The 134,762-nt window shown below is 49.1% G+C and overlaps 18 protein-coding genes across 26 annotated transcripts in view; 9 read left to right on the forward strand and 9 right to left on the reverse strand.

Moving 5' to 3' along the window:
• The window catches only part of vcanb (versican b), an 11,418-nt gene extending 4,235 nt beyond the window's left edge, over positions 1-7,183 (reverse strand). The window contains exons 1-7 of the mRNA XM_062484824.1: positions 7,018-7,183; positions 6,059-6,133; positions 5,396-5,809; positions 3,986-4,160; positions 3,766-3,893; positions 3,296-3,589; positions 1-720 (exon numbers count right to left, since the gene is read on the reverse strand). The exon at positions 1-720 is cut by the window's left edge and continues 3 nt beyond it. Coding sequence (XP_062340808.1) covers positions 1-720; positions 3,296-3,589; positions 3,766-3,893; positions 3,986-4,160; positions 5,396-5,809; positions 6,059-6,122 — 1,795 coding nt within the window. The 5' untranslated portion in view covers positions 6,123-6,133; positions 7,018-7,183. The remainder of the gene's footprint in view (positions 721-3,295; positions 3,590-3,765; positions 3,894-3,985; positions 4,161-5,395; positions 5,810-6,058; positions 6,134-7,017) is intronic.
• Positions 7,184-7,616: 433 nt separating this feature from the next.
• xrcc4 (X-ray repair complementing defective repair in Chinese hamster cells 4) lies at positions 7,617-21,536 on the reverse strand. The gene is made up of 8 exons (XM_062484203.1): positions 21,377-21,536; positions 20,488-20,631; positions 20,106-20,296; positions 17,010-17,176; positions 16,203-16,334; positions 15,651-15,802; positions 13,475-13,616; positions 7,617-7,960 (listed from the first exon to the last, which is right to left on the reverse strand). The coding sequence occupies exons 2-8, from the start codon at positions 20,627-20,629 to the stop codon at positions 7,846-7,848; spliced, it is 1,041 nt and encodes a 346-aa protein (XP_062340187.1). The 5' UTR covers positions 20,630-20,631; positions 21,377-21,536; the 3' UTR covers positions 7,617-7,845.
• Positions 20,938-24,674, forward strand: tmem167a (transmembrane protein 167A). Its single transcript, XM_062484204.1, has 5 exons — positions 20,938-21,330; positions 21,483-21,580; positions 21,992-22,101; positions 23,417-23,451; positions 23,775-24,674. The coding sequence occupies exons 2-5, from the start codon at positions 21,578-21,580 to the stop codon at positions 23,843-23,845; spliced, it is 219 nt and encodes a 72-aa protein (XP_062340188.1). The 5' UTR covers positions 20,938-21,330; positions 21,483-21,577; the 3' UTR covers positions 23,846-24,674.
• Positions 24,675-29,963: 5,289 nt separating this feature from the next.
• Positions 29,964-32,542, reverse strand: atg10 (ATG10 autophagy related 10 homolog (S. cerevisiae)). Of its 5 annotated transcripts, XM_062484090.1 has the most exons (8): positions 32,410-32,533; positions 32,275-32,306; positions 31,963-32,069; positions 31,686-31,844; positions 31,398-31,590; positions 31,211-31,308; positions 31,007-31,104; positions 29,964-30,750 (listed from the first exon to the last, which is right to left on the reverse strand). In XM_062484090.1, the coding sequence occupies exons 3-8, from the start codon at positions 32,065-32,067 to the stop codon at positions 30,618-30,620; spliced, it is 786 nt and encodes a 261-aa protein (XP_062340074.1). In that variant the 5' UTR covers positions 32,068-32,069; positions 32,275-32,306; positions 32,410-32,533; the 3' UTR covers positions 29,964-30,617. The 5 variants fall into 5 exon arrangements, with proteins under 5 accessions (XP_062340074.1, XP_062340070.1, XP_062340073.1 ...); XM_062484086.1 differs by lacking the exon at positions 32,275-32,306 and having other exon boundaries at positions 31,963-32,117; positions 32,358-32,542; XM_062484089.1 differs by having other exon boundaries at positions 32,275-32,542.
• A 687-nt stretch (positions 32,543-33,229) lies between these two features.
• On the forward strand, positions 33,230-38,628 carry LOC134038640 (acetyl-coenzyme A thioesterase). The gene is made up of 16 exons (XM_062484135.1): positions 33,230-33,478; positions 33,612-33,938; positions 34,095-34,164; positions 34,268-34,328; positions 34,571-34,672; positions 34,800-34,968; positions 35,585-35,741; positions 35,944-36,063; positions 36,139-36,289; positions 36,374-36,429; positions 36,563-36,626; positions 36,739-36,822; positions 36,906-37,039; positions 37,547-37,675; positions 37,777-37,903; positions 37,985-38,628. Exons 2-16 carry the CDS (start codon positions 33,644-33,646, stop codon positions 38,123-38,125), a joined length of 1,860 nt encoding a protein of 619 aa, XP_062340119.1. The 5' UTR covers positions 33,230-33,478; positions 33,612-33,643; the 3' UTR covers positions 38,126-38,628.
• Positions 38,629-38,791: 163 nt separating this feature from the next.
• zcchc9 (zinc finger, CCHC domain containing 9) lies at positions 38,792-40,965 on the reverse strand. Of its 2 annotated transcripts, XM_062484138.1 has the most exons (6): positions 40,816-40,965; positions 40,107-40,573; positions 39,824-39,974; positions 39,610-39,702; positions 39,368-39,436; positions 38,792-39,227 (listed from the first exon to the last, which is right to left on the reverse strand). In XM_062484138.1, exons 2-6 carry the CDS (start codon positions 40,560-40,562, stop codon positions 39,115-39,117), a joined length of 882 nt encoding a protein of 293 aa, XP_062340122.1. In that variant the 5' UTR covers positions 40,563-40,573; positions 40,816-40,965; the 3' UTR covers positions 38,792-39,114. The 2 variants fall into 2 exon arrangements, with proteins under 2 accessions (XP_062340122.1, XP_062340123.1); XM_062484139.1 differs by lacking the exon at positions 40,816-40,965 and having other exon boundaries at positions 40,107-40,749.
• A 548-nt stretch (positions 40,966-41,513) lies between these two features.
• On the forward strand, positions 41,514-43,768 carry LOC134038641 (low choriolytic enzyme). 2 transcript variants are annotated; one of them, XM_062484136.1, is made up of 10 exons: positions 41,514-41,661; positions 41,739-41,786; positions 41,888-41,944; positions 42,067-42,110; positions 42,197-42,278; positions 42,403-42,517; positions 42,592-42,764; positions 42,947-43,028; positions 43,146-43,267; positions 43,346-43,768. In XM_062484136.1, the coding sequence occupies exons 1-10, from the start codon at positions 41,529-41,531 to the stop codon at positions 43,435-43,437; spliced, it is 948 nt and encodes a 315-aa protein (XP_062340120.1). In that variant the 5' UTR covers positions 41,514-41,528; the 3' UTR covers positions 43,438-43,768. The 2 variants fall into 2 exon arrangements, with proteins under 2 accessions (XP_062340120.1, XP_062340121.1); XM_062484137.1 differs by having other exon boundaries at positions 43,171-43,267.
• A 364-nt stretch (positions 43,769-44,132) lies between these two features.
• LOC134038912 (alpha-2B adrenergic receptor) lies at positions 44,133-48,953 on the forward strand. The gene is made up of 2 exons (XM_062484571.1): positions 44,133-44,329; positions 44,731-48,953. Exon 2 carries the CDS (start codon positions 44,964-44,966, stop codon positions 46,539-46,541), a length of 1,578 nt encoding a protein of 525 aa, XP_062340555.1. The 5' UTR covers positions 44,133-44,329; positions 44,731-44,963; the 3' UTR covers positions 46,542-48,953.
• A 24,407-nt stretch (positions 48,954-73,360) lies between these two features.
• On the forward strand, positions 73,361-76,137 carry wdr45 (WD repeat domain 45). Its single transcript, XM_062483853.1, has 10 exons — positions 73,361-73,517; positions 73,639-73,795; positions 73,933-74,007; positions 74,101-74,205; positions 74,327-74,432; positions 74,549-74,643; positions 74,798-74,877; positions 75,057-75,367; positions 75,498-75,643; positions 75,752-76,137. The coding sequence occupies exons 2-10, from the start codon at positions 73,747-73,749 to the stop codon at positions 75,859-75,861; spliced, it is 1,077 nt and encodes a 358-aa protein (XP_062339837.1). The 5' UTR covers positions 73,361-73,517; positions 73,639-73,746; the 3' UTR covers positions 75,862-76,137.
• A 1,823-nt stretch (positions 76,138-77,960) lies between these two features.
• On the forward strand, positions 77,961-82,135 carry zgc:100918 (Ras-related protein rab7-like). Of its 3 annotated transcripts, none has more exons than XM_062483856.1 (6): positions 77,961-78,166; positions 78,917-78,951; positions 79,058-79,184; positions 79,321-79,539; positions 79,830-79,958; positions 80,250-82,135. In XM_062483856.1, exons 3-6 carry the CDS (start codon positions 79,077-79,079, stop codon positions 80,337-80,339), a joined length of 546 nt encoding a protein of 181 aa, XP_062339840.1. In that variant the 5' UTR covers positions 77,961-78,166; positions 78,917-78,951; positions 79,058-79,076; the 3' UTR covers positions 80,340-82,135. The 3 variants fall into 3 exon arrangements, with proteins under 3 accessions (XP_062339840.1, XP_062339839.1, XP_062339838.1); XM_062483855.1 differs by having other exon boundaries at positions 77,961-78,159; positions 78,875-78,951; XM_062483854.1 differs by having other exon boundaries at positions 77,962-78,159; positions 78,879-78,951.
• Positions 82,136-82,272: 137 nt separating this feature from the next.
• Positions 82,273-83,322, reverse strand: LOC134038479 (EKC/KEOPS complex subunit Lage3). Its single transcript, XM_062483857.1, has 3 exons — positions 83,222-83,322; positions 82,801-82,929; positions 82,273-82,704 (listed from the first exon to the last, which is right to left on the reverse strand). The coding sequence occupies exons 1-3, from the start codon at positions 83,263-83,265 to the stop codon at positions 82,596-82,598; spliced, it is 282 nt and encodes a 93-aa protein (XP_062339841.1). The 5' UTR covers positions 83,266-83,322; the 3' UTR covers positions 82,273-82,595.
• A 541-nt stretch (positions 83,323-83,863) lies between these two features.
• Positions 83,864-92,048, forward strand: LOC134038597 (cGMP-dependent protein kinase 1-like). The gene is made up of 21 exons (XM_062484071.1): positions 83,864-83,980; positions 84,205-84,404; positions 84,550-84,691; positions 84,926-84,992; positions 85,111-85,210; positions 85,689-85,802; positions 87,826-87,931; positions 88,135-88,198; positions 88,521-88,598; positions 88,754-88,848; positions 88,998-89,063; positions 89,249-89,323; positions 89,440-89,536; positions 89,633-89,772; positions 89,861-89,950; positions 90,124-90,265; positions 90,575-90,738; positions 91,029-91,151; positions 91,232-91,294; positions 91,404-91,470; positions 91,599-92,048. Exons 2-21 carry the CDS (start codon positions 84,209-84,211, stop codon positions 91,695-91,697), a joined length of 2,088 nt encoding a protein of 695 aa, XP_062340055.1. The 5' UTR covers positions 83,864-83,980; positions 84,205-84,208; the 3' UTR covers positions 91,698-92,048.
• Positions 92,049-93,299: 1,251 nt separating this feature from the next.
• Positions 93,300-95,552, forward strand: stc1l (stanniocalcin 1, like). The gene is made up of 5 exons (XM_062484194.1): positions 93,300-93,546; positions 93,669-93,811; positions 93,912-94,019; positions 94,129-94,232; positions 94,382-95,552. The coding sequence occupies exons 1-5, from the start codon at positions 93,417-93,419 to the stop codon at positions 94,677-94,679; spliced, it is 783 nt and encodes a 260-aa protein (XP_062340178.1). The 5' UTR covers positions 93,300-93,416; the 3' UTR covers positions 94,680-95,552.
• Positions 95,553-97,620: 2,068 nt separating this feature from the next.
• fgfr1b (fibroblast growth factor receptor 1b) lies at positions 97,621-108,527 on the reverse strand. Its single transcript, XM_062484072.1, has 17 exons — positions 107,966-108,527; positions 105,205-105,346; positions 103,626-103,712; positions 103,248-103,420; positions 103,001-103,124; positions 102,699-102,889; positions 102,336-102,480; positions 102,036-102,226; positions 101,598-101,744; positions 101,377-101,497; positions 101,107-101,217; positions 100,721-100,920; positions 100,491-100,604; positions 100,030-100,100; positions 99,776-99,913; positions 99,477-99,582; positions 97,621-98,858 (listed from the first exon to the last, which is right to left on the reverse strand). Exons 2-17 carry the CDS (start codon positions 105,305-105,307, stop codon positions 98,760-98,762), a joined length of 2,121 nt encoding a protein of 706 aa, XP_062340056.1. The 5' UTR covers positions 105,308-105,346; positions 107,966-108,527; the 3' UTR covers positions 97,621-98,759.
• A 6,705-nt stretch (positions 108,528-115,232) lies between these two features.
• Positions 115,233-119,034, reverse strand: kctd9b (potassium channel tetramerization domain containing 9b). Its single transcript, XM_062484375.1, has 12 exons — positions 118,829-119,034; positions 118,488-118,609; positions 118,355-118,398; positions 118,141-118,234; positions 117,989-118,047; positions 117,725-117,853; positions 117,554-117,621; positions 117,055-117,150; positions 116,795-116,944; positions 116,551-116,656; positions 116,293-116,426; positions 115,233-115,627 (listed from the first exon to the last, which is right to left on the reverse strand). The coding sequence occupies exons 1-12, from the start codon at positions 118,874-118,876 to the stop codon at positions 115,511-115,513; spliced, it is 1,167 nt and encodes a 388-aa protein (XP_062340359.1). The 5' UTR covers positions 118,877-119,034; the 3' UTR covers positions 115,233-115,510.
• Positions 119,035-119,167: 133 nt separating this feature from the next.
• On the reverse strand, positions 119,168-121,757 carry marchf5l (membrane-associated ring finger (C3HC4) 5, like). Its single transcript, XM_062484379.1, has 7 exons — positions 121,599-121,757; positions 121,054-121,147; positions 120,735-120,937; positions 120,519-120,649; positions 120,257-120,431; positions 119,979-120,145; positions 119,168-119,822 (listed from the first exon to the last, which is right to left on the reverse strand). The coding sequence occupies exons 2-7, from the start codon at positions 121,080-121,082 to the stop codon at positions 119,646-119,648; spliced, it is 882 nt and encodes a 293-aa protein (XP_062340363.1). The 5' UTR covers positions 121,083-121,147; positions 121,599-121,757; the 3' UTR covers positions 119,168-119,645.
• Positions 121,758-121,804: 47 nt separating this feature from the next.
• On the forward strand, positions 121,805-127,380 carry actr1b (actin related protein 1B). The gene is made up of 11 exons (XM_062484376.1): positions 121,805-122,023; positions 122,985-123,049; positions 123,183-123,258; positions 123,454-123,579; positions 123,844-123,968; positions 124,099-124,315; positions 124,437-124,529; positions 124,654-124,828; positions 125,202-125,263; positions 125,459-125,499; positions 125,665-127,380. Exons 1-11 carry the CDS (start codon positions 121,976-121,978, stop codon positions 125,765-125,767), a joined length of 1,131 nt encoding a protein of 376 aa, XP_062340360.1. The 5' UTR covers positions 121,805-121,975; the 3' UTR covers positions 125,768-127,380.
• A 5,618-nt stretch (positions 127,381-132,998) lies between these two features.
• npy8ar (neuropeptide Y receptor Y8a) overlaps positions 132,999-134,762 on the reverse strand; it is a 9,093-nt gene continuing 7,329 nt past the window's right edge. The window contains exon 5 of the mRNA XM_062484378.1: positions 132,999-134,762. This exon is cut by the window's right edge and continues 124 nt beyond it. Within this exon, the coding sequence (XP_062340362.1) occupies positions 134,457-134,762 (306 nt within the window). The 3' untranslated portion in view covers positions 132,999-134,456.

Consider the following 134,762-nt stretch of genomic DNA (forward strand, 5'->3'; position numbering starts at 1 on the left):
AGTGGTTCTTGTCGTGCACGTTGACGATGATCAGCTGGTACGGTGGCTTGGTGGGCGAGGCTGCTCCAGAGGTGGCCACCGATTGGTCCACTCCAGAGGTGGCCACCGATTGGTCCACAGCGCTTGGCTGGGTGGTGCCGGGCGGAACTCTTGGCAAGTCCCCCGAATCTGGCCCCTCCTCCTTGTAGACCACAGCAGGCCGCTGGCCTGGCTGGCTGGTCCTGTCAGGCAGGCCCGGCTCAGGGGTGAACTTCCTGACCCCGGCTTGGGGAGTCACCCCATCCCCCTCCTCCCCCTCGCCGGATCCCTCCCCGCTCCCGCTGCCATCCCCGCTCCCGCTGCTCTCCCCCCCCCGGCCGGAGCCCCCCTGCTCCCCGTCGGAGGGCTCCCCCCCCTGGGCGATGTCCAGCTGCGAGGGCTGGGAGACGGTGGTGGGCAGGGGGGGCAGCTGCAAGGAGATGATGTCCCCTAGGGGCAGGGACTCTACCAGGCTGGGGTCCTTCTGATCGAAGTCGTCCGCGTCGAAATCGGCGAAGGGGGTGCTCACCCAGACCATGGGGTAGGGGGAGTCTGTGGGCTGGAAGCGGGACCCGACAGTGGTCATGTGGGGTTGGTGTTGAGGCCTGACGGTAACGGCGAGGTGAGCTCTGTGTGCTGTGTGTGGCCTGAGAGCCTCCGGAGTTGTGATTGGTCCGGGAGTAGTGATTTCTGGTTCCTTAGCTGGAGGAGAGGAGAGGGGGGGGGGGGAATGCGAGGGGGGGGGGGGTTGGGGGGGTGGGAGTGTGGATGCGAGGGGAGGAGAGAAGAGGAATACAGTAAACATCATTAGAAAGGTAATAAGCCGTCTGCGCTGGAATGCTTTACTGGCGGTGGAATAACTTCAGGGAGGGCAGAGAGCGCCAAGTACAGTTTGCTAAACATGGTGTTTTCACAACGTAGTTAGCTTACTGCAGGCTGTAAATGGACATCCAACCACTGTGATTTCTGAAAAGTGAAGTCAGCTGTCGAGAATAAAACCATTTCAGCAGTGGACGCAACGTTACCAGTGGTGTCAGAATGACCATATGCAGAACAGGCCTGGACGAGGCCACTGCGGCCGTATTTATAGACGCCTGAACAGCCTGGAAACTGGTGCTTTTAGGCCAATTCCGAACCACCCATATCATCTCTCGCTCTCACTCTCTCTCCCCTCCCTCTCCCTCTCTCTCTTTCTCACATTAGTCTCAAGATATTTATTTTGGCCGTGACTAGCATCAGAACATGTGTTTATCTCTCCCTTTCGCATGAATCCAGTCCAGCCGTCTGCCGTACTTCACGCACAGACGGCACATGAACGTCGCGGGCACCTGAAGTTAGAGGCGTTCCAGGTAGCATGCCGTCGCCGGGCGAGTCAGCACCAGATCTACCACCTAAGAAAAGGAGAGGGGAAGGGGAGGGCAAACACATACAATGGGCCTTTGTGAGCGCAAACTGCTGAACTCATACTTTGTCCCGAGAGACTATCCGGTCTGTTGGCACACTATAACTTCACTGACATAGCGCTGTATACTTTCAGTTCACTGCCCCTTCTCCCTCACTGAGGTGGGTTGCAGCAGAACGTTCAGGAGGAGAGCCTCTTTCTCTTCCTTCCTTCCTTCCTTCTCTCTCTCTTTCTTTCTCTCTCTCTTTTCCCTTTCCTCCTCTCTCTCTCTCGCTCTCTCTCTCTCTCGTGTGTTCTGTAGGTACATCCAGCTATCTTGGCTCCGAGCAGAGGCGCTCAGGGGAGTTGCCGTGGCACTTTCATGCTGTAAGGAGACCCTACATACAGCAGGAGCCCGGCCAGCTCAGCCCAGCCCAGCTCAGCCCAGCACAGACACAGATGTGATGTCATTTGTTTGGCGAGCCACGGCCATCTGGCTGGGCTGAGGTCTGTCCTTACACTATATGGTCATGTCACTTCAATTAGATGGCTGTCGTTCACTGCTCTGTCCCTATAGCCCCCCCCCCCAAAAAAAAACACAGCCAGCTCATGGTGTCCGGGCCATAGGGGTGGTTTGCACACGGCCAAGGATGCGACCGCGTTCTACCCACCTCACTGTACATCCCCCTGGGACAAGAACACTCTAGGTACATATGTATGGTACACACATTTTTCTCCGGATGATGATGACACTTTTGGGAGATAAACGTGCGTACCTCTCTCCAGCCCTCCACCCCCCCCTCCCTCTCTTTCTCCCCTCCTCCTTCTTTCCCCCTCTGTCGCTGGGCAGGGTCCAGCTGCGATGCATTAGGGACCCTGTCCCGCTTCTCTCTGCTCTGCTATCTGTTTTAGAGGCTGCTCGCTTGAGTTGGGTTTTCCCCTCGTAAAAAAAAACACACCAGTCCATAAACAGGGCAAGGGGAGCGTGTTCCTCCACTGTTTTGGGGGTTTGCTTGTTTTTCCCGAGCGGGCAACCTTGAATGCATCTCTCTCGCATTAGAATCCGCCTGTTTCTAAACCACTTGAGACTTGTGCTTTTCAAAGTTGTTGCGTTCAACTAGCCACAGACAGTGTCTGGGGAGTCCTGGTGACCTGCCAAGTCAACCAGCCTGGTGTTTTTGGACCTGTGTGGGCACTGGCATGGCCCAGCTTTAAGGCCACGTTTACTTTGCCTTTGGCTGGTGAGGTTGAAAACTCCAGAGCAGCCCAGCGAAGAATGGAGGAGGTCATGGTCTCTCCAGATGTCAGAAACAGAATGCTCGCAGAGCAAACACACATTTCCAAGGCAACATTGTCTCTAAAGCTGTAAGCGTGCATGCGCACGTCAGGTCTCATGTAGAACCTTGTTACTCCTCCCCTTTCTTTTCCCTCTCGCTTTTTTTCTTTTCCTTACAGAGAGGCGAGACATGCCCCCCAGACGATCCTCAGCAGGAAGTGAAAACAGGGTCAAAGTTTAAACACACACAAACCATCATTCACGAGTCTAGGGTGAGGGAAACGCTACAGGGTTGACCTTGAGACGGTTCCGACAGGCAGAACATAGCTCAGAGAGAAGAGACATTGTGTGTGTGTGTGTGTGTGTGAGACTGTGTGTGTGTGTGCGTGTGTTTGAATGTGTGGTTGGGGTCTGGTGGGGCGGTGGGGGGGGAGGGGGGGCTCAGGAGAGAAGAGAAATGAGAGCTCAGGAAAAAAAAGCTGCCCCAGTCCTGTCTAAATGAACCAATCAGGAGCGAAGGAGGGTTCACCCAGGGGGGACCCTTTCTTTATGGTTCTGGGTGGTGGGGAGGGGGGAGGGGGGGGGCGGCCCAATGTATGTCCGGTGTTATTCAGTCTCACCCTTGAAGCAGAAAGCCCCGTGCAGGTCAGTGGGCTTGGGGAAGCCAGTCTGGTCGGCGTGTTTATAGAGGGTGCGGACCCCCAGGAGACCCCCTCCGCACTGGGGCCTGGGGACCGAGACGGGGTAGCGGGCGCTGCCGTCCGACAGCCAGCCGTAGTCACAGCGATCCAGACCCCCCCTCCAGGCTGCGAACAGCTGGCCGGGCGAGGCGAGCACTGCCCCTTTACTCACACACATACGGTTGGCCTGGCGAAAGGTCAGTTTGTAGCGGATGGCAGGGTAAAATACCTCTCCTGCCGAGGGAGACACACACACACACACACAGTAAATGACATACATTTGATGTATTGACAAGGAAGCGTTATATAACAAAGAGTAAGGACATACTACATACTGAACATACAAACATATTCATTTATTTTTAGGTGGATATGCTATATCCCCCACACAGCAGCCCCTTCTCTCTCACCATGCAGTTTGTCCACATAGCAGTAAACATCGTACGTCTCTTTCGGGTCCCGGAGCCCATACGTCCTAACACCAGGTCTGCTCTTCATATCGCCTGAGCAACCAGGACGGGGCTTTGTGATTGGGTATCTAAAAGGCAAAGGGGGGACAAATGAAATCTCCTCACACTGACCACAGACACACATACATGTTCACACACGTACACACATACACACACACACCTGACGGTCTGGTCAGCGAGCCAGCCTGCGTCGCACTGGTCGAGTCCGTCCTCGAAGGCGGCATGCAGCTGCTCTGCTGTAGCGATGGTGGCCCCAGCTGACTGACAAGCGTCCGTAGCGCCTTGGAAGTCCAGAGTGTAGCGGCTGGTACTGGCCCGGTAGTGGAACACCACGCCTGGAGGGAGAACACAACCAGTCAGCCAGTCAGTCAGTCAGAAAGTCAGTCAGTCATGTTAGTATTGCACTGTAGTTTTATTATCTTTGTTCACCACACATTAAACGAACGATCTACTGTAATGGGATATGTTCTTGTTTCCCTTTTCTTCTTTCTTCTCTCGATCGCCATGCCTGGTAGCTGAAATGTGGTTACTTTGCACTGTGGCAAGGGAAACGAAGACCGTTCCTCCACTCCTGACCACAGAAACACTATGAAACCACGCACTTCTGATCCTTGATCTTCTGCTGGGCTTTCTGCGGGCACTACGCGTGTGTCGCTTCGGATAAAAGCGTCTGCTAAAGGGACAGAGCGCGATGTCAATCCAAATGTAGAGAGCTGGCGATGACGACTGCGCAGAACCTACGGCGGTTTTGAAGCGTAAGGGCGATTAGTATCGGCCTGGTTCCTTTTTTTACGTTTACAAATTGGTTACCCCTCGAGTAGGGAAGCTGCAACGGCTAAGCGGTTTGAGCAGGGCAGTTGACGCAGGTGAGAGAGGAGGAACACAAAACGTCCAAGTACCGGTACTTTCCCTGTGATCCAAACCCCTTTTGTCGCCTGGGGGCACACATCTGGGCCTGTCATTTGCCACTTAAAAAAAAAGAAAAAAAGAAAAAAGAATATGACCTCTGTCTCAGCTTGAAGCTGCTGGCAGCTTTACAGGAGCTATGTGAATGTGCTGTGGAAAGCAGGGTTGTAGGTCAATCATAAGGATGTCTTTGTGAGTGAACAGGCCCTGCCGTTCATCCCTTATGTGGAATCTCAGCTACCGGGGGTCTAATGATATTCGTTCAATCCCACACTGACACTTTCGCCTACCCCCAACATAACGGAAATACGAAATGTTTCAATAGCGATTTGTCTGATATTAATTCGATGGATGGGGGTGTTGAAACAGGTACAGGTCTATGTCGGGTTCGCCAGGGGTTAGAGCAGGATCAATGAACAATGAATTACAGCAGGATCACTGAGATTTGATTGTTGGTTTGAATGCTGTCTTGATTGTAGCCATTGAAGAGACTGGGGTTAGGTCCAACTATTGAGTCAAATTGAGGCTGCTAGCTCCAAAATTAGGGAGGGACTAGCAGAGGATGAATTGACGGGCATGTTCTAGAGTTTCACCACAAAACCCAAACTGGAACTAATGATAATATGAGTGTGTGTGTGTGTGCGTGTGTGTGTGTTCCACGCACCGCTGACGTTGAGACTGACTGAAGCCTGGGTGTCTTCCATCCCGTGCATGACTTCACAGCGGTAGAGGCCGGCATCGCTAGCCCTCAGGCGGACGATGGTCAGCGAGGCTTCCCCCACTGGCCGGGGGTGGCTGGCGACAGACACCCTGCCTTGATACTCCTGGCCCACCTTGACCACTCCTCCCTGGGCTACCAGCACCACCCTCTCCACCTCCCCCTCCAGCCGTATCCACTTGATCCTCAGCTGGTCCTCGGGGCTCTGCGTGGGAGAGCTGCGGGGGCGGGGGTGAAGGGTGTGCGTGGGGCTGTCGGAGGTGGTTTGCGTGATTGAGAAGTGGCATGGCAGCGCCACCTTGCCGGCCAGAGAGCCGCTAGCCGGTGAGCTCTTTTCCATTGTCATCTTCCATGCTTGGTCTGAAAACACAAGACGAGTTAGCTTGATAGAGAGAGAGAGAGAGAGAGAGAGAGAGAGAGAGAGAGAGAGAGACAGAGACAGAGACAGAGACAGAAAGAGAGACAGAAAGAGAGACAGAAAGAGAGACAAAAAGAGAGACAAAAAGAGAGAGAAATAGGTGAAAGAGAAAAAGGAAAAGTATAAAAAAGAGAGGAAGAGAGAGTGATAAGGAGAAAAGAGAAAAATACAAATAAATTAAAAATACTCACCGTGCTCAGCGAAGCTCGAGCACAAACACACCAGCCACAGCAGGTGTCTGATTCGTAGTGACATCTCTGCAGTGACTTATGTAAAAAGAAGGAAACTAAAAAGCAACGTATAAGCTGTTACATTCAAACTATCATAAAAAGTGCAAATGGTTGAAAACAGACAGGAAAACACGAGGGTATGGATGCCAACCTTTAACAGAGTGAACCGTGCGAGACTGTTGCAGTACAGAGCGTAAGAAAGACTATATAGTAGTCTAGAGGTGTAGAGGTATACCTCTACTCTCACAGTTGAGTCAAGACAATGAACCCTGACTCGCGAGTACAGATCTTAAACCTGCATCATAAAACCAATGCGTCAATTGGGTCTAATAACGTTCTAATAAGGGAAATTTGCGACCTTGCCAAGTTGTCAACCAATTTTGTAACGAATTATGCTCTCTCCTCTCTCGCGGACGGGACCACGCCACAGATGTGCTGAGCTGATGTGCAGCTGGGCAGCTGGGCTCTACGCTCTCGCATCTCCAGGTCAGATAAGCCCTCGCCTTAAGCTATGACAATAAATCTTATCAACTGATCAGCTGTCAATGGGTGTGACTGAATGATTAGGACATAAAAGATGCTTCTGGAATGAGGTTTCTCCGCGAACCGTTAAAAGTTATCAGCATGAGAACATTCCTGACCACCCAAACTCTTGCTCATTCCCCGAGGTAACTGTGCGACATCCATGTCTTTAATTGCAAAAAGATGTCAAACATCCACAGCCACTACAGTACATCCATGTGCATGATAAGCAGATAGCGCTGATTCCTTGCATGTACGAAAATTGTGCAAAAGTTCCGCCCAAAACATAAGCCTATCATTTAAAATCATCCAATTTACCATTCATGGAATACAAAAGATGATCAAATAGCCTAAGGCTAGCACTAAAACATAATATACAACACTTTTTTAAACAATACCTCTGAAGTTGTGGAATCCAATATCTGACGTGAAGTCTAGAGCTCCAACTGTAAGTTCCAGAGAGATGTTTGTGCCGAGTAGATCTCTCCGCAAACCTCAGGCTGGTCCGAAACAGAATCAGTGAGAACTATCCTCCACTCACCCTCGGCTGCAAGTTCAAACCCACTTTACCACCACTATTATCCCGTCTTTAGTGAGAGGAGGGGCGCACATGTCCAACACGCCAAATACCGCCCCGAAAAAGAGAGGAGAGACTTTCACAATTTCCTTGACTCAAGTTCTGACTCAAGTGTAAATGTAAGTGCAGATGATCGGATATTAATTTATTCACACCTAATATGGTAAAGTATACCATTTTGATAAAAAGGCAGTAGAAACACTATAATTTCAACCAGGAACACCTGTATTGCACAATAAATATAACACGGCTAAGCTGCCATTGACACTCTCAACGTTATTTAAGGTTTAGTTGAGTATGGTTAAGGCACCGACAGGTCAACTAAATACTTGAATTCCTAATCATTAAACTATATCCTGAGGGAAGTAAACTTTGTTTAGTGTTTATTAAATGATAAACATAATCAAGTGGACAGTAATGTATATAATTGCAATGTTTATTGAAGAAACACAATCACAAATTTCACATGTTAACTTAATTGTATCATCCCTTGAACATAGCCACTCACAACCCAACAAAAACATTTTCTGATCACCGATCATACCACTGTCAGGGTTTTGATATTGTATGTTGAGTCACGTGTTCAAATAACACCTGCGAACCCTGCAGCTCAGCCTAAAGTATAAAAATGTCACTTCTGTACATGTTCTCAAAAGTCTTCAAACAGGTCTTCTGTGTCACGACTGGTTGCCATAGCATCTGAGGAACACTGGGGAGCCTGCTGCTTATTGGCTGTCCTTCTGCTCGTCACCGGGGAGTCCCTCCTACACATGCGCGCACACACGCACACACACACACACACACACACACACACACACACACACACACACACACACACACACACACACACACACACACACACACACACACACACACACACACACACACACACACACACACACACACACACACACACACACACACACACACACACACACACACACACACACACACACACACACACACACACACACACACACACACACACACACACACACACACACACACACACACACACACACACACACACACACACACAGGGAAAGCGGGTCAGCAGGCTAATGAAGGTGGTTTACAGCCTGGTTTTCCTGTGAGCCAGGAAGTGTATCATGTGGCATGTTAGGCCCCAGACTGGAAACACATGGGCAGGTTTAATACCTGTGTGTGTGTGCGTGTGCGTGAAACATAAATGTCCCCCTGTATCGGGTTGTTGTCAGACAAGTTGAACTGCGTTTCCTCCTATAGAGGCGCCCCGTCACACACCTTCAAAGGGGCTCAATGTATTTAGGAGGAAACGTCAACATGACCCGACATCGAGAGATAAGGCCAACATTACTGCGGTTTACAAGCGGCACGCATGTGTACGCGCAGGCCAGCCATTGGAGGAGAGTGTGGGGACGAGCTGAGGAGAAAAGGAAAGGAGGAAGAGATAAGGAAGAAGAAGAAACCGGTGGGTGGCTTCTTCTTCTGTTCTCGGGGCCTGCAGCTTTGACACACGGGGCCTCGCATATGACCTCCTGTAAAAGAGGAGGTTGGCCAAGGCGTCTCTCTTCCTCGGTAAATCATCTCGCTAACCAGGAACACCTCTCACCTTTGGCCTTGGAGACGGAGAAAGAAGAGGAGCGAGGGGAGACTGATTTGACTCCAGACCTGCCGTGCAATGCATCACGTTGGGATACTTTATGAGCATAACCCGACTTCAGATGGCCGTATGCATGGGATGGAAATGCTGCGGTGATGTCATCGACATCTTACTCACAATCCAAACAAAATTCCTCGGAGGCGACGAAAAGGGGGCAACAAAGATTTTGGAGACCCTGGAGCATGTGAATGGAGGGACGGATTGATAGATGAAGGGAGAGATACAGTAGATAAAGGGAGACAGAGAGAGAGAGAGAGACAGAGAGAGAGAGAGAGAGAGAGAGGAGGAGGGGGGGGGGCCCTGAGCTCGTTTAAATCATTCCCAACTGTATGACAAACACGAGTTTCACTGCTGGAACCCGTTAAGAGGAAGTGGTCGAGCTGTCCGCAGTGCGAGAGGAAACACAAAGGACCACCAGAGCCCGAACACATGGCTCCGACACATCCTCCACCAGGAGGGGCCGCGAGGTGAGCGCCCTGACCCACGGCAGCACGGGAATGGGAGGCAACCCGAGGTCCTCCGCTACGAGGCTCTACACGCACACACACACACGTATTGGCTCACTGTCATACAATAGAAGGCCCAGTCTCAGTGGTGTGCTCGTTTGTGGTTCTTGAGAACAGAGGAGGTTCGCCGCCCTCCATGTCTGACATGCCGCAGTGCCATGATTAAGCCTGGCTCCTTATGCTCGCTCTCTCTCTCTCTCCCTCTCTCTCTCCCTCCCTCTCGTTTTCTCTAAACACCCCCCCCCCCCCCCCCGCCTCCAGCCCGGCACGCAGGCACACAAACAAACAGATGACCAGGAGGACCTTTGTATGCGCTCACAGAAGGTATCGATGTACCTCACGTAGATGACAGGCTACACCGCAACGTCATCGAACTGTGCCAAGTTCTGTTTACAAGCCTGCGCAACCCGGCAACCCCCCCCACCCCCCCCCCCAAACACATACCCCCTACCCATACAAGGGTCTTGGAATGATTATCTCTGCCGAGGCTGGGAGCAATGTGCTGATGGTTTACAGAGGCCTGCCCTGCACAGTGTGTGTTTGCCTGTGCCACCCTATCAAAGCCTGCGTGGGTCTGACTCATGGGAAGTCATGGGAAAATCTATCAACAGCAAGACAAAGACGAGTAACACGGAACTTCCTCACTATATCAGGCTATCAGCGCTACGTGACGTTAGGGACCGAGCGGAGCTAGCTTCGCCACCAAGTTACCACACAGCCGTAGTTCAAATCGAATCAATGTTTGTTTGTATAGCCCTTTTTTTTTACAAGCGGTGTCACAGAGGGCTTCAAGCATTGCCCACCAGACTGCCCCCTCAGCCGGCCTAAACCCTCGGGGAGGGTAGTTCTAGTCCATCTAGTTCTTTCTGCCGTTGTTCTTTCCTTCACTGCTTGCCTTTCATTTCTCTGAGCTCTCTTTGTTTCTCCTTCGCTCCCTTCTCGCCTGGCTGTTCTTCCCTTATCAGTCTTTTGGGCTTTTTTGAGATAAACTTCCACAGAGAGAAAGAGGGAGAGAGGGAGACACAGAGAGAGAGAGACAGAGAGGGAAGTGGGAAACATGAGGGTGAAATGGGGTCACGGATAAAGTTTAAAAAAAAAACATTACAGATGACCGTCCACCCACCCATATCCTTCCTTTCCATTCCCTTTCTCTTCTGCCATCCTTCCCTCCTCTCTCCCCTCCCCTCCCCTCCCCTCTCCTCTCCTCTCCTCTCCTCTCTCCCCTCCCCATCCCTCCCCTCTCCTCCCCTCCTAGGGCAGACAAAGGCCTCTCTTCTGCTGTGGATGCCCGGAGCCCTGCTGGCCCGGTTCTGAGGGAGCCCAGTCCACAACGTTGCCCCTGGAGCAATTACACGCCGGCAGCTGCCTATCAACTCACTTCTGTTTCTTGTTGGCCGGGGCAGGGCTGGTAACGGGCTTGGGTTTCGGGGCTACTGCCAACTACAGCTGCGGATGGCACCACTGTCAGCCATCTGTGCGCGGCATTGCTCTGTGTGACACTCAGCTCCCTCAGAGACTGCCTCTGAGAGCATCTATATGACAGGGGTGGGGGGGGGGGGGCGGTATGGATAAAGGCCAGACTGGAATGTTTTCGAGAATGACCACCTGCTTCTCCATGCTCGGGAGAGAGGCTGGTATCGTGGTGTTTTGGATCGGTAGCACCGGGGGTCGGAGGCCTCCAGTTAGCCGACCGACGTTTGGCGCTCTCTCACCCCCCCCCCCCCCCCCCGAGCCAACAGCTCACCGTGTCCAGACCCAGGCTAGCTATGCCTGCTTTCGACACGGCCACTTCCCCGCGCGTGGCCCCCTCCGATGCCAGTCCAGTCTTAGCAGCTCCAAGTGGAGTAAAAAAAATAATAAATTGGAACCGTGTCTTGTGGAGAACAATCCCTGTTCTATTTTAAAAACTCCGTGATGCTGCAAACACATGACTGTCCTGTGCTCTAATATCTCACAACAACAACGACAGGGACAGTATAGCTTCAGGTGTGATCCTGAATGAAGGGTTAGGCCTGTGAAAGCAGACTGCCACACCAAGTCTGCTGTTCGCCACGCACGCACGCACACACACACACACACTCAGGGACGGAGGGCAGTCGGAGAGTGTGTGTTCATGTAAAGACAAGGCGGGGGTCGGGAAGTATTTCTCCTGAGGCCGCCCGTGTACCAACCTTCTCGTGACCAGCTGGACTGCCTGAGGACTAGTAACAGTGTGTGTGTGTGTGTTTGAAAGTCCGACAGAAAGCGCGAGATACAGAGTAGAAAGTTAGAGGGAGAGAAGCCCGGTGGTTTGGTGCGCGCCGAACGGGCCCGGCAGCAACCCAAACTCCCAGACACGGCAGGAGGACGGCACATTTTTTTATTAGCAATAAAGCGAGAATGCTGAATGTGATATTCCCTTAAGGTGGAAAGCCATAAACGTGACATGCCCTTAAGGTGGACAGCTGTGCTTTTTTTTCTCCAACGGACGCATATTAGAGGAGGGGGGAGGGGGGGGGGGGGAGAGTGGAAACTCTGAGCTGACCAGCTGAGTTCAGGAGCACGGGGTCCCCCCAGTCCCACTTCTACACCCTTCCCTCCACTTTTCCTCTTTCATCTTCCCGGTCCTAGCCTAGCCTCTCGTCTGCAAAGCAGCCCGTTCCCCCCCCCCCCCCCCCCACCCCCCCGTCTTAGACAATGACAGAGCTGTGACACCAGCCGCCCCTCTGCTAAGAGGGTGCTGACGGCGTGACTTATCCGCCACAGGACAGTCCAGAGTCTTCTGGCAGCTTCTCCAGCCCCTCGGCCTTGACAAACACGGCCTCTCTTCTCCCGTTCCCCCCCCCCCCCCCGACAAACAAACAGTGTGACGGAGCGCCGTGAGTTTAGCAGTGACGGACGCTCTGAGGAATTGCGGATCCAATCCGAAGCGTCAGCATGTTGTTAGGCGGCGTCGCGCTCATAGCAGGTTGTGTATGCGGAGCGTTCAAGGTACGGGGGGGGGGGGGGGGGCGGGGGGGCGTCTGGTTGTCTGGTCAGTCCGCGGGTGATTCCAATGAGTTCACCGGCAGTAAATATTGATGATGATGAAATGTTTTCTTTGCCTGTCGTCTGTGACTTGTGGAGGTCGGTTCCTCGGTAACTTGTTTGTACACACTCACTCACTCACTCGCTCGGCCAACGCAAACCAGGGATCAATTAGGCTCACTGGTTTACAACACCCAGACGACTGTAAATGAGGCTGCATTGTCTGGCTGGAACCTAAACAATGTGTGTCTTTGGAAAGCAAATTAAGCCCAACGGTGACCTTCTCGGAGGGTCAACAGATAGGCAGGTGGGTGTGGGTGGGTGTGTGGGGGGGGTGCGTTAGGACAGCGATTGCTCAACACAAAGCCGACCCCTGAGGAGAGATGTTTATGACGTTTGATTTTCCCAGTGAGAAACCTGAACAGTGAATGAGTGGAAGAGGGAAATGTGGGTTGGAGGAAAGGTGTGTGTGTGTTTGTGTGTGTGTGTGTGTTTCCAGTAGAAGGATATTCCCATTTGATAGAGGCACATGAAGAGAGAAATATTGCTGCCGGTGGATGAGTGCTTGGTAGACAGAAATGAGCCTAAATAAAGCTTTAACGATCAAGGTGGGACCCCGGTGGAAACCCATAACTCGATCACAATGGAGGACACGAGTCCTCCGTGTCTGAGATCTATTCTTGGGGCAGAAGTGTTACACCCAGGCTAAGTGGACGAACGTGGGGATTGCCTAATCAGCGATTTAAAGTCTGGCAGAATAACAGAGGCAGTAAACTCATCTGTTCAGAGGACACAGAACTTCAACAGTATTTAGACAGTTTGTATTCTAGGATGTGGGGAAACAGGGAGGGAGACAGCAGACAGCTGTAAAAACCGACAGCGTTATAGGCCCATTGCATTGTGGGGGGAAAGTGGGCTGAATAATATGGGCAGAGACAACTAGAGACAGAATGAACCACTTGTACGATCCTTGTATGAAGGTTATACAGACAATAAAACAGTTAATGGTGGGGCGGAAACATCCAGAACAAAAAGGAAACATCCGGTTGATCTGGTAGTACGGCGATTATGGCAGTACTGTGTTGGAGTTGACGTCGATCGATATGGCGATGTAGCGCAGGTACCTCTGTGTGGGAGTCACTTCCGGGGTCGGTTTCTTGGCAACGACATCGGGGGGCGGTAGGTGGCGGACGCGGCGTTTACGACAGGGGGCGATGTCCGTGAGGTCGCTGGGACTATCGCCCAATGGGCTGCGGCTTCGCATCTCTGAGAAAAGGAAGAACACACCACAAAGCCAGTGAAAACACGGTTCCGGTCCGCCACATACATGTCACTCACATCCCCTTTAATACTCACATTCCTGACCTGGGCCTAAACTATTAAAGGGTTTGTTGATGCGCACAATAAGCAGCACTTGGGACGGAGTCAGTGGGCCTCGGGAGAGGGGGGTGTTTGCGAGCATAGGCTTTACTGCATGCCGTTCTCAAGCTGGCTGGAACGCACGCGGGGGCCGCGGGCCACGTGACCCGCACCTGGAGCAGACCCGTCTCTCGCTGACTGTTCCTCTCCTTTCGTCACCTCTTTAAGGCTCCCCCCCCCCCTCTCCCAGGACTCCCAGACAGCAGGTCTAACAAGAGGACCTGGAGCGGGGCAGGTGTGCGTGTGCTGTGTGTGGGCCTCGCTCTCTCCCTCCCTCCCTCCCTCCCTCCCTCACTCCCTCCCTCCCTCCCCCCCAGCCCACCCAAATCAGCAGGTCGGAGAGATGAAAGGAGAGTCTTGACAACAGCAGGGGGAGAGGTGGAGTTAACAGACCCCGAGACGGGGCGTGTCTCAATAGTGTACTCTGGTTTCCCGCCTCTCCTTCCACCTCGGTTCACGAGACCCGCGTTGGCTCATTAGGCTGCTTGCTTTCAGCTGTCCCGACATCTACACCCTCCGCACACGCCGTCCTCCAAGTCTTCACATAACCGCGTTAACACGACACGCCAGTCACCCAAGCAGTCTGTAAAACCAGTCTGTTAAACGGAACGGCTCGATAAACTCACAACGAGGTGAGGAGGCAAGGAGTGGATGATGCGCACACACGACACCCAGGTCATTCGGAAAGTCAAAGCCAGACACGGCCAACAACATCCCGGCAACGCACCTGGGCTAGGGGGGCCTGCGAGCGGCACGCGCGCAGACGATAAAGTCGCCGGGCGTCCTACGCGGCGCTGGAGCCACCCTGTCCCTTCCCCTTCCTCGGCTGGCGACGCACCAACCCTCTGACTCACCGCCGCGGCAGCGCAAAAAAAACAACACGGGAACCCGGGAACTCTGTCCCCCATCCATCTCAGCCTGCAGCTGGGGTAGGAAGAGGGAGGGCCTGGTCCCTTCCCCCGAAAACCCCCACCCCCAGAGGCACGTACCCACACCCCCCAAGCCCTGCTGTGGAGCCTCTCGCATGGGTAGCGGGGGCAGGAGAGAGAGGGGGGGGGCGATCGGCACTAGCCGACCCGACCGGAGAGCGTCCAGGTATTACCGACATGTTTTTAGATGACAGGTTAGAGGAGCCCCAGACTCAGGATTATATAATCCCTCCATGATGTCACCCCTGGCGCCCGGGCAGAAACAACACCAGTCGCCCAACTGAATCCCCCCCCCCCCCCCCCCCCCCGAGTCCCGACGCATAAACACCCAGCGTTTCCATGCCGACCACGCGGCCCAGTGTACCGACAGAACCTGTCGTGCTGTGCGAAACGTGATGTTACACCTTCTGCTCCGAACCATAACAACCATTAAGGTGGACTTGACAGACAGAACTGATGGATGGACTGAACCCCGAGCCCCAACACTAACGACGGCTGGGTCTGTGTTCAGGCTGGACATGCTCAATCCTCCCTGTAAAGCACATGACACAAATTGAGGTGGGGGGGGGGGGCTATTATGAGGGGGGGCCTTCCTGGATTTCGCTTTGGGGCACATACATGGCGGTGTGCGTGTGTGTGCTTGTGTTTAAAGTGTGCCCGTGTGTTTACAGCCGGGGTTTAACGAGCATGACACCGAGGACAGTAACGTTGGCTGAAGACTTACCAGAAGGTAATGGTTTCCGGAGGGACCCTTGAGCTGCAGCCCTCTCTCAAGTTAAAACACGCCAGAAAAGCAGACAACAACTTACAATATAACCCACTAATAACCCACAGTAACCTCCCAACGCCCCAGAGGGGGCACATCGCTCGCGCCCTGATGTCATCACTGTGAGACGGCCACGCGCTCGCAAACGATGTCAGAGTGAGAGAGGGGGGAAGGCGTTTCTCGGACCGGTGTTAGCTGCGCCGGTCGTAGGGGCGGGGCCGGCCGCCTGGCCTTCCTCCGGGTCTTCGTCGGTGCTGCCGTCGTAGTCCTCCTCTTCCTCCGAGGGGCGCCCTGACGCCCGTCTCCGGGCTGGCCTGCTGGCCTGCCCCTCAGCCGGGCTGCGGAGGACACGGATGTCACACGCACGAACACGGACACATCGCACACCACTTCACATACATGAGCACTTCACATACACGCGCGCCTTAGCTACCGCTAATGCTATTGGCTAACGAGAGTATTGCAATGGCTATTGCGAAATACCTACAGCGACAAGCGAAATCACAATAGTCCGCTGAGAATCGGAAAAGACGTCAAAAGGCTATTGGGTAAATGGACCGCGGGTAAGAATTGGGCAACAAATGATGTACACACAGGATAGAGGCTGGCAGTGTGGCTGTTCTAAGGAACCTCCCTGGTCTCCCACAGGGCAGGCTAGAGGAGGCTGGGGCTCACTGCCGGGGGAGTGGATGAACGGATGGGTGGGAGGGATCTCCGTCCGGGGCGGGGCGAACGCACCTGTTCTCCTGCAGGGCGGCGATCCTCTCCTGCAGGCTCCGGATCTTGGCCTTCTTCTCGTTGAGCACCAGCACAAAGCGAGTGTACAGCTCAGACTCCAGGGACACCTTCTCTGCCACGTAGCGCTTCATCCTGCGCGCACACACACACACACACACTTCCTGAGTGCAGTTTCTCGTTTCGCCTGTCCTCCGTCATCCCCTGTTCTCTCACTTCTGTCTAGCCTCGCGTGGATCTCTTTTCTGGCAGCGGTTGCCGGGGGAACCCAACACACACTGTTCTTTTCCCCCTCTCCAGAAAAACACAATGCCTCCATTCTGAAGCGGCCTGATCGGCTCTGTGAGGCTACGGTAGAAAAATCGACTGATTAGAAACACATGGACCCATTCAAGGTGATGGGAGCTGCCCATAACACTTACTTGGGAGGGATTCCCTCGATTGTGTGTGTGTGTGTGTGTGTGTGACGTTGTGTGTCGGAGGTTGTGTGCGCGGCCGCTTGATCCATGCCTGTGTGTGTGCAGCCCTGTAGCCTGTGCGTCAGAGAGGCCCACTTTTAGCACCTTGGGTGTGTTCCATTCTCATACGCTCGCGCGCACGCACACACGCACACACACACACACGCACTGACATCAGCTCCTAGCTACATGAGACGTGCAGTGGCGATCCTCCCAACGGAGAGTTATGGGGATTGGGTAATGACTGAGAGAAAGGGAGGAAACAGACATTGGTAATGGATTTTGGAGAGAGTGATGTGTGTGCGTGTGCGTGCTTTTGTGTGTGTGTGTGTGTAGTTTATGCGCCTCTCACTCAGTAGTGATGTGTTGCTGCTCCTGTCTGAATCGATGGTTCTCCTCTTTCAGTCGCTGGTTGTGGTTCTCCAGAGCAGCTGTCTGTTGTAGAAAGTGAGCCAGTAAGGCTCGGACCTCCTCCAGGGGCTCTGGGTGAGCCCTCAGTGACACGGAGCCCAGCTGGATCTGGGGGGGGGGGGGGGGGGGGAGGGGAGAGGGTAAGTTGAAGTAAACGTCTTCAATCCTTCGATGCAAAGAACGATGCAGACGGTTGTGATGAGCAAGGAAGCCCCGTCCGTCCGTCCGTGGCTGAAATATCTCTTATCGTGTCTTGAATTATCTTGAGAATCGGGGGACTGTACAAAGTTAAATTCCGTGTTTTGCTCAGGACCCAAGGACGTGCAGTGTTGCGAGTGAAGTTGTTTGGCTGAGCGGTTTGCGAAACATAAATATTAACATGTCCGGCGCCACATTGAGCCACATGGATCTCGCGTGAAGCAAATATACACACGTTTCGTCCGCCAACGGGAAATGCCCTAGTGTATTTAATTAGGTTGACAAAAATAGATGAATGAATTCCGAACACCCTGCTGTGTCATCGCTCACAAGTGGCTGGAAGCTCCCTCGCGCTCGCAGACACTTGGCGGCCGCAGCCCGGAGCCTCTGCTGTCTCCCACCTGGACAGACGCTGTCTCTCAGATAACAACCAGGCCTACCAAGGGCCTCCCTGACCCCCCCCCAAGCTGCCACAACCCAAAATAACTGACCTCTAGGAAAGGCTAAGTGTGTGTGTGTGTGTGTGGTGTGTGTGCCTCAATGGTTTGTCTACGGGCTGTGATAAAGACTGTTGACCTACTGGAAGCCGGTTGCAGGCCACATCCCATAGCAGCAGAAAGGCCAGGTTGACAGAGAGAGGGACTGACAGAAACATGTCCACCAGGGACATTCATCTCTCTTCCTGTCTCTGTTCATGTAGCCTACTTTTCCCCTCAGTCTTTCTTAACCGCTCACCCGCCAGCCTCCTATTTCCCTCCTTTTCCTCACTGGGATATTTACAGCTTTTCAAACACCAGCCAGTCCTTACTTCATCCCCTCTGAGTAACATAAGTAAATAACTTCAGCTTTAACTTCAGAACTAATATTACCAGAGATGGAAACATCACTTCCATTCCTCGAGACTGAAAACAGTCACGGTGGTTGGTCTATTCACGTACATTTTATTTGTATTTAATTTGCAGCTTTCAATTACGTTTAGTCTTTTGGCTGGTCAAGACTATCAGTAATTTGAATTGCTGGTAAGGATTTGGTCATAAAACAATGGGTTGATAACAATCTGGCCCGAAGGCCATTGGCTGGTATTGCCATGAATCCCCCACCAGTTTGGCTGGGTAAGGCTGGGCAGAGAATGTTTACGCATAAGTTCCACAAGTCGTCATAGAGACACTACTGTTCGGTTTCTGAAGTGATTGACAGCAGGCAAAAAAACAAGACGCTGGCAAGCGTTGACACATTGCTGTGAATCTGCTGTGGCGAGAGAGACAGAAGCGTAGATAAACTGATTCTCACTCTTTGCCCTATGCCAGCCATTTTGGTCAAATCACCCTGTCCTACAGTGATTAACTGAGATCAGTGGTTCTTGGCAGAGCTACTCGAGGCAGTGACTGAGTGGTTAACACAGACCCCTCTCTTCATTATGAAGACCCGCCGGAGGACAAGGAAAGAAGAAAGAAAAAAAGACCTCTCTCAAGTCAAACGAGTCCACGAGCTCACAATTGTCTACAACACTGTGGGTCTTCTGCAGATATATGGTGTCGCAACGACTGCTACTAGGGGTCAAAGACCAGGCAGAAGACCAAACTCCTCTCATTCTGACTCACTCATGTCTCCAAATCTGATGAATGAGCCTCATGTACAACTGTTGAGCAAGAACACCCCCCCCACCACCACAGGATATCTTTTCCGTTGGTGATGACACATCGTGATGCACTCAGTAAAAGGAACTCTTTGAAAACGTTCACTTCTTTACGGAGGCTAAACGCTTTCATTCCTCTTTTACTGTAACACATGCCCCTGGGTTTCCATTCTCTAATTATTGCTATGACAACAAAGCAGGACGTGTTTATTTGGAGCGTATGGTTGTGTGTGTGTGTGTGTGTCTCTCTGTGTGCGTGTGTGCACAGCAGGTCTGTCACTACTGTGTTTGGGAGTGTTTACTTCCATAGTGATAAACCCTCAATAGCGCAATGTGAGGATCATTTTCCTGTCAGAGTACGGCGGAAGGCTTAACTCAAAAAGCAAGCGCAGGCGGGGCGGCGACTTCAAAAACCGGCAGGCCTGGGAAACCCTGTGTTCGACGTGCATTAGCGTGATTAGCGTTATGACAGGTTAGCCTCTAGGGCAGAAACCCTTGACCCCACATAGCCTGGATACACAGATGTTATATGGTCGACCAAGGATCTGGCTATCAGACCCCCACACACACATACACACAAACACACACACACACAACTCTGACCTCATGCGTGTTTATTTCTCCAGCTCATATTCCATCCTGTGGGCCATTTAGCACTCACCTCAGGCGTGTTCATGGTCAATGAGCTAGAGCTCCTATAATAACAGTGGCTCACAGACATGCTAACCTGGAGCGAGCCTCCGACTGTGACAAGCATCCTCATGTTTCTCCGGTACCTCACTGCATACATCACTTCCTGGATTTAAATGGGCAAAAAAAAATCGAAACCTTTCTGTTCTTTCTCCGTTTCTCTTTCTCTCTCTGGCTATTATGTTTTTGAAAGTTATTTGTTATTCTCAAGTGGAGGTCATGAGGGCAGAGTTCACTATTTATGTCCAGCAATTCCATCAATGTCAACGATCAGGATCACATGATGGACAAACACCAGCAGTGTCATAGTAACAGTGGACACCCTAGAGACCACATATCCTGTGATCCTCCCAGGAAAAAAAAGTCTTGAACATGAAAATGTCACAATCTTGTCAAAAGTGACCTTTCCCGCAGCAGGTGTGTGAATATCACCATGTGTAGCTTATGTATATGGGTATAGGTGTACTATATGTGTACGATTTCCCCTCCACACCAGCGGAGGGCGCCACTCACCCATATGTCACTCTCCACTTTCTCATAGGCCAGGGTTCTGCTCGAGCTGGGGGTGTGGCAGGGCGTCAGAGTAAAACTGTATCCAGGATCTAAACTTCCTTCTGCTGTCAGAACCTGATGGAGGTCCTGGACATATCTCTCCTTCTTCATCTCCAGCTCTGCAGCCTCGTTACTCACAGCATCCTCCCCCACTGCAGACAGGTGCGTGTGGGTGGTGTGGGTGGGTTTTAAGAGATAGGAGGGGGGTTTGGGGGTTATAGAAACACACCATTGAATGGTTAGTCTGGTTGGGACTTGGGACAGAAAGAGGGACCCTCATAGTATAGTCAGACTGTGAGAGCAGTCAGGTCTGGGGTCAGTTTGGGAGGACTGGGGCGCTCACCTTCGCCATCCCAGGCAGACTGTCCGTCAGTCAGCATCGCCTGGAAGCCTGAGCCTAAGTCACGCCCATTCCAATCCAGTCGCAGAAAATAGGAGGTTTCCGGCTCTGAGGAGACGGACACCTGTCGCACCGTCACGGGCATTTCTGATCGGCAGACACGCCAGTGGAAAAATTAAACACGACCTATCAAAACTTCTTTATTATTAGCCTACGCCCAAACATGCCCTGATACAGTATAGGCCTACTGCAAGTGTGTAATGGCTAAGCTAATTGTCATCCGTCCCTTTCTCACACAGCAGAACAGAAGGGAAAAAAACAATGTCAAAATGAAGCTGGTTTCGAATATGACAGAGCAACTCAGGCCTGCCATGTTATGGCACTCAAGCTACTGTTGCATAATTTTCCTGGCTACCAAGACAGGTTTCTGGTGCTGGATTTGACAGCCAAACTATAAAACCCTCCATCCCGCCTCGCCTTGGACCAACCAGCTACCATCACACCGAAAACAGAGCACGTCTTTGGTGGAACTTGATACAGTCACCGCCGTAGTACACATTTTAAATCAATAACATGCACATGCAGACTTCTAAACAACTAAACTTGTAGGGGACCCTAAACTCAAATGATGGCAGTTGATTTAATAGGGGTTGGTTGTCGTCTTAAACTAACAAATCCGATGCCAGACACAAACAGAAGTGGAAAGCTTTCTATCTCTTTAGCTTGTTTTCTCTGACTTGTAATATATTTCATGCATTGTTCAGAAGTCTCGCAGTCTTAACATAACATGCCGTAATGTTTGTAAACACAACTCATAGGTCTGCATGTGGTGGCATTGCATTCAAAGTAAGCGTATGCAGCTATACTTAACAGTTTTCATATAACCTCTTACCTTAATGTTCCTCCGTTACTTAAATTAAATAGGGAATGCTAGATTTAACATTAAAACATTTAAACCGTCAAAAGAAGCTGTTTTACATCCGTTTATTTCCGGGCAGTACTTGGCGCAGGTTAATAACGTCATTTGATGAGCGACGAAAGTTTGAAGTGAAGCAAGCTAAGCTAGCCCACTCTAGCCTTTTGGTAAACCAAAATGGTAAGTTGTATATCCTAACAGTGTCACTTTGTTACATTTTTATTGCTAAGTAAATACCTGTATTAATTTTGAATATGTTGAAAGTGAAGTGTGTTTATTTGTGTCTTTCATTGGTGCGCTTAGAGATACTTTGTATGATCGATAGTTAGCAGCCAGCTAGCTAGTATGACTTAGTAGTAGTCTAGTGTGTCTGGCTTTTGCCTTAAAGTCAATAAGTTTGATTCCCATTTCCAAATGACAATGATGATTTATTCCCTCCATACATACCCTTTATCTCTCCTCTTCCCCCCTCCACTCACTCATTCACTCACTTTCCACTCACATTTTCACTAACAAATGATTTCTTAATTTCTATCCTCTCCTCCCTCTTTTCTCCTTCTGTTCTCTTGCTTTCTTTTGTCATCCTCATAGTCAGCCGTATTCAACTTCCAGAGTTTGCTGACGGTGATTCTGTTGCTCATCTGTACCTGCGCATATCTCCATACTCTCGCTCCAAGTCTGCTGGACAAGAATAAGACTGGGTATGCTCTATCAACATATTCACTCCAGCTCTGACCAGTATGTTGAGAGATGTTGGCTTGACTCTGAAAGTAGTACTGTTCAGTAGTGACAGTTGTGTATGCATTCCCACTTACGGACACCCCTGCCTGTAAATTGGACACAACCACATTTATTTTTGGGGGGGTTTTACGGGAAAGGCTTTTGCCCCAAAAAAACACAGCTCAAAATTCCTCTCCCGATCCTCTTTACTTTTTTCTAAGAGGGAGGTTAAAGCAACAAGCTGTGTGCCACATGTTGAAGGGAGGGAAATGAAGGGATTACAGTGAGCACATGATTTTAGCTCTGCAAACACAAGCTCTTTCCAACACAAATTAGCCTGCACTAAGATGCGGCCCCGGCCTTATGGCACTATTGTTACAAACACACACTCGAAGCCCAATAGTTGAAGCCTATTGTTTTCGGGGAGTTTCATTGGTTGCACCGTGTGCGTTTGTTGCTGATGTGTTTATTGACATGAAATGAGTTCTCATAGATGCATCTCTCCCAGCTGAGCCTGGGAGAACAGACCCACATGTAGACCCCAAAGGGGTGGACAAAGTTGGCTGGAGACAGCCTGTCACCCTTCAATCACCCAACGAGGACAGACTGTCTATTGTTTATGAAAAGCGCTCCCACTAGACACACAGCTTAAATAAACCAGGACATGTGGGTCTCGTTTTTCTTTCTGGCTGGTGTTTCATTACCTTGACAGAGTTATTGACAGTGTATTTAGAAAGGCCATCGGCGTGTCTCCTATCTGTTGGCCAAAAGACGGGAGGAGGGCGATGAATGAAGACAGACGACCAGTCCCAGAGGAGCTATTTGAAAATAGCTGGACGGAGCACGTTCAGTTCAAGTCACTAGGCATGAGATCCTCAACCAGATCTCCTTAAACAGCCTTCGGATCTAGTTACGTTCGAAATATACCTATTTTTTCACGGCTTATACGCTGGATGCACAATAGAGGCCTCTCCCCCTTCACCCCTTCTCTACCCCGCCTTGTCATAAAGTCAAATGAGCGGTCGGATCTCCCTAATCATTCTCCTCGGACAGACACAAACACAAACAGGGTGAATTTCCGGCAGCCAGTTCAGATGAGGGCCAGTGTCCCCCCCCATGTGTGCAATTACCTCCGGACTCTCCAATACGTGTGTGTGTGTGTGTGTGTGTGTGTGGGGGTGTGTGTGTGTGTGTGTGTGTACGTGTACAGAGGAGGCACTGTGAGTGTTTACGCACAGGCGTTCTGTAAGATATTTGGTGTGGCGTCATGGTTTTCCTTTTTACATTCCTCCTCAGGATATTGGGTATCTTCTGGAAATGCGCCCGAATAGGTGAGCCGTATTTATTCCGAATCATGTCTGCTCATACCAGGGATGTGACTTGTCATGCACTAGCCGTCTGTTCCTCATTGCAGTTTAGTCGTGGCTATAAGGACATGTGGACATTCAAATGTGTCGATAAACTGCGAATTATGTCAACGCTGTACACATTCCTGATTTCGTTTCCACACGACTTTTGTATTTCCTCTCGTCGTTTATAGGATCGTGAAAACCTATTTTTACATGTTCTCGATTGGCTGTCTCGATGACCAGAACTGACCCAAACCATAGAACTGAACACGAGCATGATCAAGGGTCTTCTTTCTGATTCCCAGGCGAGAGGAAGAGCCCCTACGTGGCCCTGTGCTGCGCGGTCATGGCCGTCGCAGTCCTGTTCTCTGAGTAGCACCATGGCCTCCTCTGCTCTGATGCTCCCACCTCCCCTGTAGGCTTCCCCTCCGTCTGGAGGACCAACCAGGGACGGAATCACCTCTCTAGTCCTGAACCAGCTCCGCCTTTCATCTCCACGCGCCTCGCGTGGATCTGGGAGGATCGGCTCCCTCGCCCGTTTCCTCCGAGGGCCGTCCTCTCGCTCTGTCGTGTCGGCCGGGCGTCTCCCTGCCCTCTCGTTGGGTCTGATCCGGGATCCAGGCCTTCTGCCGAGTCAGGAACTGGAACTGCTACTGATCGACGCAATGCTGATCCCCCACTGAAGCAGTTGCCTGGCATCCCTCTCACATCCATCCCCCCCCCCCCCCCCCCCCCCGGAGGCGTCAGCCATCGCCAACATCCCTGAGCTCTTTGTAAACACCGATCTTCTTTTGTCGTCCTCATTTGGCGTTGTTGTTGTTGTTGTTGTTCTCGGTTGCATATCTCTAGATGTTGACCCATGTGTCCTACTAAAGTGAGTCTCAGCGAGTCCACACGGAGATGAGAGTGGAGGATGGTGTGTATGCAGTTCTATTATATGACCCGATGCATGACTCTGTTCTGTTGTGCCTTGGTCAGAAATAGATATATATATATATATATATTCTTCTAAAGAAATGAGAGAGAACATGGGTCAACTCTGTGTTCAAGACAGAAGCCAACTCTTTCTTTTAAATGTTACAATAGACAAATGATTGTTTTTATGACCGTGTCTTGAAGCTGTCCTTAAATCGTGGCGCTCGGTTTGAAAGGGGAACGTTTTTTAACGCCTTTCGAACATTTCAATAAAGCCAAGACGAATGCTGGTCAACGTTAAGCCTTGCGTTTTTTATGTTTCTGACTCGCTCCTTCTGAGTACCTGTGTGTGTGTGTGCGTGTGCGCGTGTGTGTGTGTGTGTGTGTGTGGGGAATCTCGGCACAGTTTGATGAGGAGGGATATCTTTCTAATGACCACTACTTAATGGCTTCACACACACTGTTTTGTCGCCCAGTGCCAAAGCAGTAGCTCAAGATAAAGAATCCATTTCCAGTCAGTGGGTTTATCTCCGGACATTAGAGGGACTGGCTGAGGAGGTCAGCTAAACAGCTCTCTCCTGGGGGCTCTGGGTCATTTATTGTAACTGGCAGATGAAGCAACTCCCCTCCCAGTTTGGGCCAGAAAATCAAGGGAGGGTTGGAAAAACAACTGGTATTAACAGGCTCATGCTGAAATTGCAGACCGAGAGGTCCGGCAATGGACAGAAAGAGTTGTCCCTCGCTCTATCACCAAAGTGAGTGCGCGGTGTCCTCAGTCTTCATTGTTGTGGATAACAGAGTTCCAGGAAGTGCTCGGGTGAAATGAGTATGCACCTTCCTGCCACAGTGAACACCTTGTTTGTGCGAACTTGCATGTGCGAATAAAGCTGATTCCGATTCGGGGAAAAACCATCCTCTGTTAGGTCGACGGATCGGACAGGACTGCCTGCGGTCGAGCCCGGCCCTCTCTCTGCGTCAGGAAACCAACTCGAGTCTGCGGCATCTTCTTCTGACCCGGCAGACACATGAAAGCATGTTTAACGTCAGCCCCAAGCATGACCAGCAGGGCTGAGCATAGAGGATAGACCAGGCTCATTAGTTCTAACAGGCCCCCTGACCTGACATCCTGAAAGAGCCGCTAGCTGTCTGATCTTTCCTCGGTCGCAAGCGGAAAAAGGCTTCACTTTCATCTCTGTCCTCCGCTCAGGGGATCCTTCCTTCCGTCTCTCTTTAGCACAGCTTCCCTCGCAGGCCCTAAAATGCACCTAATGGCTTCGTTTGTACACACACACACACACACACGTACACACAGTCCCGGACTAATAGCTTGCAGCTTAAGCTGGAGGTAATGAGCGTTTCCTGATAGTCATCTTCCTGCCTGAGGTGAGGTCCTCTCTCTGTATCTGGTTCTCTCCCCTGTCAGTTCAGGGGAACTGACAGGGGAGTCAGTCTCCCCTGTCACTCTGGTCATCTTTCTGTTGATACTACTGAATTAAACCACATCTGATTGTACCGACCAGAGCCATTGGGACAGAGTCTTACTATCCCCAGTGCAGTTGAGGACAAACTGTCGGAGCTGGGTTTCACCACGCCAGTGGGCAACCAGGCCTGCGTGGCTCAACGACAAGGACTGCCTTATTATTTACTGTTCCAATCCAGGACAACATCTATGTTTAATAGTATTTATCTTGAGCGTGTCTTGGTGTGATGAAGCCTGCTGCTTGAGCGATGGGGAGCCATGCAGAGACCCCACTCCCTGGCCACAACTCTGAACCGAGGATAAATTCTAGTGGCATTAATGACCTTGTTTGTCCAGTGTGTTTAGCCATACTGTTTGGGCTTTGATAGATGACCATGCACGGATCTTTGTCACACTTTGCTGTGTGGGTGTTTAAAGTGTTTTAGCACTACTGTGTGGGCTAGAGTGATGGCCTTTCTCAGCGACAGCACTGGAGTCAGCTTTTGGCCCGTGGTTGGTAACTTCAGCCCTGAAAGAAACTCGTAGCCCGTACACACACACCCGAGACACACACAGGTGCACACACACACAAACCTCTGTAACCCAGATAAACACCACAAACCCAGGCAGCAATGTTTGAAACAGCCGCAGAAATTGTACTATTTGCCAGACTTTGATATGCAGTCTTGTTTTAGTGTTTATTCGACTCAAGGGAGCCAGTCAGTAAGACAGCCAGCAGCGTCACAACACCCCCGCAACGCCACAGTGAGGACGCCCTTTCTTAGGACCAGGCTTACTCAGGGCTTCAAGAACCAGCGTTCCTGATCTACTCTTTCACGACCGTCTTTTGCAATCGAATTGAATTGGTTTCCACACAATAGCTGCCGGCCGAAGCGGAGATGAATGAGAGTCGGTTGTGGCGTGCGTGCGTCAAAGGGCCCTTATCTCAAGCACCCAGGGAAGCAGGAAGTGAAACTGACGACGCAACAAAAAATAAACACCTGTGACATCTTCACTACGTTCCTTTGGAAAGCTGTGTTCCTAGACTGAGGCCTACGTTCCCCAAAACGTTCCCGACCGCAGCGTCCCCGTTAGCTAACGGTCACCAACACCCCCCCCAACACTTACGACCACAACCACATGCCAATAATGGTCTAATGGGAAGGACGATTAACAGGGTGCTGTGATGTTCTGCGCCATCAGCGAATAAAAAAACGACCACTCTTTGCCATCACTCTCACTGCCCCGTCCGGGGGCAGCAGGAGCAGTTAAAGCAGAGTCCATTAAGTTACCTGATGGACTTTGTTAGGACTGGCCTGGTTTCTCGGGAATTGAAAGAGCATGTGGCTGACTCAGATCTAGGCCATGGCCAAGCATTGAGGTTAGTTAATCTCCTGCAGAGGTTCCACCTATAATGCAATCCAGTAGATCCCCACGAGATCCAGTAGATCCCCAAGAGTGAATGTTCTCACAAGGTTTCTAACATTAACCAGTGGCCCTGTAATTATAATCACTAGTGCACTAGTGCCTGTGATGCAGTCGGCGATGTCAGGTCAGACACGCACAGAGATTTCAGTGAATTATAGATAAGGCACAGTGCCTGTGATGCAGTCAGCGAGTACGATGTCAGTCACACACAGAGATTGGGGGGGGAGGGGGGGGTGCCTGGTGGGCTCTGCAGCAAACTAGTACATCACAGTGACAGAGATGCAATGGCTGAGAATAATCCCCTCTCCACTGTTTCTTTCAAATTGGAACCAGGAGAGCTGACAGACTGAATGGACCCTCTGTACTTTTGTTTTGAATCAATCTCTCTCTCACACACATCTCTCTCTCACACACACACACACACACACACACACACAGTACAGACACACTCATTCCCCCGTGGATGAAACAGTGGGAATGGATAAATTGCATAATGTGCATCAGAAATGTGAGCAGGCTAGCGTGCTGCATCCTGGCTCGGTCCCTGATCCCTCTGGGACACGTCTTCACGTCTCCGCAGTGAGGAGGCATCAGGCCATGTGAAGCCCGCGACACAGGGGGTTCTTCTGGGGGTGCACTCCAGGACTTGGGACCCCAACCAACCCAGTCGTTTAATGACGGGGAGTTGGGGACCTTCATTGCCAGAGACGAAGATGAAACGAGATGCAAATAGGTTCAAGCTGTGTTGGGCACACACACACACGCGCACACACACACAAATAAGGACTACTGCCGAGAAAAGGGGGTCCCAGGTTATCAGCCTTTTTCGACATCGACTGCATCTCACCCCCTTTTCTCCCCGAAAGACGGCGATGGATGAACCGTGAAGCGGTGGCTTGTTTTGTTGTTTATTATGCTGATGGAAGACTACTGGCCAGGCTGCTGTCCAGCTATGAAACAGAGGACACCGAGTTGTTCCCCATTCACAAGCAAAAGATATGTGTGTGTGTGTGTTCTCGGTGATGTGTGTGTGTGTGTTCTCGGTGACGTGTGTGTAATGACCTCCAGATGAGTTCTTCACAGACCCAAGGGGGGCATGTTAACAGAACCAACATGGCCCTCATGCTGGGGGTCTGTGTGTGTGTGCGAGTATGCAAACATACACGAGAGAGAACTTCAAGTGAGCTTCTCAACATAAAGAGAGTCGTTCTAACGAGCAGTCATAGTCATGCATCCCTACTTCTCCCCCCCCCCCCCCCAGCTGTGTACTGTGGTGCCCTATACCTCCACAGCCTGCCACCACCTTGGCCTGCCTTTCCTTTCTCATGTCAGATTCCCTCACCCTCTAATCCCTATCAGGCCATGGCCACTGACCTAGGATCTTCCCACGTAGTCATAGGGGGAAAGGATGCCAAGCTGACCTCAAGTAAGATCAGACAACTCTTCGTGGAGAAATCGGTTTCCTCGAACTCGTGAGACCCTCTTGTGGAGAACCGTTTTCATTGCCTCTTCTGGCCACAGCTCGTGTTCATTTCCAGAACTTCTATTCTGAAACTGACAGAACTTAAGTGAAAGAGGAACTTTCTTCTCCTGACAGTACCAATTCTTTGAGAAAAAGGTTGACATGTAAAAACATTGTGTAATGCAACATATTGCTTGTAATGTCACTAAGAAAAAAGGAGGGGGGGGGTGAAAGAATGAAGGGACGAGTATAAGGAAAGACAGCGTAAGAACAAAGGTTTGAAAGAGAGATAGAGATGGTAGAAAGGCGAGGAGAGAGACGGGGGAACAATACATGCCTAGATGAGTTCACTGTTTCCAATGTACCCCGTCAGTAGTACTAACAATGACATGAAAAACAGGAGGCAGACCGTGCCTATCAGCCTGCGGATCAGAAGACAAGCACAGCCGTAAACACCAGGATGAACATCGCTCAGCTCCTCTCCCGTGGGAAGCCCCGACTCTCTCTCCTCTCCTTCAGCCTTTCCCCATCGGCCCTCCTCTCCTTTCCCTCTCCTCGGCGAGATGAGGAAGTAAAGTGCTCGGGCAGAGTTTCTCACACGACGCTTCGTTCTCTCACCCCCAGCAAACGTTAGTTGCCTTTCGTAAGTACCCCCCCCCCCCCCCCTCTCAATACTGTGTGTATACGCGTGTTAGTACGAAAAAGCTCGATAGCCATGTGTTTCCAATTGTTGTTTATCCAACATTGGCAGTGAGACATCTCGGGCTAACAATGGTCCCTTTTAAACGCGGATAACCGATTACACACACAGTGAGGCAGACGCACTTTAATCCACGTTGTCAGAGCCCGCCCCCCCCCCCCCCCCCCCGTGACGCTCACGTTGGTGCTCAACGTGTGTGTGTGTACGTGTTTATGAAATCACAAGAGACGCAGGGAAATTGAGGATAGTAAGAAGACGATTACGACGTGAAGTCACGAGTGTGCGGTCCGTATACGTAGACCTCATAGGTAGCTCATCAGGATAGGGGTTGGATAGGTTCATCTGAGGCAACTCTATTGCAGACTTGCAGTACACGCACCCACACGCTCACTATAACAGTATTTCCTTTCTCCCAGTGGTCCTGTTATCTAGTATATCCATCCCCTACACTGCAGCCAAGAGACAGAAAATTTGGATTTATGTGGCCAAAAAACACAATGTGGATTTACAGACAACACACACACAATAGATCAGTGTCTGGTAGTCTTTTAAGTTGAGGTTGTGAAAGATTAATATCAAAAACATATGCACAATTCTTCATCAATGTCAACTACAATACAGACAAAGACACATACATAGAGACATATAAGCAACTTCATTTCCAAAGTACTAAAGGTTAACTATTTTGGGAGTGGAGAAAGCAAAACAGGATGATTTGTCACGTTTGTAAGCATGAGAAAGCATCAGATGTGCTGCATTTTTATTATTCAGGTGTCGACAAAAAACACATTAGGGACCTCTACATGAAGTTATTGCCTTGAGGAATACAGTCAAGCAGCCCAGATGGCTGTAATGTTCAGGCACCACCAGCAGAGGTCAGCAGTGTTCCATGTGCTCTCTCCGCAAGTACATAGTGGGTTAACCTTGCCCCCCCACATGAACTTACCATGTAAAGTATGAATCAGCCACCCCAAACTTAATCTGTACTTCAGGGGTGGATTTCAGACACATCTGTGTGTGTGTCCATGAGACAGACACAGTCCCTGGTTCAGTCTGGCTGACTCCAAACCCACAGAGGATTGGTGGAGGAGGTAACTGGTACCTCTCTCTCACTGGCTGACAAGGAGGAGAGGTGGAGCAGTCAGTTCCCCAGAGAGGGTGGAGAGGTGTGGAGGGGTACCTGTCTACGTCTGCCTGGCTCCCTGGGCGGGCTGGAGAGGTGAGGGAGGTAGGACCTGTGTGGAGTAGCTGAGAGGAATGTCCAGCCCCACAACTGGACCCACCACACTCAGCCATGTCACTACATAGTTCACCTGCCTGCAGAAACACAGTAAAACCAATCCAATCGATTGATATTTATGCGTGCAGAAATATCAATCGGACAGTACCCAGTCTGCCTGGGAATCCTTGCTTTAGGTAACAATGTCTATACTTTCAATATGTATCTCACAATAATGGCTAGAAGGAAGGAATGTGGACATGTAGCAGTGGATATGGTAGATAATTATGAGGACTAGTCAAGTAGGGTCTGTTTTAGAGCATGGTGAAGGCCTGGTGAAGGCCCGGGCCTTACCTGTGTTCCTCCAGGGCTGCCTGCATCACAGGCCGCATAAACTCCTCTGTCTTACAGGGGTGGAGCATAAAGAAAGGCTGGCCCAGCAATGGGTGTTCCTACAGGGAGTCAAAGAGAGGGGGTTGAGTAGCGCAGAGAGAGAGAGAGAGAGAGAGAGAGAGAGAGAGAGAGAGAGAGAGAGAGAGAGAGAGAGAGGGGTGCTACCTGTTGTGTGATAGAATCCCAGGGGCTGTTCTGGAGTCTGATTCTGTAATTGGGATGAACTCCGTTCCACACCTCCTCTAGAGACAGACTCCTACCATCTGAAATAAATAAAACAGGATGTGTCCACGAAAAAACCTTTCACATACCCTTACACACACACACACACACACACACACACTCTACGCACCGAGTGTGGAGGCTCTGAAGTAGAGTACAGGGGTCTGGTAGCTGCAGGAGTAGAGGATGTGATACTCGTACTGAACCACCTGGTTGCTGCCTTCGGATACACTGCTACAGGTGAGCTCTTCGTCCTCATTATCGTCAATAACATCATCATCTTCATCATCATCATCATCAAAAGTCACCTTAGCAGTTAACATCTAATGAAAACAGAAAAATACGAGCGGAGAGAGATCCTGTCAGAGTTGAAATGCTATTCATGTAACGGTCGCCAACCTTCAGGGTGTTGTCCTACCTGCTGTCCCTCAGAGTCCGGTGGAACCTGCCTGGTCAGCGTGGCTGTAAGATGGCTTGGGGCTGTTCCTGCTCCCCTCTCTTCCTTATCCTGGTCCGTGATGCAGCCCACTCTCCCAGGCCCCAGGGTATTCTTCTTGAGGTAGCCATTCTCCGTGCTCTAGACTCCAACAAGATCCAACAGCGAACGTGGGATTCCATTCGCGTTACAGCCCCTCTCTCCTGTCCCACCATACTTTGGCCCCGGTCCTAAACGTCTGACACACGGCGGGGCCTACCTGTCCCTGCACCCAAGTCCAACCGTCTCTGACGGTGTCGGAATGCTGTAGAAGGTCCTTGCAGCAAATGTGAAACTTCTCCTCATCCAGAAAACATCCGCTCATTTCTGTTGATACGTTCATTGAGATTAGACGATCAGAAAGGGGGAACGAAGCTTTCAGGATGTTGGGTAAGGAGAAGTAGATAGAAGAGGATGTCAGGGAAAGCGCATGAACGAAAGGTTCTGTTTGTTAAGAGAAATGGCATCTGCACAAATTGCTATTACTGGACTATAAGTGAACGATATTAAACAAGAGCCAAACCGATCTCACATTTAATTACGGCGAAGAGACTAATGTCGTTGCTGAAATGAATAACGACAGAGAAAAATACAACATCATTTAAGGCAGCCTACCTATACAACGATTTGAAATCTTTCGCGTGGCTGGAATGTTGTTGATGCATGCCTGTTTGTTTCTGGGACAGTTCCGGCATTGCTGTGACGTTTGTTATGTCGGCTGGTTCAACCAATGGGGTTTGTCCTTCAACTCCGCTTCACTCGCAAAGCGGATATTCTGCCAATACGAATGTGAATATGTGAAATGTGTATAATAATTCACATTTCAAATAACCAAAAAGTTCGCAAATTAATATGAGCACACACGCAAATTCAGAATAACTACAAATCAATTTACACTTTTGTTGTGATCCGATCTAAATGGACGCAAAACAGGTTTTTGTCTGAAAACCGTAGCTAGTCTTATAAAATGTTGGGTGTTTTCTTTGTTATGCTTTTTTGTTGCATCCTAAATGTTTGAGCAAAAATGAGTACTGTCTCCTGATGCTGCACTGCAGTAGGTGTCTTGTACTTCATCAACAGCTGACTAACTCTTTTGTCCTGCAGCACATTTTGATGTTCTGGTCAGTGTCACACGCCAGATCCTCTGGATTGGATGTTTGACTTGGATATTTTCGTATTTTTTATGTCTTTTAGTACGGTAATTTGTAAGGTATCTAGTATAGGAATTGACTGTGAGGAATGCAATGACTTATTTGGAATTTACACACGATGCATTCAATATACATGGGAAAATGTGTCCAAACTTTTGACTGGTACTGTATAGTAGCCTAATAAAAACATTATCACTATAATCAAAGGGAATTGATTGAGAACATTTCTGTCAAAGTCCCTCTTATCTGATGTTCCATGCAGCTTATACTGATAAGAAGCCAGAGTCCAGGAGCAATAACATTTGTGTGTGTGTGTGTGTGCTTGTGTGTGTGTTTGTGCCAAAATGAAAGAGAGTGAGAGAAGGCAGGGGTGTTATGTGAGAATACAGTGATCTGTTTGGTATGGTTTGGTGACGTATTACTTGACCAGTTTCTATCAGTTCCAGACTTGTACCTACCTGTCTTGCAGTGCTGGGTGAGATGGTCTCAGTGGTCAAGCTGTGTCTGTGTGTCTCTGCGTGTCTGTGTTACATCAATAAAAGGTTAAAAGCCAATGATAAAGATCAGAGATAGACGGAAGGAGTGGTTAGTGTCCTTTAACAGTGCACTCTACTTAGCTCACAGAAACCGATCAGGCTGTTTATTCCTGTATTCCGTCAAATACTCCAACCACTTTTTTAACCTCACCAGCTCAATTCTTCTCTGTCGGCAATTCCAGAACTACATCTGTACCTGACAACAGAAGATACCATGGAAGCAGTGGAGGTAAAGATGAATGGAAGGACCAAAACCCAGCGGGATATCAAGAGGACCTTGTTCCTTGAACTTGTTCCTTGTGTCTATCGGGACCAGGAGAGAAAGGGCTCTCAGGCTGCGACCGTGCCTGCTCGAGGTGCTCCTCCCCCGGGGTCGAACCAGAGGCAGGCTGCTGCTCCTCTGGAGGTGCAGATGTGCCAGTCCATTCTGCCGTGCCATGCCGATCACCAAGGACTGCTGAGCGCAGGGCAGCTGCTCAAATGGATGGACACCACCGCCTGTCTTGCCGGTGAGTGTTGACCCTTGGGTTGTTTGTCACTTTCGAAAAAATGGTCGGTCACTGTACTTGTTGACCCTCAGAAGCCATTTCAGTGCAGTCGTGTTGGTAGATACTGACACCACAATGTGATTTGTCTCGCGTCTCTCTCCTGTCTTCTCTTCTCAGCGGAGAGGCACGCTGGCATCTCGTGCGTCACAGTCTCCATGGATGACATCCAGTTTGAGGAGGCAGTCAGGTAAATCATCGTTCATTTCTCTCAGGAAAGTTTCTGTCCTAACAATTGTTGCTATATTGCGATATGTTGAGGACGACAACGTTGGGTCTGTGTGTCGCTACAGGGTGGGACAGGTCATTATAATCAAGGCCAGATGCAACAGAGCCTTCACAACAAGCATGGAGGTAAGGGTCCTCACTCAGACGACGCGTGGATTGCGAGAAAAACGCTCACCCATACGCACACCGAAAACAAACACGCACCCGCACGCAACTCACGCGCGCACATGCACAAGCACACGACCCCCGAGCGTGTCCACACACTGGGTGATAAGAGCTTCTTATCATTTGATAGTCCGACACGGCGTAACCCCAGTGCACTGACCCTTCACCTACTCTCTCTTGGCTCTGTCTGTGTATGTGTGTAGGTGGGGATTCGTGTTTCGGTGGAGGACGTGTTGACTGGTGTACAGAGGACAGTGTGCGTGGGCTTCTCCACCTTTGTCGGGAAACCTGTGGGGTCCCAGAAGGTGATCCCAACCGTCTCGCCTTCGTCGTTGTCTGCGTGCTGTCGACCCCTCGGGCCGCGTGAACAGTCGCCGGCCATATGCGAACGTCGGTTGGCTGATGTGTGCGTGTGTATGTGTGTGTCTGTAGGTCATCTTAAGACCTGTGGAAAATCTGTGTTCTGAAGAAGAACAGTTGCAGCATTCCCTGGCCTCGGAGAGACGAAGACTCCGCCTGTATAACGATGAGGCCTTCAGCTCCCTGCTACGAGACTACCAAATACTGCAGAGGTCCAACCTCAACCTCCACGGGTCCAACGGTTCGTTTTTCTGCATGACCGCAATCATTTATGAATCCCTACAATCTATATCATCTTATCCGACTCGTCGCCCTTATAGAGACGTGGAGGAGGGCAGGGACAGGGGATGAAGGGAGTAGAGAGGTAAGAAGGGGCGATAGGTCATGACAAGCTCGGATTGTTTGTGTGTTTGTGAACGACATCCAATGGAATGATGCAATCAAGGTTCAATCAAGGCTGCCAGCAAACACGTGCACTCATTCAACTTTATTGATCCCAAAAAGGACAAATCATTTGCAACTTGCCCAGTCCATACACACAAGTTAAAAACTCACAGGCAGTTACATATATGTCAATGGTAGAGATTAACATGTATAGATAAAACATAAATACAGTAGATACAACATAAATACAACTTTTTATATAAAGAACAAAAGAACAAAAGAAGAGTTCAAAGGAATGTAATGTGTCTGCATTTAAGAGCCAGACAATGCGCAAGGATGACATTATTGGCCTAAGGCTTTAAGGGGCACCTTATATAAAGTACATAGTAAAAATAAGTAAGTAGTAATGTCAATTACTTCCAGTCATTAAGAGCTGTTCCTTTTTGAAGGAGTCACTTTCACTGTCACTCCAGGTTTGGGCCTCAGGAAAGACACGCCTTCCCTGACCACAGAGAACACGCGTGTGGAGAGCACCGAACTGGTCCTGCCACCACACGCCAATCACCATGGCAACACGTTCGGAGGCCAGATCATGGCTTGGATGGAAAACACAGCGACAGTGGCAGCCTGGTATACACTTGCACGCACATATTGTATATACACACATACACGCACATATTGTATATACACGTACACACACATATTGTATATACACACACACATACATATTGTATATACACACACACATATTGTATATACACACACACATATTGTATATACACATACACACACCTAAGCAGTGTCTGTAAACAAGTGTGTGTGTCTCCTCCAGTCGCCTGTGGGGTTGTTACCCGACCCTGCGTTCAGTAGACATGTTCAGGTTCAGAGGGCCCTCCTCTGTGGGAGACAGGCTGGTCTTCAAGGCTCTGGTCAACAATATCTTTCAGAACAGGTAACTGGTGTGTGTGTGTGTCTGTGTGTGCTGGTGTGTGTGTGTGTGTGTGTCTAAGCATGTGTGTCTCTGCAGTGTAGAAGTAGGTGTTCGTGTCGAGGCCTACAACTGTCAAGAGTGGACCGAGGGCAAACCTCGGCACATCAACAGCGCGTTTCTCATCTACCAGCAGGCCAGCACGCCCGATGACGCCCCTGCTTCTCCTACTGCCACATTCACGACACAGGTACCATGACAAGGGATAACAAGAGCCTCGCACGCAAGTACTTTTCGACACACGTTCGACGTCAACATTTGTCTCCTGCTTCAGGATGGGGAGAGAAGATATCTGGCTGCGATTGTGAGGAAGAGAATACGAATGGCAAGGTAACACAGACCGAAAAGTTGTGTGTGAGGTTTTGACACATTGACACGAATCCCCGTTTACAATGTCCTCTGTCAGTTTCAACCACCTGTTGCAAAACGTACGCTTTGTCCGCCTGGATTCTCCGTCCCGCAGAAAGCACATCTTGTCCTGTAAGGAGGAAGGTCCTCTCTCTGTCCCTTGGACCAAAAGCAACCAGGTACAAACCTCACATTCCGCCTGTCTCTCTGACCCGTCGGGAACAGCTTCACTGTCTCGATTCCCAGATCAGAGCTTTTCACGTCTTTATGGTAGATGACTTCCCCCTTCAGGTGTACCTGGGCTATAACAACGTAGCAGCTCTGACTGTGCTGGCTGGGAAACAAGACTGGGAGGCCAGCAGCCTTCACGACAGGGTACGAGGCGTGCACACAAACCGATGCCAGGACAAAAACACCGCCCCTTGGTGGTGATAAGACGTGTCCTGTTCTCTCTCCAGATCAGCGTGTACGTCCACGAGGAGACAGAGCTACTGTGTCTGCGAGTTGAGATGGAAGTCACCACCTCGGCGCTCCATGCCTTCACCTCATTGGCTGACCCCTGCCTGCGACCCCAATGGGACAGACACTACCTGTGAGACCGTCTCTTAACCCTCGTGCTGCCTTCGGGTCACATGACCCAAAGGTTCATAACGAACCATCGTTGTGTTTACCCAATTTTACCCAATACAAAAACAAATTAAAATAATTTTCTTTTAACCTTTGCAATGTGGGGGGTCTGAGACAGCCCAACGGTTAAAAGAAAATGCTTCACTTTGTCTTTGTATGCGGTAAATCTGTCGCAATACGACGGTGGGTCACAATGACTGATGGGTCAGAATGACCCGAAGATAACACAAGGGTTAACTCGTGTGTAATTGCCTCTGCTGCTATGTTTGCGTTCCTCTGCCTTCTCCAACCTACCCACCCCAGCTGAGAACAATTATAGCAAAGTAGTGCATCCACTCTACAGCTTTGTTACATGGACAGTCCCCTCGTACAGTATTTTGAGTGGCCCTTTCGAAGCTATATGTTGAAATGCCGGGTGAGTTCTTTAGTCTGGGAGTGCCCTTTAACCTTTCACCTGGGTCTGCCCTGGCAGGAGCTGTAAGGAGGTGGAGAGGGCCGACGAGGAGGAGGTGGTGTACCACATCACATGCTCCCCCAACGACGGAGACAGGATCCAGGACTTTGTGATTCTGCTCTCCAAGAGGCAGCCCTGCAAAGACGGGTACCGCCGCCTCTTCACGCCGGGGCTGTTTGCGTGTGTCACGTTGTTTTTTCCTCCCCGAGCAACAGCGTGAATGTTATGTCACGTGCGCCCCTACACAGGGACCCCTACGTGATAGCCGAGAGGTCCGTAACCGTGACGACGGTGCCACCTCGGGAGGGCTTTCGCTGTGGCGAGATCCAGTGCGTGGGGTTCCTCATCCACACCCTGGGACCAAACTCCTGCCGGGTTCGTACGCCGCACCCGCAACACACGTACACAGAACGCAGTGTCAGAGAACGTCCTCCCTGACGCACCCTTCCCCTCCAGGTGTGTTATTATAGCCAGGTGACATCCAGTATGCTGCCCTATGTGGCGGGGGACCTCGCTGGCTGGTCCAAGTCTATGGAGGAGACGGCTCATGCCTGCATTGGCTTCCTGGAAAGAGACGTATTCACTACGATCTTGTAACACTCCCAAGGTGTTGTGCCACCGGCCTGCTCTACCCGGCATCTGGTCCTTGTAGTCTCTTCCCCATCCTCACAGTGGATTCTACAGGATTCACAGTGGCGATGGACTGAACACAAAACAAGACTTGAGTCAGTGTGTGTGGTCTTCGAATCCCGTGACTTTTTGTTGATTTGTTTGTCTTTGCCATATATTTATGCTCTTTTCGTGAGACCATGTTAAAACAGTTAATTATATCTACTTTAAAGGCAAGGTAGATACGTTTAGCAAAACCAGCAATTTTGGCTCAAATTTGAAAGTATCCATATTTCAAAGCCACTCCCCAGTAGCCTGCCCAATGCTGTCGGTCCGAACGCAATGATTGGTTGTGTTTATTAGTACTGCGATGGCCAGGTTGATGTTTCATTTTACTGTCAGAGCGTTTGATTTATTCATTGCTGTCAGGATGTGGATTATTTCAGCAAATATGACAAATAAAAAATACCTACCCTGCCTTCAATTCAGTCAAGTCTGTTTCTAGTCTCTTTTGTGGTTTTGATTTGGGAGCAATGGGTCTCACATTTAACAGTCAGTCTATGGATAAGCAGGACAGACACGACATGACAAAAAGTTGAAATTGATATCCTGTCTTACGAAGCAATTCAATACCGAAACAATGACATTAACATGTTATTAAATCAGAATAGCATTTTAATACACCTCCCTCAATAAACCCCCCTTGAACACGAATTTCCTCGTTCTCTTAAATGGTGTCCAAAGTAGACTAAGCAATGTCTGTACAGTGGACAGGAGTTCGATGTGCTCTGGGCTATTATGAATTAGAACCAGAGAGAGAGAGCACATCAGGCTGACCGCATCCTGTATTTGAGGCAACAGATAGGAGCTCCCCCCCTCCACCCTCGTAAAGTCCTTTCAGAACAGAGTTTGGCGAATCCAAGATCCGGATATGCTAATCGGGTAACGTAGTCTGTAGCCTCGACCAATGAGACGTCTCAAAAGACCACCACTTTGGGCTGTTTGACCGGGGCTTTCTTCACAGGCACGTGGATTTCTTCGTGATCGGCGCTCATGTTGTTGGACAGCCAGCCCACCGTCACCGAGTTGGCTAACGTGGATTGGAATGAGAGAGAGAAAAAAAAAAGGTCAGGCTCGACAAATAACCTCACGGAAAGCAGGAAGGAGGAGTGCAACGTGTGGGAGGAGAACGAAAACAAAAATAAACAGGCAGGAAGAGGTGTGACTCACTCGCGGCCTGATGCTCGGGGCAGTCCTTCTGGAAGTGTTCCACTGAACCACACACGCGGCAACTACCTCCTACACACACACAGAAGGTGTCAGAGACAGGTGAGGATAGGGAGAACCAATAGAGATCCGGGACACGATTCATGAGTCAACGACATGCACAATATCGTGAGCGTTTCGGATCAATGTACAGGAGTGTGTTTTCGTATAAGTGTACACGAGACCACTGAGTTGCTTGAATGTACCTGCAGCATAAAGTCCTTTGGGGTTGTCTGAACAGGAGCGTGACAAGTGACCCATTTTACCACAGATGAAACACTTAGCATACGGGTATTCGCCTGAGGACAAGAGAGAGAAAACAACAGACTTCAACAACCCTAAGAGACCCGTCACCATTAACCTTGACAATCCACAAAGTTAAATAAAACCTTTTGTATTAGTCTGGAATGTCTTCCTTACCCAGGGCAGGGTCAATCTTAGCCCTGCATCGCTGGATCTCATGCTCGGTTGACCCGCAGCGGTAACATATGTCCCTCCCCATCTCCTCATCACGCTCCGCCTCCGGACAGTCAGCCAATCCATGACCAGGTTTCCTGCAATTAAAACAGAGCTACAGAGGAGGACGCGGGGGGGAGCAGAATGGGAGAAAGAGGAAGGACGTGAGCCAATCATAGTCAGGTACAGGGTTGATACTTCCAGATGTGAAGTGTAAAGCAAATGTGCATGTCCCTGGCTGACTTACCATATTGCTCTTTTTATCGTTTTGCCTCTTTATCCTCCTGTCTTCTCTTCTTCTATCTTTCCAAAGGGCAGTCTCTACCTCTTCCCTGAACTCTCGCTCCTCCCCATGCTGCGTCCGTCCACTGCCACCAGCAGGTAAGGTCTTTCCGCTCTGCTGGAGGAAGTCCAGAAACCCGTTAACGTCAACGTTGTCATATTCCTTCTTCGGGCGGTTAGGTTTCTTCACTCCTGCGCCACCCGGGTGGGGTCTTCTCAGATGGTCAGCTCCTCCACCACCTCTGCCCCAACTCGGAGGTCCACGTCCAGCTCCACCTGACGCCCAAGAGCCAGGTTGTCCCCTTCCTCGTCCGTGCCCTCCTGTTTCTGTTCGTCCTCCACGCCCTCGCAGCTGACTCCAAGGAGTGGCGTCCGCCGGCTTGTGTTTGTGAACGTTGTTAGCACGGGCCCACCTCGTCATGACTAAACAACCTTGTATGAAGAATTAGAGGGATTATGAGTTATTCACGCATCCACTGACATCCACTAACTTCGATCACACGTTAGCTGGAGTAGCCAGCTAGCGGTAAAGTAACGACCTGTGAATTCGAGATTATGCTAGCTCTAGAAAGCCAACTAGAAGCAAGCTAACTTTGTAGCTAGTAGTAGCTCAAAAAGCTCAATTAAGGAGTAAGAAAAAGTTATGATTCAAAAAATACTGAATACATACATACCCCTAAGAATAAACTATCGCCACATGTATATTTTCTTGTCCCCGGAAGAGTCACGTTTATTTACCCCGGACGTCTAGGGCACATGTTTCTTCTTCTTTGGATTCTGTGAGGTGCATACACCGCCACCTACTGTGCTGGAGTAGAAAATCAGCTGAGCAAGCAGAAATTCACAATTGCGCAGTTAACCTATGACAGCGTGTCAAGCGCTCTCTAGCAGCTACCTGTACAATTCTTTGTGATTTTGTGAGTGAATTTGTGAGTGATAAATTAATATCTGCGCGTGTGAAATAATCTATGCGCTCGCGACTTTTGACATAAATCTGTGGTGGCACCCATAATTTGCTTGCGGGCCCCATAAAATGCTTGGGCCGGCTCTGATTAAGCCGTAGGCCTCACTGTGAAATGGTGTACTGGTTTTTATTGTACCAACATTGCAACACTCTAGCATCATGTGGCATATAATGAAATTATCTTCAGTAAGTGAGACATTGCAAGAATTATTTTTATCATCTCTTGAATTTACAGCTCATGCCTTTATTTTACCAATCAAAACATGAAAATAGACAATAACCAAAAACACATTCATAGGAGTAATACATGTTAGTTAAACTAGTTATCTAGTTAAGCAGAAGCCCGTTAACGACCCATTCGTTTGTCATACTACTTCAGTTGTGTTACAGGTGTGTCAGGTGATCTTAATTAGAACCAAGCGGATGGAGGTTAAAACGGTAGCCTTTTCAGATTTTAGAATAGGTACACTTGGGTTTAGGCAGCAGACTAAAATGGCAATGGCTGCTTATCACGTGCTGGTTATCTCACTTTTTATTGTTGGAAGTTTCAAAAATGGTATGCTAAAACTAAGAGTTTACCAAGTTCAAAATGTATGATTCATGCAGCAGCTTTATGTAGTTCTGTTGTTTCAGTTTTCAACAGCCCCGTAAAGCGAGCGGCTGAAATACCTGCGAACACGGGTAAGTGCAGGCATACGGACTATCGAAGCAATTGTCTTAAATTTGTTGATCAGTTGGTTGAATTATATTTTATGACATGACATTCCATCCATGATTTGCAGACGTGGAAAAGGTCTTACAGCCGCACAACAGCCGAAGAAACGGGGAAACTCTTGAAGGTAGTCAAAATGTTGACTTAAATCGGCAAGTCATCCTAGAATATAAACATGTACCTGTCTACTAGCCAACGGTTAAGTAGCTTACCAGTGAACATTAAGAGGATAATTTTCTATTTCTCAAGGAGCGTTGAATGCTGATGTGATTGAAGGGGACATGATGTTGCCAGTGAGTAAAGCCACAAGCCCTCATCTCTCCTGTCTGAACCTCCAAACACATGGAACATTCCAACTCAAACGCACATTCTTTCTCAGAGGGACCGAAATGCAGTGAAAAACCTGTGGCCAGATATTGGAGGACAGATTACTGTGCCCTACACCATCAGCCCAGACATAGGTCAGACCTCCTGTGGCAAGTGCATCCTTTTGAGAATTTAAGGTCTAGTCTTTTAATTAGGCCTATTTGATGGATAACTAGATGTCTAAATACTTTCCCCGATCAATGTTTTACTGCATCTCAGTGGAAAGGACCAATGACATAGAAGCAGCCCTCGATATGATATCAAGTCGAACTTGTGTGGGCTTCTACGTGCGAAACAATGAAGAAGGCTATGTGGTGTTCACCAAGGGTAATGGGTAAGGTGGCCATGGCATTTGAATGCATACACAGAAATGCGTGTTGATTCCCGTTTTCTTATTTCCTCTTGTAGCTGTGCCTCGAATGTGGGCTATTTAGGTGGCCGGCAGCTTGTCGTAATTGGGCCGCCGTGTAGTGTGGGGAACATCGCCCATGAGGTTCTGCACACGCTGGGGTTCTACCACGAGCACACACGAAAGGACAGACTACAGCACGTCGACATTTTGTTTGGCAACATAATCGGAGGTAGGGTTTGGCTCTTCAGTGTTTGGGATTTGTGCAATGTCACTGTCTTGGTATCGCTTCCTAGTCCTCAGGGTTGGACTGTGGATCCTCTTGGCTGTAACTGATCACCTCTCTGGTAACACTTGGGAGGTTAACACATGCTACAGTATTGTCATGCAATGTTGTTCGTTTTCTTCTTGCAGGTATGGAGGGTAACTTCCAGGAGAAGAATGGCAATACCCAGGGTCTACCCTATGATATCAACTCCATCATGCACTACGGAGGGTACGGTACCTGACCACTGCCGTCTTAAATGCGTGCTGTTCGTTCTGCAAAAGATGTTTGCGTGTGGCGTCACGAGGGGCGTTTTTTTTTGTTGAGTATTGTCACCCTGTGTGACAGGAAGTTTTTCTCCGTCAACGGGAAGCCCACGATCAAAGCCAAGGATCCCGTTCAGGAAATGGGCCAGAGGACTTTCCTGACAAATCTCGACGTGGACAGGGTCCGACGGCTGTACCTCTGTAGTGAGTGGACACCCTTCCCATATCTGTAATCGAATCGCACCGCCTTTTCTAACCCCCCCCCCCCCCCCCCCCCCACAGACTTCAGAGAGCAACAAGACATGCCCTATGTTGTGAACTCGACTACCACCATCCTTGTGACTCCTGCAAATGCCAACAGCTCCAATGTCTAAACGCAGGTCACCAAGCGCCCTGCATGTGCAGGACTCTGCTGACGACACTAGAGGGCACACTCGCTCAAGCAGCCGGGTTGAAAGATGAAATCATGACCAACCACTCAGGATTAGATTTTATTTACTTTGTCACGTGACTGTTTCGAGCCACAGTAACACTTGGGGTCAGATATTACTACCAGTGGAGGAGGGAAATGTTAAAATCTGGATGTATTTGACAGGTAAATACATATGTGGGTTTTTAGACTGCAGAATATCAATAAAATTGATGCATCTCGTGGAACTGGATGTGTGTGCGTACTGGAATAAACTTAAGTCTAGCTAAATGGGAGACTTTGTTCCGTGCCTCCTTTCTCCAGCCTGGTGACGTGTCAGTGATGCCATTGATTGCTTCCAGGGAATCTCCTCTGGGATAAAGTTTTTTAATTTGATATCTTTTGAAATCCATAGCGACACATTGTCCCAGGAAACTGGGACAATGTGCTCAAATTGGCAATGGCAATGACGTTATTTTTTTAAAAATGTATCTGAGTTGACTTGTGAAGAGTAGGCTATTATAACATTAGATTGACACCTTTGTGTATAATGAGGTCAGCATATTTCGAGGGTTCATCTATGAGGGAGGCATGGTGATGCGTGACGTGGGCAGGCGTAGTTATTAATATGGCCCGGTTCCTACTTTGTTGGCAGTCTGAACGGACGGTGCGCCGAGATGGTGCATCAATGCACAAGCAAAGGCGATTGGCACAATTTGTTAACCGAAGAAAAAACGCACAAACTTCAAGGATTGCTGCTAATTGGGATTTATGATGTGTTCAATTGTTGAGTGGACGATTTAATTGCTGGTGATACTGCGTGAGCAAGACTAATGAAACTGCTGAAAACGTCTCAAGTACGTGAAGACTTCTACATTAATTACATTGACTAAAATTTCAATTTTGCCAGTTTTTTTTATCCTGCAGAGAAATGCAATCTTTCGGTTGTCCTTTATGGAGATGGAGTGCGCGCACATATTTGCTGTTACCTTTAACTGAAGTTATTGATATATCGCTACACTCGGAATTTTTTTGCGCAGTTCAAACTCGTGCGTAATTTCATTGTATACGCTGCAACATCTCACAACAACATTGCTTAAAGAGCTAAACTGGCGACATTTAAATAACCTCTTACTAACGACGCGTACCTTTAAGGATTTTAGTTTTTTTTAGTTTTTGTTTAAGCTACTTTATAAAACCTTTGTGAACTCTTGGATTCGTCAAATCTTCAACATCCTGTTTTTAATGCCTTTTTCAGTATTATCAAGACGTGATTCTTTCCAAATGCTGCAACGGGAGAACAAGGTTTAATCGTATAAGTCAAAACAGAAAATGTCAATGCTTTTCCAGCCCATCATCTTCCTTATCTTTCCTATGTCTGGTCACCAAGAATTCCTTAAGGGATTAAGCTAACAACACCCCAAAAAAGATATTTCCCAAGCCTCCTCTCTCTGTGACTAATCTGAAATCCTCCCTCCTTCTGGTACCGACATGGCTGCCGCTCCTGATGTGGCCTGCCTATCAGAGATGGGTGGAATCACGGGTCAAAACCTCAGCCTGTCCTATGGTCCTGAACCCTGTAACCAGAGTGCTCTCCGAACCCAGCCTTATTCCCCAGAAGCCACAGCAGCGTTCGCCATAGCCATCACTCTCATGATGATCTTCACCATTGTGGGAAACATTCTGGTCATCATCGCCGTTCTGACCTCCCGCTCGCTCCGAGGCCCGCAGAACCTCTTCCTCGTGTCTCTGGCGGCGGCGGACATTCTCGTGGCCACCCTCATCATCCCGTTCTCCTTGGCCAACGAGCTGCAAGGCTACTGGGCCTTCCGCTCGCTGTGGTGCGAGATCTACCTCGCGTTGGACGTCCTCTTTTGCACCTCCTCCATTGTCCACCTGTGTGCCATTTCGCTGGACCGCTACCTGTCCATCTCTCAGCCCATGTCTTACACGGCGAGACGCACCCCCAAGCGCATCAAGGCGGCCATCGTCGTGGTGTGGCTGATCTCGGCGGTCATCTCCTTCCCCCCTCTCCTCTCCCTGGACAAGAGCGAAGGAGGGGTGGAGGTGTGCGAACTGAACAGCGAGCGCTGGTACATCCTCTACTCCACCATTGGCTCTTTCTTTGCTCCGTGTTTGATTATGATCCTGGTGTACGTGAGGATCTATCAGATCGCGAAGCAGCACACTCGCTGTCCCCCTGGGGAGAGACGCAAGGAGACCGCCCAGGGTGCCGACGTCGCGGCTTTGGACCAACGGCAGAAATCCTCCAGCCCGTCGCGAGGCGGCCCTCCAAAGAGTCCTCACGTCTCTCCTCCCTCCCCCTCTCCCCCTCGGGCCCGGGCAGAGACGCCCGGCAACGATCTCCGGCCGCCCGAGGGACAGCCTCCGGCCTCATCGCAGGTCCCCGCTGCCGTGGGTCCACCGGCCTCCCCTCCCACCTTCCCTTCCCTTCAAGGAAACCCACCTCCAGCTGTCCCCGACCCCCAGGAAGCCTGCAGACAGCCTCACCAAGCTGCGGAGACACACACGGGATCTCTCCACGACGACAGTTCCTCCTTCGGCTCGGAGGTGGAGGCGGAGACGAGGGACCATGGAGGAGAAAACGGCCGAGGGCAGGGCGGGCCCGAGAAGATGAGGATGACCACACGAGGGCTGTTCCAAAGCAAAAAGTTCAAAGGTCAAGTTCAAAGCCTGGCCCAGAGGTACAAAAACACAGTGGCCACGCCCACCGGCACCAAGCTGGCCTCTGACGGGCTGCCCAAGCCCGAGGGCACGCCCATGTCACGGCGCAAGGCCATGGTAAACCGAGAGAAGCGTTTCACCTTTGTGTTGGCGGTGGTAATCGGGGTGTTCGTGGTCTGTTGGTTCCCCTTTTTCTTCTCCTACTCGCTGGTGGCTGTCTGCCCAGAGACCTGTTCCCTCCCCAAGCCACTCTTTACGTTTTTCTTCTGGATTGGCTACTGCAACTCCTGCCTAAACCCTGTGATATACACCATCTTCAACAAGGACTTCCGGAAAGCCTTCAAGAAGATCTTGTCGAGGAACACCAAGGGCACCTACTTCTAAAGTGAAGCTTGCGCAAGGACAGAATGCCTTTTAGGTAACGAGGACAAACAAATGGTGTACGCTCCTGCTTCTCTTTTGTTTGCTAAACGAACGCGGACGAATGCTTCAATGTACAGTATTAAGTAACTGGATTCTAGATTGTTTGTGGAAAGGATAATAATAATATCTTTATTAATCGGCATCAAGGTGTTCAAAAAATGTATGTCATTTAGAAACTACTTGTGAGTGTCAAGATCCAGAACTATCTTCAGTCTTTCCAGAACCTGTGTATTAGCCTGGAGCATTAGACAGTCACAATGCAAAGAAACAGTATCAAATCAAATTTCATTTGAATTGCCTTTTTTGCAAGCTGCATCACACAGGGATTGGCATACACCCACAGAACTGCACCTAAACCAACCAAAAACCCTCCAAAAAGACAGGGACAAACTCCCATGGAAGCTCAGAGAGAAAAATGGCAGAAACGTACAGTAGGACATATGTTCCGTGAGTTCTTAATGTTCTGGGAGTTCTCCAGTGGAGCAGGCTGCTCTGTGAGTCATGCAAGGACAGAGATGAAAAGAACTTGACCAACCAAGACGATTCCCCTTGAATTTCAAGGTTAGGAGAGATCTGGGTATTAAACAGGGTATGATCTCCTCTTGATGTGAAATATACGTGGTATCTAGCTGAAGGTTTAAACAGCAATCAGAGTTGTAAGGATTACAGGGTTTGCTAAAGATAAAAATACTAATGTGGATGTTTCTCTGCCTACACTACTATCTCTCTCTGTATCTCTCTCTCTCTGTGTATCTCTCTCTCTCTCTCTCTCTCTCTCTCTCTCTGTATCTCTCTGTCTCTGTATCTCTCTGTCTCTGTCTCTCTCTCTCTCTCTCTCTCTGTATCTCTCTCTCTCTGTATCTCTCTGTCTCTGTATCTCTCTCTCTCTCTGTATCTCTCTGTCTCTGTATCTCTCTCTCTCTCTGTATCTCTCTCTCTCTCTGTATCTCTCTGTCTCTGTCTCTCTCTCTCTCTCTCTCTCTCTCTCTCTGTATCTCTCTCTCTCTGTATCTCTCTGTCTCTATATCTCTCTCTCTCTCTGTATCTCTCTCTGTATCTCTCTCTCTCTGTATCTCTCTCTGTATCTGTCTCTCTCTCTCACTCTCTCTCTCTCTGTATCTCTCTCTCTCTGTATCTCTCTGTCTCTATATCTCTCTCTCTCTCTGTATCTCTCTCTGTATCTCTCTCTCTCTGTATCTCTCTCTGTATCTGTCTCTCTCTCTGTATCTGTCTCTCTCTCTCTCTGTATCTCTCTCTGTATCTCTCTCTCTCTGTATCTCTCTCTGTATCTGTCTCTCTCTCTCTCTCTCTGTATCTCTCTCTGTATCTGTCTCTCTCTCTCTCTCTGTATCTCTCTCTGTATCTCTCTCTCTCTGTATCTCTCTCTGTATCTCTCTCTGTATCTCTCTCTCTCTGTATCTCTCTCTGTATCTGTCTCTCTCTCTCACTCTCTCTCTCTCACTAGCCTTGGGTACTGGATGTGTGTAGTGGTGGATAAAAGCTTCTCATCTCGTAACTCCCCATGGATATAACATCAGAGGGCAGGATAGGGAATAGATCCTGGAGTGAGATCCAGGAATGTTAGACCTCTCGCTGGGAGCTGCCCATCACAGTCAGAGTTTCAGGCCACCGACGTAAACTATAGCAGGAAAACCAGAAACATGGAAAACTTCCGGAAAAGATGGGGAAAAAAGACCAACGTGAATCTGCTGCAGTACCACTGCTGGGAGTCAAGTCAGTGCTATGTCTGCTCACTCTTGTCTGCTCTCCTCCTCGTATTCCTGCTCTCTCTTTTCATCGTCTCTCCTAGACTCTATTGTTTCGGAGAGACAATTTCCTAGGTGACGGTTGCTCGCCCAGAAGGTACCAGGTTGTAAACTGACTCAGCACTGGAAATTGAGTTTGAATTCAGTTTTGCCTGCTGTCTGTATCTCAGTCCTGTGTTAGGCTGCTTCACAACTGAAAAAACAAGGTCTAAATCCACAACGTGACTCTGAACTTCCTTTGACAAATTATATGTGTGTGTGTGTGCGCGTGCATGTTAATCCGGAGGGCATGCTTTTGAATGTCCATGACTAAATTATTTCTTAACCATAAACTATGTGCAGGACTGACTGAAATGGTGGGCAAGTATGTAAATAGTTGCAATGTGATATGTAACAAGCCTATGTTTTTTTTAGGTGTTCATGGGCTACACTGTTGAATGAGGAATCAATTGGGAGCTTGTCTTGAGTCGCCCACGACGAGATTATTTCCGTTTTTGTGATTGAAAAGGCCATGGTTTATTAACCTTTGTTTTAACTGCTGTCGTTCTTACAGAGATGAGCTGTTGTGATGTTGCGTCTCAGTTCTGCACTGTATGGTTGTACAAATAAAGGGTTTCATAAATGATCTTGTGTAACTGAACATTCACATTGGGTGATTTAGAGGGGGGGGGGGTACAGTGAGAGGGGATTCCATTATAGCTCTGCTTATTCCAACCTAATGCTTTCATAGGAACGATTCCCTATTAATCCATTTACAAGGAAGAGTAGTTGTTTTGATGACAAATTCGACCTCCTGGGATGCGTGGCTGGGCTGGCTAGGAGCAGTCAGCCACAGTGCGGCACTCCACAGAGTAAGTGTTCACTCTGGGGGGCGGGAAATAAATTAATGGTAGAACATGGTTCATATCCTTTTTTTTCTTTTTCATAAGATAGACATTGTAATGAGTATTTGCGAAAGAGAATGCCATTGGGTTCAGTGTGTACTCAGGCAGTGTTAGTGTTCACTCGGCTCGACACCTACACCTTCTTCTTCATTCTCTTGTTTGCAGTTCTCCTCATACTGCAGAGAGGATCAAGGAGTGCTGTCTTCTAGATAAGCCCAGATGAGCAGACACTACAGTTTCAGGGCTTCGCCTTGTCTGTCGTACTACATACCGCCTCAGTGAACGCCAACAGCAGAGTGCCTCTCCACATCGTATCGAATATGTGTGTGTGTGTGTGTGTGTGTGTGCGCGCGCGAGATGGATTTGCTCTCCTCGGCGATGCACTCTCAATGTGAACGTGGAGAAGAGCTCTCTTTCCATGTGTGGGCTCTTCAGGGCCTCGAGCAGATCCACAAGGGCCTGAGAAACGAAACTCGCTGTGACCCAAGTGTCCAACCCAGGGAACAGATACTTGGATTATGTAATGGACATGGCAAGTGTTTGCTGTCTAAACACGCTGTGTCAGAACGCAGCTGACCGATAGATAACCATGTCCTGTTTAGAATACACTTCATTAGTAAGCCTGTACTGAGGTCTTTAAAGAAAGTGATAGGGAACACTGAAGCAGTCCAGAAGTACGGACAGTATGTCTGGTTCCCATAACCTCTGATGTTCCCTGATGCCATCAGGATGGCTTGAGTAGAAGCACTGAGCACTGGGACGTAAGAATGCAATTTCGAGCTACTCCGAAAGTCCAGCAGCTCTCAGCCTCTCAGTGAAGTGCGCGGCACGGCATGTGTGCAAACGCGTGAGAAGGAGCGAAGAACTGTTTGCGTACACAATCCCATGATTTAATCAAAGTCAAGAATACCACTCTCGCTGGAGACTGAGCCCTGAATAATTCAGATAGATCGCATTTTTATGATGTCAAGTCATCGACGTGGCAGCTAGCGTTCTCTGGGGCTCTTTAAAGTCGGATCAACTTGAAACACTTGACCCAGTAAATGAACAATCTTTTTGTGGCGCGGAAGGTTTTTAACGTTTGGTTCCGTAACCGAGGGATAGCTCTTCGCGGAGTGTCTGCGTATGGAGGTGTGTGTGTGTGTTTGCTTGTTTTATTTAAGAAGGCACTGGTACGGACAGGGATATGGGGCCTCTCAGAGCAGAGCCACGGGGAGAGACAGGTTCCGCCGCAGCACAGAACAACTCTGGCAAACGGACAGGCCACAGCTTTATCTCCTTCCACTATTAGCATATTGGGACAGCAGAATTACCACCTTATGTTCTTGTTCTGCAGCTGTAATAAAGGAGATGCAAAGGCCAGACCCACCCACGCACACACACACAACCTTTCCAAGCGTAGAGGCTGTGGATGTTACTGGGAGTAGAGGGAAACCCTGTGTTGGTGGTGTGTGTGTGTCCTTTTCTGTCTCCAGTCCCTTTTGTTCGCCCTTGAAGGTATTCCAGGGCAGAGGGAGAGAGGTGGTTGATTGTTTGTTCTAATCCTTTTTACTCTGATTAAAACAAATAACCTTGTTATCCTGTTAGCGAGGGGAAGGGCTGCTTGAGGGGGGGCCACTGTGACACAACTAAATGTCAGACCCCATCACCGTGGAAACTAATGGGGAGTGAGTGAGCTGGGAGCAAGGGATTGCCTTTTAAGCGTAGACTGGGGAAATATACCCGCCCGCCCACATACACACACACACACACGCACACACACACACACACACACACACACTCACGTATACACACCCAAATACGCATTTGCATGAAAAACACGCTCACACTGGGTTCCAAAAGCAGACATGCGACTGGTAGAACATACCCGGAGAACCCACCCATAGAAGAGTAATGTGAAATGCCGTGTCACTGTAATCAAATCATTTCCCGGATCAAAGCATTGGCAAGAACCAGCGCGTCATTCCCATAATAAAGGTGAGCTCCACTGTGATCAGTCTCACCCCTGTCTTCCCCTCACTCCTCCCCCTCCACTCCCCTCCCCTCCCCCCACCCAATCCCCCAATTTGGTGCCAGCAAAATCCAAGCAGAGAGGAAGTAGCTCAGAGTAGCCTACGGGCCCACAAGGACTGGTATCACATGCATATTTACGGCCCTGTGAAAGCTGGGGCGGTTGCAAGTTGGGGTGTGGGGGCCCGGGGGACTTGAACAAAGATCTGTCACGAGGCCGGGGCCTTCACAAGGCCAGGCTGTCACGACTCCGACACTTTGTGGGTTTTCTCTCGCAGCCGAGGCAGCAGTTATCTGGAGTCAGTCAAGCACTGCTGTGTTCTCTGCTGAGATCCGGGCGAATTTATGGATGCTGCAGTTTTGTCTTTCGCGATGTTTGATTGGCTTTCTCCCCGGTCCTGACAGGACTGCATGGATAGAGACACCTGTCTCTGTCTTGTTTTCTCCTGCTTTACAGACCCATGTATCCTAACCGCTAATATGACCGAATCAGGGATGAACGTTCCAGGGGCAAGATAAAGATCCAAAGAATGTTCTAAATGGGGCCAGTTACGGCCCTCAATGGCTTTATTCAGTTCTCTACACTCATACCCTTTTTTCGACTCTAAATGAAAAAGAGGCAAGACTGATTGGTTACAGTAGATGCGGCTTTTCGAGTCGGGGCGTGTGCATTTTTCGATGCGCGTGCGCCCCTGTAGGTGTGCGTGTGGCCTTGTGTATGTGGGTGTGTGTGTGTGTGTGTGTGGGGGGGGGGTATTTGTATGCCAGCGTGTATTCTGTAGTCTGAGCCGATGGGTCTGTAGAGTGATCACTATCTACTGAGACCGATGAATCCCATCGGCTCATACACGAAAACACCTTTTACTTTCAGCCTTTTTTTGCTCCAAATTTTGAAAGGGCGCTGCGGATTTCACAATGTGCACAGTTGCGTTTGAAGTTATCGAAGTCCCCTTAATGTCTGACTCTGTGTGATGATGCGACATTGATAAACAGTCAGGTCTTCAAAGCACCATCCTACAAGATGATGTATGTCACAGTGCCACTGGGAATGAACACGGGACTGTCTTCGTGAAGAACAGAAACTGGGCATCTGTAATGCTGAACATTTCCGCAACAGAACAAAAAAACTAACAAACGTGATTGAATCATCCATGGTATCCGGTAGATTTGAAAGATTGCTTCTAAATTGTATTCTAATGTCCTCCTAGATTGAATAAAACATATACATGGATTCTCCGGCCTGTTCCCTAATTCAATATGATGTAGGGCTGATAACTGTTTTATGTCTGTAGAAACACACCAGGATTTTAACCGAGTCATCTGTATCGTAAAATCCCATGAAAGCAAAGCTTGACCCCCAATGACATAGTGGGATTCCTCTGATGTCAAAAGGCTCATGTCTGAACAAGATGATGATGTCATTCGGAGAGGACGAGTAACACACGCAAAACATGCGTACATAGGTGCATGTACACACACGCATACACACACCCCATACGCCACACACACACACACACACATACACCAGGGCCGTAATCATGATATATATTTGGGGGGACACATCCCATTTTATAACTACTAGTATTACTGATACCGGTGCTAGCAGATTTCGTCCCCCCCAATGTTGACTCCTTGGCATACACACACCCCATACACCACACACACACACACACACACACACACACACACACAAATGCAGGAGATGCTGACAAACTTCCAGGAATGTTGCTTTGGGGCTCTGGGGGATGGAAGGGACAGCAGTGGATACATCATCATGATTACAGTCATTAATTTCCGATTACGATGAAGACGATCCATTCTATCAATTCGAAGCCTCGCAAGAACAACAACATATCGAGAACGAGACTCTGAGGGCGTCCAGGCTCGGGGGCGAGGCATCATTAAGAGTTCAGGCGGAGAGCCGCTCAACGCTGTCTTAAGAAGAATGTGCATTAGGCAAATGCCGGTCTTCACGCGAGCCTCTTCCAGCTCTGTGAGAAGCAGCCGACGGATAAAATAAAAAAGGTAATTATGTCTCACTTTTCTATAAAAGAAAGTAGAAGACAGGAAGAAAAGGACGAGGTGAAACGCGGGGGAGTCAGAGGAGTTGAGTGAGCTGCAGAAGGGAGGGGGGCGTGTAGTGTGTGGGGGGGGGTGGGGGGGGGGGTTTAAAGCCAGAAGAGAAGAATGGCCAATGGACGAGACAACACAATAGAGCCTTCAAGTCCTCAAAGCTCCTTCTTATTCCATTATCGCGCCGCCGAATCGAGCCGCGCTGTAGATGGACACGGGAGGCTATTTCGAGTTTGGAACATGCATTCGATTACGTTCAGATGCATTCCCTTGTACGGGGCGGGCCGTGCCTCTTTGCCTTACTGACACTTTTCATTGCGCATACCAAATGAAACAGCTTTTAGGATTTTGTTGTCACTCACATTTCCTCCTTGAAACTATTCTGTGAAGAACACTGAGTGCTTTCTACAGTTAATCGCTCAGTCAAGCAGAGAGAGAACATCTCACACTTAGAACAATTATACGCCACCTGTGTATTTATGCAGAGCAAAGTGATTCTGGTTTCAACGAAGGCACGTTCAACCAAACCAATTACAAAGCAAACATCAGACTGTCTGCCACTAATAGCTTCTAGGGCTTTCCGCCTTAATACGATGTGCTGGTGCTCCGTTATTATGCTTGACGTGTGCATGATGATTAGTATCTCCAAGCCCCCAATCCCATCGGATAAATTAGGAACCTTATTAGAACCATTACTGCATCTCTATCACACAGAGACACCCAGAGGAGTCTTCCACGGTGCAGCTAGTTCCCCCCTGTTCAAGTATATGGATGTTGCCCTCATCCAAACAAGCCAGATCATTCATCTGAGCCAAACCAGACAAACAGCATCCTCTGACACCCCCTGACAGTCCCAGTAAACCACGGCTGTTTATGACTCAGCCACTGTGAGATCTTCAGGGGTAGACATTTAAAGGCGTCACCTCTATCAACAACAGTGACATGGAACTCAGTGTGGAACTGACGGGGAATTGATGTTTGGCAGGGGATGAAACCGAACCTGGCGGGCGTTGTGAGAAGGAAGGATGGAGGGGCTGGAGCTCTTGGGCGAGCGCGACGGAGGCTGGGGGGGGCAGCTCCAAGGCAGACTCACTGCTCAGCAGCCGTGGTATTGGATTTATACACACCATTTACCACCGTGTCCTGAGAAACGTAGCAAACGCACCCGCACGCGCGCCCGCGTGCACACTCAAACCATTTGTCGTTTCCCTGCGTTGGACTCGGGCCAGTGTAGGATCGAAACCTGAGCTTGGGCTGGGAAACACTAGAACACACACTAGTCACCCCTCTTGCCTTTTCGGTGTTTTTCTGTTTGTTTTCCCCGAGGACCGCTAGCGTGTTGAGGTGGATGTTTTCTTTTATCATGCTAATTTTTACAGGACCTATTGGAGAGCACTTATAATAATGAGTTGCATTTCCATGTAAGTGGTTTGAACCAAGTGTTCTCATCTGAGTGACTGTGTCTGTGGGCTGTGTGATTCCTCCTTGTGTGCATGTAGGTATGAAGAGCCCTACTGCCTTTGTATGTGCTATGTGTATCGTGTGTGTAAGTGATTGCTCACCATCTTTACGTTTGTGTGTGTGTGTGTGTGTGTGTGTGTGTGTGTGTGTGTGTGTGTGGGTGCGTTAGACCTGGTGCTTTGCGAGCAGAGAGTTTGCAGGGTGCCAGATTATTATTGCATTATTCATCTACCCTGCCTGTGCACTCCACTGAACAATGTCTCTCTCTCACTCACACACTCACACAAATAGCACAAAGCAGGCTGACTTCCCAGAATGTGTGTTGTCACGCTGATTAAAACCACCTGCCCGGTCCCGAACTGGAAGCATCTCCAACCGTGTCGTCGTGCAACCACCTCTGCTTCCCGACCCCCTCGTGCCACTGACAAGCTTCAAGGGGAACAAGCACGTCACATGCATATGCGATGGACCACCCGAACTATATCTTTGTCTCGCTCTCTCATTATCTCTCTCTCTCTCTCTCTCTCTCTCTCTCTCTCTCTCTCTCTCTCCCTCTCTCTCTCTCTCTCTCTAGCTCTCGCGCACTATTTCTCGTATTGTCGTAACTTTTTTTTGGAGCTCCAAATTGATCTGTTCAGTCTTTCCTTCTCTTATAATTCACTGTTTGTCCTTGTGCCTCCCCCAACCCTGAGGGCTGGATGAAAAATGGACGAGTTTCCAGTCCCCTTTCCTTCCCTCACCCCTCGCCCTCCCTCGATCCCTCCCTCTAAGATCTCCACCTCTCTCTCCCATCTCAGACCAAGGGCTCATTGTTGCCATGTTCGCTTCACCTCGGCACACTGAGCCTTTCCTCCATCCCTCCCTCCTCCATTCTTCCATTCCTCTTTCCCTAACTCAGCGATTAGTACCTCTGTTCAACATCTTTCATGTTCTTTGTTCTGTTCCCAGAATATCGACTTTGAACTTCTCCAGGCCCAAAATAGACCAATCACGAGCAACGGTAACATCTAAAGACACGCATGCATACACACACACACACACACACACACATGTCCACATCAGCACAGACACACACACACACACACACAGGTGTGCACCAGAACACACGGGTACATACTCAAACAGGCACGTACACCTTCTTAGCCTAGCATTCCCGTGTCACTTAAACCGCAGAACTAAAGTGGAATGTGTATTATTTCCTAGTGGGGAGTGGAACAGGGGAGGGTGTGGGAGGCTCTTGTGCTGTCCCCTGTGCTCCCCCCCAGCATGTTCCCTCTCCGTCCTGGGACCGTCACGGCTTCACACGTTTACCATGTGAATGGAGATTCAACCCAAGGCTACAGACCCTGTTTCTGAGAGGATCCGTCGGTATTGGCCATCGCATTGGCAATGTCCCAGGTTCCAATTCCATTCGGACCCCAGGACAGAGACTACATGCAGTGTATGGCACCACCCAAATAATAAACAGATGGACGACTGTACAGAGACAAAAAGTAAAGGTAACCCTTTCTCTTTGATGAATACCCCCCCAGGCTCACACTGCGACGGGCTCAGTGTCTTTTGTATCGAGTCCGAATCACCCAGGATCCCAGTGGTGATCAGCTATGTGCATATAAAAGATCTATAGCTGTGTGTACGTGGGAGATCACGGGAGAGGAAGGTACGCGTGCAAAAAAAAGGAATCCTCACGGGAATGCTGCGTCGTACATATATTACGGCGTTCCCTGGCCCTGCCGCACGCGGAACCTAACCTACTGGATTTCTGCTTGTTCAGCGATCGGTTTCATCGACTCTCTCACTCAAGCCGCTCTCCATTTCCTCTGAACTTTACGGCGTGGAGGCTGACTCGTTTCGTGGGCGGACTCTGTTGAGCTCAAGGGCTTTTTTTTCCCCCACTCTCTATAGCGTGTTTAGACATTCCCTATATAGACCCCCTCCCCCCAGCAAACCACATTTGTGGCAGAACATAAAGAATATAAATAGAGCCATTTAAGTGCGGCATTGCAGTTCCGGGTCTGTGTTGTGCACCAATGTTCATTTCTAATAAGAGGCGGACGACTCAACCTCCCCTATCAGTGGTGGAGGAGCGTTTTCACCGAAAGACTTAAAGACACTTGAGTTTGGGTCCCTTAAAACAACCCAGTGTCGGCAAACCAAACAAATCCACGGCATCAACTGCTGCCCTTCCTTGCTCAGCTCAGCACTCCATCTCCTCTGAGAGTCTCCTAAGGTCTGGTCTGTATCTGATCGTGGAGCTCAGAATCCGAATCAGAAAGGGTTTTAATCGCCGTGAAACTTTGCTCACAGACAAGGAATCGACTTTGGGCAGGAAGGTGCATACATTCAACATATAGGAGTAGATCTTAAATAAGCGGCGGAAGCCCTTCACAATGCAGCGGTCGGTGCGCCAAGTCAGCGTGACCGTCTCCCGCCTGATTGGCCGAGATGAGCCGAGCGAGAGCAAGGACTCAGAGGCCGTGCACACTGAGTTTATCTGCCTAACCTCTTCCTCCGTGGTCGGTGCTCCGAGGGACCCATCTGAGAATAACTCCTTCGGTGACTCACTGTATCTTCATCACCTCAACCAGATTACTGGGGCCCCCATCTCCCCCATCACAGCTCAAAGAGATATTTGGAAAGACTGGGGGGGGGGGGAAATGAGCCACCCGCCAAACCATGAAGCCTACTCTGAGCCGAGAGCTGTTTTAGAGAGCAATATCCCTCTTGTGTGTGTGTGTGTGTCTGTGTGTGTGTGAGAGTGTGCGTGCATGGGTGCGCGCGTTCCTGTTTATGTGAGAGAGCGGGAGAAAGGGGAGAGATATTCGCTCATCATGAAAAATGAGCAGAAATATCCATTTGGTAGCGCTTTGCTGACCCAGCGGAGTCACAAAGCGGAGGAAATCACGGAGCCACAGTTTCAATCTCTCTTTATCTCTCTTTCCCACTCTGTCTCTCGGTCTCCCTCCCTCCCTCCCCGCCGCAATCTCTCTCTCCCAACTCTCCGTCCCCCCGTCCCCCCGCTCTCCTCCTCCTCCATCTTTATTGGGTAATCAGATCACATTACCTTTTCCGACGCCGTCTCACTCCTCATCCCCTCTATGTCACCGCCCTCCCTCCTTCTTCTTCTCTCCTCAGGAGTGGATCAGTCACCGGGGCCCGTCCTGCTGCAGTGGAAGGGGTGGTGGTGAGTGGTATGACATCACAGTGGTATGACATCACAGTGGTATGACATCACATGACATCACTGGTCTGTCCGTTAAAATGCATGGCGCCGCGCTGCAGGGTTAGTTTGTTTTCCATGTTGACCCTGTGGTCCCAAAGCCCTTTTAGGGCATGAGGCCCAAGTCCTGGCAGCTATAATGTCATTCAGTGCATGGCAGTGTTGTTCAAGGTGCCTTGGGAGATACACGGACAAGAACTTGGGATTGCACGTATCATTTCGATTCTGGTTGCCTCCGAGCTGAGCAACGAATGTGACCGGCAGTGGGGTTTGTTCTCCCTGTGATTTCTGTCGGAATGGAGCAGCGAGCTCTGTGATGACTTGTCCTCGGAGCCAATCAGGCTTGATTTTACACCTTTCATCATTCAATCAAGAGCATCGTATTTACAACCCGGAGGGTGAAATCACAGATTCCCACTCCTGTATGTGTGTGTATATGTGTATGTGTATGTGTCTGTGTGTGTGTGTGTGTGTGTGTGTATGTGTATGTGTATGTGTATGTGTCTGTGTCTGTCTGTGTGTGTGTGTGTGTGTGTGTGTGTGTGTCTGTGTCTGTGTGTGTGTGTGTGTGTTGGTGCATGTGTGTTCAGATCTGCTCATGTGCATCCATGCACAGATACGTGAGTGAGTGTGTGTGTGTGTGTGTGTGTGTGTTGATGGGGTGTTGAAAAGCAGGTGTTTGCAAAGCATTTGAGGGCTTTTTTCCATCTGGGCCGATGTGTGTTGAGTGTGTGTGTTTGAGTGTGTGTGTTTGAGTGTGTGTGAGAGTGTGCGCATGTGCGTGCATGAGAATGTAAGTGTGTGTAATGCCTGAATAAATCTGAGAAGTGGATTGGTTAAATGATACATAATAATGCAAAAGCATCCTGTATTCACAAACGAGGAGGCCCTAAATTGCTGTCAAGGAGATAAGAACCGACGTGAACCGTCACGGTGGAAAATGCACCAGGCACTGAGTAAATAACATTAACATTCCCTCTCAGACAGAAACACGTCCCCAAATAATCATCCAGAATCAATCAGGGACATAAACAAGCCCAGAACAGCTCTGACATGCCAGGACGTGTCCAGTAGACCAAAGCAGCCTGTTTAGGAATTCACACAGATTTTCTGAAACGTTGGTCTTCTCTCTCCCCCTCTCCTTCCCAAAATCACCTTCTGTGTACTTTTTCCATCCCTCCCAAACGGCCCCTGACCTGTCCTCGCCCTCCTCAGTTTTGCAGTAGCTGTTTTCTCTCTCTCTCTCTCTCTCTCTCTCTCTCTCTCTCTCTCTCTCTCTCTCTCTCTCTCTCTCCCTCCCTCTCTCTCTCTCTCTCTCTCTCTCTCTCTCTCTCAGTCCCTCGGAGGGCGGCTGGGCGGCTGGGAGATTCACCCCTGACCTCTTCCCTCTTCCTGTCTGATCCTGCTCAGCATCTGTCACACACACACTCACAGGCAAATGAGCACACACACACACGCTCCCACACACACGCCCCCCACACAGACACGCACACACGCACGCTCCGTGGTCAATGCTCGGACTCTGTGCGGCCTTCTGTAAACAGCTCCCAGGAAGTCGAACTAAACTCTCCAACCTCTGTGGCTGTAGAAATCATCTTTTTTTCCCTTCTGTTTGGATCTGTGACGTGCGGTGTTGTTGCTCTGAAACATCGGCCTGGATGTGTGTGTGTGTGTGTGAATTCTGGAAAACTCTAATTCCCTTGGCCATTCACTTTTGAGTAGACTAGAGGGAACACAGTAAATGGGATTAATATAGCATCCTGCCCAAAAATGCTGTTTCACAGTAAAAGGGTCCACTTTCTATGAAACACCTCTCCCAGTATTCTGTTCAACTGGGTCCTCTCACCACACCAGCGTGCCCCCAGCCTCCTCATCTCCCTCTTTATCATCCTCAATTGTTTTCCCCTTCAATTCTGTTTGTCTCTCTTTCCATTTCTCTCTCTCTCTCTCTCTCTCTCTCTCTCTCTCTCTCTCTCTCTCTCTCTCTCTCTCTCTCTCTCTCTCATCTCTCTCTCTCTCTCTCTCTCTCTCTCTCTCTCTGTCTCTCCCTCCCTCCCTCCCAATCTTCTTTACCATGTACAGTAACTGGCAGCCACGTGCGTTTGTGTGCCGCCGCGCCCGCCTTTTTGGGGGAGGGGGGGGATCTGATTGGACAGAGAGTCGTTGGTTTGAGCAGGAAGAGAGCACTCGTCTCCGCTTCCATCTCCGTCTTCCGTTTCCCGTTTCACCCCAAGAGGATCCGTCCGTTGTCCTCTGACTCCTCGGCCCTCCCCCGGTCCCTCGCGTTCCCCCCCTCTTTTCGTCCCCCCCCCCCCCTTATTTTTGGTTGCATTCTTGTTCGTGTCGTGGGCCGTCATCCCTGTATTATAAGACGGTAAAGAGAGGGAGGGATTTTTTTTTTGGGGGGGGGGGTTAACAGAACAGGGGGGCTGCCAGTTTGGCCCGAGGCCCTGTGAGGAAGATGAAGGAGGGAAGAGGAGGGCTTCAATCGATACCTGACAGAAGGGGCCGACCGAGGAGGGCGAGCGAGGAGACGCGCGAGCGGTTTTGACGCGCCCCTCTCTGTGAGGTGATGTAGAAGAGGAAGCCGCGATGAGTTGAGTGCTGCGTGTGCTGATGAGGCCTTGCTGTGACACAGCGATGATTGTGTGTGTGTGTGTGTGTGTGTGTGTGTGTGTTGGCAGGGATGACATCGTTTTCTTTTCTTTTCTTTTTTTACATGGACATGGATGCGTCAGACACACACAGACGCACGTGTTCGCATGTACGTATGTACACGGGCCCGCGCGCACACACACACACATAGCCGTGCACTTGCGCAAGCAGACACACACAGTGAACAAATGCCTCCCTTCCACTCAATCTCAAGGTTTCGCTCAGTCCATTCTTCATCCTCTTTTCTGGGGTGTTATTTCAATCCTGGATCCCACTTCAGAACACAATCCCCCTGGAAGCTGGAAGCTGGAAGCTCCAAGGCTCCCTGGAAACTCAAAGTAGAGCTGAAAGGAGATTGTCCCTACCCAAAGGCAGCTGCAGGCTGATAATGACAGAAGGTGCCCCTCATTTCTGACACTGAGGGGAAAATCCCCAAAAGAAAATAGAAATGCAGAGGATAGATTGGAATCATCTCTTTCCCCCTGGTGTTGTTTTTTTTTAAAGACATCCTGTCATCACAGATAGCTAGGTGTCCTAGTCATTCTTCATATAGATTGAACAGTTGGCCGACTGTCGTTGGTTTGACTTAGTATGCTAATCGAATGACAGACTCTTGGGAAACAACAACTGAAGTCATGCTGGGCGAGGTGCGGTGAGGCGAGGGAGGGAGGTGGGAGGGAGTGGGTCAGCTGAGATTCATTCAAGGTTAATTTTGAGGTTGTTCTCTCACTGGCGTCTTGTTGGTCTGGGACTGTTGTGAACAACTGCTTGACATTTTGTCTCCGTACACCTCCAAGGTTCTTATGACCTGCCCTGACCTGCTCCACGTGCAAACAAACGCACACCTCGCCAACACACAAACGCACACAGCAGACCCCACGCCCGTCAACGAACACACGCGTGATACTCGCGCGCACGCACGCACGTCCACACAGCAGGCAGTGGTGTGTCCATGCAGGGCCATCCACCCGCGCCATTAGCAGTGAGGAGAGATGGGAGGGTGGTCGGGGGAGAAGTCTGCAGGCTACTGGAGTTCACTTGTTTCGGTTGCCTATGCGTCCCTGACCTCGGCTAACTGGCGGGGGCACATTCAGAGGGCGTTCTCAGGCGTCCTCGAGCCCTCGCATCGGCCACGCAGGCACACAATCAGGCAAACACTCTCTTTGCTCCGACCATGATGCTGCCGTCGAACAGGAAGTCACATCGAGCTCTGGATGCTGGCAGAGGCACCGAGAAATGATGCCCTGTTGGATCTGTGGTCGGACGTCACTGTAATGCAGTCAGTCAGACTAATGTGTGTTTTGGGAGAACATTCTGGGCCAATTAGCGGCCATGAGGATGTTAGCAGTTTCTCCTCTCAAGAGATTTCGAGCTGCAATACAGCACCACATAAAACAGGTATTGTACAGCTAATCTGACGCAGAATTTTCGACGTGGACATCTGTCGACACGTAATGGAGGAAATCTAATGAGACTGAAGAAAGGTAATATGGTAGCCATATTATTCCGCACCAAAATATTTTCCATCTGACAGCTGACAGCCGTGATTGGAAATACCCTCCATCACTTGTTTTGTGAGGCAAAATGATCCCTCCCATAGATGTCCTCAGACGTGAGCCACTGTTGTTGTGTGAAGCAAACTGCCCGAGAGATCACATCTCGACTGTCTCTCATCCACATGCATGTCTTAACAACAGAAAGTTTCATTTATGCAGATGTGCTCCGACACGCGCGCGCACACACGCGCACACATAAAATACCTGACCCAATGTCGCCTCTGGGAAAAAAGATTTGGATGACTGACGAGCTATATAACCCAGATTTAATAAGTACTTGAATATTGAACATGAATACTAATATTCTCTCTGCAGTGTCTTCAAACCCACAGAGAGTGAAAAGAAAGGCATTCATATTTATCATGTGGGAGGGTTTGAGCACTTATGGTTGACTAATGGCTGTGACAAAACCACTGGGTCTTTATTGAATTTCCTAATGTGGAAGAAGTTGATTTGTCTGTATATGTGACACAAAACTGATAAGTGATGTGCCCACTGAAGTTGTCGGAGAACTCTGCATGACTATATGCGACACACTGCACTGTGCAGTAGGGTTGTCGCTGTGTCCAGTCATGCGTATGTGTGACATAGAACCCGACCACCAAGAGAAAGATATGTAATAGCCAATCACATTCCAAAATGTAGTGGAAATTTCCTTTACTGCTTTCCCTCAACCAGGAAACAGAACTGTCTCTCTGTGTTTGTGTGTGTGTGTGTGTGTGTAAAACTCTCATCTCTCACATAATCTCCTCTTCCCCCCCGCCCATGTCTCCCCTCCTGTCTTCCCACCTCCTAGGCCTGACAAGGGCCGCATGCTGTTATCCTTAAGAAGAACAGGCCCCTGGAGAGACTCGTGTGAGTTTTATATCGAGTGCACTAATACCACACGCGCGTAGTGTGTGTGTGTGGGGGGGGGGGGTGAGGGGGGGGGGGAGCGCGAGAGTGCGCGCGCCCTCGCAGCAAGTCCATTCGCAGCCCCGGTAATGAGAAGTCTGGGGAGCTGAAAAGGGACAAAACGCACCAGGACGGATGCAGGGAACGAGAGAGGGATGGCGTACATCTGCAGGCCCCGAGGCCCCTCGCCCTCGGAAGAGGCCCGGAAAGGAAAGAGAAAGATAAATCTCTGAGTCAGCGTGCTTTCTGCCTTTGAGCGCGGTTTCAGAGGCACAAGCAGCCCGATGGCTGCGCACGGAAACAACACACAAACACATCGCTGGGTATTCCCAGGCAGGCCATGACAAACTTCCTGTCCGACTGTGCAGACGGATACCGTGTCCCCTTCTGCGTTCAGTCATTCCTGCGACGCTCTCCAGGGGATCCCTTCAGTCACAGATTACAAAGGCTGGCAGGCAGGCCTACATAAATCTTACACATGGACAAACAGGAATTGTACTTTTTTGTTGCTCAGCGTGATCGATGCGATATGGCCCCCCGTTCTCTCCGTCCTCTTCTTCCCTCACTTTCTCTCTCCCTCCTCGTCCTTCCCCCTCCCTCCCCCGTGTCTTTTCCGGGAGCTTCCTTCGACCAACAACCAACATTTTCCCCCGAAGTTGAAGTGTCCATAGGTTGGGAGAGGAGGCAGGAGAGAGAAAAGGATGGCTTGGAGAAGGTGCTGATTGCACCTCAGAGAGAGAGAGAGACAGAGAGAGCCGGAGGGGGGGGTGGGGGGGGGCCTGTTTAAAGGTTGTTTGAAGTCTGAGGAGACAAAAGAGCAGCCACTCTGTCACTCTATGTGCACTCTCATTTCTCCCCTTCTCTCCTCTCCTCCCCCTCCTCTTCCTCACTCCCCGCTTCTGCCTTCTAGAGGAGCTGGAGCTCTGTGTTTCTAATGGCTGAGTGCCCAACCATCAGGATGGACACACGCACATACATGCAAACGCACAGATACACACACACACACGCACGCACACGCAGCGACACATACACACACAGGGAGAGACAGACAAACATTGGTCCGGGAAAGCACTAGTAGTAGCGGGTGATAAAAAACGTGATTGACGTCAGCTCCATTTTTAATACGGCCCACTTCAAACACAAAGCAAGGCAGGATCCCTTTCAGTTCGTCCTCCACCATCTCTGAATCCTTTCCAAGGTGAAAAAACACAGGCACAAAGGCAACAATTCTTCCTTTTGACGAGCAACCAGTGAATCGTACAAAGACACACTGACAAGGTTTTTCATGTTCTGGAAGGATTGTGTCGTCCTCAGGATTTCCTCCCACCACCCTTCTCCTCTATTACAAGTTCATGAGCACGTGCAGTAGATGTGTACATAGAGTAAGCTACCAAGGCGCCTTTTCCTACTTCCTGTGGCTGGGTAGAGAAGGGTTGGGAGCAGACATATTGAGCCTCCAATCCTTCTGTCCGGGGAATAATTTGCTTGGCTCCAACCTTCCCGAAGCAGACCAAAGACATGGCCATTAGAAATTGTCAGTAAAATGAGAGTGTGATTGCACATCGTTTGAAAATGGAGTTTGTCTGTGTCAGTTTACAGGGTTTGTTTTTTGGTTGTATTTGTAGCATTTTATTTTATTTTGCATCGGGGGGATGGAAATGGAAGGAATGGAAAAATACAACTCTTTGTAAACTTTCTTGCTCATGGCAACAACAAAAGACCTCTACAGTAGTTATTTCCTTTCTTTCCAATAATTGAACAAAGACACATTTTCAATATATTTTACCTACCGGTATGTTGACATGCTTCAGTGTGTTTGGCCCAACACACACTTCCCCGAGCTACACACCAAACAGTAGAAAAAGAGAAAGAGAGAGACAGTCCAGTGGCTCGGAAAGGAAAGCTAGACGAAAAGAAAGATAGGACAATTAGTGGGTGAGTGGAAGTAAATGGATGTATTGAGAGAGAGAGAGAGAGAGAGAGAGAGAGAGAGAGAGAGAGAGAGAGAGAGAGAGAGAGAGAGAGAGAGAGAGAGAGAGAGAGAATGACTTGCAAGAGGTTGAAATGAGAGAGTGAAAATGGACCCCTATCTACAGCCGTTCTCCCCCACTCTGCGTTGACAGACAGAGCAATTACAGGTGAGAGAAAAGGAAGATCATAGGGGAGGAATGAGGATGGATGAGGAGGAGAAGGTAACGGTTGTGTCGTGAGCGTCCATGTGTCAGACAGACACAGGGGGTTAAAGAGAGGCTCGATGCTTGTGGAGCTCTCACCTAAATAGACTTTGGCTGTCCAAGAGTTCAGTGTCCGTGTGTGTGTGGGAGTGAGTGTGTGTGTATCTGTGGGTGTGTGTATGCATGTGTGCGTTTATGTGTGTGTTGGTGGATGGAGGGAGAGAGGGAGGGAGGTAAGGAGGGATGAAAGGCCCCAAAAAAGCGAAAGGTGGAGCGTCCAGTACATTGAGACCAGAATGGCAGAAACACAGAGTGGTTCACAGTGGAAGGCCCCGGAACACAGACGCAACGCGCCGTCGCACGCACGCTCGCTGACTTTGCCCACACCATTGTTTCATGTTATGCGTCAGTCAAACGTGTTGTTAAATGTTTTATGGAGAGTAATTCAATGTCAAGGGGTAAGAAATTATGAATATTTCAGCATTCGGAAAACAAAGTCCCCCACCACCTACACATACAAAAACATAAAACTTGCACATAAAGTCTGAGGTTTGTACATGTCAGATGGAAAGGGTATGGTGAACATAGTCTTTACTGCACAAATGCCTCTACGTAGAGAGACAAAGATTTTGTCACATTTCCGCTTTTAATAATTAACTACCCTGAACCACTGTGTCAAAACTCGTCTCAAACAACATGATAACTCTTAGAACCCTACTACGTAGAAGGGCATTTATGATGAATTGTCGTGTTTCACTGAATGTCTCTCTACTTTGTGACCTCTCACTCACCTCGGGTACTTCTCAGGAGAGCCAAACAGAACAGGGCAGGAGAGAGAGGAATATATCAGGATGGAAAAGGGCAGAGCAGGACACAGCAGGATAGAGCAGGATAGAACAGGATACAGCAGTATAGAGCAGGATAGAACAGGATAGATCAGGATAGAACAGGATAGAGCAGGATAGAGCAGGATAGAACAGGATAGAGCAGGATAGAACAGGATACAGCAGGATAGAGCAGGATATAACAGGATAGAGCAGGATATAACAGGATAGAGCAGGATAGAACAGGCTAGAGCAGGATAGAACAGGCTAGAACAGGATGGAACAGGACAGAACAGGCTAGAGCAGATGAGCAGGAAGGAAGTCATCAGAGATCCATTACAGAGCCCCAGCTGCTGGGGACATGGGCTCATGGGTAGTGAGGAGCACTCCAGGATCAAGTTGCAGCGTGAAGTGTCAGGTATGGATCTTCTCTAATCTGACCCTATTTCTAACAAGATGCCATGTCAAGCCCCATTTATCCTGGTCTGATCTGATTTTGAACCAACATGGCACGAAATTATGAAATACGTAGAATGTGAGATGTGGATACACTTTTCATGCCTCACACTCACTCACACACACACACACACACACAGACACAAACGCAGACACACACACATAAGCTGGTCAGGAGGTCCCTGTCCCTGAGGCAATGGTGCCACCCAGCTCATTAGGCTTGGCGCCGAACGTTGTTATTACTGAGCGTTCCTCCTGGTCGAGACAGAGCAACTACTGTGTGATGTCAACAGCTGCCTTGTGACTGGCTCTACTGTACCAGGGGCGTGAGGTCCAGAAAGGCCCTAGCAAAAGCCGGGAACAGCCTGCCAGTCACCTGCATCAGCAGCCAATTACCTGGACCCCCCTACCTGCCGTCGGCAAGCCAGCCTGCTCGAAACCACAACCGGCCAATCTCACTTGAACCCGGCCCTAACCAGTCAACACAGCCGGTCAGACCATGTGGTGCAGTACAATCACATTACTAGCCTGTACTAAAAGCACACCGTGGAATGTTGTCGAGAGAAGAATTGAGATAAAGTCCTGATTGAGTGTTCTATATCCGAACCACCCCGAATTACTCCTGCGTGCAGAGACAAGGGAGACGCCAAGAGAGGTGGATAATCACGGTGATGAGCATTAATCAATGCACCCCCCGTTAATGAATACTGATTTGAAAAACAACAAAGGCTCTATTTACATTAATTAACGCTATTACACGACTCATCATGTGAGAATGACTGTTTTAGAAAGATTAGAGTTTCTCTCTGTCTCTGCACCCCCCCCCTCCAACTCTCTCTCTGTTTTCCATCCCTTCCCTCCCCTCTCCTTCCTCTCTCTGCTCCCCCTCCCTACGGATTAGGAGAGAGCTTTTTCCACCCTACAGCAGCAGCATTGACCATTAGACCCGGGTTGCACCATAATGAAACACGCACATGAACCACACAAAAGAGGCATCCGTCTCTCTCTCTCTCGGCACTGCGGGGTGTGAATTATGTTGTTGGCTAGATGTTGTATAATTATGTGACTCACATCTTTTAAAAGTCCCCCAGCATTGTTCTATGGGTTTCAGAGCTCGCTGAGAGCGGAGAGAGGTACTTGATAACGACGGTTTTCGTTCCATTTCCAGGCAACGATTGGTTAGATAAACTGTGTAGGTGAGGTTCACATCCTGTTCTGAATCAGTTGTGGGGGTGCTTTACTTTCTGCTTCTCTTTAAATCCCAATGTGTTGGATTGAACGTTTCGTTTTGCTTGCTGAAAGACCCTATGGTCAGATGCCAAATAAGCTGTGCACGGTAAGATAACGGTACAATCTTTTTTTCTTTAAAAGCAAAGAAAAGTTCATCTAAGCGAGCGTATCCCTCAAAGTAGGAGAAGATGTTTCCCATGCCCGTGTGCGCATATTTCATCAATGCAGAGATTCGGTGATAGCTAGGCCAAGAGAGCTAGCATATGTTTTGATGGATGATGTTTTGTTTCCTAAATCTGCCAAGGGAGTGTATATCTTCTGGTAAGGGAGACTGGTTTAGTGTTGTTATTAAACGGTTTCATAACCATACGAGCGTGCACACACACATGCACACATGCACACAAACCGCCTCCACATCCAGTGTGTCAGCCTCTGTCCCACCAGCAGCTAATTAAGATGTGAGTGATGTCCTGAGGGGGGAGTGTTCTACTTAACTGCCTTTCCCTGGCTCCTAGAGCCGCATTAATCTACCTCCCCAGGGAAACATGGGTATCGATTTGCGGTTCCCGAGGCATCAATCTCACTTCGGAGGCGATGAACAAGATTAGAGAGAGGTGAGGAGCACTACCAGGTGAGAGAAGTGTTAATCTAAGGTTTTATGTGTCAAGGGGTAGTTATGGCTCACCCTTGTATTTTCTTCTATTTAATCCACTCTACCCTATCAGAGTGTGTGTGTGTGTGTGTGTGTGTGTGTGTATGAGTGCTCAGTCAAATTAATCCTCAGCTAAATTCAAATGAATCTTGGGTTTTGTCTTGGGAAGGCTTTACATCATAAGTTGTGCCAGCTTTCCTCATTGCATCGACAATTTCTACTGCCACCTGACCTCCATGTGAAATCTCTGTTCACACGACCCTTCGGAACTCGCCTGTTGTCCAACGCATTTCTCAGAGAACTGTCTGTTTATTTGTCTGACCGAAAACGGCCTGTGACTCCTTGAAAGGTCTCACCCAGTGTTGTCCCTCTCACATCAGACAGCCCCAGTTTATAGACTAATAATCCCTAACAGCACACCAGAAGCGCACAAGTCTTATCTCACATCTTTCCATAGAGTGGTGGAACAGACGGCAGATTTATCCAGACGGGCTTCCAGGAAATCCACATGACCGTCAGATGAACGTCATGTGACCGGCACAGGCCGGCCAAGATCAGAGATGATCCCGGTTCATCTGAAGTCTCATCTGGCGGAACACCTCCTCGTTGAGGGGCGTGCTGTGTCGTACAGTTACACTGTCACATTGTGAGCTTTCCCCCTGGGGGCTTGTCGACCGTCTTAAGGAAAGGCTCTCTCGCCGACGGGATGGAAGTTTCGCTCGGCGGGCGATGAGACGTTTCCTGTCTGCCTCCCTGTCACCATCCAGGCACTGTCGCCACGTAGACCAGAGATACTGGAAGGCCGTAATGAGTGTTGATGGGAGAAGGGCGGATGAGCCTTGTCGTGCCAGTCATTCTGACTGGCACATAAACACCACATCTGAGTGACGGTCCATAACCCCCTCCCCCCCCCCCCTCTCTCTCTCTCCCTGTCTTTTCTCCCTCTCTCCTTCCCTCTCTCCATCTCGGTCTCTCTCTTTCTGTCTCAGCCTTTCAACAAGGTGGACACAGTTCAACTAATCTGGTGTACCTAAGATGGGCAGCATCTATGTGTGTGTGTATCTCGGAGAGTTTCGCGAGCACCTGGTGTGTGCACTTCTCCGAGACACTGTTTAGCATACTGGCTCAGAGCATATCTCATTTACCTAGCCAGGCAGCCATGATGTACTGCACTCAAATGCAGAGGGCCGTGTTTCGACCAGGTTCTGATTCTGTCAACGTCGCTGGTATGATCCCAGAGACAACGTCTTGCCTGCCTGAGTGGGGAAACGGAGGGGAGGGAAGTTCGGAGGGTTACAGGGGCGGAGAGCTCAGGCTCATAGCTCAGGCTTGTGTGCGGTCCACAGATGTAGCTAATGGAGACAGGATCAAAGCAGAGAACCAGTGATTAAAGGAGAGGGGGAGAGGGGGACACAGGGGGGAGAGAGAGAGAGAGAGAGAGAGAGAGAGAGAGAGAGAGAGAGAGAGAGAGAGAGAGAGAGAGAGAGAGAGAGAGAGAGAGAGAGAGAGAGAGAGAGAGAGAGAGAGAGAGAGAGAGAGAGAGAGAGAGAGAGAGAGAGAGAGAAGCGGGTGTGTTTCTGCGTGTTCTCTTGCGTCTGCGGACGCCCGCGTTGAGTTGTTCGCGGAGAGAGAGAGGGTGGCAGATGGGGGGGAAGGGATCCCTGGAAAATAATCTTTCTTATTTGCTTGTGAACTGTGACTGTATGGAACATGGCAGGTCAGATTGGAGGGTGGATTTCTATACAGCTGAGGGGTCCTATTCTAAACAACTGCCCAAAACCTGTGGATCTTGTGTTATCTAGGTTGAATTTAGATTTTCAAGCAGAAAACGTCAAAAACGGAACACAGTATTTGTTCGAAAGATTAAAAGTATTTTATTGACAAGTTGCAGCTGGCTTGTACTGCAAGCGACAGTGATTAAAATCAGGGCCTATTGTGGGCTAGAAGTCACATTCCTTTTGTTAAGTGACTAATTCCTGTCTAATAAATGTGTGGGATGATTTGGGATGAGATCGTGATGTGTGTGTGTGTGTGTCGGTGCATTTGTGTGAGTGTGTTTTTGTGGGTGGTGAATTGGATCTCACCCTCCCACACGTAAATAACAAAGTGGTTCCATTTGTCCTGTAGATAAACTTTATAATTGTGAATTCTCCATCACACAACATGAAAGGATAACAATTGTGCTGTGTGAATTTTTTTTTAAAGCAAATCACTCTTATCCTGAGTGAGCTGACCGCAGAGTAAAACGCTTGTCTCTCTCTCTCTCTCTCTCTCTCTATCTCTCTCTCTCTCTCTCTCTCTCTCTCATTCTCTCTCTCTTTCATTCTCTCTCTCTCTCTCTCTGCACCTGCACCAGGTACTACCCGTGCGTGGACCACTACAGGCTTCCCGGGACATCCTTCACTTCTGGCAGCCAATCATGGGTCCCACGCTCTCTCCCTCTCACACCCTTTTAACATTCTGAAAGCTATTTCCCCAGTTGTGGTCATCAGCTCACTACAGTGTTATTGTCCCATTGTGTTAATGATGCCACAGGGGGGGGGGTTGGGGGGGGGGGGGGTTGGTCAGGTAAACCAGACAGGATGAGGCTAATCCTAATGGACACATACACACAGGCAGCATGAGAAGGGAGAGGGGGGGACGGGGGGGGTCTTGTTTCTTTGCGGCATCTCACAGAGACAGTTTAATTGGTTTTAATTGTGTGTGATTCGAGAGGCAGCTTGTGGGGCTTTAGTGAAAAAGAAGATTGCTGCAGCTTTGCTTTCCTCCTCGCCTATGTGTGAACGTGCCGCATCATCAACGCGACATGTTCTCCTTCTAATGAGCCTTAATCATTAGATGTTCCCAGTCAGCAGGACCGTTGTATTGGCTAGTTGTTTCTGTTAATTAGAACGAATGATGCTCAGAGACAAACCTTGGTCAATAGACATGCCGCCGAAAAATACCTCCGGTCAAGTATAGATACATACAGTCTGCAGCGAACGCCTCGAAATGGACAGGGTGTGCTTGTTTTGGTGTTAATTAGGGGGAGAACAAGATGATGATTACTGTGTTTGGAGTTTTAACAGGAAGAGCAGAACTTTGACCTCTTTGTGATGTGGCCGCGGTTGCTCTTCGTCACCTTTGCATATTAGTGTTAATCACGTCACGTGCCCGTGAGGGCACATAACCTTAGCTTCCATCCACTTTCAGAACATCATTACCGGCAACATGGCTGGGTCGTGTGCTTGCAACATTTTTGCTCATTAAAGTTTTTGAGCGAAGGTATTGATTGTTGACCAGTTATTAGGCGCAGAAACCAAACAGTGGTCTGCGAACACGTGTCAGACGTGTCCTCATAAAAAGTGCATGTGCGGGTGTGTACGTGTGAGTGTGTGCATGCATGCTTGCATGTGTGTGTGTGTGTGTGTGCGCCAGCTCAAATGCGTCAACACACAAACTCTGAGACCTGGTCTTCACCTCACCACCACCACAGAATTGCCTGGAAACCAACTGAGGCAGCACCGGGATGCCTAGGGGCCTTGAGGTTGAGGGAGTAATGGAGAGAGATTTAATCATCAACTGTACAGAGACAGAGTCTGTGTCTGGTTTATGTGGTGAGATGGAAGAGAGGTTTGGCCTGATTTTTGTGTTCTGGGTCACAGGTTTCTTTCTGTTGTCTGTCCCACTTGTTCTCTCTGTCTCAAACTACCTATCCTACTTTCCCTTCTGTATAATGTGACGAGATGTAAGGCGATGTGAATCGACTCGACCGAGACGTCATTTGATGTGGCGGGATGGGATAGTAAGGGGATTTGATGCATGGTGTCTGACGTGACGTTACGCGAAGCGATATGCTGTTATCCGATGTGGCTTGGCGTGGAAGGGGTGTTCCGTGACGGGACACGACACGAGATCAGATGCGAGAACGGGATCTCCTCCTCAGTTGTTTATCTACGACGCCACCTTGAGGCTCGCCGTGTTTTTTCTTCCCTTCTGACCGGTCGCCTGTGACCGAGCATGTGGTACTGGCTGTTGTGGCGTTGTTCGGCACGCTTCGTTCACCAGTGGGATAGCTCCGTCGTGTCGGCCTGTTTGTGCATTCAAACAGCGAGGCGGTTCAGTGCCGCAGGTGCTAGTGCACACGCACACGTTCGTGCACACGCACACAGGCGTCTGCAGCATCACCCCTGTGCCCTTTCACAACAGAAAGGACGGAAGTACAGACGGTATCAAATGCAAGCTCAAACACACACACGTTGTCATGGTGCTTTGGGATCAAATTCTTTCTTTCGACTCCACATTACTGAATCCCTTCAAGTCTATGAGCTTACTCACACACACACACACACACCCACACAAACATACACACAGTTACACAAACATACTCATAGGCACACACACAAACAAACAAACACTGCTGTAATACCTAACATGCTCAACCTGTAAGTCCACAGTGTGTATTAAATCCCCATGAGATGCTATATTGCAGTAATTGTAATGCACCAGTAAACCTTTCATTATAGCTTTCCTGAGGCAGTTTTCATAAACAAGAGTGGACAGTAGAAAAGTACAATGGCTTTCCTCTGATCCACTTTATATTGGATTTATATTGCATTTTCAACAGCGGCCATCCATGTCGCTGAGCAAGGGAGCATGTGTCTGTGAGCCTTATGAAAGCTCCATATTGAAACAGTGTTTTGATTGTATTTGATCCCTGTGTTCATTTTAGAGTCTGACATGAGGGTCTGTCTGGAATATTGGCTAATTCCAAAGAAATAACAGTGTGATACTGTACGGTACATACAAAACGATCAATTGCAACGCTGTTGATACATATGAGTTATTGGTTCTGGTAATTTTTTAAGAACACTTTTCTATTTTTTTTAAGACAAAAACATTCCATACCGCTAGATGGCGAAGTAGTATCCACGACTGCCGAAGAAGCTGTACTGGTGAAAACCGGAAACACGTTGAGACGCGTCATTTTCACAGAATAACAACAACAACTTAATTTCGTCTAGTAGTCGGTTGCAACATACTCTGTATGTACCTTTTGCATTTGATCACTTTATGCTAACTTATTTTTGTCATATCTGCATGGTAAGGCTCTTACAAATTCTCCTGATAGTAAACACTGGCATGCGGAAAGGAATGCGTTATGTTAGCTCGCTGCGTTGGTTGCCCTGTTCACTTGACTAACAACATGTATTGTCTCCTAAAGGAAAGCAACGCGCGTACCTAAGACGAGACTGAATATACTACCTCTGAGTTTTTATAGTTGGTACAAGAGTTATCCATCAAAGTGGTTGAACCGTCGAGTCGTCCAACCATGGCTCAACAGAGAGGAGTCAACACCCTCCAGTTCAACCAAGATCAGAGTAAGTAAACCCCGACCGAGAAACATATACATTTCCTTTCTCACATCCCCGCTGTATGACTGTCTTCCATCATGATCGACTCGCCACTCTCTCCCTCCCTCCATCTCCCACCCTTGTTCCATCTCTCCTATCCAAAGGTTGTTTCTGTTGTGCCATGGAGACAGGTGTCAGAATCTACAACGTAGAACCTCTTATGGAGAAGGGACATCTTGGTGAGTGATTCCCTAATGGGTATGTTGGAACATGTAGACATTTGCATTGACACGATGTGTGAGTGAGTGAGTGTGTGTGTGTGTGTGTTTCAGACCATGAGCAGGTGGGTAGTGTGGCCCTGTGTTCCATGCTGCATCGATCAAACCTCCTGGCTGTTGTTGGAGGAGGAGTCAGCCCCAAGTTCTCCGAGATATCCAGTGAGTACAGGCATTCTACTCCCGACCCCCTAATCTTTCCTTCTCTCACGAGAAGCCTGCTTTCCTAACCCTTCTCAGACCGGTAAGTGCTGTGTGTCTGCCTGTGTGTATGCGGTTCCAGTGCTGATCTGGGATGATGCCAGGGAGGCACGGGACCCCAAGGACAAGCTGGTTCTGGAGTTCACCTTCACCAAGCCTGTGCTTGCGGTGCGCATGAGACATGACAAGTGAGTGGTTTCCCGCTTCGGCGGCAAAAGCAGTGAAGATGAGTAGACGATTGCGATCGATGGGGCTGTTGTCATCAGGATGTCCGCGCGAAACCCTCTTTTATGTCCCTTCACAGAATCATCATTGTCTTGAAGAACAGGATATACGTTTACAGTTTCCCTGACAACCCTGTAAAACTGTTTGAGTTTGACACCCGAGACAATCCTAAAGGTATGTTACCCCCCCCCCCCTTCTCTCTGTCCTCTCTCTCTTCTCTCTGATTAGGGGTAGAAACATAATAGGCAAGCTTATCAGCTCCACACAACTTCCCATTAATTTGACCAGTGCCCTCTCTCTCTGTCTCTCTCGCTCTCGTCTCTGTCAGGGTTGTGTGATCTGTGTCCCAGTATGGAGAAACAGCTGCTAGTCTTCCCTGGTCACAAATGTGGCAGTCTGCAACTGGTGGTGAGCGTGACTTTCAATAAGACTGAAGACCTGCAAAGCACACACGTGACCTTTACTGTTACTTTATTTGTATCACATTATCAACAACAACATTCCCTGCTACTGAATCCCATTCTTAACGTGTGATCTGGTTAACTTGAATTCGTCATTTTAACTTCTGGTTTGGTTGCGTTCTCCAGGACCTGTCGAACACCAAGCCCGGCACGTCGTCCGCCCCCTTCACCATCAACGCCCACCAGAGTGAGATCGCCTGCCTGGCGCTGAACCAGCCTGGCAGTGTCGCGGCCTCGGCCTCCCGCAAGGGCACCCTCATCCGCCTGTTCGACACCACGACCAGAGACAAGCTGGTGGAGCTCCGCAGAGGCACGGACCCGGCGACCCTCTACTGCATCAACTTCAGCCACGACTCCTCCTTCCTGTGCGCCTCCAGTGACAAGGGCACGGTGCACATCTTCGCTCTGAAGGACACCAAACTCAACCGACGCTCCGCGTACGTTTCCCGTCGTCCGTGGGGGCGGGCCCGACATCTGCCTGGCTCTTTGCGCTTTTGTTTGACCCTTGTCGAATGTTCTTTCAGCTTCTGTCCATTTCCTGTGTCTCTCCCCCCTTCCCTCCTCCAGATTGGCTCGTGTGGGGAAGGTGGGCCCTGTGATTGGTCAGTATGTGGACAGCCAGTGGTCATTGGCTAGTTTCACAGTGCCAGCTGAGTGCGCGTGCATTTGTGCGTTTGGAAAGAACACGTCCAAAAATGTCAACTCTGTCATTGGTGAGAGTGCGAGATCAATGCGTCAATCTTCTATCATTTGGTCCATAAATGTTGTACAATTACATCCCGTCTAAAGGTCTTTCCTCTTCTTTATCATCACCACTCTAGCTATTTGCGTGGATGGGACCTTCCATAAGTACGTGTTCACTCCGGATGGCAACTGTAACCGCGAAGCCTTCGACGTTTATCTGGACATTTGTGACGACGACGACTTTTAACGACGCCTAGCAAGATACAGCTGCTGCAGGAAGAGGCAGCTGGCAAGGAGGAGAAAGAGAGGTAGAGAGGAGAAAAGGAAGGAAAGAAGAGAGACTTAGTGACGACAATGATATCGATGAGGATGAAGAACATTCTGGATGAGGAGGTGTAGTCAGGTCCTTGGCCGGAAGAGAAACGTTGCACAGAAACACACAAAGTCTGTATTGTATGACCGTCTTGTGTTTGTAATCCATTGTATCTAATTATAAAAGTAGCTAAAGAAGTTTTTATTACTACTTGTTTGTGTTGTCCTTATTCTCGTGGAGAGTGGATAGTAAGAAATGCTTCCACCGTTTGGCGTTTTCAGCATGTCAACTGAGGTCAAACCCAGAATGAATGACTCAACTAATGTCAGCCACTCAGAAGAGGAAGTTCACTGAATACAAAAACCTTTGGTGAATTGAATGGCCCTGATTCAGCTTTGTTCCTGACTTTGTGGTGACATTCTTCCACTTTGAACTTTGACCACTGCCGTCAGGCTGAACCTGCTCCTCGCACAGCTCCTGCTCGAACTTCAGGCTGCCACGGTGCATGCAATCATTAGTCAACTTGTAGATGCTCATCTTCCCATCGGCATTGAAGCCATGGATGTCAATCGCCATGTAAGAGACAATGACAAATGGTGACAGAATGATTACAGGCATACAGTATATAGTGGATGGGTGCCAGCCATTAGGATTATCTGATTACATCAGTAGCTACCAGTTCCTCTTTGTCGTGAATGCTTGCCAGTTATCTTACCCTGGCTGATCACGGGGAAGTCGTCAGGGGGGGTGATGAGCGTCATTTCTGGGGAGAACAAACAGCAGAGTGGTGCGGTCTGTGATCGTAGATTTACACTAAAACATGACCAAAAGGAGATGGGATTGGTCATCGCCTGGTAGATGATGTGTTTGTCTCTTTCATCAAGAAGATGAAAGGTCACCCTAGACTTCTCCAGCAGGTCTGATGTGAAACAGAGTAGGTGGTGTAGGTAAAAGGAGAACAGAAAACATACCCTGCATTATTGGTAGGCGCACAGAACTTCAGAGGTCTCAGTGTCAACACTGGTCAGGACCCTTGGGTGGAGAGTGTAGAGGTCATATAGGGCAGAAGAAAAAGTCCAACACAATCATTAGTGTGTCCTCATACTTCTTAAGCTTTCCTCATTGTGTTGGCAATGCCATAAACTTCCAGCAGAGGCTTGGGCATATCTGTTGTCATTTTTTTCCATCCATCCATTTATCACTCCAAGGTCATGTTCATACCAGTCAGATAGGCGTTGTCAGAGACAGAGACGTCGCCAGCTGGAGCTTCTATGCATTTCTTCCCCAGATAGGCTGGAACCTGGGACTACTAGTTATTCTGGTTGTACATAGAAAGCCACTGTGACACAGAACAGTGAACCAACATAATACAATATATTTACACCTCCAAGTCCAGACTGTTTTTTCAAAAGATTGTTCAAACTGAAATGAGCATCCCAGAGCTGGGAACCTGGCATCACTGGAGTTAACACTAATGATATCCCTTCTGCTTCAATTCTCATTCTGGTCATGTCTGACCTCAACAACATCAATGTAAACATAGGTTTGGTTAACTGAAGTTGTAGTTGCTTTAATATAAGAAACAAGCCAACCCATGTGCTGATCATATGATTAGTGAAATTATGTTAGCTGGTCGTCTTGTGCCAGGGCCTAAAAACAGTGAAATGTGGGGTTTTGCGCTAAAGTAAATTTTGTTGGACCAATTACGTCCTTATTTTAAATGAATATGATCAATAAAATAAAAAAAATGAAAAATAATCTAGAACGAAATGTAATCACCACCACAACATCTGAATCAGCAAACTTTTCAAAACACAAAATGTATGACAGTGCCAATACGTTTGGCCATAACAGTATAGCCTATTAACAACAGCTCATATAGATAAGCTATGCATAAATCTCTTGTTTAGAGTCTGGTGATCTGCCCGGACACGGGTCCAAAGAACTGTATTCATCAACATCTCATCACAGTGATTTAATCAAACCCTATGATTGTTGGCTGTGGTTGTGATTAAGGGGCGTTTCGACACATCAACGCGTCAATACCTCGTGACTTCTCTGATGTTGGGCAACCGCACAGCTGAGCACAACACAAGCGGATGTTCTCTCAGAAAAGAAAGGGACTAAGTCGACTGTATTTTCACTTTCAAATTGAAACAGTTTCTTGCCAACTTACAACAAGGGACATAATTGTCCCGTGCTGTAGGCTATCATACTTTCGACGGGCACAAGGTAAGATGTTTTGTCTCGAAATTATATTACTGGGTAGCTAGCTCATGCTGGCTAGCTAGCTACCTAGCAAAGTCTTTAGCTGAGTATGCTAATAGCTCGCTAACGTCAATACAGTAGCTTGCCAGCTAGCTAACGTTTGCTTGGTCACTGACTTGCCTCCAGCTAGCTAGCTAACATTAGTGGGGGTTTCAACGTTTTCTTCGAAATAAATGAAAAACGGTAAGCTAACGGTAAGCTAACGGTAAATGGATAACTTACCACCAAGTTGGTACGATTTGGCTGCCATTAGGGCAGCAGTGCTAGCGTCATGATGTTTTAGCTTGTTTAGTTGATTCTAGTACTTGTACTGTTATGCCAGAACTACTGTACTGGTACCAGGCGAACAGGCAGCAAGCTAAATGTTACCAAACCTAGGTTTATAGTTAGCTGCTATTTTTTAAAGGGCCCACAAGGAAGCTAGATGCAAAATGGGCAACTAACAAGCAACGTCGCTAACGTGTCATGATTGTTACTCATCAGAAATGTCATTGCAGCTAGTGTTAACTATATCGAATGCTACCAATGCTTAATATAGCTTGTTTGCTAGCTGCCCTCTAGTACGTTTGTCAAATTTAGATTTTTTTTAACAATCCTGTCAGCTAGCTAGTTGTGTAGTATCTCAGTTGGCATTTCGTTATTCTTGATCATTGTTTGGTTTGTTATCCCCTCCACACAGTTAGGCAGAATATAGCAGGGAAGGATGGCATCCCGTAAGAAGGTGTTGCTGAAAGTGATCATTTTGGGCGACTCTGGGTAAGTGACTACTATAATAACCAAATAAAACATAATGACAGACACGTTTAAAGACTTTGAGTGTGTGTAGGTGTGTTTACATAATGTCTGTGTGTTGTGTCACCAGTGTTGGGAAAACCTCACTGATGAACCAGTATGTGAATAAGAAGTTCAGCAACCAGTATAAGGCCACCATTGGAGCAGACTTCCTTACCAAAGAAGTGATGGTGGATGATCGGCTTGTCACTATGCAGGTAAGTCCTGTGTGTGTGTGTGTGTGTGTGTGTGCGCACACGTGCATATTAGACACTGTTATAAATGACAGGGTACTGCAATTGTCACCTTCAACCACCAATCCTTCTTTATATCCCTCCTCTATCTTTTTTTCAGATCTGGGACACGGCAGGTCAGGAGAGGTTCCAGTCTCTGGGCGTGGCGTTCTACCGTGGCGCCGACTGCTGTGTGCTGGTGTATGACGTCACGGCACCCAACACGTTCAAGACCCTGGACAGCTGGAGGGACGAGTTCCTCATCCAGGCCAGCCCCAGAGACCCCGAGAACTTCCCCTTTGTGGTGCTAGGCAACAAGATCGACCTGGAGAACAGACAGGTGAGTGGAAAGCAGATGATCCCCCCCCCCCCCCCCCCCGACGTATTGATGAGCTGGCGCGGGATTTGAGTTTTGTGGCCGGGATTTGAGTTTTGTGGCCAACGTTACAAAAAGGCTCACTAATGTTAGCTAGCTAGCTGGAGGCAAGTCAGTGACCAAGCAAAATGTTAGCTAGCTGGCAAGCTACTGTATTGACGTTAGCGAGCTATTAGCACACACAGCTAAAGACTTTGCTAGGTAGCTAGCTTGCTTTCTGTGATAACGGCGAGACGTGTGTTTTGTTTCCGAAGGTTACGACAAAGCGAGCCCAGGCATGGTGTCAAAGCAAGAGCAACATCCCTTACTTCGAGACGAGTGCCAAAGAGGCCATCAATGTAGACCAAGCATTCCAGACCATTGCCCGCAATGCCCTCAAACAGGTACATGCCGTCATCTAACACTGTGCGTGTCCTCAATGGCTCTTTATAGAGCTGCAGCCTTCAGCTACATGCGTAAACCAGTCCAATTTATTGGTTCACTTCCCCCTGTGGTGACCGTAGGGAAACACCTGTTAGACTGGTTTACTTGGCTCTCCTGTGCGTGACTCATTTGTATTGTGACGTAACCACGTGAGAGTTTGTGTGCACCAAAACCATGTGAGAGTTTGTGTGCACCTAAACCCCATTTGAGGTGTCCTGCTGAGACGTCTGTGGTCTTTGCTCGTCCTGCAGGAGTCTGAGGTGGAGACGTACGACTTCCCCGACCAGATCAAATTGCGAGACGACCGACCCTCCTCCACCAGCGACGGCTGCAACTGCTGAGAGAACAGGTGGACGAGAGAGAGAGAGAAGGAGAGGGCAGGAGAAGAGGAGGAAGTGGAGGGAGGATGGGGCTTACACCACCCTGTCTTTGTCCCCTCCACAGCCACAGAAGTTTCCAGATGATGATGATGATGATGATGATGATAAAAAAAAAAAAATCATGACAAAAAAAATATGAAAACACTTATTTTTCTTAACTCCCCATCTCCAGTCGGGAACCAGTAGAAAAGGAGAAAACCCCACGCTTGCACAGCATCACTTTTTAATAAGACATAAAAGAAATGTTGATACTATGGATATTCCAATCATTATCCTCATATTATAATGATTTCTAAAGATATAATCATGTATTTTGTTGTGGTTTTAATGTTCTCATCTCTACCGTGAGTACAGACCTATCCTGTTTAGATTTAGAAGGTCATGGCCATCTTACTGTCTATCTGTGCAAGTATCAAGGTACAGGTTGGCCCTTCGTCTGTGACCTAGGATCAGGCTTGGTTGACCCCTCATGACTGTAACCAGTTGGGGGGTGAGAAAACACTGGTCCTGATTCATTGGTCAGGAAGAAGTTCTACCTAGTCACATGTTCTGTGCCTTCCATCTCATGAGACATATTATTGGGACAGATCTATATACTTATATTACAGTATGTATAGTTTTTTTTTTTTTTCTCTGCCTCTCAGTCCTTACGTTGCCAAACAGTTTGTGACCCAGGCCCCGTCTTAAGATACATTTGTTTAGTTTTTTTTTTCCATCTTGAAGTGAACCAGATGCAGTTGTCATCAGCATGCAATCAGAAGGAAGTCAGAACAGGACGCATGAATAGGAAAGACACTTGAGGCCGCTCGTTACCAGGACGAGGGGCGTGGACACACGGGCGCATCCCTGGTCGCCAAGTTGTCCGACGTGCAAAATCCGAGCGATGAATCCCATCGGTTCTGAACCCGACTTAGTTCAATGGTTGTAGGTGTGGAAGCATGATGAGGGAACATGGCTCCTTTGCCAAGTGATTGAATGTAACCTCTCTGTCTCCGGGGTCCGTAGTAGTTTGATCTCGACTGTATCAACAGTGAAAACGACACTGTTAGGTCCACAAATGCTGAACTACCCCCCTCCCCTCCCCATTTGTGTATCTTTTAGGAGCAGTGCAGCAGAGGGACGTGGAGTTTAGAACACTTTTTTTCTAAACACACTGAGGAGAGATGCATCTCTATGTTCCATCAGACATTCCTTTGGCTCAACTGCCATTCTGCGTTAGTAGCTCTATGGTGTGCTTTGCTATGGCGTCATTTTATACCTCGTTAGATTTGTCATTTTGTTATTCATACACACACACACACACACATACACTAGCAGACATGCATACCCCTGCATATATAGAGGCTGTACATACTCAGGAGCTGTCCATCTACTGTAGACAGGAGAGCAATCATCGTTACTCCTTTAAGTCACTGCAACCTCAATTCAGACTGGTTGATCAAGCAGCCGTCTGTCTAGGTCCCATCAAGAAAACTACCATGCAGATTGTTGGGTTATTGTAAGCATTTCATTTCCCCCCAACCTGTGCATTGTCCTTTTTCAGTATCATCTATTGTATCTATATTATATTGTAACAAATGAACCTGTGATTCTTCTCTTTGTCAACTACATCCAATGAACACATCCGTAGTCTCATCTATGTAATTTTTGCTCTACTCATTTTTTTTCTCTCCCCATCTGTCATAATATACTGCATATAATCTCATTTCCTCCATGCAACATGAATAGATAAATAAATGTTGACTTCATTAACATAATTTTACAACTGCTTGTTTCTTAAATAACTCATGTTTTGAATGAGTTACATTGCAGTATTTTCTCAATATATTCTTTACTTTCAGGCACCAGTGTGGGGGATCCCATTCATGTAAAGCAAAAGTTTCCAAAAATCGACTCATACAAATACAAAAGGTTTATTCAATAGTTCACACCAATTGATAATACAACAAATCTGTCATTGTACATGGCTTGACTCCCATGCCAAATTATATGAGTATTACAATCCTATAGTTCCAACCTCTTTATAAAAGAGGAAGTGAAGGGCCACCTACAGTAGGACATTTCTCGAACCGCATACTTCTCTTCCGGTGTAACCAGCCTCTATTGCACCGTAAACAGGGTAGATACATCTCCCCTATTCCAGTTCTGTGGCTGTATAGTGGCAGTTCCCCTATTCCAGTTCAGTTACTATGTTGTCGTTCTCAAGTGAGGTCACTGTTAAACTGGGGGTCCAAAGGCGTCCATGGTTTCTATAACAAGAGACAGGTGGTCCAGAAATGACCCCACGGACACACGCAGTATACGGGCCTCGTCTGCAGTCCACCTCCTGAGAGGACAAAGAATTACATAAACATACATAACGACATGTCATAAACATTGCAGCCCTAATTAACAATGAGAAGACTGTTGATTAGGTACTCACACAGATAGCGTGCTTTCAGACACTTCAAGCTGCTTGCTAATACCACCTTTCCTGGGCTCACGGTCCGGGGACAGAGACTGAAGAGCTATGGAAGCCTCTCTCGCTGACGGGAAAGGAACGTCTAGGGCACTGCAAGGCTGTCAAAGAAGCTTGTTGCGTATCGCATGCAGGCTGAAACAACGGCACGAATAACATAAACCAGATTGTTAATTATACTATGAATTTAAGGTCGGCAAAATGTAACTCCTCAACTAGCTACTCTATGGAGCAAGCCCGCTTGAGCAGCCAGCTTCCATTCTCTGTTTCTGGTTTACAGATTAGCTACCGAACTGTCTATTGCCTGACAAATAAAACTAATATACACTGACAATACAACGATCAAATTAATTAAATGTTGTTTGACGTAGGACTGAAAGGATACAATTCCAGTTTGACTGACTTGTGCCTGTTGAAGGAATCCGCCATGATGATAAAGTAAATCCAGCAACGATTGGTGGCGGCACATTCTCTCGAGGGACAGGAAACGTACCCATTTGTACGTTCATCACTTATTGCTGCAATGTGACTTTAAAAAATCTGAAGAAGACTTCAAAATGAGTTTTGAGTAACTTTACGTATTTTTTTAAAAATGTACTTAGACATAATTGACATATATAATAATAACAAAAGATAAAAAACTGGGCAAAGAAAAACGTGACATACATTTCAAAGGTAATGATGTGACATATGGAAAATTTTACGGAATATTGCACAGCTGACTAATGTAAAAAATAGATTTATATATATAAAAGGTTCACATATTAAGAGTTTGAAGCATGTCACTTTAAAACCGTAGACCACGTCCCCGATTGGGAAAAACGGAGCGCTTGCTGGGAACGCTCACGCGCAACTGCAATCTGTCACTCAAGCGCTCTGACCCACGCTTGCAACGCTGCACGAAAAAGGATGAGTTGGTAAGCTTTTCATTGTAGATTTATTGATTTGATTTACATATGTCAGTTTAATCATCAAATTCGAAATGTTATATCTTTGGTCGCTGATAAATCATCACGTTCGATCTTTAGGCTACAGTTAAGATTTGGTCCGTAAACGGAATATCTTTGAGAGTGTCTCATCAGAACGGATATAAGGAGTAACCTCCTCTTGCCCTACAACAAAAGTACATTTGCCACACCAACAAGTGAGTACAGGCTGGTCCTATGTGTTTCTTACCCTGTGTGTGTGGGGTGGTGTATGATTTAAACTTGTGTGCGATTGAGTATGTAACGTGCAGGTGTGGGTGGCCGTGGGTGTCTAGGTGTGTAAGTGAGAGAAAATGATATTTGACTCCGTGTGTGTGTGTGTATAAATTGTAAACGTGTGTGTGTGTGTATAACGTGCAGGTGTGTGTGTGTATCCATTCAGAGATATGGGTACCCTGCGGGATATGCAGTTCGCATTGCAGATGAAGATTGAGGAGCTTCGGCAACGAGACTCCCTCATAGATGAGCTGGAACTCGAGCTGGACACTAAAGATGACCTGATTCGCCAGTTACAGACCGAACTGGACAAACACCGCAACGCTCTCCAACATCCTGGTCACACGGAGGATTCTGAGAGTACAGGTAGCCTATCTGTCCTCACCCCTACTGCTAAAGCCGACAACGACACACACAAACGCACACGCTATGAGATAGTGTGTAGATGTTGTGATGTGGTGGTTTCATGATTATGGGGTGCTAATTGGACGGTGTGACGCTACGGGTATAGACCCTTTAGGACCCGGTCCGTCCACTACGGTGCCTGATGAACCGCAGCGCACCAAGAGACAGGCCATTTCTGCCGAGCCCACAGCTCTGGATCCAGCCCAGCTCACACATGTCACCCTCACCAGCTACAGCAAGAGCAAAGAGTGAGTACAGGCGAGCTCAGTCCCATTCTGTCTCTCTCCCACTCGCTCTTTCACACGCTCTCTCTGTCTCTGTCTCTGTCTCTGTCTCTCTCTCTCTCTCTCTCTCTCTCTCTCTCTCTCTCTCTCTCTCTCTCTCTCTCTCTCTCTCTCTCTCTCTCTCTCTCTCTCTCTCTCTCTCTCTCTCTCTCTCTGGCACACACACACATACCAATGGCTTCTCAATTCCTTCTGTAGGTCTAGAGATCTGATTCAGAGGGCTCTGTTGGAGAATGACTTCATGAAGCATCTAGAACATGGACAGGTAACCAACAAAAGGCCTCCCTGTCCACAAGCTAGCCGTCTTTCTCGGTGACTCTCTTTGGAATGGGAAGCCGAGATCGAGCCAGTGAGAGCTGATATGGCGTCCGTTCTTTTCCCAGATTCTGACCATAATGGACTGCATGCACCCTACCAGTCTGGCCCAGGGCTGCTGTGTCATCCAGGAGGGAGATGATGGCTCCCTGGTCTACGTGCTGGAGGGTGAGGTAGCGGGGAAGGTTAGAGGGGAGAGGGATGCCAGGAGACAGGGAGGGGGAGGAGGGGGAGAGGGGAGAATGGGAGGCGGAGAGACACCGTATATCAGGTGATGTCACGGTGAGCTCACGGTCTGGCACTTTGATCAAAGTAGTTAAAACTACAGGGGTGTCCAATGAAGCCTCGCTTGCTCCGTCCACACACACACACACACACACACACACAAACACACACACACACACAGAAAGACATACACAGAATCACAGCTCAGGGCCAGCTGGGTTGCTCGGAGTCATCTGATACTGACACCTCCACATTCAGACATTTAATTCAAAGAAGCACAAACACAACGACAAAGATGTTGTCGAGTACTGTTGCCCTTGTTATCTGATGATGTGCTGTACACACACCACCATCCGATCTGTGTAGAAACTCAATGTGTTTGTGTGTGTTTGTGCGTGTTTGTGTTTGTGTGTGCCTGCAGAGGGTTTGGTAGAGGTGACTAAAGAAGGAAAGAAGCTGTGCACCATCAACCCAGGAAAAGTATTTGGCGAACTAGCCATCCTGTACAACTGTACCCGCACTGCTACAGTTACCGGTAACACACACATACGCAAATATCTATTCACATTTGTTTATCTGGAACAAGCTGTGTGTCCAGGAACTAGCTTGGTATTGCGCATTGATAGTTAAAATTGACACTTGGATCATCTCTCACTGTTTTTCAGTTTCTTCCTGTCTGTCATTTGTATGCATGTCTCTCTTTCTCCCTGTTATGAAGGACTTATATATGGGTTTTATAAATTCTTAAAATAATCAATTTTTCTGACTAATTGATTGGGGTGAGATATGGTGTCAAACCTTTCTAGCGTGTTTGTGTGAGTGTGTGTGTGTATGTGTGCGCGCGCGCGCGCGGGCATCGATCCGAATTGCGGGTGTGCGAGCCCTTAATTGTTCGAAAAATCGTGCAGTTATCGAATCCAACAGGAATGAAGGATTCGTGTTGCTAGTCACACCACAGATGGAGAAGGAGAGATGGAGAGGGGGGGGTCCTCTCTTCCCCTTGTTCACCATGCCCCTACATCATCCACAGCCAGCTGCTCCTCCCTCTGCCCCTACTTGTCCTTCCTCTCTTTCTCCTCTCTCTCCCTCTGTCATCGCCATCTGATCCACTTGATAACGCTCCGGCGGTGGATGGGTGGTGATGTGGGGCGTGGAGTTGAACAAAGGCGATGGCGGCTTGTTGGGGAGGGGGTGGAACAGCTTTGATAAGGATCACGCATGTATGTATGTCGCTTAGCAACATCCAGCTGGCAGAAATCCTTGAAAACCCAAAGCAGAAGCTGACCTCTGACCTACCTCTGTTTCCTTGTTACGCGAAATCTTACTCAACCACAGGAACCCTTTCTCTAAACAAGCTGTTTGATTGAACATTTTCACACTGTGTGTGTGTGTGTGTGTCTAAGTGTGTGTGTGCCATAAGTGGGATTGAAGTGTAATCATCATTGGAGTGGGGTGGGAAAGAGGCTCAATTATCACCGCTTAACTCTGGATAGAGATTTACTGACAGTCATATATCTCAGTGTGTGTGTGTGTGTGTGTGCCTGTGTGTGTGCTTGTGTCGAAAGAAAAAGAGGAAAAAAGGAAGCAGTGGAGACATCCATTTTTTTTTTGTTAATGTATTTAACCTTTATTTAACCCAGGCAAGATCATTAAGAACAAATTCTTATTTACAATGATGGCCTGAAAAAAGCACAAGCTTTTTGAGGGAAAGGGGGCTAAGGGAAAAAAATCAGGTTAAAAAGTACAACGGCACACAACCACAGCAGTACAGACATACAGAAAAAAACACAAAGCAACAACAACAAAAACAAGCAGGTTAAACAAAGCAGGGCATTAATAACATAGGGAGTCTGGGGGGATACAAAATGTCAAGACACATATTATTTACAACAACCACAATCAGGACACAAACTGACACTGGCAGGTATGAACAAAGGATACAGGCAGGAGAAAACAAAGCAGGCAACATCAGTACAACAGGAGGACAAAACTAGGCAGTTGGCAACAGACAAAAGACAAACCATGGGGATGAGTAGACAACAAGACACTGGGGTTAAAAGGTGAGAAAACATTTACAGGGTTCAGTGAGGATGCGTGAAATGTTTTCTTTAAAGGCAGGAATGGGAGTCAATGTCTGTGAGTGTGTGTATGTGTGTGTGTGTGCGTGTGTGTGTATGTGTGGGTGCGTGTGTGCGTGTGTGTGTGTGTATGTGTGTGTGTGTGTGTGTGCGTGTGTGTGTGTGTGTGTGTGTGTATGTGTGTGTGTGTGTGCGTGTGTGTGTGTGTGTGTGTGTGTATGTGTGTGTGTGTGTGCGTGCACATTAGATAGGTTTAGCTCAGCCCTTCTAGCCCTTTCTATCTCTGTTCCTGCTGCTAGCCATGTCAGTGGGTCCTCATGTTAAATTATGTATTCCTGTTGGCAACTTTATTTTGTGCTCAAGAGGTAGAGTGCGAGGGTTTTCTTTGTTTGAGCTGATGCTAAGGTCCTTCACATCTCTCTCTCTCTCTCTCCCTCTGTATCTCTCTATCTGTGTCTCCCTCTCTCCTCCTGCCTCCAGCACTGACAGATATAACATTGTGGGCAATCGACAGACAAGGCTTCCAGACCATTATGATGCGAACTGGCCTCATTAAACACTCCCAGTACATGGAGTTCATCCACAGGTAACAACCGTTGTAAATACACGCCATGTATAACCCCTCTATACATGTGTCCACACCACACGTATGGTGGACAGAAACCCTACTTTGTACATTATCCCCCCCCTCTCTCTCTCTCTCTCTCTCTCTCTCTCTCTCTCTCTCTCTCTCTCTCTCTCTCTCTCTCTCTCTCTCTCTCTCTCTCTCTCTGTCTCTCTCTCTCTCAGTGTTCCTTCGTTCCAGTCGTTGCCAGAGGATGTTCTCAGTAAGGTGGCAGATGTCATGGAGGAGGTGGGGATTTTCAGACTGTCTCCAAGCAAACACACCGAAGTATCAGTGTATAATCCAGACTGGCTCTGGTTACGAGCTGTTCTCTCCATCTGATCTAGCTTTTGTGTGTGTGTGTGTGTGTGTGTGTATGTGTGCATGCCATTACACTTAGAGACACTGGAACAGCTCTCAAACACACATAACACTCAGGGTAAAATGTTGCACTCATCGAGCGTTCGACATGTTTTTGTTATATAGCTCTCCCTATTCGGTTCTCTTATGATCTCTCACTCTCTTTCTCTCACACTCCCTCTCTCTCTCTATTTCTCTCCCTCCCTCTCAGACTCATTACAGTGATGGTGATTACATCATTCGCCAGGGTGCTACAGGGGACACCTTCTTCATCATCAGCGAGGGCCAGGTTAGGAAGATCAAGAGATCGAAATCATTGGAATGGTGCAACATGATACAATTTGGTCATGTCCAGTGCAATACAATACAAGCATGCAATGATGCTTCGAGATGTCTATTTCCTCTTGGAAATAGACATCTCTGACCTCTCACCTCTGCCCTCAGCTGACGGTCAGTAAACAGGAATCAGGCAATGAGGAGCCTGTCTTTATAACCACACTCTCCAGAGGAGACTGGTTTGGAGAGCAAGCGCTGAAAGGGTACGTGAACCCCCCCCCCCTTCCACACACACACACACACACAAAAAAAATGGTAAACACATACTAATATTGAGCTAAGTTTGACAATCTCACAAAGAAATCTTTTCCTTTTTTGTCCTCCCCTCTTTCTCTCCACCGCCCCCATCCAGAGAGGACGTCCGTACGGCCAGTCTCACCGCTGTGGGGGACGTCACCTGCCTGGTCATTGATAGAGAGTGAGGAACGGGAGGCCTGATTGGGTGACCTTGTGTGTCACCCAACAGGCCAACCAATGGAGATTGTGTGCTGAATGTCAGAAACCGAATTTTCACGCCTTTGCTCCCCCTCTGCTTCCTGTCCTTCCTCCTCGAGGCTCCTGGACGTTCCTCACGTGTTCTTCTCCGGTGTTGTCGTCCTCCAGGTCTTTCAAGCAGCTCATCGGGGGCCTGGGTGAGGTCAACAAAGAGCAGTATGACAGTGATGAGCTGAAGGCCAAGTGAGTATCACGCGGGTCTCCCTCTCTCTGCCTTTGCCTTGTCGGAGCAATGTTGTGCCTATATGGATGTTGGTCTCGAAAAAGTCGAACTGCAGCCCCCGCTGGTCTCTCTGCAGGTTGGAGGCAGAGGCTGGGTTCTTCTCCAGTGTGTCTCTTTCTGATTTCCACGTCATCTGCACCCTCGGTATGGGCGGTTTCAGTAGAGTGGAGCTGGTACGTGCGTGTGTGTGTGGTGGTTGATGTGTGGGTGGGTGCTTAGCATCAAAAGTGGACGCATGTAAAGCGGGTGTTTTTTGGCATCCGAACCAGGTTCAGTTGAAGAGCGACACCACTCGCTCGTTCGCCATGAAGGTTCTGAAGAAGCGGCACATCCTGGACACCAGCCAGCAGGGTCACATCCTGTCAGAGAGACGTATTATGATGGAGGCTCATAGCCCCTTTACCGTGAGGTACACACGACGTCTACTCACACACACACACGCATCGTCACACCTTACCACCTCTAGAGCAAGCAGCAGTAACGTGTCTCCCTTGCAGGCTGTACAGAACGTTCCGAGATGCGAAGTACCTCTACATGCTGTTAGAAGCCTGCATGGGAGGAGAGCTGTGGACGCTGCTAAGAGACAGGTGTGTGTATCAGAGAGAGAGAGAGAGAGAGACAGAGAGAGAGAGAGAGAAGCGGGTGTGTTTGTGCGTGTTCTCTTGCGTCTGCGGACGCCCGCGTTGAGTTGTTCGCGGAGGCGCGTAGCCTCGATGGAAGTTCCCCTTCAGCATGCTCGGTCCCGGCGTTGGTTTTGCAGGGGCTCGTTCGACGATGGGATGACGCGCTTCTACACAGGTTGCATCGTGGAGGCTTTGGGCTTCCTCCATTGCAGAGGAATCATCTACAGGGATCTGAAACCTGAGAACATCATCCTGGACCGGAGTGGATACGCAAAGCTGGTACACACAGATATACACACGCACGCACATGCACACTAACTCCCTATTCGAGAACACAGCGCTTCAACAATGACCAATCGGGTGCAGTCACGGTTTCTGAAGCCAGTCAAGCGGCTTCCCTCGGCTCTAGCAGGAAATGAGGAAGTCTGGAGGTGAGGAAAGCAGACACGCGCGTTGGCCCTGGTCGATGGTCCTGTGTCACGCTCCTGCTGCACATGCACCGTGTCTAGCTGGCTTTGGATGAAAGCATCTGTGAAATGAGCGGAATCGAAACGGAATTGGAATTTCCCCCCCCCCCCCCCCCCGCAGGTGGATTTTGGCTTCGCCAAGAAGGTGGGTCTGGGGAAGAAGACCTGGACGTTCTGTGGGACTCCGGAGTACGTGGCCCCGGAGATCATCCTCAACAAGGGCCACGACACCTCGGCGGACTGCTGGTCCCTGGGCATCCTGGTGTACGAGCTGCTGAGCGGCAGGTCAGCTTCTCCTCAGCGCTGGTCATGGGAGGGGCCTCCACAGGCCGTCTGTTAGCCGCTGACACTATTGCTCCAGGACTGATACTCTTTCCCTGTCTCTTTCTTTTTCATTCTCTCTCTCTTTTTCATTCTCTCTCTTCTCTCTCTTTCTCTTTTCTCTCTCTCTCTCTTCTCCCTCTCTCTCTCTCTCTCTCTCTTCTCTCTCTTCTCTCTCTTCTCTCTTCTTTCTCTCTCCTCTCTCTTTTCACTCTCTCTCCTCTCTCTCTCTCTCTCTCTCTCTCTCTCTCCAGTCCACCTTTCTCTGGTTCAGACCCAATGAAAACCTATAACATCATCCTGAGAGGCATTGACATGGTTGAGTTCCCCAAGAAAATCATCAAGAGTGCGGCTAACCTCATCAAGCGTCTCTGCAGGTAAAAGTACACACACACACAACCAAGTACACACCTAAGAAATTCACATTGAATTGTTATGTATGTGTGTGTGTCTCCAGAGACAATCCTTCGGAGAGGCTGGGCAACCAGAAAAACGGCGTGAAGGACATCCAGAAACACAAGTAAGATTCGTCGTGAAAACCCACAACAGACAGGCTGTTATAGACACGACCGTAGTCATGACAACCGTCAGCAGAGGAGATGACGCCGCTGTTGTCTGTTGTCTCTCAGATGGTTCGAGGGGTTCAACTGGGAGGGCCTACGTCAGGAGACACTGGCGCCCCCGTTCATCCCGACTGTGAGTGTCCTCCTCCTGTCCTCCGCACCGCCGACCTCCACCCTCGGAGCGGGACGCGTCCTCGCCGGACGCGCGCGGCTGAAAGACGCACGCGGATGAGAGCTTTGTGCCTTCTGCTTCCCCCTCAGGTGGAAGGGCCGCTAGACACCAGCAACTTTGACGTTTTCCCCGACGACAGCGACGACCCTCCCCCCGACGAGGAGTCTGGCTGGGATGAGGAGTTCTGATTGGATGACGAGACGCCGATGGGGAAGGGCGAGACCAGAGACAGGAGGCTGATTGGACGGGAGAGATGCCAAGTCGAGGAACATCTAGGATTCAACTTCCGCTGTTTCGAACTGTGAACGGAAACAAATGCAGTCCATTTTTACAGGGAGGAAAGGTGGAGAATCAGAACATGGATCAGAGGTCTCAACCTACTAAGTGCCTCTAGTCAGTCACTGACTAACAATACCACATTTAGAAGGTTTTGATATCCATGCTGTGTGTGTGTGTGTGTGTGTGTGTGTGTGTGTGTGTGTGTGTGTGTGTGTGTGTGTGTGTGTGCGTGTGCGTGTGCGTGTGCATGTGTGTATGTCCCCCTGTTCAGGCTGCAATATCTGGAATGGGGTTCTGCGTTGTCACATTGCTGGGTTTTCTTTGTTTCTTAATACTTCAATAAATGCACAAACTCATGACTGGTTTTCAAGTGTTTGTTTTTTTTACTGTGTGAGATACCCGATGAAAGAAGCGAATGGGAGTCTGGGAGAGAAAGGGTGTGAGAGCGAATGAGAAGAAAGTTAATGAAAGCTAAAACAGGAAGCGTTTCCTCTCTCCGATCACCTCCGAGATGCTTATCGCAGCAATAAACCTTTAGCCTAACAAGGTCAACGGAGGTCAACCTAGGGTCACTAGGTTTCCCACAGATCGTAATGGAATATCCAGCCCCCTCTGATAATGACTGCTCCACACAGATAGCACACACACACACACACACACTCCTTTTTCCACATCTCCAGCTAATGATAGGCCTACCCACTATGCACCTACCAGCAGGCTTTATGGAATCAGATGTGTTAGTGAGTTCAAACAACTTTTTTCTCAATTCCAGATTGGTCAAAAGTTATCTCAACAAGGTAGGTTCCAATGAATTCCTGAACGGAATAATGGACCAGCCCTCTGCCTCACGGGAGCGGTCCAGAAAAGCCCTTTCATATCTGTCTGAGAGCGAGAAGAATGAAAACACTGATAGCAGATATAGAGACGGATTCGTTCGTCCATATGTTAGCACAGATGGTTCCAATATCCGTACACTTCCTTTGGAGGAAAGACCCATAATAAACCATGAAAATAAGGATAAAGTGAAAACAGAGATGAATTATTCCAGACCGGAATTCCCCGACCTAAATAAATAAAAGTCGACTGTGTGGCTTTTAGGTTAAGTCCAGGCAGTGGCTGGCGTTGTTCGACCTGCCCATGTTTGTAGCCGTTACACATTTAAAGTTAACTTTTCCTAAACCACTTTGGTCAGTCATGCCAGATTACAGTATTGCATTGTGTACCACCTTTTCTTGTATTTTTTCTAAATCCTACATGTGTGCACAATGCTGTCTCTTTTTAATCTGCTTTTGTTTCGTTAAATTAAAAGTAGGCTAGTATATTATGCTATAATAACTTCCGTATTTAGTTCAACGTTGTACATTAATAATAATTAGGTGTCACACATGCAATTAAACTCAATGGAAAAAGTCTGGTAATTACGTTCCGTCGCTCCTTAGTCCACGCACCTCCTATGTAGATTGTACTGATTGTAAAAAGCCGCAGGGGGGCTGTGTAATGGAATTATTCATTCCTAAAGTCCTATAAAAGCTGCCCATGCAGTAACTTACCATCAGACAGTCAGCCAGGCAAACGGACCAGAGAAGAAAGCACGGTTGCTATCATCAGCATCTTGGACCATAGAAAAAATGTTTGCCAAATTTGTCTTGATCTCTCTCTGCCTCGCCGTCTCCCTCACCTTGGGGACCGCGGCTTCCTTTCAATCAGACCCAGAAGAGGCATCCACCCGCCGGGCCCGCTTCTCTGCCAACAGCCCCTGTGAGTAACTGGTTGCTAAACCATCGTGGAAGCTGTGTGAGATTAATGGCACAAAATAACACTGTTAAAACGTTTAGAGTTGAATATTAATTGGGTCCTTGTTTCCCTGTGTGTACCCTCAGCGGACGTGGCCAGGTGTTTGACCGGGGCTCTAACGGTGGGCTGCGGAACTTTCGCTTGTCTGGAGAACTCCACCTGTGATACTGATGGAATGCACGAAATCTGCGAACTTTTCCTCCAAACAGCCTCAACCTTCGACACGCAGGTAGTAATTCTGTCTCTCTGTTTACACATAGGGTACACACACACACATGCGTTACACCTGCCCTCTACAAAACCGAGTGTGTTTACGTTTGGTTTCGCAGGGGAAGATTTTCGTGAAGGAGAGCCTTCGTTGTATCGCAAACGGTGTCACATCTAAAGTGTTCCAGACCATTCGCCGCTGTTCAGAGTTCCAGAAGATGATTGCTGAGGTAAAACACACTCCCAATAAGGCTGAATCATGACAGTTGTTACAGTGGTGATTTGTTGAGGTTGCTGTGTGTGTACAGACATGTGACTATGGTGTGTCATCTGGTGCAGGTGCAGGAGGAGTGTTACTCCAAGCTGGACATCTGTAGTGTGGCTCAAGGCAACCCTGACACCATTGGAGAGGTGGTGCAGGTACCTGCACACTTCCCCAATAAGTGAGTTCACACTCATACACACACACACGTGTTCGAGCACATACACACACCCACAGTCCATACAACTAATATGTACCTGATAGGCCAGGCATACCAGCCTGAGATGTGTCCCTCTAACACTGAGTGTGTGTGTGTGTGTGTGTTCCTAGATATTACAGCACTCTGCTCAGGTCTCTCCTCACCTGTGACGAGCAGACGGTGTCTGTGGTCAGAGCAGGCCTGGTGTCCAGGCTCGGACCAGACACCAAAACCCTGTACCTGCTCCTGCAGAACAAGCCCTGCCCCTCCGGGTCCGGCTCCGCCCCCGGCTCCGCCCCCGGCCAGGGAGCTGGGGGCTGGCGCTACCCGATGGCGTCGCCCATTTTCACTATTCAGTCCAGCCAAAACGGACGGGACCCCAACCACCTGTTTGCTAAGAGATCTCTGAAGGAGAGTGAGACAGAGTAGGGGGAGAAGGTCAAACGTACATACACACACACACATACACACACACACACACATAGACACGTTAATAGTTACACATTTTCCATGCACTATGCCCAATGCTTTTCCATGCACACTGATACAGACTCACACATGCAAACAGCTTTCTTCTCAAAGGCTATTATCCATATGATTAACTGCAAGTTCGGAGTGTTTAGACGCTGATATGTGATGATTTGATTCTGTCTACGAATACTACTGAATAATTTGGCATGGAGAATGTGATGTAAATATTTGATCACAACTCAATAACATGGTGTAAGTTCTACAACAAAAAAGACAACATTTAAAGTAAGGACTTGAAATGTAAAACTGAGCACAAGTATTGGTAATACTGAATCTATTTAAAAAAAAGATGGGGGATCTAATTATTATTAGCATCATCAATATTTATTTTCTTAAGTTAATTTATGACCCTGTTCTTGTATTTAATCTAGTAGCGTGATCATGCATGTTGCTGACCGCTGTGTTGTGATTGGTCTGTTCTGGCTGGCCGCTGTGTTGTGATTGGTCTGACTGAATATGATGTGTTGACGTCGAGCCCTTAGAGACGTACAGGGCAGCTCCCACGCTGGTCGCGGGGGCTGACTGTGTCCTTGAGGGGTTGGTTGTCTCTGTTTTCATGTCCCAGTGGTCTCGCAGTCCTCATGGGGGGGGGGGGGGGGGGGGGGGTGAGATGGTGAACTGTTGAAGTGTGTTTGGTTGAGATGGCATTTAGTATGTGACACAGTGTGTGTAGAAGATCATGAATTATTTGTGCCTTTTTTTTGACAAGTGTGGTAGCAGTCAGGTACTCTACCACACTGAGTCGGATTGGCTTTTGTCCTAAATAAATTATGTGAAGTTGATGGCTGTGTGTGATTGAATGTATCTCACCCCAACTGTTTGAAAATGTACTGTTTTAAGCTGTTGGTTAAATTGATGCACACTAGGTGGCAGTGTAGTCAAACAGCGAGAGAGACTGGAAATATCAATTGCTTTTAACCCACCCTACAAATGAATCCAGTAACTTTCCTCTTCCAAGATGACTGTGACATTGTAGAAGAAAGATGCTATAGTATCGTATAAAATAGGTATAGTAGCTGTTTAAATGACGCTCCTTTGTAAAACGGGCATGATATATGTACCGAGCGTGTTTTTACAGCTGTAGACTGGATAGTATTACCAGACCAAAACCAGTGTAGCTAACCGCCAGGTAACAGCTTACTAAAGGGGATTTTCTCCCCTTCTTCTACACAGACTTGGTGACTCTCCCACGCAGTGGTTCTTAAATCACATTCTGTGGTACACCTCATCGGTCTGCAGGTTGCAGGACTTAACTGGGGATCCACAGAATAACCACAGCCAGCGTTAAGAGGTAGACTCGGGCCGTAACCTAAGAAGGAATCCCCAGTCCCAGTGTGGCCGTGGATCATCCAATGGGCCTCTTCCTGGTCAGAGGTCTTGTGTTGATAGATGCTTTAGAATGGATCTGCTACTAATTACCATGTGACACTTCTGGGACCAGAAGAGGGGGGTTGACCCTACTGAGGTGTCTAAGCCTGACAATGAAAGGTTGTTTCAGAGGGAAACAGGGTAATAGCTTACTTATTGAGGCTGTGAGCTTTTCTCTCTCTCACACACACACACACACACACACACACACACACACATACGCTCACCCCTTAAATGCTAATAGACATGGGCCTATATGCTGGGATCCACCCTAAGTATACAGGATCTGCAGTTTTACGACATGCGAATGCGACTCATAATAAACGGGTGTTTGTCTTTGCTGTTCCTCCTCCTTGCGGAGGTGTTTGGGCAGCGCCAGGAACGGTCTGCGGGGGCCACCTGTCCCACACCTCAGACTTCCGGAACTCTTCTCCTCCCAGAGACCCCCAGGAGAGAACGCCAGCAACAGAACAGGGGACGGGGGATCGAGGTGTTTGCTTTTAACCACTCGACGGAGGACATTGATAGCCCCCACTTAAGCAAGTCATCAGGGTAGAATGTGTGCGCGCGCGCGTGTGTGTGTGTGTGTCATCGCAGCCATCAGTGGGGCAATAGGGCAGATGGCTAGTAGTCTTAACAGCCCTCATTTCAGGGTATTAGAGCTGTTTAACGGCAGCCCTGAGAAAACTCGGCACTAAGGCTGTTTACACAGGCAGCTGGGCTGCTCTCCACAAGAGAGTCGGCCTGTACACAAGCCGGGCAGTTCAGGGAAACCGAGATCACCCGATACCAAGACACATCATGCTGACGTGTTTTTTTTTCAAATCCAGTCCCTTGATAGGACTCTGGAAAACGAGGCCTTCCCGGCAGTAGAACGTATGAATGAGGGGGAGAGAGGGGGGAGAGAGGGGGAGGGAAACACAGACCAGTATAGAACTCCAATAAAGAGCGTTCCACGACTGGAACACACAACACACTTGAGGACTGAAACACCTCAAACAGTAGAAAGCTGAAACATAAAACCTTCGAGGACGGAAACACGATTTCCAGAGTCCGAGGAGCTCGACTGACCCAGAGACAGGCTGCTCTCATACGTTACACGTTGGCTCCACTCGACAGGAAGGAAATGCACCTTCAAACCCTTTCCCAATTCATCTGAACCTCAGCCAAGAGGCTGTCAAGAGGCTGGGCCTAGTTTGTGTGTGCAGCTCCTCCCCAGTGTGGGGTCCATCTGTGATTAATGTAGCAACCAATCAGGCCTTTCTCTTCCCACCATCAATCTCCCCCCCCCCCCCCCCCCCCCTCTCTCTCTCTCTTTCTTTCTCACACACACACACACACACACACACACTGCTTTCAAGCTTCAAGTTTGCTGTGGATTTGACCTCTAAAAGTAGCAGATCGACTTTCCCTCTGAAGCCAATGCCTCAATGCAACGTTAGGTAATGATTCAAAACCAGACAGATTTGCCCCACGAGTATAAAGTTGTCTTTATTCATACTTCCTTAGCAAAGGCAGATTTACATCCACGGGAGATAAGTGCATAGCCTCTATGAACATCATCACTGGCATTATCATCAAAATGAAATTCATAAAAACATTACTATCGTCAATGATATCCATCAGAAAACTGGTGTTGTCTATTCACTTCAAGGAGCTCATTCTGAGGTCATAGCCAAGCATTGACGACATGAAGTAATACTGTTGTTAATAACAGCAGGAGCATAAATCAAACTATAACAATACTGTGGTGATACTGTAATACTGCAATAACCTGTAACAGAAAACACATTAAAAACCATTAAAACCACCAATCAAGATTTCTGATTGATCTGAATGGGATGGAAACACAGGCTAACACTGTGGCTAGCAGTTTATCTTAGTCAACAAATATTGTAGCATATCTTTTTTTATAGAATTGTAATAGAAAAAAGCTTGCAAAACTCAAATAGCAGCCCACTCATGGACAGGGTAAATAGGCAATTGTTATAAACAACTAACCATGTACAGAAAGAATAGTAGTGTGAATATTATATATATATATTCATATATAATACAGTATTTACAAACTAACTAATTTACATTGGTTACATTCCCTTTGAATCCAATATGATTTGTCAGGCGCAGTTGTTGGTGAAGAAGGCACGTGGCCAGCCTCTTTTTTAAGAGTTCAGACTCGTTTCTCGAGCCGAGAGCAGACTGTTTGAGAAACACTTCCTGGCTGCGTTTCTGGAAGGTCTTGGTCATGTCTTCGTCTGGCTCCACCAGAACCCTGCCTGTGTGTCCGCCCATGCGGCTTACCGTCCGTCCGTCTGTCTGTGGGCTTGAGGCAGAGTTCCAGACGCCCTGGTTAGGTTTCTGTGAAAGACTACGGGAGCTTACAGGAGAGCTCAGAACCAGGCCCAGACCAGGAGAGACCAGTGGACTGAGGCAAGGAGAAGCCAGAGGGTGTAGAGAGGTAGAGTCCTCTGAGGGGCAATGGGGCCAGGAGGCAGCCAGGCCTGTATAGAGAACCAGGGATATGTCAGGCAGGGTCGTCTGCTCTGCTGAGGGGTGTGTCCAGACGTGTGTGTCTCCAGTACGGTCCAGAACGCCCAGGGGTCCCGTACCCTACGTGGTGCTCCGGGAGACGACGGAGGCAGAGGAGGAGTAGGTGTCAGAACCCACGCGAGTGTACTGGACCAGAGGGACAGACAGATCCAGATACTCCTATACAGAGAGAGGGAGAGATGTTTGGTACTTTCTTTTGTTTTGTTTTTATTTTCATTGGACAGGAAAAACTGCCAGTTAGCCACTAGTTACACAACACTGGACATGGAAACATACGTGATCATACTGATGCACGATCTCCGACCAAATTAAACGGCTGAAAAAATAAATAAAATAGCCCCCTACTTACATTTATTCATTTAGCAGACGCTTTTATCCAAAGCGACTTCCAAGAGAGAGCTTTACAAAGTGCATAGGTCACTGATCATAACAACAAGATAGCCACAAAAACATTGCGAGTAGCCAAAACATGAAGCACACATTGTGAACAACCAAAGTAAGTGCCAAAGGGAAGAACCATAAGAGCATGTAGTTGAACAAGTTACAATTAAACAACATGAACCGCTATAAGTGCAAGTGTACTTGTGGAAAAAACAAGCAACAATAATAAAAACAATATATCACAGCGAGTACAAAAATTTGAAATCAGTTACCACTAACCACAAGAGCTACTTCCAACTTAAATTAAGGAGAGGGAGAGAGAAAGAGAGAGAGACAGACAGAGAGAGGATGTTTCAATAACGACGGGTACTCTATCTGTAGGCGATGTGGCGTTACCTGGTTAGCCATGAGAGAGAGGGTGTGGTCTAGATCCTCCACCAGCTGCAGGAAAGTGGGTCTGCGTGAGGGCACTGCATGCCAACAGTCCCGCATCATCAGGTACCTAGCAACACACCGGGCGGATTAGCGTGTGTGTGTAAGGATGTGTGCGAGTGTCTAAGGGTGTGTGTGTGTGTGAGAGAGAGAGGGTCTGCGTGTGCGAGGGTGCGTGTGAGAGAGACAGACTGTGTGTAAGAGTGCGTGTAGGTACATGTAAGGGAGTGTGTGTCAGAGTGTGTGTGTGTGTGTGTACTCACAGCTCCTGTGTGCATGCAGAGGGCCTGTCCATTCGATGTCCCTCCTTGAGGAGTTTAAAGAGTTCCTCCACGGGAACACCAGGGTAAGGAGATCCCCCCAGAGTGAAGATCTCCCACAGCAGAACACCAAAAGACCAGCTGTAACACACACGCATAATACACACTGAATAAAGACAGACAAAACAGGTCCACGCGGCTAACACACACACACGAGACGACAGGAGAGTCTGAGGAGGTTAGGTGGCGAGACTCACACGTCACTCTGGTGTGTGTAGATGCGGTCAAACAGCGCTTCTGGTGCCATCCACTTGACAGGCAGACGACCCTGTCAGGAAAACAAGGGTTTATACCTCCCATCCCATCCATCCCATCCATCCCATCCATCCATCCCATCCATCCCATCCATCCATCCCATCCATCCCATCCATCCCATCCATCCATCCCATCCATCCCATCCATCCATCCATCCATCCCATCCATCCATCCATCCCATCCATCCATCCCATCCATCCATCCATCCATCCCATCCATCCATCCATCCCATCCCATCCATCCCATCCATCCATCCATCCCATCCCATCCATCCATCCCATCCATCCATCCATCCCATCCATCCATCCATCCCATCCATCCATCCATCCCATCCATCCATCCATCCATCCCATCCATCCCATCCATCCATCCCATCCATCCAGCTATCTATTCTACCGCTTACATTGGTGGTTTTCTTGTAGTAGTCAATGTGGTGGATGTCTCTGGCCAGGCCGAAGTCTGCTATCTTCATCACGTTGTCGTCGGTGACAAGCACATTCCTGGCTGCGAGGTCTCTGTGAATGCACTGCGGGAGAAAGGAGGAAGACAGGGGGAGAGAGTTACAGAGACAGAGGTCCCTAGGAAACAGGGAGGCCAGACAAACAAGGCCGACCCAGACAGGCCGAGGGTGAGGGGAACCGACTTTTGGGAGGCGAGGTAGGCCATGCCCCGGGCCACCTGGTAGGCTGCAGACACCAGCTTCCGGAGCGCCAGGCTGCCCAGGGGGGCCTGCGAGGGCCCGCTCCAGTACTCCAGCCCCACGGGCCTCCGGGCACGCAGGTACTCCCGCAGGTTGCCCTGAGACGCGTACTCCACCACCACATACAGGGGACCTGGACACAGGCAGAGAGGAGGATTTTACACACACACACACACATACACACACACACACACAGGCTAGAACTAACATGCCCAGCCCTGCCAGTTCACTCCAGTTACATCTAACGGAAGTTACACACACACATTTACTTAAACACAGAAACACTGGCACCCACACACACACACACACACACACTCACCGCCCTGGGTGCAGGCCCCAAGCAGGTTGATGATGTTCTTGTGTTTGCCAATCATCTTCATCATCTCCATCTCGGAGATCAGGTCAGACAGGTCCTTCTCCGTGGCGTCCGCTACACCGAAACAGGATGTGACATCACCATCACAGGAAGAACAGCTGTTAAGTCAGGGAGGACCGCTGACAGCCGAGTCGCTTTCTGATAGCCGTGTCGACGTAGCAACTGGCGTGTTGCTACGTTAACACCCATATTGTTTCGCCGAGCGTCACTCACCTTTGAGCATCTTAACGGCCACCTTGGTGAGGCGGCTGGGCTTGTCTTTGTCGACGCCCACCGCCTCGGCCTGAACCACCTGGCCGAAGCAGCCCTCGCCAGACGCTTCCCCAGGGACAGCCTGACACACACACACAGACACGTTACACACACATCTCAGAGTGATCTCCTCTGTGAGGCGCTACAGCGTTGGGGGGGGGGGAAGGGGGGGGGTCATGGGCACCTGTCTCTGGGCAGCTCCACTGCGGATCGTTGGGAAGCTCGTACTCCGACACACCGGACAGGGTGGGCGTGGCTCCACCGGAGAGGCGCGACTGACGCACCAGGCACACGCCCGACTGCAGGGAGGACGAGGAGTCTATGGACACCTATACACGGAGAGAGAGACAGAGAGAGAGGGGAGAGAGAGTGAGAGAGGAGAGACAGACAGAGAGAGAGACAGAGAGAGAGGGGGAACTGGGTGTTAGGTGTGTGTGTGTGTGTGTGTGTGTGAGAGAGAGAGAGAGAGAGAGAGAGAGAGAAGAGAGAGAGAGAGAGGAGAGAGAGAGAGAGAGAGAAGAGAGAGAGAGAGAGAGAGAGAGAGAGAGAGAGAGTCGAGAGAGAGAGAGAGAGAGACAGACAGAGAGAGAGAATGAGAGAGGAAAGAGAGAGTGTATTACCTGTCTCCTGAGGGGTATACTCTTAGCGAGCTTGTGGACCGTCAGCTGGCTACTGAAGTCGCTCTTCTTGGGAACACAGTAGAGTCGGCAAACGGCTGCTATGGAAACCATGAGGATGATGATGAAGAAGCCAAAGCAGTAGATGAAGATTTCCAAGTAGGCCTGGGACGGTACAGGAGAGGGGGGCCGGTCTGGAGGAGAGGGGGGGGGGGGGGGGTGAAGGCATTAACTCTTTATCTGGCATGGACAACAAACAGTATGGGCAGGTGTGTGTCTACATGTGTGTGTGTTTGTGTGTACCTTCGACCACGGAGAGCCATGCAGAGTGGTGGGACACCCCAATGGAGTTCCCAGCCAGACAGGTGTACTGTCCAGTATCTTCCAGAGACACGTTCTTCAGAGTCAACACCTCCATCTCCTTGTCTGTGGTGTTCAGCCCTGCTGTCTGCAGAGGGAGAGAGAGAGAGAGAGAGAGAGAGAGAGAGAGAGAGAGAGAGAGAGAGAGAGAGAGAGAGAGAGAGAGAGAGAGAGAGAGAGAGAGAGGGAGGGAGGGAGGAAGGAAGGAAGGGGAGAAGGAGGGTTAGAGTTGATCCGAGATTCGAGTGGAAACAGTTGAGTGGTTGTCAGTGGGAATGGTGTGTGTGTGTGTGTGTGTGTGGGCACCTTCAGGACGCGTACGTAGGGCCCCCCCTCGGGCCCCACTCTGCTGCCGTTCATGCTGATGTGTTTGAGCCACTGAATATGAGGCTGGGGGTCGCTGAACACGCGACACACAAACTCCACATTGCTACCCACGACCGCCGTACGATTGGCCGGCAGACCCGCCTGGAGGATAGGTCTGTGAGGTGAACGTTCTGAAACACACACACACGCACATAGGTCCTGTCACTGAACACATTCGTCCACACCGCCACCCGCTTTCTCCCGAAAGGTCAACTTGGACACAGTGACAGGACCCCACTGACCTACGACGTCCAGCTGGTATGTGTGTGACAGGCTGCCGTGGTCGTTCCTCACCACGCACGTGTAGTTGCCCTTGTCGGAGGGGACCACGGACTCCATGATCAGGGTCCAGATGTGGTCCCGGATCTGAGCCACACGGGGTGGGGGGGGGGGGAGGGGGAGAGAGAACAAGTGTGGAGAGAACAAGTGTGAAAAAACGAGCCGTTTTTAGGGATTGGCCCCACGCATGGTACACACACACACACACACCTTGAAGCCTCCGATCCGCTGGTCCTTGCGGAACTCTTTGCCGTTTTTGTACCACTGGAGGGTGGGAGCGGGGTTCCCTGTTGCTTGGCAGCGGAACTTGACCGTTTTGCTGGCGGGAACTGCGTGGAGCCTCTTCTCCATCTTATCAGGGGCTACCCACTGAGGGAGCATCGCTGGGGGGGGGGGGGGGGGGGGGGGGGGGAGAGAGGGGGAAAGAGAGACAGAAAATGTTATACTCTTAGATTCAGGATAGGAACCTAATCTATAGCTAACGACAAACACCTAAATGTTTGTACGTCCTCAAACTGATGATCGAGTAAGTAGAGAGGGGCTATGTGTATCAAGAGGGGAAGAGGAGAGTGACAACCAGGCTCTTACGTTGCAGCTTCTGATTGCTGGACAGCTTATTCTCTTCAGAGGACGACTCGTCATCCTCCTCATCTTCCGAAGAAGCCAGCAGGTCAGCTGAAAGCCAAGGACACGACGCATAACAACTCAAGAACTGTGTGCGGGCGCGCGGGCGCGCGTGCGCGCGTGCCTGTTTGAAAACAGGAAGGGCGGGAGTTTGGGGTTGGTGCGAAGCTCCCGTGGAGGGGACAGGCGTAACAGCCACCAGATTAACCCCTGACCTCTCCCCCTCTCTTTGTAGAGCCAGGTCACGCTGAACGAGGCCTCCGGCTCTGCTTACACCCCAGACAAGACAGGAGCTGTCGCCACGACTCAGCGCAGCACACAAGCACTTCCTGAACTTCACACGCCTCCCTCCCCGCGCCTCCCGCTACGAAAGGTCCGCTAAACACTCAAACAAACACACTAATCTCCCCACCCCCTCGCTCCATCCTGGGATAGGCAGGAACAAAGGGGGGCAGGGGGGAAGGGTGCCACGGGGGAGGGGGTCTAGAGGGGCCCAATACCACAGAACTGCCATACATGCAGTTAAACCTGGCAACCCAGAACTTGTGGATGATACATTTACATTTAGTCATTTAGCAGTCGCTCTTATCCAGAGCGACTTACAGTAAGTACAGGGACATTCCCCCGAGGCAAGTAGGGTCAAGTGCCTTGCCCAAGGACACAACGTCAGTTGGCATGACCAGGAATCGAACTGGCAACCTTCGGATTACTAGCCCGACTCCCTCACCGCTCAGCCAACTGACTCCCTGATACACCACGGCCTGCTGATATTTCAGACCACCCGCAGTGGGACCACGATCAGGACTTTATTTATGGAAGAGTCTGGAACGAATAAACAACATTTATGCCGTGTTTTCGACCGGGAGAAAAACAAGAATTTACGGCCTCGAAAACAACGGTATCACTCAGACTCAGCTGGATGCCAGATGGCTGGAACTGAAAACACACACACGCGAGTTCACCAGCAAACATGCACACGCACACGGGCTCCAAACTGAGATTATATTAGACTGAGTTATATTTCTGCATTGCACATAATACTTTGATTGTGTGTGGGTGGGTGTGTGTGTGTGCGTGCGTGTGTCCGGCTTGCTGTTTGTCTGGCCCGGATGTCCAGACCACAGTCCGTGCTTGAGTAGCCAAACCGTGGTTCCACCATGAAAACATTCTAAGATGCTTCCAAACAAAACAACGAAACCTTCAAAAAGTCTGTTTCTTGTCATGTGACTCGTGTTTAGAATATCTATACGAAGCAGTGTTCCACAGAAACGAAGCGTTACCCCGGTGACCATACCAGTTCCACATGGCTGTCGGAGGGATTAGAACCTCATGCTCTCAGCTCCTAACCAGAACCTCTGCCTGACATGAAAGAGTTTCACTAACAAAGGAGAGGAGGAAGAGAAGGCCCACGCCACACACACACACGCACACACAGACATACACACACACAGGCTAGAACTAATACAATCCAGCCCTGCCTGTTAACTCCAGTTACATCAAACTCAAGCGAAACACCGTAGGAGAGTAGAGAGAGCGTTCTTACCCGAGTCTGTGTCGGTTTCGGAGAGGGCCGGTCGGGCCTGGTTCAGATGGCACTGGAGCAGGAGGCCAAGAAGGACCAGCAGGGTCCAGTTGGGGGTGAACATGCTGGTTCTGATCTGGGTCTGGGCCTGGTGTATGGTACTCTGCAAAAAACGACCACAGCTAAACATTAGTGGGTGGGATCTAGCCGGGGTCAGCTCTCCTGTCTCATGCTGCCAGGCTGGGCTGGGGCCCTGGATCTGAGACCCTGGATCTGGGACCCTGGATCTGAGACCCTGAATCTGGGACCCTGGATCTCAGACCCTGGATCTGGGACCCTGGATCTGGGACCCTGGATCTGAGACCCTGGATCTGGGACCCTGGATCTGGGACCCTGGATCTGGGACCTAGCCTCCCAGCCTCTGGAGGTTGTTTTCACACGGTGTAGAGGAGTCTAATTGACCTCGCTAGACCTTCTCACCCTCACAGCTGTCTCTGAGAGGACATGTGAGGTGAGCACATTTGTCTTACCCACACACACAGTTAACTGAGCAGCTGTCACACCTTAATGCCCATCAGATGTGAGATAAAGCCAAGCTGTGGCATCTCACAGTTGGTTTAGCACATCTTCCTGGCCAGAGCAACACAACACCATTTGGTCGAGTCAGTCTCACATTTTTGAAACCGGGGTGTCATCAGATTAGTGGGGGCAAGAAAACATACACTCATACATACACTCATGCTGGTGGGGGCGGAGAGGGAGGGGAGGGGGAAGGGGGGTCTATAGAAGATATACAAGCATTAAGGAATTCTATAAGATTCTCCTCCCCCATAATCTTGAGGAGCACAGCCTGCATAGCAACACTGACACCAGCACGCACTGGCTGCAGCAACACTCCACCATCTCATGATGAACTGTGTGTGTGTGTGTGTTGTTAGGAGTGGTGACCCTGACTTTGACGAGTATTCTAATATACTGTAGTGCATCCCGTTTACGAAGGCATCATTAACGCCCTTCGTGTATCTCCCTCTCTGTCCCCCCCACACACACGCGAGCGAGCGCACACCTCACCTCAGACACCGCCTGTAACTCAGCCCCACACTAACATTTAAGAGTCTCTTAAATTAATGAGTCTATGGGCAGATTTACGGGTTTTACGGTGGAGAATCTCAACTGGGCCTTGAGCATCATCTGACAGCCAGCTTTAGCTGGCGAGAGAGAGACTGACGGAGCGAAAGACATAGAGATAGAGAGGGGAGTGAGTGAGAGAGCATCCCATCTCAGTGCCCCACCAGTCATACTGTATGTGTGACTTCCACACACAACACAGGACTCCTCTCTCTCTCCCCCGTCAAGAGGACTGAGATCGCTCTACTTTCCGGGCGAGGCTGGTAGGGGGGGGGGGGGGGGTTTAGCAGCACGGCCGCCATGTTTCTGCGATGCAAACAAGCTGTCGGAGAGGGTGCTGGACTGTGTTGCCCCCGTGTTCTGTTCAGACAGACTCGTGAGAAGACACACGCATGCAGGTGGCAGGGACTTGCTAGGCCAGGAAAAGAACCTGTCACCCCCTCTCTGTGAAGCGTCATTCGAAATGACCTCGCCCTCTTTTCCACTGCTGCGTCCACTCGTAACTATTCCCTCAAGTTTCGGAATCATCAGCTTCTCCTGTTCTCATATCTTCCCTTGCACCGAAAGCCCTCCCAACGCCGCGGCGCTCTTTCCTACCGCTCGAACCTCTCGCTCTCAAGACCGTCCTCCAGGCGGACGCCTCATCCTCCCTATCGAATGTGATCCGTCTTCAACTTCCTGTCGAGAGCCTTCGAAAACCTACACACCGGCTCATCTGGAACAGCTGGCAGAGTGAGCAGTCGGTTCCCGGTACAGGCCCACGCTAGCGTCTGCCAGCCAGAGCTGGAGAACAGCTGAGAGGGGTATGGGTGGGGGGACAGGGACCAGAACGAGAGCTGACAGTGCAGACAGAGTGGGGGGGGGGGGGGGGGGGGGTGAGGGGGGTCTCCTCTTTCAGGTCCAGATGGTGTCAGTGGCCAGGCTCCAGAGTACTGACTGCTCTGGTCAAAGTACGCCTGAGGCGGTAGAAGTAGTTGTCGGAAACTACGCTGCTCAGGTTGGAGAGTGTTGCTCGCTGCTCGCATCCCAAACGCAGTAGCGCTCTCCTAGGGAGTCGCTGTGGTCACGGCGGGCCGTAGGCGGAGTGAGGATCCTCACACACACTCCACATGTCTCACTCACACTCCATAGAACTAACTGAAGATGACATGTGGAACAGAAGACTATTAAAAATGCCTGTCGACCCTCCTGACCTTTGGATCACTCTGACCCACCGCGCGTTTTCATTCAATCGGAGTGTGTGTTTGTGTGTTCGCGCGCGCAGGTGAGTGGGAAAGGCAAGAAACAATGTCAACATGTAAGACCCATATAAAAAGCCTATTTTCAATGAACACCAGACAAGTTACCTAGTTATAAATCAACAGCATTGCATAACTTTCTGGGAAATTATATGCCTTGCAGATTCAGCATGTAGTTACAATGTTATTCCCTTCAAACATGAGAAGTAGGCTACAAATATGTTGGTGTAAATGGGTCCGTCAAACAACATTAGCCTACAGTTAAGCCGATAATTCGATCGGCAACAGAGGTATTCTGCAGCAAGGACTTAACTTTAACCTCAAGTCACGTATGGAACGAACCCATCTTCCATTAAATTACCTGGAACCTGAACTGGCAAAATTACAACGTATAAATCATGCATAATCACATCTACCTGTAGAAGGTCTTCAGAAGATCTGAAAACGGCGAATGTAGCTGGTATGCAAGTGAAATGCAAATTAAACCATCAATTCGCGTAAATGATGTCTTGGTTTTTAGCAGTCCTCCGGAGCGATAGTGTCCAATTTTACAGCCATTGACTGCGGTAAGAGCGAGAAAGCAAATGAATGTTCTATTGGAAGAAAAAAAACGTTCACGTTGAATTGAAACGCCACACCAAGGAGCTTAACAGTTTTCACGACGAAAAGTAGATTTGGAAACATTCATTTTGGTAGAAGTTAGATGAACACTAGTCCGTCCGCCTCCTAAAACGTGGGAAAACTCCGATGCTCTAAGACCAAGGTATTGTCTTCTGAAATGTGTTGTCTCGCGTAAAAAGTTTGCGAAATCTTTATAACCTGACACCATTAACAATCGAAAAAGCATACAGTTACGTTTCGAGCGGCAGCCGACTTGGTAACATATTTAATTTACTTCATTTTCGGGCAGCTTCTTGGAGCGCGTGGACCTCCCCCAAAACTTCTCTCCGTGTGTGTGTGTGTGTGTGTGTGTTTTCTGTGAACGTGTGAGAGAAGAGGGCTGAGTCTGAGAAGGAAACATTTCCCCTCCTCCACCCTTCCCCCCCCTGCTCCCTCTGCCCAGCTTTCAAAGCCAACTTCTTTAGGTAGCATTTGCAAAATGGAGGCATCATTGAAAAACAGCTTCATATTATTGGGCCATTGATAAGCCATGTTGTTGTTGGACTACACCCACTACACCCACTTTCAACTTGTCCTGTGTATGTGTGTGTTTGTGTGTTTTTGTAAAAAAATAAAAAAATAAAAAACAGAATTCCTCTGTATCTCCTTGCTGTGATCTTAATCAGAAGTTTACTTAAACAGGACCAGCCCTACTCAACACGCACTCAACACGCACACAAACACACACAGGCAAACACATATAGTGTCCAACGGATGGTGCGCTCCAGTGTGAATTGTGAATTCACTGGGGAGAGTGAGGCCAGAACAAAGCGTTTGTGTGTGCCTGACAGTGTTATTGTGCGCGCAGGGCAGGACACACAGTTGGAGGAGAGTACAGGAGGATACTGTTATCCATTGTACGGGACAAATCAATCTTTATGTCCCCATTCCTCAGTGAACAGGGGATGGTATATTTTTTCCTCATCTCTATTCAGTTTGTGTGGCCTGTCTACCCAGTCGGTGTAAATGTCATAATAAATGCCAGTAGGCTAAACAACAAGGCTGTGAGTGGTAAGGGCAGTTTATGGAGAGAGACAGCGAGCAGAACTTGCAGCAGATACTGTAAATGTTATTTGGGGTGTGATGGATCAACTGTGAAGCTCGTTACAGACTGCTGCTTCCTGTTATTGGCAGTAATGGCCAAAGGTCAGAGACTTTCCCAGCATGCATTAGTGATCCTTAAGTGGACTTTATCCCAATCATGTTTATTTATGAGGTGCCTTCTCAGTCAGTCATTCCTTGTCTCTCTGTGTCTCTGTCTGTCTGTTTCTTGTCTGTCTGTCTCTCTGTCTGTGTCTCTGTCTCTCTGTCTGTTTCTTGTCTGTCTGTCCGTGTATGTACATCTGGTGTCCGTCAGTCTGGTCCAGGATGTGAAGGCATTGTGTAGTAACAGTGTGCTAAAATGCTACACATTAGGACTACAAAGCATATGAGCTTCATGTTGTTCTAGTTACTCTGCTGTCAGTGCAGACGTAAAGTCTGCTCCTAGTGTGTGTGTGTGGGTGTGTGTTTGTGTGTGTGTACTTGCGTGAATGTCTGAAAGCTGGATTGGATCGTTCTCTATGTTTACACTCTCATGCCTAGTCCAGATGTATAAGCTACATATTTGGAGGGGCGAACAGTATTTCCATTGTCTTCAGGAAGCTGGGGACGTTTTCAGTCGTCCCGATGATAGTTTAATGAAAACGTAGCAGGAGGTTAATGTGTGATTGAACGACTGATGAACTTGTGTATACTGTCTGTCTGTCTGTGTGTGTGTGTGTGTGTGTGTGTGTGTGTGTGTGTGTGTGTGTGTGTGTGTGTGTGTGTGTGTGTGTGTGTGAATGAGAGACAGACAGAGAGTGTGAATGGCAGACAGAAAAAGTATGGGAGACAGAGAGAGAGATATATTGCGAAAAGAAAGCAGAGCAGCGTTGGGTTTGGGGGGGGTGGGAGGGAGGGGGGGGGGAGGGGGGGGGGAGGGAGGGAGGGGGGGGGATGGAGGGGGGGGGATGGAGGGGGGGGGGCACATCTGGACCTGGTTGCGGCTGACGCCGCATTGGAGCCATTATTTCCGAGGCAGCAGCGAGGAGAGGGAAGTTAGGAAGCAGGGGAGTGGGGTGTATTTCGACTCATAAACACATCACAACTCTCTGCTGTCAGGGAATGGGGTCAGTTCCCCTCCCCCCCCCCCCCCCCCCCCCAGGTAAGACCCACAGACATGGAGCCCTGCAGTCACATATCACCAAATGTGACTTACGACCTAAACAAGGTTCTGTTCCTGTGAGTGCAGGGAGAACTGTTATGTGTGTGTGTGCGTGTGTGTGTGTCCTTGTGTGTGTTTGGCCTAAGTAAGCCCTTCAGTGATAATAAACAGAGGTGATTGCGTCGAACATCCGGACTCCTTTACACCCTTCTCCAGTCTTTGCAAGGTGCCCAGTGGCCATTTCCCTGTACCCACAGGCGCCTTCTGAACCAGGAACAACTTGCCACACACACACACACACGGTGGACACACGGACCAAGCTGTTACCTAAAGTATTTTGGGTTTGTCTGAGGAAAATGTAAGCAGGTTGTCGAGTGTGTAGTTATCTGTGTGTGCAGTGTGTGAGGGGTGTGTGTACGTGTGTGTTTGTATAATGACTGGGGTGTAAAGGAGTCTGGACGCTAAGGGCAATCACCTCTGTTTATTACTTTTGGGGCGGCTTACTGAGAACAACACACGTGCTCAAGCACACTAAAACACACACGCAAAAACACAAACGCACACTCGTTTAAAAAACACAGTGAATCACATGGGTGGGTATTACTGTTCACCGTATTCTCTCATCTACAGAGAGAGTCCCCGTTCTAAGACGTTCTTGGTTCTAGCCGTGTCCTGGCTGCGTCCTGCGGATCGACGGAATGGCAGCTGTGGCGAGTTCAGGCCACTTCGCGTGAGCACAGAGAAGGAAAAGAAGAAAGGACATCCCCTCTGCAGCTCCCTCACCCCAGAAGCTTCCGCAGGCAGACTCACTCCCTGACCGACACTGCCGGCCCAGCCCAGACCCTGGCCAGAACCAGAACTGGCTCCACACCGCAAATGTAGATCCACCCAATTCTTTGCCCAGAGCCAGCACAAGCTTAACCCTCGAGTTATGGCACAGACGTGGTGCACCAGGAGTTTCCAGCCTCACTAGCTACATTCGACTGACTACAAGTAGCTGTTGTTGAAAAGTTTCTGTCGGTCTGTCTGCCTGTAGTTCTGTCTGTCTGTCTGTCTGTCTGTCTGTCTGTCGGCCAAGTCTGTCAGCCGAGAGGCAGACCAAATCAAACCTCAAAGCCCCAACTATGTCTGCTGGACACTGGGTTAATTCACCCCAAGTTCATACACCTCTCCACCCTGTGTCTCACTCACTTTGTCAGCCTTTCTTTTTGTATTTGTTCTCTGGTAAACAGAAGAAAATCATGAATTTGCTCTGATCTTCGGCAGAGAAAGTGTGTAATTTTGGTGAGATTTGCAGCTCCAGTAAACTTGACAGTAATGATAGACTCTCGGTTGAGGGCTGGACGATTTGGTAATGCACGATAGCTGTGTGTGTCTGTGTGTGCGTGTGCGCGCGCGCGTGTTTGTGCACATATGCACGTTCGTGCCTGTGGTGATTCTCTGTATTTATAGAGTTCGAACGCAGCAGTGAGTTCAGTGAAGCCGCTTTCATTCCGAAAGCCTTAGCCTGTTCTGTGTGTGGTCAACATGGAGCTCAGCCATGCACCTGTGCATGTGTGCAAGTAAGTGAGTGTGTCAGTAATGTGTGCGTTTTCAATGAACGATTGTCTATGCGTGTGTGACCGTGTGTGTGTGTGTGTGTGTGTGTTGGTGCGTCCAGGCTTGCTCATGGAGGCTGATCCCGCTTAGTCCTGGTATGCTTGGTGGGGCCGAGTCTGTTGTGGTTGGATCTTGAGGCTTTTGGGGAGGACTGGGCGGGACGCGCTCCATTCCGAGCTCGACGCTCGCTGCCTTGTCTGCTTCGACACTCTGGAACAGAGACCCACATGCTGGGATAGGTGGAGTTCACAGGAATGGAGACCGCCTGGGTCTGGGAGCCGTTTGGTCGAGGCCAGAGCACCGTCTGGTCCGGTTTGGTTTTGCGAGCATGTCCGCAACGGGGAGTCGGAGACGCAGACGCCACAAACTGTGGAATGTGGCGTAAACACGGTCGGTGTTATTTACAGAGCACAGCGTGGACCTCAGTCAGCAATGAAGCCACTGTCTACAGAAAAATAACAGCAAACCCCCCCCCCCCTTTCTTTTATTTTCACTCTTTCACACACGCCCGCCCGCCCACACACTGTCAACTGTGATCGCCTGTACGGGTTGTGTGTACACATGCACCACTATCGGGGCACTCAGCTGTGTGTGTGTGTGTGTGTGTGTTTGTCAGGTATGACTGAACATCTGCTCACGTTCCTGCCAGTGCAGCGTCCTGGTCCCGAGGCTAACAGGAGAAGAACAAGGCCTGCGGTGACTCAGCATGCAGAACATCTCCTCTCAAGCTGCTGCTGTTCTGATGAGCTCATCGTTGAGTGGGCTGCTGTCACTACGCCATGAGAGAGAGGGAGAGAGAGGGCGAGAGAGAGAGAGAGAGAGAGAGTGAAAGAGCTATGTGTGTCTTAAGAATCAACCTTCCCATAAATAATTGCCACATTTCAGTGACGTCGGTCTGTTGTCGTGTGACCAAGAGAGGTGGAGGAGGGTGGGCACAAAGAAGCGGGCATTGGCCGACCCTTCTGCCCGTCTCTGACCACACCCTTCCTGAGGGGAGAGTCTTTGATTACTGGGTGTCATGGAGGTGTGGTTGTTACCAGGAGAGGGGGGGGAGGGGGGGAGGGACTGTGATGAAAGAGTGAATGAAAAGAGAGTGTGAAAGAAAGTTGATAATTACAGTGCTGCTGATAATACATAGTCTCTCCTCTTTATCTTGTAGTCTCACGTCAGTGGAACCCCTTTCTACGGTTCCTCTTCAAAACATGCACGACTCATCTCCCCCTCTCTCTGTAATTGAACTACCATAAAAACGCAAACCGGTGCCTATTTTGAATGGTGCATGTAAGCCAGGGTTCTCTTCTCCTAAATGTTCCTTGCAGGTTTCCACGGATGAGGCCAAATCCGCTTAATGTTTAAAAAATGTGTTCGGGGGGGATAAAGGGCCAGTACTTGGTTCTATTAGAGCTGTGTGTTCCCCGTCAGATCAGACGGCGTGGCACTTCGACCGGGAGTTGAGGTCTGAAATGAGCTGTTTGTCCCTGAAGGACTGTCACAGTTGTATTGGGGAAGATTAGTGACAGAAGTAGTGGCCTTTATTGCTGCTAAAAATGCTGGTGTCTTTAATGCGTAAGACACACACCAGGTCCAGACACACACACACCAGGTCCAGACACACACACACACGTGTCCAGACACACACACGGCTGCCGGGTCCTCTGTGGCTAAATGTTCTTCCTGTGTTGGACCACAGATCATAGCCAGACCCAGGTCGTCCTAGGCGACGCCTAATAAAGCGCTCTCATTTAAACGCTCTCTCTCTCTCTCTGTCTCACGGCCTCTCTCTCTTTTTCTCTCCCTCTCTTCCACATAAACACCACGGCTTTACCAAGGTCACTTCGACCCCGCAGACGGAGCAACACACAAACATGCGGGAAGGCAGGTAACGCACACTCGCCCAGCCTCACATCACGCTGGAGAAACGAAATAAATAAACCACCTTCGACTGTGATTATACGTTCGAATCCCTTGGAGCAATCCATTCGCCTCCTTCAGCCCCGTGAAGCATGCTTATTTGATGGACCTGTCATGGCTGAAGAATGATGAAGAACAAACACAGTTCTGTTGAAATCCAGGATGACAAAACCTATTCAGTATGCAGTAGAAGGCCCGGTTGGAGAAGTAGATTTTCAAGGTGGTTGCAGTCAAAAGTGCGGCTGGGACCAGACTGGAATAAGTACCCGAGTGTGTACTCTGCGGTATCTATGGAAACAGACCACAGTCTCCCGCTCGATCAATTCCCTTCATGTTCTTGTCACACTCATTTCCCACTCTGATTGGACCACAGGCCACAGGAGCACCAATCAGGCCCTCCCACCCACAACCCATTTCCCCTCTACATTTAAACAGTCCACCAAAGATCCACAGAGGTTAAGGACAGAGATGTTCCAACTCTCAGCACACATGTCTGCACACTAACATTGATGCAACCCCCCCAACACACACACACACATTTACATTTAGTCATTTAGCAGACGCTCTTATCCAGAGCGACTTACAGTAAGTACAGGGACATTCCCCCGAGGCAAGTAAGGTGAAGTGCCTTGCCCAAGGACACAACGTCATTTGGCACGGCTGGGAATCGAACTGGCAACCTTCAGATTACTAGCCCGACTCCCTCACCGCTCAGCCACCTGACTCACATGAAGTGCAGGTAATAAAAACTGTTGACCAGTGGGCCGGATCCTTTTCCCAGACATCCCAGCCCCCTCTATTGCCATAACAACACATCAATCACCATGACAGTGGCTCATCTGTAGTTGTCATGGCAGAAGGCAACGCACCGAGCTGTCTTGGAGCAACTTCCCAGACCGGTCTGCTACATCAGTTTATGATGCACTTTCAGTGACTATATCTCTCTCACACACACACACACACACACAAGCACGCACACCAGAAATCAGCAAAGGCGTGCATGCAAAATGCAATCTCTGACAAGTAGGCTGACAAGTGAACTGAATGGTCAGAATTAAGTCTGCATAGTAATTTACTAAAGTGTACCATCTCATTCAGCTGATCTTGATTGGTCAGTAGTATCTGTGGGAAGACTGAAACAGAGGCAGAATACTAAGAGCTATGGTGGACACAGATGACTTGACTGCCCCCTGCTGGACATCACCATGAAAGCCGGCATTTATGTAGTTCAGATGTGTGATCGTTTGAGCAACTGATAAAGAAGCCCTGCCTTGGTTTTTCTGTTTCATATCTACACATACTGTAAATGGTGACACTTGAAGGACATATACCAAAAAAATACATTTATTGCACATCATCAACAAACAGGTATTCAACAGTAACAGCACAATGGACAATATCAGTCACACAAGCACAGAGTAAGAACATATTGTCTTTGCTCAGCAGCCAAATATCAGTAGACCGGGTCCCCAAGTAACTAGGCTGTTCTTCAGCAGATCATATGCTAGATCACATGCAGAGGCTTACGCTGTGATTCTTCCGACAAGCCAGCTCAGGTTTCACATTCCCTCCAACAGTGTGTGTGTGCGTGCTTCAGCAGAGGTGGTCATCGTACGCTCTGGGACATGTGCAGGGCGGTCAACATCTCCTCAAAGATGGCCCCCTTGACGTTGGAGCCCCGTAGATTGGCCTCCTGAAGGTCACAGCCGGACAGGTCACAGTTCTGTCGGGACAAAGATAGATGGAGGGTATCGCTCGCAGGCGTTCGCATTTGCGAGGATTTTCTTGAGGCCTGTGTGTGCGAGCCTGAATGTGAGTGTGTGTGAGAGAGAGAGAGAGAGAGAGAGAGAGAGAGAGAGAGAGAGAGAGAGAGAGTGAGTGTGCGCGTGTGTGAGAGGAGAGAGTGAGTGTGTGCGTGTCTGAGAGGAGAGAGAGGAGAGTGAGTGTGTGCGTGTGTGAGAGGAGAGAGAGGAGAGTGAGTGTGTGCGTGTGTGAGAGGAGAGAGAGAGTGAGTGTGAGCGTGTGTGAGAGGAGAGAGAGAGAGGAGAGAGAGAGTGAGTGTGTGCGTGTGTGAGAGGAGAGAGAGGAGAGTGAGTGTGTGCGTGTGTGAGAGGAGAGAGAGAGTGAGTGTGAGCGTGTGTGAGAGGAGAGAGAGAGAGGAGAGAGAGAGAGAGTGAGTGTGTGCGTGTCTGAGAGGAGAGAGGAGAGTGAGTGTGAGCGTGTGTGAGAGGAGAGAGAGAGTGAGTGTGTGCGTGTGTGAGAGGAGAGAGAGAGAGAGGAGAGAGAGAAAGGAAAGAGAGTGTGTGTGTGTGTGTGTGTGTATGAGGAGAGAGAGAGAGAGAGAGAGAGAGAGAGAGAGAGAGAGACAGAGACAGAGAGTGTGTTTACCTCCAGGTCTGTCCCGGCCAGCGTAGCCCCTCTCAGGTTGCAGTTCTTCAGTTTGGCATTCTTCAGTGTGGCCACACGCAGGTTGATGCCGGTCATCTGACTACCTTCCATATCCACCCCCTTTAGGTTGGCACCTGGGACACACATAGACCCGCTCAGGAACATAGTACCTAGTACCTAGTACCTTAGCACGCTGCCTGCACACGCACGCACGCACACACAAACACCCTCGACACAGCCCAAAGACCTCTGTCTCACCCTCCAGGTTGGCCTTGACTCCTGCGGGGTCCTCGAAGTTACAGCCTCGGAGCGAGGCCCCCTCGGCATTAGAGCACAGCATCATAACACCCAGCAGGTTCGCTCCCTGAAGGCACACAAACACGTCGTTCAATGCCACTATCGTTTTCACATCGTCATCAGCTTCCCATCACAGCCACAGTATAAGTCCTTAAAGACGAACCTCTCTCTCTCTCTCTCTCTCTCCTTCTCATCACCCACTTACGTCAAGGCACGCCGAGGACAGGTCAGCCCTCTCCAGGTTGGCACCGCTGAGGTTGGCATGGGTGAGGTTGGCTGAGCTCAGGTTGGCCATTTTGAAGTTTATGCAGCGCAGGTCGAGTCGAGACAGGTCGGCCCCGCTGAAGTTCAGACCCTGAAGAACAGGACAATACTACTAACACACGGGACCAATCACATAGGCCTGTATGTGTGTAAAAGACAGAGAGGGAGGGAGATATATATAGAGACAGATTCTGTTTGTACCTGACAGCGAAGCTCTGACTTTGTACTCGTGGCCAATAGGAAACGTACAAACTCCTTCCTGGTCAGAGGGGAATGGTCCCCAGGGGGCTGAGAAGCCTGGATAAAAGACAGCCACAAAGCCACGAGGGAGGTGAGCAGGAGAAAGCTGATTCCATGCTAATTCCATGCGAATTACAGTCCTTGTCTTAAAGGACTCTTCTCAATGGCAATTATGTCATTAGGTATTATTTACATTTACATTTAGTCATTTAGCAGACGCTCTTATCCAGAGCGACTTACAGTAAGTACAGGGACATTCCCCCAAGGAAAGTAGGGTGAAGTGCCTTGCCCAAGGACACAACGTCAGTTGGCATGACCGGGAATCGAACTGGCAACCTTCGGATTACTAGCCCGATTCCCTCACCGCTCAGCCACCTGACTTATAATGACCCATTTCTACCCCCCCCACCAAAGACGGACACACACAGATTTCTTCCCAGCCAGAAGGGTGCAAACCCACCTTTATCAGAGTCTCCAGTTGTTCAGCCAGCTGCTCAATTCCAAAGAAGCGAGCTTCCTCCAGTACACCTAGAGAGACAACCACAGAATGTGATTGCCTAGGGTGTTTTTTTATGGGCCTGCTAAGATTATAGATGTGTGTTTGTTTCTACAGGTGTGTTCAAATACTTACCTAGAGGGTTGATGCCTTCGTTAATGATGAGTTGCCCATGTCTCAGGTAGTTTAGGATTGGCTCAAAGTATTCAGGGCTGCGATCGATCAAATATGCCCCCTGAGAATCCTGCCTATTGCCCCACACGTCTTCACACACACAAGTAATACATTAACGTGATATAACACATTGAAAGCACTGCCTTTTGAATTTAGGGAACGTCATCTCTATTGGACTTGCGTTCTGTCATTACGACACAAGCTGCATTTTGAGAGAAGCATCACCTTTATCTCGGAACATGTGGGCCAGCATACTCTCTGGCTGCTTACTGACCAGTGTACTTCTGGGAAGAAAACAAGTGCACATGCGCGTTTCAGACATATAGACCACCGACAGGGCTAGTAGCAGTACTGTTCACAGTAGCAGTCATGGTTACCGTGTGGTGGTGAAGCATCGTCCCCCAACATTTAGAGTTAGCCAGTCAGTGTGTGTCAGACATCTCCCTGAACCAACAGGATCCTCTTGTTGATCTAACACACACAGACCCACAGATACAGTTTCCGCATGCCACAGAACCTCCCTGTCCAATCCTGGCAATTAGGATTATTATGCGTGCCAAATGCACTCGACAAAAAGAACTAGCAGCTCACCGTCGAAGGAGTGTCCTTCGGATACGTAGAGCACATCGTCATCTCTGCAGAACATACACAAGACATTATGCGTGAGAGTAACCCATTATCTTTAGATCAGATGTGACTTAGTAGTGATGTACCGTCTACTCACCTTATCAGCGCTATGTCGTCCATAAGACCGCCGTTCCCGTTATAAACGTTTGTAGCTCGTATTCCCAGTTTGGCGCTTGCGACGGACAATAGGTCATCAAGCGAGCCATAAACCGCCACGACCTGTTACAAACATATACTAAAATATGAAGTTGAGCTGACCGGCTGGCGATTTGAACCTATATGTTGCACAATACACTTAAGTTTCGTTGACTGTTTATAAATTCCATAACGGGCGTGAAGAAAGGGAAGTTGGAGACAACAATACGCTGTAGAGCTATCAAGACACAGCAAGCGAAAGGTTAAGATAACACGTGTGTTAAAGGACTTTCCAGTCATTACCTTTCCATTAGAAGAACTTCCGTTGACAAATATCGTAACTCTCCTCATATTTTCTAAAAATGATTTGCAGGTACTCGCTTTTCCTGATTCCAACTGACATCAACTCCAAAACATCCGCAGTCCAGACATCCAATCATCGACCGAGGAAGCGTATTGTCCAATAGCGAGAAGGTAAGAAAGGTCCGCATTCAGTCTAGATTGAATACCTTTTACAGGCTTAATCAACATGTTGGAACATGCTTTATGACACACCATAGTTGTTCAGCATCTGTTTTCCTCCCAGCCCACTCTTTACCCTGATATTAATTTTGCACTGCTTAGTGTATGTTCCACAGAGTGAACAATCAAATAAAGTTTATTGAGGCTAATTGTTCAGTGACGCAATATAAGCTTTACAATGTACAAACACACACAATCGTGACTGGATGAATATCTTACAATGTGATTAGGAGGCACAAACCGAAAATACAATTCATTGTCCCGAAGTCCTGAAGTTTGAAAAGTTTTACTTAATACAAAATATGCAAGCGAGTGCAACCCAGGTCTGAGAATGAATACAAGTTGTACTCTGATTGGTTGAGTATGTGTGTGTGTGTGTGTGTGCATGTGCATTTGGGAGGTTCTTGATCTGGGATTGCATGAGAAAAGGAAGGCTTTAGCCACTACCCAAGTCTCAACTGAGAGCTACCTCCCTTTCATATCTCTCCCAGATAAAAGCGGGTTTTCCATATACTATTGCATAAAAGGGCCACCCTATAACTATGACAGTGACAATGACTTCCCTGTCTCACAGTTAGGTTTGTTCGAGGTGTCACTGTTACTCGTTTCCGCTGTCTTCCGTGTCTTCCTCTCCTCCTTCACTCTGTTCTTCCCCCTCTCTTTCCTGATCTCTCTCAGGGTAGTTAAGAATGTGCCTATTGGCCTGAATGAGGTACTGCTGCTGTTTGAAATACACCTTCAGCACTCCCTTCATCGCCACAAACGCGATACCGCCCTGTTGGAAAGGAGAGAGGGAGGGAGGGAGAGACTATCAAACAAAGCCTCGGCGACACCAACATGGGAAGGTGCAACACAAGACGCATGAATGCAAATCTGTCCCGAGGTGGAAGGACGAAAGTCTGAATACATCCAGAGCCACGAGTGGACTCACCAGTACGGTCCGCTGGAGACTGGAGGGCACGCGACGAAACAGGAGCCGCCCAACTAGACTGGCGATGGAGGGGAAGACGAGCGCTCCGCACAGGGTGCGGGACACGGAGAGGTGATCCCCGCCGCTCCCTCCATCCGCCGGCACGCGAGGCAAGGGCCGCCCTATACCTGAGGCAGGACGGCAGCTTCTCAGCAGCTGAAACTCGGCACTACTCGCCTCTTGATTCGCAAAACCCAGGCGGGCGTAGCGATAACAGTAGAGGAACGCGTGTGGCGTACCTGACAGGAGCAGCTGGAGTTTAGAGGAATGTCTCTGCCACAGCCTCAGCAGGTAGTCTTCCCAGCGGATCATCTTACCCAGGACCAGCATGACGGGGATGGTAGGCAAGCCCATCAGAAGGAACAGAGGGTCGGCTCGTTCCATCACATCCAGTCCCTTCTTGTGACCCACCACCTGGACAGAATCACAGACATGGGAATAAAGACATGGCCTTCCTTGAGCGTGGTCCGTGAGTGGAGCTGCGTTTGGGTGTTGAGGCACCTGCATGACAGTCACAGCTCCGTATGTTACAGCGGACCAGTAGACGGTTCCCACGACGACCCCGGCGGCGGCGAATGGACTGGCCCGGGACAGAGCTCTGTCTGCCTGCTGGAGGAAGTACACCAGCGGGCCTGGTGGACATGCAGACGGTCGTTTTAACACTCACGCAACACCTGGACATGTTGAAAACCTGTTGGCATGAGCGCCACCGCTTACCCATCTTAGGGAACATGATGCTGTACTCGGTGCCACATTGGGGGCAGCTGACCGCTCCTCCGCTGTTCCCCTTCTGCTTCTCGTCAAGCCATCGCTGCAGACAGGTCTGGTGAATCCACTTGGTACAGCCCTTACACCTGCAGGGGCTCACCCACTCGGCAACACGGTCCTCTTTTTCGGTGGCAAAACACACCCAACAGTGTCTGAAAGGCAATCATGCACACATACACAGACACACACGTAATGGGGAGAGATACGAGTATGTTTAGGATTGATTGTATGCATATTAATAAAATGTGCACACAGAACTGCATCTTACTTCTCAGGCGGCTCCTCGACGCAGGCCATGTTTAGTCTGTTCTCTTATCACCATGGGCGAGACAGGAGTCAGACAGTAGGACTTTAGACAGAGCCTAAACACACAAATGAACGGCACATAACGTCTAGCTTTAGTTTTTCAGTTTAAAAGAACCGAAACCGATAGTAAGTAGTGCTTAACCAGCAAGCAAAAGGAGGTGTTGACTAGTGCTTTGACGACTAACCTGTTTCAATCCTGTTACCACCTTAACAATTCGCTAAATTGTGCTAAGTAAATGTCTACAGTGAAGTTCAGTCAATTAGTTTGAAAGTCTTTGTCAGTTATATCTATTGTACGTATACTTCGCTAGGGAAGAAACTGAAAGAGTAGATGTAAAACCTATTACTATAGCTTTGAGAACCACAGGTGTGGTCTCAAAACAAAAAGTCTACACTGAATAGCTTCTGGACGTTAGCTAGTTAGCATACGCTTGCTACCTAGTAAAAAAGACGCTTAGCTATGACCAGCGTTTAAAACTGAAAGCAACATCTAGTTTAGCTACCTACCTGAGAACACCTTTAAAGTTCACGAACTACTTGGCTTGTTGGTAAGATAATCAACTATCCAAGTCAGCAATGTCAGGTGCTAGCTAGTTAGCTGAATAACCCGTCATGTCCTCTTCTTTGGGCCTGCAGTAAACATCTGCCAACCAACACAGGGAGGTTTGACAGGGGGCACGTGGAGTCGAGTGGTGAGCACTGTGATTGGCTATTCCAAATGTCTGTCAAACCGACGGGGTAGGGTGTAGTGAGCAGAGCAAGGAGCGGCGACGAGTCGTCTGAGCCCACAGTGACAGGGCGTTATTTACATGATCATAATATAAAAGAGAGAGAAATAAACACCGAATTGCACCTAGAAATCTATCTTTAACAATCTGTCGGTCATGGAGTCTTACGACATTATAGCAAACCAGCCGGTCGTGATTGACAATGTGAGTATGATGTCACTCACCATCCACACCCTTGTGTCGAGCTCACACAAACCGCTATGCTAGCTGTCGAGGGTTGTCTAGCTAGTATTTTCATTGTTTTGTGGCTAGATTTTCAAGACGTCTCAGCCACGCCAATCCTTGCTGTCGAATATGCATCAGTTGCTAACAGTACCCAATATTAAACATGGATTTAGTGCAGTGTTATTAAGCGCTGTAAAAAGCAGTTAGCTAATCTGGTCGATGGGCATGCTAATCTAACTAGCTGATAGCCTAGCGGTAATTACTTTACCATGGCTAGTAGTGCTAACGTCATATACTTATAAAGCAAGCGGTCTTAGATTAGCCCATATGCCTGCCTGACTTGCTACTTTTTAAAGGACGTATCATTCGTCTGTATAAAACGTCATGGTACGATATGTAACAAGTTAGCTAGCCAGTTAGCACCCTCAATAAAGGGCTTAGCTAGGTTTCCTACAGCAGCACCATCTTGGTTGGATCTCAATAGTCTATTCTTGATTCCTTGAGTTATGCTGGCGAATGTGCACCTCTCGCGTCCACTATCAATTTGACAAAAGTGAGAGGGGGAAGCCGCACAAATCAAAGGCCATGCATGATGCAATGTATAGACCCATATAACTACATCGCCCTGCAAGCTGGATAACGACAGAAAACACTGTGACGTTCACATTTGGAGACACGGACTGAAATGAATCTTTACCCATGCAAAAAGCGCACTAGCACCTCTGTCATGTGAATATTTGTGTAGACTACTAACAGACGATAGTGTGTACTGCACCAAACACCACAGAGAGGATGGCTGTGGGGATGACTATGAGCGCCTCAGGCCATGTCTTATGACCGCTCACATACACAGAGACAAAGCCACTGTCTAATGTCAGCTATTAAAAAAAACTGCTCCTCCCTAAGTAACACCGTCTTTTCTTTTTCTCCTTCTCCACAGGGGTCAGGTGTTGTCAAAGCTGGCTTTGCAGGAGACCAAATCCCCAAATACTGCTTCCCCAACTAGTAAGCAGACCTATTTATGTAACGCATGACGACAGAGCCAGAGACTACAGCTTCTCCTTTCTTGGTGTTTTTTTCCCTTCTGGTGTTTAGTATTTCTTTTTTTTAAACACATTTTCTCTCCTTTGTGACCCAGTGTGGGTCGTCCGAAGCATGTACGCGTGATGGCAGGAGCTCTGGAGGGAGATCTCTTCATCGGACCAAAGGCTGAGGTAGACCGTGCGACTCTCCACACCTACCGAAACCAGCTTTGTTCACTCTGCGCCCTCCATTGTCTTTTAGTCATGTCAACATGGCTCCCAGTACAGGCCCAGAAGTGGAAGAGCCAACTAAATGTTAGTGTGTCATCGAACTCTTGTCTCTTATTTCCCACCCACTGTTACTCTCTCTCTCTCTCTCTCTGATAGGAGCACAGGGGCTTGCTGTCAGTACGGTATCCAATGGAGCATGGGATAGTGAAGGACTGGAATGACATGGAGAGGATCTGGCAGTACGTCTACTCCAAGGAGCAGCTGCAGACCTTCTCAGAGGAGGTGGGCTCTCTTCTAATCCTCTGCCCCCTCCTCTTTCCATTCCCCTCCCCCCTCCTTCCTCTCTTGCATCCGTCCTTACGTACTTTCAACACCTTTGACATGCTCCATATCCGGCTTCCTCCTCGTTATCACTCCCGCTGACCCTCTCCTGTGTTTTCTCCGGCTCGTTTGTCGTCCGCCCCAGTCCCGGAAGCGTGTTCACACCCCGGGTTGACGCCCCCGAGTAATTGCGGTTCTGTCTCCCCCCCCCCCCCCCCCGCGCAGCATCCCGTGTTGCTGACCGAGGCGCCCCTCAACCCCAGCAAGAACCGGGAGAAAGCCGCCGAGATCTTCTTCGAGACGTTCAACGTCCCCGCCCTCTTCATTTCCATGCAGGCCGTCCTCAGTCTGTGAGTACAATGCGCCCCCCCCCCCCAGCCTCCAGTCACAGGAGCCCTGGGTGGCGCTTCGAGAGGTGACGTCTCTCGCTCTCTCTGTCTCTCTCTCTCTCTGTCTCCCTTTCTCTCTCCCGCCCCGCAGCTATGCCACGGGCCGCACCACGGGCGTGGTGTTGGACGCGGGCGACGGCGTGACCCACGCGGTGCCCATCTACGAGGGCTTCGCCATCCCCCACTCCATCATGCGGGTGGACATCGCCGGCCGCGACGTCTCCCGCTACCTCCGCCTGCTGCTGCGCAAGGAGGGCTACGACTTCCACACCTCGGCCGAGTTCGAGGTGGTCCGCACCATCAAAGAGGTACGGGGGGGGGAGCTTCCAAAGGCTCCTCGCTGCGGTCCTGTAAGACGTGTTCATGTCCATGTAAAAGCTCCCATCCGCGCTCCTCATGTTTCCTGTCGCCTGCGCCGTGTTTCCGCAGCGAGCCTGCTACCTGTCCCTCAACCCCCAGAAAGACGAGACTATCGAAACGGAAAAGTCTCAGTACACGCTGCCTGACGGGAGCACGCTAGATGTGAGTGGGGGGGGGGGGGGTACACATCGACACACGCCATTGCCACACGTGGGATTTGGACATCGCTAGCATGGTTGTTTGACTGACCCCCCCCCCTCCGATCTGACCTCTGACCCTTGTTTAGATTGGCCCGGCCAGGTTCAGGGCCCCGGAGCTGCTTTTTAGACCCGATCTGATAGGCGATGAGAGCGAAGGTATTCACGAGGTTCTGGCCTTCGCTATCCAGAAGTCTGACATGGACCTGCGGCGCACGCTATTCTCCAACATCGTACTGTCTGGAGGGTCCACACTGCTCAAAGGTACACACACACACACCTACACACACCTGCAGACACATAATCTGAAATGAGTGTGAATCTTTTCAGACATCATTCTAAAATGCAGGTCTATCCATTCAGCACTGGTGTATTTTGCAAAGTTCACAAGTTCATTGTACAGATGCTGCTTAAGCAGGAAGGGCACACATACTCTGTGCAAAACTGTTTAAATAATATATCAATAGACTGGCGTGTCCCTTTTAACACCCCCAATGCTTTTTGACACTTGGTTTTTCTTCTGTGGTTGATGGCCCCCTTAGCTCAGCACTGCTCAAACTCCCTCTGAACATCACACACACGCACGCATCACACATCCACACTGTCCTGTCAGCTAACCGTTTCTGTGGTTCGCCAGGATTCGGGGACAGGATGCTCAGCGAAGTCAAGAAACTCGCACCCAAAGACGTCAAGATCAAGGTGCGATTGCCGACGTGGCCAGAATGGCTTCCATGATTTTTACATTATAATTTTTTTATTATTTTATTATTTTACAGTTTTATATAAATCTTACCTCCGTGCGATGGGAGACAAAGTGTTCAACTCGGGGGGGGGGGGGGGAGCGAGGAAAAGGATGTCGGTGTAACTTGTTGACATTTCTTGTTTCCCGTCTAGATCTCCGCCCCTCAGGAGAGACTGTACTCTACGTGGATTGGGTATGTTTCCTTTTGTCCGCCTGCAAGTGATGTAGCTCGTCTTTGAATGTTGTTGTATGCACGTAGAGTAGAAGACCACGTAAGTTGCGCGTGAAGATGACGCGTCGAGGCCCATCCTCACCTTCTGTCCCTTCTGCCCTCCTCCTCGGCTCCGCGCGGGTACAGTGGTTCCATCTTGGCGTCGTTGGACACCTTCAAGAAGATGTGGGTGTCCAAGAAGGAGTACGAGGAGGACCGAACGCGTGCCATCCACAGGAAGACCTTCTAACAAGGGGGCGCGTGCCTCCAACCTGCCCCCAGAACTGCCCCTAAGTACCCCCACGAATACCCCCAGCCACCCTCCACCACCATCCCCACTTTGCATAGCTAGCTACTCGCCCAAACATCTCCATGTACCCCCACATTTAACCTGACCCCACCCACCCTCCCCCCCCCCACACACAAACCCCTGGAAGACCTAGGTCTGGTGTGTGTCCTCCTTCCCCCAGCCTGATCCACCCAGGCCCCCTGTCTGAGCCCAGTCCCCCACCCAGGGGCTGGGTGGTGTAGGTGGGCCACCAGTCAGTACTGTGGACCGCTACTGCTCTTATTACAGCCCATGCTAAGCTACACTCTCCTCAACCCTCAAGTATTCATATCAGTCTTTTCCCCTACGAAGCCCAGTATGGTATCCCCATAGCATCATGACAATGAAGGGGAATGTTTCTTTTCTGCTGTTGTTTAAAAAAGAAGAAAGAAAAAAAAAAACGTTAAAAAAAAAAATCCATTCCAAACTGAAGAGATTTTTTTTTTCTTTTTTCTTTATTTTTACTCTTCAGTCGTTTCGGTTTTTAAAGCACCATATTGTCGGCCACCGTAGAAGTTACAGTTGATACTATTTCCCCCCCCCCCCCCCCCCCCTTTTCAAATGTTCATTTGTCTGAAAAAGATGTATTCGATACAACACTTAAGATCTCCCTGTAAACCTGACCTGGGTTTTTATATACGGTTATAAGTCTTTTTAGTTTAATATTAGAAAGTAGGGCATGTTGAATGGGACCTTTTACAAAGATGAATATCTCAAACTTCTGTCCAGTGTCAATTCAGCCTCGTAACCCGGTGTATGTTAGTTTGTGCCCCACTCAGTCATGTCTGTGGCACTTTAAGCTGTACTTTGAAGACTCGGTAAAAGAAGGCCAGTTTCTTGTGCTCTCTAGTAGTAGAAGGGAATCCTTTTGGGAGGGGAGAGGTCAGCTGACTAAGGGGTCTGTGGTTGAGCGAGAGGGGGCTATGGCCGATAAGCACATTCAAGAGATGACCATGAGCACCCTTCAAATTTCATATATTGTATTCCCCCGCACCCCAAATTCAGCTCATACTAGCAATGCATTCGTCATATTTGGCTGCCCCGAGAGCCATATATAAAAAACAAATGTTTGAACCAGAACTTATTGAAAGCTAGGTGTAGAATAGAAACCATCTCCCCACGCCGTACCCTAAGCAAGTTGGTGATGTCATATGAGTTTTGTACCTTTTAATTAACCCCCTCTCCCTCCTCTATACTTGTAGAAGCCTGGCTATTTTCATTTCCCCGCATATCCATGGCAGTAAGGGGTTGTGTTTAAACCTGTGTCCGCCTTACTGTGCCTCAGCACAGGAACCTTCGCGTCTGCTTCTGGGTGTTTTTTTCATAAGTTCATAAAAGGTTCATAAAAGGTTCATAAAAGGTTATGAACTTCATCAGCCTTGTGTACAGTGGAACGACGACGACAAAAACAAAACAAAACAAAAAAAAGAAAATGAGTCAAACGGGACTAAAAATGTACAATACTGTTTATTCAAGTGTTGCTTTTACTTTTTGTTTTGTACATTCAGTATAATAAATAAGTTAATGACTGCTGACCCATGTGTGTTGTCACCTGTGTGAAAACCCAGTTTGTCAGAGATCGGCCCTTCAGTCTGCCCTCTGCCTCCCCCCCTTCTCTCTCTGTCTCTCATTCTCTCTGCCATCCTTCTCTCTCTCTCTCTCTCTCTCTCTCTCTCTCTCTCTCTCTCTCTCTCTCTCTCTCTCTCTCTCTCTCTCTCTCTCTCTCGTGGCTTCCCATCATCAACCCACATTGATGTCTGCAGCATACCTGTTGACAGCTAAACCAGCTGAGAAGAAAGGCATCCTATCAAGTCTGACAGACGGGCAACAATACCGGAGATCAAAGCGCGCGCACACAAACACACACACTTGAGATCTGGATGGTAGTGAACAAGTGAGCAGGCCCAAAGTGAGCTGCAGACGCAGAGATTGAGGATGAGGAGGGTACGTCAAGGTCACTGACAGGAGATGCAAAAGGAGACCGTGCAATACCCTTGTTCACCTGTAGGAGGCAGTCTCGGATCATCACCAGAAGAAACAGAGTAATTACACCTCGAAAAGAGAATGCGAGGCACCAGCGACAGAACGTCCTAAGTGCTTTCAAGTCAAAAAAATAATTATCTATATTTTCATATCATATCCAATAGACATCTGAAGTATGACTCCAAGTGGGCGTCAGGTGGCTGAGCGGGCTAGTAATCTGAAGGTTGCCAGTTCGATTCCCGGCCGTGCTAAATGACGTTGTGTCCTGGGTGGGTGGGTGAAGTGCCTTGCCCAAGGCACTTCACCCTACTTGCCTCGGGGGAGAATGTCCCTGTACTTACTGTAAGTCGCTCTGGATAAGAGCGTCTGCTAAATGACTAAACGTAAATGTAAGTATACAAGTGTGTCTGTATGTGTCCACTCATGCTGATAGCTGTGTGTATCCTCATCCTGGTGTCTCAGCCTGGCCCAGGTTTACAGAGGCCTTGGGAGCCAAACATCACCAGTAAGATGACAAACTGACACAGGACCATTAGAGGGACCGTTATAACCAACATCCCAAAACTTCATTCTGTCTTCCTGATTATGGCGGTGCACAGAAGTTTCCTAATCTTGGATTATTTTGGCCCAGTGTACATTTATCTACACTAAATCCACTCCTAACCCCATTTCTTATCCCACTATACCAATATATAGTTTTCAATCTTGCTGCATATGAACAGCCGTCCAGGGCAGGAAGTAATCTTGGATTAGCAGTTCTGTCTGTCTAATTTGTTATCAAGGGAAGGAGAGATCAAATCCAAGCCTGAAATAATCCTCTGAGTTGTTCGCTTGTGACTTGTGTCAGTGCAGTGTCCACACACACAGACACACACACAAACACAGATAATTACAGATAAGCACACCCGGACCGACAGACACACACATACACACACATAAAGTGAATGTTCCGGGCCATCTGTCCCTCAGAGATCTAACAGCAGTGTCCAGCAGGAGGACCTAGAGCAGGAGATCGTCTTGGCCAGCACACATTTTAGCCGCTGGTTTGTGTCTGCAGCTCCGCTAATGAGCATTTACAATTTCTGTACTGATGTATGCATACCTGTCTGCTTGGTCAGTTCCTCAGTCACAAACACACTGAGTTAAGACGACCCGGAGAGAAAAGAGAGCAGGTACAACAAAAAACTATCCTAGTGCATTCGCAAACGTGTATTAGCATGCACAGTTTGAGTTGGTCCTGGCAGGGCATGCAGGTGTTTGGACAAACCATAGTGGTGGATGCTCCGCTCAGATCTCTATCAGTCCACTTTGTTTTCTGTGTTATCTTTGAGCTTTTCCACACTCCACCCTCGACATAGACACCAACCCCATCCACATTTCAACTTCTTAATCACCAGTCAAGTAATTACAGTCCAGTAAGATTAAACAAAGCAAAGTACGTAACTCACAGAGACTGAAAAATGAACAGATTCTAATCCATACCCCTGACCCTCACATCGACAAGGATTATGATAGATACTAAAACAATTTCGAAAAATATGTGGATTATCGTACTTCTGAATTGATCAGAAGTACTTATAAGGAGCAGAGGTGAGGTGAGGTAAAGTGACGTAAGGAGTGGTGACACGACAAGTTGAGAGGAGAAAAAGATGAAAGGAGAAGTGGTCCATAAATTCTCCTCAGAATCGGACTTGAAAGTGGCCCCTCAAATGCTGTTCGATCAAGGAGTGTATGTGATTTCCCAGAATGAAGACACAATCACAACGCTGGTTTGGATTCTTGTATTTAAACACATCGCAGATCGTTTTCAGGTTTAGTCTAAATCCAAATGTGCAACACAGTTAAGCACATATTTACCTGTCTAGAGATGACGATACAGGAGAAGAACAGAAGGCGCGATAGAGGAAGTCACATTGGATTGTTCCAGACATTTTAGAGAGCAAAGCATACCGACTCTACATCTTACTGTTACTGGCTCCACAACATGAATCATCACATCAATTAATCCCTTTTTCCATGCCTACAGGAAAAGCAGAATTTGGAGAAAAACACACTCCATGTTACATCTTGCTGTCCAGCAAATGTGAGGTACATTTGAACATTCAGTATCACACTCAATGTAAATAATCAAATTTCATATGAAATGTAATATAAAAGTGTTTTGAAACATTTCACCATACTTTTGAGTTGAAAATGGTTACTGAAATCCTGTCTGCACATGAACACTTTTTTACACGATGCCTTGGTTATAAAATGTTTAGTGTAAACATTGTCAAGGGCTACGCAGGTAAAATGTTGAACAGGGCTGAACAGTTGTACATCATTGAACAGGGTTGAGCATTCTCTTTTTATTAAACTTAAGCCTAATGGGAGTCAGGTGGCTGAGCGGTTAGAGAATCAGACTAGTGATCAGAAGGTCGCTGGTTCGATTCCCAGCCGTGCAAAATTATGTTGTGTCCTTGGGCAAGGCACTTCACCCTACTTGCCTCGGGGGAATGTCCCTGTACTTACTGTAAGTCGTTCTGGATAAGAGCATCTACTAAATGTTAATGTAATGAGTACTGTGCCTGTCATCACTATGACATTCCCTGTATGTATGAGTGTGAGAATGTGAGCGTGGAAATTGAGGGGGATTATGCACACACAAATTAATGTTCGGACATCCATCACACCATACGCTTTTCGCACATCCATTCGCGCACACACACACACACACACCCACACATACACACACACACACTCTGTGTCTTTGATATATGCAGACTCACTCTTGCAGACTCAGACACACACCTCCCAGTATTCATGAATGCTTGACGCGTGAAAACAGACCTCGAGTGATAATTATGCATGTTGTTGCGACTCATGAGGCGTTAACCACCTGTTGTCTGTCGGTTGAGCCAATAACAAAGTGTGTGTGTGTGCGCGCGAGTGTCTCTTAATATTAGCCGGCCTGCGAAAAGTTCTCCTTTCATACTTTCATTAGGCGAGCAGCAGCCATGCGCCAACCCCGCAAACAACCCCTTATTACGTGTGTGCGTTTGTGTTAACCGGGCTGTGTTAGCGCTGTGCGTCACCCTCACCCCCCCCCCCCCCGCAGCACCACCCAGAGACAGCCCGCCTGGGAAACCATGGAAACCCTACTCGGCATCACATCCTCTGGCGCCAGGGCAGCAGAAACCTGATCTTTTGTAAAGTGGAATGAATTATGGATCCGACTTCGATGCCGTCTTCTTTTAAGTAAAGGTCCGTATTCACGCCCATGGCTCTCACTCCCTGTCTGCGTTCATCTCCTGAAGGTACGCAGATGGTGGCCAGGCAAACCGCCACGGGAAACAGAAGGGGAACCTTCAGGGTTCAGCGTTTGATTGGCTGATGGATCAGTGTGCCGGTGGTGTGTGTGTGTGTGTGCGTGCACGTGTGCGGGTGTGTGAGGGGTGCTGTGTCGTCCTGGCGCGAGGGACGCGGTGATGCCGTAAGGCCCTCCGGCAGCCGTGGTGCTGGTGCACGCTGGTGCACGCTGGTGCACACCAACAGCTGCTGTCTGGATCTGATCTTCTCTCTCAGTGGACACGACCCATGCCAGAGCCTGTGGGCCTCTTAAACCCTTCTAAACCCTCGCTCTGGCACCACACCAGGCTCCAAAGAAACACACAAAGCTATCTAAAGTATCTGCTTTGATTTCGGTATTATTCAATGGCAAATCAAATGTCAAGAAGATTGAAATGATAGCCCTGTTCTATTGGGCAGGGTTTGCCAGGGGAGCGATCTTTTGTTATCTATAAGGAAGGCACAGTGGCATAGCGCCTTTGACTGTCGCCTCACAGAAAGAAGAATTTCCCGCTGCCTTTGCATGTTCCCCGAGTTCGCGTGTCCTCCCAGGGCTCGTAAGGTTTTTTTTTTCTTTCTTCCGGAAAGGACCTCAATAAGAACATGAAGAACAGCTCGCTCTCCTGCTCAAGTGGCTGGCCTCTGTCCTCGCCCGGAGGAAGGACAACAGGATGGGAAATGCAGAGAAACCATTTCCTTTGTGGACACTCGAGTGTGCGTGTCTGTGTGCGTGTCGGGGGTCACCGCTCTCTACATACGTGCACGCGTGTGTTCAATCGCACGCTAAAGGTTTCGTCTTCTAGGAAGATGAACTATATGTAGCTTTGTGGCGCTCCTTATGGGAAACCACAGCTTTGTGTAGCCCGGGAGAACTCCTCCGCCCTGTCCTGTAGCCAGCGTCCCCCCCCCCCCCCCCACCCCACCCCCCACCCCACCCCCAACCCTCGGACCACACACATCAGAGTTTAATCCCACAATGGCAAGTCCCTAAAGCGTTTGAGGTCGACATGTCTCATTGTTCAAAGGAGAGATCGAGCATCGACAGCACGCGTCAGGATTCGTACGTAATACCGTGTAAGCTTCAAAAAATTATTTAAAAAAACGCCACTCTTGATTCCATTGCCCTCGGTGTACCATTTTATCCATGGCGACGAGATAATAAGTACTGCAAGGTGATAATAAGTACTGCAAGGTCGGCTCCCCCGTCGCAGCGAGACCGTGGTGCTGATTGGGTTCACATCTCGGAATGACTATGCTGGGATAAAGGTTTAGCTCAGCGTGTCGTTCCTACGACGCGGTGAAACAGGAAGCAAGTGATCTCAGCCTGTGGCCGGGAGCCAATCAGATCTCCCAGCCTGAGGCCTCAGCAGAAGCTAACGATGTGATCAGGTGATTATCTTCCTCGTCCACACACCACTCGGACGGCTGGGCAGAGTTATTGCTTCTTGCGCACTTCCATACACTGTGTGAGCCTCGTCCTTTCCTTGCACTCGGGTCTGTCTTGTTTCTGTTCTGCTATGTTTGATGTGCATTTAAAACAGTTGGTTGAATACCTATTGTGTTTTTATCATTTGATGCTTGGCATGTGTCTCAATATGGAATCCCTGTTTTTATAAAGTAGATGTAAATGCACATGCCCAAACACACACACAGGAAAAAAATGGTAATTAGCTCATGCTAATTTCCTACTGGAGGAAAATGGAGAGATAAACCTAAAATCAAGACTAATCAAGATCAAAACTAAAAATGTGATTAGCAATTCAAAGCAACACGAACCAAATCACAAAGGCACAACACAGACATGCACGCATGTCAGAAGAAACTGCACATGAATGGAAAAAGAAATCTTCACAATGCACAATTACACTGCAATTCGATTGGTTTACAAAGCATTTCTAATCAGTGTCACAATCATAAAGTCAATATGGATTCATCCCTGAGAATCCCATATGAGCTATAAGCCGTGACCCATGTTAACTGAAATTTGTTGAAAGCGCTTTCACAGGCTTCTGGTCTGCATCTCCCTAAGGCCGGGGATTACTGGATTTTACAGACTGGCCAATTTAGCCAAAGGATATGGCAGGGAATAATATATGGAGATTCAAAGTTTTCTAGCCTTCATTCCTCAGTCCCTAGTTCCCAGCTACAAGCCCCAAGAAATCCCCCAGTCTCCCATCCTCCAGCCTCCCTCCCATGAACACCCAGCTGTCATTTCTGAGTGTCTTTCCCCAGTGCCCAGCCCCAACCCCATTGTCCTGGCTCCAAGCTCCAGACCGAGACTGACATGCCCGTCTGGATGCGGGAGACCCCCACACCTGCTGGACCGCCGTACAGCACAGCACATGTCCCTCAGCCTCTGGTCTCAGCCAGACAGAACGAGGGGAGAGGGAGCTTGGCACCGAATCTGCTTGTCTGGTTTTAGCCAGACAGTCCCCATCCTCTGACTTCGAGTGTTCCCTCGACTTCATCACTTAGGACATGTCTTTAACGGCGCAGAGGCTGTTTCGGAGTCAGATAGCGCCTGCAGCGTCGTGGCCGAGAACAAAGTTGCTCGGCGACGGCTGTCAGAGCGACACAGACAGACAGGCAGGCTGAAAGACAGACAGACATGCAGGGGGGTGGAGGAATGGCGGAGCTGGCAGGCAGAGGGACTGCCAGGGTGATGGAGAGGGCTGTGATTGACGTGACAGTGGCCTAACACCCCAGAAGTGTTGCTTAATGACGACAGCTCTGCAGAGGACCCGAAAAAGGTGCAGTGCTCAGAATAAGCCCATCGCCATGGAAACAGGGGCCCGGCGTGCCTCGCTCCGTGAGCAACTCTGTATTACTTTCACAATGGCTTTTTTTCTTCTCTGTCTGTCTGGCTCTCGCTCTCCCTTCTCCCTGTCTCTCTCTCTCTTGTCTTGTTTAACAAGCTGTTGACCACATTTCTTGCCTAGTTGCCTGTTCGTTCTTCCTGCTGTCCGTTCCGCCAGCACACTGTCCTCGGTGTTTACGATATTCGACATTTTGCTCGGTCTGCAGTGATGATGACATTCTATTTTGAGGGGGGGGGGAGCTGAACTCTATCGCCATGGAAACCCAGCCTTAGTGTCTGTCGGTCGGTGTCTGTTTTTCCGTCTAAATAAGCTGGTTAACCGGGCCACGCACCGGGCTGGTTACCCTCCCCCTCTGCTCGCGCTTTGCGGTTACCTTCCGGCTCGGCGGGTGCGGCCAGCTGATGGCTGGGGGACCAGCGGAAACTTCTCAGCCACCCTCCATGTCCCCGTAGCTGTCTGTCTGCGTGCGTTAGCCCAAGCGGCTAGCTGTGGACGCAGTCGCCGGCCTCGACCCTGGCGGGCGCCGTGTTCAGGGAGCCCATCCTGTGGAGCGAGGTGGCCTTGGTGATGCCCTCGCTCCCCACCGTGGAGAGGGGGAAGTTCTCGTAGCTCTCGGGCGCCCCCAGGCCGCAGTGGCAGCGCTGCAGCGTGGCCTTCAGCTCGCGCTGGAAGTTGCTGTTGAGGAAGCCGTACACCACGGGGTTGACGCAGGTGGACGCCATGGCGGTCAGGTGGCACGCGGAGAAGACGGCGTCGTGCTGGCAGGCGGGCAAGGCCTGGTGGTGCCA

Source organism: Osmerus eperlanus, chromosome 18, assembly GCF_963692335.1.
Source record: "Osmerus eperlanus chromosome 18, fOsmEpe2.1, whole genome shotgun sequence".
Taxonomy (NCBI): domain Eukaryota; kingdom Metazoa; phylum Chordata; class Actinopteri; order Osmeriformes; family Osmeridae; genus Osmerus; species Osmerus eperlanus.

Bases quoted from the DNA above. Each gene is read 5' to 3' on its own strand.
- marchf5l (XM_062484379.1), bottom strand. From the start codon at position 121,082: ATGGCCTGCGTCGAGGAGCCGCCTGAGAA. The intron at 120,432-120,518 runs GTGCCTCAACAC...GATTCTGTCCAG, and splicing joins GAGCTGTGACTGTCATGCAG to GTGGTGGGTCACAAGAAGGG. The intron at 120,146-120,256 runs GTACGCCACACG...GTCCTGCCTCAG, and splicing joins ACTCCAGCTGCTCCTGTCAG to GTATAGGGCGGCCCTTGCCT.
- atg10 (XM_062484086.1), bottom strand. From the start codon at position 32,085: ATGAACGTATCAACAGAAATGAGCGGATGTTTTCTGGATGAGGAGAAG. The intron at 31,591-31,685 runs GTAGGACAACAC...TGTTTTCATTAG, and splicing joins CGGACTCTGAGGGACAGCAG to ATGTTAACTGCTAAGGTGAC. The intron at 30,751-31,006 runs GTAAGGCCCGGG...GTGTTTCTGCAG, and splicing joins GCAGCCCTGGAGGAACACAG to GCAGGTGAACTATGTAGTGA.
- actr1b (XM_062484376.1), top strand. From the start codon at position 121,976: ATGGAGTCTTACGACATTATAGCAAACCAGCCGGTCGTGATTGACAAT. The intron at 122,024-122,984 runs GTGAGTATGATG...CCTTCTCCACAG, and splicing joins AGCCGGTCGTGATTGACAAT to GGGTCAGGTGTTGTCAAAGC. The intron at 124,530-124,653 runs GTGAGTGGGGGG...ACCCTTGTTTAG, and splicing joins CTGACGGGAGCACGCTAGAT to ATTGGCCCGGCCAGGTTCAG.
- LOC134038912 (XM_062484571.1), top strand. From the start codon at position 44,964: ATGGCTGCCGCTCCTGATGTGGCCTGCCTATCAGAGATGGGTGGAATC.
- LOC134038641 (XM_062484136.1), top strand. From the start codon at position 41,529: ATGGAGGTTAAAACGGTAGCCTTTTCAGATTTTAGAATAGGTACACTT. The intron at 41,945-42,066 runs GTAGTCAAAATG...CTATTTCTCAAG, and splicing joins AAACGGGGAAACTCTTGAAG to GAGCGTTGAATGCTGATGTG. The intron at 43,029-43,145 runs GTACGGTACCTG...CCTGTGTGACAG, and splicing joins TCCATCATGCACTACGGAGG to GAAGTTTTTCTCCGTCAACG.
- fgfr1b (XM_062484072.1), bottom strand. From the start codon at position 105,307: ATGTTCACCCCCAACTGGACCCTGCTGGTCCTTCTTGGCCTCCTGCTC. The intron at 102,890-103,000 runs GTCAGTGGGGTC...TGTGTGTTTCAG, and splicing joins ATACCAGCTGGACGTCGTAG to AACGTTCACCTCACAGACCT. The intron at 100,605-100,720 runs CTCACCCTCGGC...CAGTGCATTCAC, and splicing joins CCTCCCAAAAGTCGGTTCCC to AGAGACCTCGCAGCCAGGAA.
- xrcc4 (XM_062484203.1), bottom strand. From the start codon at position 20,629: ATGCCCGTGACGGTGCGACAGGTGTCCGTCTCCTCAGAGCCGGAAACC. The intron at 17,177-20,105 runs GTGAGTGGCGCC...CCCCCCCCCCAG, and splicing joins AAGTGGAGAGTGACATATGG to ATCCAGCTGGGCTCCGTGTC. The intron at 13,617-15,650 runs GTCCGAGAAACG...TCCTTTTCTCAG, and splicing joins GACCGGCGCAGCTAACACCG to AGATGCGAAGCCGCAGCCCA.
- tmem167a (XM_062484204.1), top strand. The intron at 22,102-23,416 runs GTATGCTCTATC...ATTCCTCCTCAG, and splicing joins CTGGACAAGAATAAGACTGG to GATATTGGGTATCTTCTGGA. The intron at 23,452-23,774 runs GTGAGCCGTATT...TCTGATTCCCAG, and splicing joins CTGGAAATGCGCCCGAATAG to GCGAGAGGAAGAGCCCCTAC.
- zgc:100918 (XM_062483855.1), top strand. From the start codon at position 78,899: ATGGCATCCCGTAAGAAGGTGTTGCTGAAAGTGATCATTTTGGGCGAC. The intron at 79,540-79,829 runs GTGAGTGGAAAG...TTGTTTCCGAAG, and splicing joins TCGACCTGGAGAACAGACAG to GTTACGACAAAGCGAGCCCA. The intron at 79,959-80,249 runs GTACATGCCGTC...CTCGTCCTGCAG, and splicing joins CCCGCAATGCCCTCAAACAG to GAGTCTGAGGTGGAGACGTA.
- LOC134038479 (XM_062483857.1), bottom strand. From the start codon at position 83,265: ATGGCGGATTCCTTCAACAGGCACAAGTCAGTCAAACTGGAATT. The intron at 82,930-83,221 runs GTATCCTTTCAG...ACAGCCTTGCAG, and splicing joins AAGTCAGTCAAACTGGAATT to TGCCCTAGACGTTCCTTTCC. The intron at 82,705-82,800 runs GTGAGTACCTAA...TTGTCCTCTCAG, and splicing joins TCTGAAAGCACGCTATCTGT to GAGGTGGACTGCAGACGAGG.
- LOC134038640 (XM_062484135.1), top strand. From the start codon at position 33,644: ATGGAAGCAGTGGAGGTAAAGATGAATGGAAGGACCAAAACCCAGCGG. The intron at 36,627-36,738 runs GTACAAACCTCA...TTCCCCCTTCAG, and splicing joins CTTGGACCAAAAGCAACCAG to GTGTACCTGGGCTATAACAA. The intron at 37,904-37,984 runs GTTCGTACGCCG...CTTCCCCTCCAG, and splicing joins TGGGACCAAACTCCTGCCGG to GTGTGTTATTATAGCCAGGT.
- wdr45 (XM_062483853.1), top strand. From the start codon at position 73,747: ATGGCTCAACAGAGAGGAGTCAACACCCTCCAGTTCAACCAAGATCAG. The intron at 73,796-73,932 runs GTAAGTAAACCC...TCCTATCCAAAG, and splicing joins CCAGTTCAACCAAGATCAGA to GTTGTTTCTGTTGTGCCATG. The intron at 75,644-75,751 runs GTGAGAGTGCGA...TCACCACTCTAG, and splicing joins AAATGTCAACTCTGTCATTG to CTATTTGCGTGGATGGGACC.
- LOC134038597 (XM_062484071.1), top strand. From the start codon at position 84,209: ATGGGTACCCTGCGGGATATGCAGTTCGCATTGCAGATGAAGATTGAG. The intron at 89,064-89,248 runs GTGAGGAACGGG...GTCGTCCTCCAG, and splicing joins TGCCTGGTCATTGATAGAGA to GTCTTTCAAGCAGCTCATCG. The intron at 91,295-91,403 runs GTAAGATTCGTC...GTTGTCTCTCAG, and splicing joins AAGGACATCCAGAAACACAA to ATGGTTCGAGGGGTTCAACT.
- kctd9b (XM_062484375.1), bottom strand. From the start codon at position 118,876: ATGAGGAGAGTTACGATATTTGTCAACGGAAGTTCTTCTAATGGAAAG. The intron at 117,854-117,988 runs GTGATGCTTCTC...GTGTGTGTGAAG, and splicing joins CCACATGTTCCGAGATAAAG to ACGTGTGGGGCAATAGGCAG. The intron at 116,427-116,550 runs GTGAGACAGAGG...TGTGTGTCCCAG, and splicing joins AGTCAAGGCCAACCTGGAGG to GTGCCAACCTAAAGGGGGTG.
- stc1l (XM_062484194.1), top strand. From the start codon at position 93,417: ATGTTTGCCAAATTTGTCTTGATCTCTCTCTGCCTCGCCGTCTCCCTC. The intron at 93,812-93,911 runs GTAGTAATTCTG...TTGGTTTCGCAG, and splicing joins CCTCAACCTTCGACACGCAG to GGGAAGATTTTCGTGAAGGA. The intron at 94,233-94,381 runs GTGAGTTCACAC...GTGTGTTCCTAG, and splicing joins CCTGCACACTTCCCCAATAA to ATATTACAGCACTCTGCTCA.
- zcchc9 (XM_062484138.1), bottom strand. From the start codon at position 40,562: ATGACGAGGTGGGCCCGTGCTAACAACGTTCACAAACACAAGCCGGCG. The intron at 39,437-39,609 runs GTACATTCAAGC...GTGTGTGTGTAG, and splicing joins CAAAGGACTTTATGCTGCAG to GAGGTAGTTGCCGCGTGTGT. The intron at 39,228-39,367 runs GTGAGTCACACC...AATCCACGTTAG, and splicing joins CCCCGAGCATCAGGCCGCGA to CCAACTCGGTGACGGTGGGC.